Source organism: Salvelinus namaycush, chromosome 37, assembly GCF_016432855.1.
Source record: "Salvelinus namaycush isolate Seneca chromosome 37, SaNama_1.0, whole genome shotgun sequence".
Taxonomy (NCBI): domain Eukaryota; kingdom Metazoa; phylum Chordata; class Actinopteri; order Salmoniformes; family Salmonidae; genus Salvelinus; species Salvelinus namaycush.
The window spans coordinates 3,487,013-3,631,191 of NC_052343.1; the positions used below are offsets into that span (position 1 = coordinate 3,487,013).

The 144,179-nt window shown below is 44.5% G+C and overlaps 3 protein-coding genes across 3 annotated transcripts; 1 reads left to right on the top strand and 2 right to left on the bottom strand.

Moving 5' to 3' along the window:
- Positions 1 to 2,591: 2,591 nt before the first annotated feature.
- Positions 2,592 to 4,916, bottom strand: LOC120030805 (calcium homeostasis modulator protein 6-like). The gene is made up of 2 exons (XM_038976251.1): positions 4,374 to 4,916; positions 2,592 to 3,343 (listed from the first exon to the last, which is right to left on the bottom strand). The coding sequence occupies exons 1-2, from the start codon at positions 4,914 to 4,916 to the stop codon at positions 2,906 to 2,908; spliced, it is 981 nt and encodes a 326-aa protein (XP_038832179.1). The 3' UTR covers positions 2,592 to 2,905.
- Positions 4,917 to 34,808: 29,892 nt separating this feature from the next.
- On the top strand, positions 34,809 to 74,465 carry LOC120031406 (kelch-like protein 32). The gene is made up of 11 exons (XM_038977144.1): positions 34,809 to 34,927; positions 52,236 to 52,333; positions 53,293 to 53,473; positions 65,442 to 65,549; positions 67,067 to 67,165; positions 68,725 to 68,940; positions 70,651 to 71,377; positions 71,471 to 71,529; positions 72,338 to 72,530; positions 72,811 to 72,905; positions 73,121 to 74,465. Exons 2-11 carry the CDS (start codon positions 52,311 to 52,313, stop codon positions 73,280 to 73,282), a joined length of 1,863 nt encoding a protein of 620 aa, XP_038833072.1. The 5' UTR covers positions 34,809 to 34,927; positions 52,236 to 52,310; the 3' UTR covers positions 73,283 to 74,465.
- A 2,867-nt stretch (positions 74,466 to 77,332) lies between these two features.
- On the bottom strand, positions 77,333 to 106,572 carry mms22l (MMS22-like, DNA repair protein). Its single transcript, XM_038977292.1, has 25 exons — positions 106,505 to 106,572; positions 105,836 to 106,103; positions 104,965 to 105,090; positions 104,788 to 104,840; positions 104,490 to 104,577; positions 104,107 to 104,284; positions 103,054 to 103,147; positions 102,695 to 102,825; positions 99,275 to 99,388; positions 98,983 to 99,159; positions 98,681 to 98,743; positions 98,464 to 98,583; positions 98,053 to 98,288; positions 93,476 to 93,982; positions 84,283 to 84,479; positions 83,823 to 83,973; positions 83,228 to 83,367; positions 82,525 to 82,670; positions 81,691 to 81,850; positions 81,232 to 81,377; positions 80,818 to 81,029; positions 80,426 to 80,592; positions 80,183 to 80,270; positions 79,711 to 79,878; positions 77,333 to 77,956 (listed from the first exon to the last, which is right to left on the bottom strand). Exons 2-25 carry the CDS (start codon positions 106,009 to 106,011, stop codon positions 77,881 to 77,883), a joined length of 3,714 nt encoding a protein of 1,237 aa, XP_038833220.1. The 5' UTR covers positions 106,012 to 106,103; positions 106,505 to 106,572; the 3' UTR covers positions 77,333 to 77,880.
- Between the last annotated feature and the right edge of the window lie 37,607 nt (positions 106,573 to 144,179).

The window sequence follows — 144,179 nt, forward strand, 5'->3', positions numbered from 1 at the left end:
TTCCCACAGGAGGAAGCTATAGTCTCCTCACCCTAAAAGGCTTCTGAGTGCTATAAGGGCACAAGGCGAGACCCAAATGCAGACACAGGAGCCAAATGGTAGAGCTCCGATTTTTATTATAACAAAGGGTGTAGGCAAAGGCAGTTTGGGGACAGGCGAGAGTTCATAAACCAGGTCAGAGTCCAAACAGTACCAGACACTAGGCAGTCTCGAGGTCAGGCCAGGCAGGGGTCAGAAACCAGATCAGTGTCCAAAACAAGTACAAGGGGATAGGCAGGCTGGTAGTCAGAACAGGCAGAGTGGTCAGGCAGGCGGGTTCGGAGTCAGAACAGGCAAGGGTCGAAACCAGGAGGACTAGAACCAACCAGAGACTGGGGGAAAAAAAATAGGCGCAAGGAAAACCGCTGGTTGACTTGACAAACAATACGAACTGGCAGAGAGACAGGAAACACAGGGATATATACACGGGGATAATAAGCGACACCTGGAGGAGGTAGAGACAATCACAAGGACAGGTGAACCAAATCAAGGTGTGACAAGTGCATTGATTTCTCCCACAGAGAAGCTTTTAACAGGGCTGTACTAGCCACATTAGGCACATCAGGCACCTAATGTACTACATCAAAATGTATGTTGTTACAAAATTTTAAAAATTCCCTAAAGACCAATGTAAACTCAGCAAAAAAAGAAACGTCAACTGCGTTTATTTTCAGCAAACTTAACATGTGTAAATATTTGTACGAACATAACAAGATTCAACAACTGAGACATAAACTGAACAAGTTCCACAGACATGTGACGAACAGAAATGGAATAATATGTCCTCCTCATAGACTGCACCAGATTTGCCAGTTCTTGCTGTGAGATGTTACCCCACTCTTCCACCAAGGCACCTGCAAGTTCCTGGACCTTTCTGGGGGGAATGGCCCTAGCCCTCACCCTCTGATCCAACAGGTCCCAGACGTGCTCAATGGGATTGAGATCCGGGCTCTTCGCTGGCCATGGCAGAACACTGACATTCCTGTCTTGCAGGAAATCACGCACAGAACGAGCAGTGAGGGAGGAGGATGTCTTCCCTGTAACACACAGCGTTGAGATTGCCTGCAATGACAACAAGCTCAGTCCGATGATGCTGTGACACACCGCCCCAGACCATGACGGACCCTCCACCTCCAAATCGATCCCGCTCTAGAGTACAGGCCTCGGTGTAACACTCATTCCTTCGACGATAAACTCTAATCCGACCATCACCCCTGGTGAGACAAAACCGCGACTCGTCAGTGAAGAGAACTTTTTGCCAGTCCTGTCTGGTCCAGCGACAGTGGGTTTGTGCCCATAGGTGACGTTGTTGCCGGTGATGTCTGGTGAGGCCTACAAGCCCTCAGTCCAGCCTCTCTCAGCCTATTGCGGACAGTCTGAGCAACGATGGAGAGATTGTGCGTTCCTGGTGTAACTCAGGCAGTTGTTGTTGCCATCCTGTACCATAATTGTTTATGGTTCATTGAACAAGCATGGGAAATAGTGTTTAAAACATTCACAATGAAGATCTGTGAAGTTATTTGGATTTTTAAAGAATTATCTTTGAAAGACAGGGTCCTGAAAAAGCGACGTATCTGTTTTTACTGAGTGTATATGTTCGTCTTCGGGAACTTTGTGGCCCCGTTACCTCAAATTCATTGCATAGGTGTCAGAAACTAGATTCTGTGAGCGTGACGTAATCAGATGTGCTGGTGGAGGTGAAAAGGTATTTGAAAGAAAGTCGAGGCACAGGACCCACTTCCTGAATGAGAGTGAGTGCAGTGACAGTGTGTTTGTTCCCTTTCGAAGTCAAGTTTACTATCCCCTTTTGGACCAAATTCACTGCATTATCCTCATACTTAAAGTGAATACTTGTGCTTTAACTTTCTTTCAAGCTCCTCCACTTATCCAACAACAGCTCCCATGGCCTCACACCATAAGACATCTGATACCAATGCAGCAAATTTGGGGTGATATTGGGCCACAAAACTGTGAACCACTATACATTTTTTGGGAGAAAAGTATTTTTAGTATTTTGAAAATACAAAATACCATTCTCTGAAGTATCTTGTTACAAATAAAAAGGTATATAATACACAAAAGTCATTGAAATCTGTATGTCAAAAATACAATACTGCCGATATCTGACTAGTACTACTTAAGCTTTACACAGAGATACGAATCTAACAATTACGCTAAGTTTTACATTCAATGCAGAGCTGATGTTCATCGCAGTTCACTTGTGGCAATGGTCGGTCTACAGTGCAATAATTTAAATAACAATAGCGCATAAATACTTTGGAGACCAAGCTTGTAAGGTCAAACTGAATATTATTGCGGGTTACTGTTATAAAGATGCTACTTGTACACTGGTAACAGGCTTTTATTGAAAGTATTTTGCAGTGCACAAACTAGCTCCTTATTTAATAGAACCAGACCATGCATTTCCTGTTTCCTGTTTAATGCCACAGACCACCTGTATGTAGGCCAAGTCTGAGGGGCATAAAAATACTAAACAGAAAAGTAAAAGAGAAAGAAAGTATGATCAACTATTTAAAAAAAAATCCCTTCTGAACATAGAATTTCAAATAAAAAGCTGCAAGCAGTTTTGTTTCTTGAAAGTGAACTTTCAAGTAACAATATAAAATTGGGAACTATTGTTATTCAAGCAAAGACCTGAGAGTGGTTAATCAGATGTGATTGGTCTTTCTACTGAAAAATCCCCTGATGCACACTGATGATGATGATGACGACGAAGAGTATAATGCTGACAACAATCCTCTATACTGAGTCTTAACTTTGATGCTAAAAGTAATAAGGATGGTTACAGATAATGTCATGATAGTGATGCTGTCACTGCTGTTCCTATGATCATATGCATGCCCATTCACAGCATCATCTTGCCCTCATCCACAAAGGCGAGCACGGCTGGATTAGCAGTGTCTGGACCGTCTGACCTGACAGATGACATCCTGTGGTCCCTGGCCTCTGCAGGGTCATGGCACTTCTCCACGTACTTGTGCAGGATGCTGTAGTAGTGGTCTCTGGTGCTGAACCTGTAGAGGGACGAGATCTTCTCCCAGGCCCGGTTAGATGGGGTCGTGACAGGCTCTGGAGGCGTCTGCTGGAAGAAGCTCTTCAGGTTCCTCTCTGCAAGCTTTTCGGCGTGATCTGCCGTGTAGTTTTCCAGCAGGTCACTCTCCCGCTGGGCATAGACCCTCCAGAACTTCAGCTGCAGGTAGCTGACTGGGGAGTTACACCGGGCAACGCAGGTCAGCAGGAGGTTGAAGACCATGATGGAGGCGATCAGTAGCCAACCCAGGACCTGAAATCAAAACCAATACATTCAACACAATATTCAACTATTCTGCTTAACCCCTTACCTGGAATGCCTGAGTTAATGTCACAGTTATAATTGCCCACAATACAGTATACTCCTCAAACTCAAACAACATCTATAAATATAGCAGGAGAATGTATTTGGGAAGCATACTGTATAAGGAACGGTAGATTCATTTCAGAGGTGTGTGTGTTGGTCAGCAATTCATCCATCACCTCTTTACATAGGAAGCAGTGTTTCCCTTAGGATTTTTTTCAGCAGCGGTGGCAAAGTTAGCATAGGAGGGAGGGCGTGGTAGTGGGTGTGGCCAATGGTGAGATCTCCGACCATACACTTTAGATGCCCTCCTCTTGGCCGCAGAGAAACAATTCAGCTGTTTTAAAGCTAATTTCCTGCAATTCTACACATGTTGTCATGGGGCTTGTGCCGTGTTGGAGTGACTCAAACATTCTATCAAAATCAATGGGGGCTCCATTATCTGTTCTACATACTTTATATCTGGTTTACGCCTTTTAAATGTACACTGAAAACATTTTACCATGCCTGCCCACTGCTAAATTACTATAGGGAAGTTTTGTACATTAATGAGAACAAGTCATACAGAAACTGAGTCAGACTGAGGAACTGCTATTTTAGGAAGTAGCCTATGCTTTGGGGCACTTTTGCTTTGGGGCATTTCAATGTTGGATTTTCCAAATGAAATGTGACGCAACAAATGCCTTCAAAGCAAAAATGTGTACTTCATAATGTCAAAGGCTCAGTTTAAAATATATTACAACTCCCTTAGCTGGCAGAACACACCCAGGCGTGTCAATTACTGTTAGCGGAAATCTGATACCTGTCACCTACACTCCACCTACACACCTACATCACCTACACTCCAACAGGCCGTCGACAAAAACAAAGATAGCCCATTAAAACACATTGAAGTATGTAAAATGGGGCAAAGAAGATATGATAAAAACATTATAATTCAAACCATAACTTGGTTCTATTACTGTGAATATTATCTCACCTGCGACTCAGCGCGGATGGTTGCGAGCACATCATTGCTGTCAGATAGTGGCACGTGTGTGGCTCTCCCACAGGGGAATTTATAAAGTTCATCCAGGCACTGCGGACTCTTCCCATCGCAAAGGTGTTTTGTGAAAACCGTTACATTGATACCAGTCATGGCGCATTCAAAGTAATTGCCATTGAGCAGAGCGACTGCAATCCAACTCACAGGTGCAACTACTGCTGTCGTGGTGATCTGAAAGAAGACCACCCCAGAGGCGCAAAAATATTTAAAATGACACAATTTGGATTTGCGTAAACACAAACCTGTAAACAATTTCCATGTTTTATTGCTCATGATGTAACCCAACACCAACAGTGCCAGAGCAGGCACTAAGAGAAACACCATGCCGTAGGAAAAGTTCCAGCCGCTGCAAGGACATTTGAACACCACTGATGAAAATATCTGTTCCCCGCCTGCAGTTAGCAACGCAACTAAACCAAACCCGAGACTAGTTTGCTGTTTCTGAACAATTTTAAGAACAGTATTGAACTTATCCATCATTCCAGACGCACAGGACGCACAGGACTCACAGGCACTTCTGCTGATAGCAAGTCATGGGAAGCATATAAATGGACGTGACATCTATACTTTCAGTTCCCCTGTCCTCTCTGGCGCGCCTTCAACTCAGGCTGTGACTCACTTCATTAGGCTACAGTTTATTTATGGACGATACTGTTGCATCCTAAGATGCTGGGTTCTTTTACTGAAGACTCCGAAGCGTACTTATAATAAACGGAATAGATTTATTTAATGTTCTCCTGAACACATTACAGTCGACTATTATCTGCAGTGTCTTCAGCCCAACTCTCCAATACATCATTGAACTTTTACCGCCTGTCACATTCTGACCAAAGTTCTTTTGTGTTTTCATTGTTTTAGTGTTGGTCAGGACGTGAGCTGAGTGGGCATTCTATGTTGTGTGTCTAGTTGTCCCGTTTCTATGTTTGGCCTGATATGGTTCTCAATCAGAGGCAGGTGTTAGTCATTGTCTCTGATTGGGAACCATATTTAGGTAGCCTGTTTTGTGTTGGGTTTAGTGGGTGGTTGTCTTCATGTCTTCGTGTGTCTGCACCAGACTGAACTGTTTCCGTTTTTTACATTTGTTGTTTTTGTATTTTGTAGTGTTCACGTTTATCGTCTTTATTAAACATGTTGAACACTAACCACGCTGCGCTTTGGTCCTCTCCTTCATCCACAGAAGAAAGCCGTTACAGAACCACCCACCAAAAGAGGACCAAGCAGCGTGGTAACGGGCAGCAGCGGCAGCAGCAGCAGCAGCAGCGAGGTCAGGATTCCTGGACATGGGAAGACATTTTGGACGGCAAGGGTTGCTACACATGGGAGGAGATCCTGGCTGGAAGGGATCGCCTTCCATGGGAACAGGTGGAGGCAGCTAGGAAAGCGGAGGCAGCTGCGAAAGGGAACCGGTGGGCTGGCAAGGAAGCCCGAGAGGCAGCCCCAAAAATTTCTTGGGTGGGGGCACACGGGGAGTGTGGCGAAGTCAGGTAGGAGACCTGCGCCAACTTCCCGTGCTTACTGTGGAGAGCGAGAGTACGGGCAGACACCATGTTATGTGGAAGAGCGCACGGTGTCTCCTGTATGTGTGCATAGCCCGGTGCGTTACATCCCAGCTCCTCGTATCGGCCGGGCTAGGTTGGCCATTGAGCCAGGTGCCATGAAGCCGGCTCAACGCATCTGGTCTCCAGTGCGTCTCCTCGGGCCGGTGTACATGGCACCAGCCTTACGCATGGTGTCCCCGGTTAGCCAGCACAGCCCAGTGCGGGCTATTCCACCTCGCCGCACTGGCCTGGCTACGGGGAGCATTCCACCAGGTAAGGTTGGGCAGGCTCGGTGCTCAAGAGCTCCTGTGCGCCTTCACGGTCCGGTCTATCCGGTGCCACCTCCTCGCACCAGCCCAGTACCACCAGTGCCAACACCACGCACCAGGCTTCCTGTGCGTCTCCAGAGCCCTGTACGCACTGTTCCTTCTCCCCGCACTCGCCCTGAGGTGCGTGCCCTCAGCCCGGTACCACCAGTGCCGGTACCACGCACCAGGCTTGTAGTGCGCCTCGAGAGTCCAGTGTGCCCTGTTCATGCTCCCCGCACTCGCCCAGTGGTGCGTGTCTCCAGTCCGGTACCACCAGTTCCGGCACCACGCACCAAGCCTCCTGTGCGTCTCCAGAGCCCTGTACGCCTTGATCCTGCTCCCCGCACTCGCCCAGTGGTGCGTGTCTCCAGTCCGGTACCACCTGTTCCGGCACCACGCACCAGGCCTACTGTGCGCCTCAGCAGGCCAGATTCTGCCGTCTGTCCAGCGCCGCCTGAGCGGCTCCATAGGTGTCTTTCAGTCCAGAAGTGTCCCTCAGTCCTGTGGGCCCATTTAGTAGGGTTCCCAGGCCAGGGTCGGCGGCGAGGGTCGCCGCTCAAAGGAGGAAACTAAAGCGGACAAAGACTATGGTGGAGTGGGGTCCACGTCCTGCGCCAGAGCCGCCACCGCGGACAGATGCCCACCCAGACCCTCCCCTATAGGTTCAGGTTTTGCGGCCGGAGTCCGCACCTGGGGGGGGGGGGGGGGGGGTACTGTCACGTTCTGACCATAGTTATTTTGTGTTTTCGTTGTTCTAGTGTTGGTCAGGACGTGAGCTGAGTGGGCATTCTATGTTGTGTGTCTAGTTTTCCCGTTTCTATGTTTGGCCTGATATGGTTCTCAATCAAAGGCAGGTGTTAGTCATTGTCTCTGATTGGGAACCATATTTAGGTATCCTGTTTTGTGTTGGGTTTTGTGGGTGGTTGTTTTCTGTCTTTGTGTCTATGCACCAGATAGGACTGTTTCGGTTTTTCACATTTGTTGTTTTTGTATTTTGTAGTGTTCACGTTTATCGTCTTTATTAAACATGTTGAACACTAAACACGCTGCGCTTTGGTCCTCTCCTTCGTCCACAGAAGAAAGCCTTTACACCACCCTTGCATCTCCTAATCCAATCCCTTCAGTGCAAGAACGGAAACCCCATTATCATTTGTTAATTCAAATAACTCTGCATACAAATCCCATTGGCTATTTGCAACCATTTTACATCTAAACTCATTAAGCTATCAAAATAAAGTCGCACACTCCATGTGTCATCTCCCAGCAATTGAATGGGTATTTACCAACGTTTCGGCATCACTGTGACTTCCTCTGAACTCGTTAACGCATTTCTCAATACACCACACTTCTCACTTCCTCTGAAAACATCCTTGATGAACAGCATGGATTTTCTAAAACAGTTTTTCACTTATCAACTCATATACAACCTGTTTACAGATCCAATCGGTCCGGAGGCCTTCTTACCCTTTTCGGCCTCTCGACGCTCTGGGCCCTCAGGCTCACGGCCTGGCACAATCTGTGTCTCTGTATGTGTGCCTGTCACAGTCGTAGTTCCCAAATCCCAATCAGAAACGTTCCACTCTGACACATTCAGGTCTTCTCTTTCATTGTGTTGCATCTTACACAATTTTCCCTCAGTCTGCACTAAGTAGGTTACAGGACCAAGTACCCTTTTCACAACCCCGGGTACCCATTTCTCTCTCCTCCCAAGTAATCTCGGACAAGCACTGTTTGTTCCAACTGAAGAAAACGAAGACGCTTGCCCACCCCCTTGTCCTGTATCTTAGACTGCATGTCAGCTGAAAAACTGGGTTTAACCAGTGATAACCTTGTTCTAACCTGTCGTTTTAGGAACAACTCTGCTGGGGTTTTTCCATTTGTGGCATGCGGCGTATTCCTGTAGGCAAACAAAGTTGTCCACACTACGCTGTACAGACCATCCTGATGACTTGTCCTTCTCTAGAGCCTGTTTTAGATTCTGTACAAGTCGCCCTGGGCGCCATCTGAAGCTGCATGAAACGGAGTCGACTTGATGTGTTTCACCCCATTCAACTGGAAGAATGTCTCCATCTCTTTTGAAACCAGCTGTGGCCCATCGTCTGAGACACACTCCTCAACTAACCCGTAGGCTGAGAACATTCCCCGGAGTGTCTCTACCGTGGCTGTAGCTGAAGTATTACTCATACACTTTACTTCTGACCAGCGTGAGTATGCATCCGTAACTACTAAGAACTGGGTGCTTTCCCTCTTTGACAAAATATATACAGATGCGTTGCCAGGACCACTCTCAGGCCATTTCCAAGAATGCACTGGTGCAAGGTTCTGCATTGGTCTATTAGACTGACACACCTGGCATCTCCTTACCATGTCTTCTATGTCTGAGTCTAACCCGGGCCACCAAAAGTGGCTCCTTGGGAGAGCTTTCATGTTGACCATGCCCCAGTGGTTTTCCTGTAGCTCCTTCAGTAGGTCCCTCTGTAGAGTAGCCAGCACCACCGCTCTCATACCCCATAACCCACAATCACTTTCTACAGTGAGCTCATCCCTTCTCACCCAATAATGGTTAGGCCACCCTGTAAGTGTGAAGTGCTTCACTTTTGCCAAACCCTCATCCTTGGTAGTTTCCCTGGCTATGTCCTTAGCTAAAATGGAAAGTACATCTGAAAATGACACTTGATAGTTTGGATTGGTCTTATGACCATATAGGTAGTCATGGAACTTCATTACCCCAAATATGATCCCTAAGGCCTCCCTCTCTATTTGGGCATACTTCAACTCTGTCTTAGTGAGTGTCGCCGTCAGGCATTGTGTGTGAGATGACAGCACCCACCCCATATGGTGAGGCATCACAAGCCAATATTACTGGCATGTGTGGGTCGTAGTGCACTAACACTGGGGAGGAAGACAGCTGTGTCTTTATTCTTTCAAATGCCTGCTGACATTGTTCTGACCACACCCAAGGTCTATCTTTCTGTAAGAGCTCTGTCATAGGTTTGATGAGAGTAGAGATTCTTCATGAACTTGCCATAGTGGGTAAGTAAAGCCAGATATGCTCTGAGCTTTGTCACATTAGTTGGCACTAGGGATGAAACAGTTACCGGTTTCACGATAAACCAGAAGAAAAATTCCCGACGATTAGTATTACCGTTTCAGATTTTAATGATCAATAACGCCGTGTTTGATTACCACGGTTTGAAAAACTCACGGTAAATAGTGTCCAGCATCAACCAAAGTTAGCAACAGTCTGACGCAGGCGCAGCATGCTACGTGGGTTTTGTTTTGTGTGAAAACATGGCGGAAGGCAGTGACAGCGCTCGGGAGATTTTTCAGCCTTCTAAGAGGACCAAATCTGAAGTGTGGTCGTATTTTGGATTTTACAAGCGTGCTGAGGGAAACTTAATCGAAGATGGTCACCCTGTATGCAGAACATGCAAAAACTACAAAGATGATTTAAATAATCGCTGCGAAAGGGGGCAACACTTCAAATTTCTTGAGTCATCTTCGTGACCGCCACCCACTACTTTATAGTGAATGCAAGGTAAGTGCATGATGTGGGAACTTCGGAATGGGGGAAAATGTCATGGTTTGACTGTCTAACTTGCTAGTAGCTTGTCAGTAATGTAAACTGAAGCTTTCAGTGTTACCTACTCTTGTAAAAACACTACACGTTGTTCTGGTGCTGTATGCGTTGTGTGTCTGCAGACTCTATTTGCCCATTGCACACGTTACATAGTTTAGTCACCCAACCAACATATTTTGTTCATTTAAAATCCGGCAGTCGTTGACTTGGTTGTAAAAGTGTTCCAACAGGAGAAACACTATAGACTCATATACAAGACTCCAGTATTTATGTCAATTGTTGGGCTCATTGCAATTACTATCACTGTCTTCTTAAGACTCATTTGTATTTATGTCAATTGTGCATGGGGTCATTGCATATACTCAAATGCAACACAGATGATAGACTGTGTGTGTGTGTGTGTGTGTGTGTGTGTGTGTGTGTGTGTGTGCGTGCGTAATAATTATAATGTAACAACACCAATAATAATACATTTGCTATTCCCTTGTTTACAGAGTGGGCGTGCAGCAGGCAAACCCAGTGATGCTACTGGTCCCTCCTCATCTACAGTTGTGACACAGACACTCCAGCAAGCATTTAAAAAGACAGGCTGCTTATGCATCCACGTCAACAAATGCTCAAGATCTCACTGCAGCCCTTTCATATTACATTGCAAATGTCAAATTGTTGAGAGGCCTGGCTTTCTGAGGCTGATGAAGGCTCCCGTGCCTCACTACAAAGTGCCATCACAAACATTATTTTCCAAGACTGAAATCCCAAACCTGTACAACCAGGTTAAAGCTGATGTTGGAAAAAGTTTGGCTCAAGGCACATGGTTTGCTGCAACTACTGACCTCTGGACCAGTGAAAGCAGGGGTGGACAACCCTACATCAGCTTCACTATCCATTTCCTCACCCCAAACTGGCAACTGGAATCAAACTGCCTGGAAACACAGTTCTTCCCAGAAGTTCACTCGGCTCACAACATCAGAGTTTTTTGAGAATATGCTGGAAGAGTGGGGGATCAACAAGAAAGACCTGGTCTGCATAACCACAGACAATGCAACAAACATGATCAAGGCTTTTGAAGAGTTCCCAGATCTGTGGCTTAGGTGCTTTGGCCATAATTTGATGATCGTACGCTATCCATTTATGTTTTTTGTATGCTATTTTAATATATGAGAATTAACCAATGATATCAGGCCACACCCGGCCATGATTACAGACACCTGTGTGGGTCTTTTGACACTATATAAATGAGTCATCCCGCAGTGTTTGTCATTATACCCTGATGAAGACAGCTTGTCTGTCGAAACGTTGGACATAAATATGTTTGCATCTGAGCTCCTAGCGTGTGCGGCTCTCCTTTATTTTTTAAGTTGGCCATAATTTGAACCTTGCCATCTCAAAGGTTCTGAAAATTTAGAGAGTTGACACAGCAGTCAAGGTCTGCCGTCATCTGGTCCAAGGCTTCTCACGGAGCTGGAAGAGAAGGAGAGAACTGAGAGAAAAGCAAGCTGCCCTCAACATGCCACAGAAGGCTCTGATCCATGATGTGGTGACCCGATGGGGATCTACACACAAGATGCTTGAGCGTTTCCTTAGCCAACAGCAGCCAGTTTGTGCGACACTTGGTGGAAAAAGAGGAACATGGCATCTGATGCCCAAGGATACCGACATAAGTGTCATGGAGCAACTGTGCCAGCTCCTTGAACCTCTGAGCAAGTTTACAGATGCACTTATCTCAGAGACACGAGTGACACTCTCAGCCATCAAGCCTGTCCTGGACCACATCACCCGTGATGTTCTGGTGGAAAAGGATACGGAGCCATCCCTGACCAAAGAGATGAAAAGGGTAATGAGAGAAGACCTTAACAACAGATACACAGAGAAGACCTTAACAACAGATGCAAAGAGAGTCATGCACATGGCTTGTTTCATTGACCCCCGCTTCAAAAGGAGCTTTTTAGATGAGCCTGAGGCTGCAAAAATTGACACTGACAGCTGTGTCCAGGAGGCCTTGAAGCTGGCAGCTGCACAAGTCAGGGAAGAACCACAAGCACCAGCAGCACCTCCACCACTAACACCCCCACAGCGGCATCGGAGGGGAAAAGCCTGGCTGGGTTGCTGAGAAAGATCACCTCTCTGTTGCCTTGTTGAGGTAAAGAGGGTCAGATTCCGACCACCCCAGAAGACAGAGTGAAAGAAGAGATCCAAGGTCTGCCTGTCTCTGCCACCCATTCTAGCAGAAGAGGGTCCACTGGTGTGGTGGAGGGGCCATGCATCAGAGCTGCCTCACCTTGCCAGGGTTGCCGGGAAGCTTTTGTGCATCCCAGCAACCAGCGTGCCATCAGAGAGAGTGTTCAGTGCTAGCGGGCACATTGTCTCCCCTCGCAGATCACTACTTAAACCGGACAAAGTAAATATGATGACATTTTTACATTTCAATCTCAGGTGAACAAAGATGCATACATACAGGATGTTAGGCCAACAGCACCTTATTTCTGTATGAGAGAACGGACATACAACCAGTGCTGTTCATTTGGTTTGTTTACATATTTTGTGTTGTTATTTTAACGTCAACACCTACACATTGGATGTGTTTACATATGGTTGTATTGTTCTTACATGCACATTGGATTTGTTTACATATGGTTGTATTGTTCTTACATGCACATTGGATGTGTTTACATATGGTTGTATTGTTCTTACATGCACATTGGATGTGTTTACATATGGTTGTATTGTTCTTACATGCACATTGCTTTACTTGTGTTGCTTTTATATGCACATTTGATTTGCTTACTTAAGGTTGTGTTCATTAAAACCTGCACTAGGGAAACTTTTACCTCTCATGGCCACATGGTGTCATCTTTAATGTTAATGTTATTAGTTGAATGTTTATGCACACAGAAAGTGCATAGTGCTGCTAATTTTATTTGTTTGTTGGTTTTCAACATAAAACTTGGTGAAATTATTTCAGTGTGTGTACCAGTACTTTTTGAACATTTCCAGCACATTTTAACAATACCGTGATAATAATTTTCGTCTTAGGTCACAGGATAGACGAACAGGATGGGTGCTTGCCCCCCATCTGTAAATTGGAGTATTTAGCATTTTTCAAACACCTGAAACAGCTTTTTTCTTGCAATCTAAAGGCATAATCATTATGCTTAATTAAAAAAGATATGTTTATTTTTCTGCATATCTTAGGCACACCTCTTGAGCTTCTCTGCATCTCTGCTCAAATCTGGGTAAAAGATCGAAAGGAATGTGAGTCTAATTCAGTACAATTAGTAATTGCTTGCTTTTAGAAAGTCTACCAACCGTTCCAGCAGGCATGCCAGCTAAGATAGTTAAACAAGCTAGCTACTCTAACTTGATTGATATCCTGAAATGTACTCTGGGTAGCTAGTTAGGAGGTTGGTACTGTAGATTGGGAACCTATCTGGGTTAGCGAAAGCCAACTTCATAAAATTGCTAGGTGGCTAGTAGTATTACAGAGAAACAAAACAATATATACAGTGTCTTCAGAGAGTATTCAGACCCCTTGACTTTTTTCACATTTTTTAAAAAGTTGCAGCGTTATTCTAATATTGAATAAATATTTTTTTCCCCTCATCAATCTACACACAATACCGAATAATGACAAAGCCAAAACAGGTTTTGAGAAAAACAGAAATATCATATTTACATAAGTATTCAAACCCTTTACTCAGTACTTTGTTGAAGCCCCATTTGGCAGCATGTACATCCTAGAGTCTTCTTGAGTATGACGCTACAAGCTTGGCACACCTGCATTTGGGGAGTTTCTCCCATTCTTCTCTGCAGATCCTCTCAAGCTTTGTAAGTTTGTATGGGGAGCGTTGATGCACAGCTATTTTCGGGTCTCTCCAGAGATGTTCGATCAGGTTAAAGTCTGAGCTCTGGCTGGGCCACTCAAGGACATTCAGAAACTTGTCACGAAGCCACTCCTGCGTTATCTTGGCTGTGTGGTTAGGGACGCTGTCCTGTTGAAAGGTGAACATTCACCCCAATCTGAGGTCCTGAACGCTCTGGAGCAGGTATTCATCAAGGATCTCTCTGTACTTTGCCCCGTTCATCTTTCCCTCAATCCTCACTAGTCTCCCAGTCCCTGCCGCTGAAAAACATCCCCACAGCATGATGCTGTCATCACCATGCTTCACCACAGGGATGGTGCCAGGTTTCCTCCAGACGTGACGCTTGGCATTTAGGCAAAGAGTTCAATCTTGGTTTCATCAGACCAGAGAATCTTGTTTCTCAATGTCTGATAGTCTTTAGGTGCCTTTTGACATACTCCAAGCGGGCTGTCATGTGCCTTTTACTGAGGAGTGGCTTCCGTCTGGTCACTGTACCATAAAGGCCTGATTGGTGGAGGGCTGCAGAGATGGTTGTCCTTCTGGAAGGTTCTCCCATCTCCACAGAGGAACCCGAGAGCTCTGTCAGAGTAACCATCGGGTTCTTGGTCACCTCCCTGACCAAGACCCTTCTACCCTGATTGCTCAGTTTGGCCACTGTGTTCTTGGGGACCTTCAATGCTGCAGAATTTTTTTGGTACCCTTCCCCAGATCTGTGCCTCGATCTGTGCCTTTCCAAAAGTTTACTAAGGGTTGGTAACACAAATGATTGGTTGGCAATTTGAGCCAGTAAAGGGGGCTTTACTATTCTTAGGCAGCAAAATTACTTTTGCTTCCCTCCAGGCTTGAGGGCACACCCTTTCTAGTAGGCTTAAATTGAAGATGTGGCAATATCGTCCGCTCTTATCCTCAGTAATTTTCTATCCAAGTTGTCAGACCCCGGTGGCTTGTCATTGTTGAAAGACAATTTTTCACCTCTTCCACACCCACTTTACAGAATTCAAATGTCCAATTCTTGTCTTTCATAATGTGGTTCAGATATACTTGGTTGTGTAGTGTCAGCATTTGTTGCTGGCATGTCATGCCTAAGTTTGCTAATCTTGCCAATGAAAAAATAATTAAAGTAGTTGGCAATTTCAGTCAGTTTTGTGATGAATGAGACACCTAATTCAGTGAATAGTGGAGCTGAGTTTGCCTTTTTTCCCCAAAATTGTATTTATATCATGACACAAGGCGAGACCCAGATGCAGACACAGGAGGCAGATGGTTGGAGTCTTACAATGTTTAATAATCCAAAAGGAGTAGGCAAGAGAATAATTGTGGACAGGCAAAAGGTCAAAACCAGATCAGAGTTCAGGAGGTACAGAGTAGCAGAAAGGCTTGTTCGTGGTCAAGGCAGGCAGAATGGTCAGGCAGGCAGAATGGTCAGGCAGGCGGGTACAGAGTCCAGAACAGGCAAGGGTCAAAACCAGGAGGACTAGAAAAAAGAGAATAGCAAAGGCAGGCGTACAGGAAAACCACTGGTTGACTTGGAACATACAAGACAAACTGGCACAGAGAGACAGGAAACACAGGGATAAATACACTGGGGGAAACAAGCGACACCTGGAGGGGGTGGGGACAATAACGAGGACAGGTGAAACTGATCAGGGTGTGACAATTTAAGGTGCTCCAAAGCTTTTGACTATCATTCTTTATGTCATTTATCTTTGTTTCATACAGTAGTGTAGTTTCTTCTTCTTTTTATTCAGTTTAGTCACATGATTTCTCCATTTGCAGTACGTTTGCCAATCGATTGTGCAGCCAGACTTATTTGCCATTCCTCTTGCCTCATCTCTCTCAAACATAACATTTTTCAATTCCTCATCAATCCACGGGGATTTAACAGTTTTTACAGTCATTTTCTACATGGTGCATGCTAATTAGTAACTGGGATAAGATGTTTGGACAGTCAGTATTCCAAAACGGATTTGATCATTAAGGCCTGCAGTGTGAACAAGGCTTTATAATCTCCACCCAGCACAGCCAGAAGTGGACTGGCCAGCCTTCAGACCCTGGTTCCGCTCTAGGTTTCTCTCTAGGTTCCTGCCTTTTTAAGGAGTTTTTCCTAGCCATCGTGCCTCTACATCTGCATTGCTTGCTCTTTGGAGTTTTAGGCTGGGTTTCCGTATAAGCACTTTGTGACAACTGCTGATGTAAAAGGGCTTTAAAAATACATTTAATTGATTGATTGATTGTACATGCGCAGTTCATCGCGAGACGACCGTTAGACCCGATGACGTGTTTCTGCGCCTGAGCTTAGATAGCCAACGTCGCCTACAAATGTGATCAGGGATTTCTATTAGAGTAGCAGTTTCTGCCTATCTTCATGCTGTACTGTCTTTGGAAATGGCCTGAATTGTGCATCGTTCGTAGAGATACATAGAGGACTCATCATGGATATAACCTGTTTTTACATGGACATTGCTAGTGAGGGCATCCACCATTCTGATGATAAAGACAGAAGTTGGCATATCTTATGGTCTGACAAACACTGCTGTAGCTCAGCCACCTTCCCCCGCAGATGCGGAAGGCTGCCATTGGCGGTGCGGTGTATTGAGACGCAGGCCATGCAACAAAAAAACAGATCTCCAGCAGATGGATTTTGATGGGAATTTTATTATTATGCTAATTAGATTTCCACAGGGACGTGGACATCAACTCTAGGGGGTTTAACATAAAAGTCTACCTATGTCCTGTACTTTCAAAATGATTAAACATTTTGTGTTACGTAGCCTAATAAAGTTTATTTTCGATTTTCTACTTCAAATGGAATAGACTTTGTTAATAACGTGTACTAAATCATATAAAACAAGGCAACAGTAGACATGTTGTCCCCCACAACATTGGGCCAATTAGTGACAACAATTCAAGCTTAAACGGGACAGGATATATGCTTGTTCAATGTTTGGAATTGCAGTTGATTACTATACTTGGGCCTATCAGTGTAATTTTGTAAATGCCAGATCTCTATGGCAAGACACATCATTCACCCAAGTTTCATCAAAATCAGGCCAGTGGTGTCTGAGATATTGTGTGGGTTAGCTGGACTCATATCCCTGAGCATGTGTGAGCACTCTGAGTCAAACAGATCAAGAGATATAAACATGTGCCTATTATAGTGCCACCGTGTGGTCAATATGAATGTTCTTGCATACGTTGAGTCTTGACAGTGTTTTCAACATGTGTACCAAAGTATGTTACAATATGAATATCCTTGACTGATTTCTATGTATTTATGTGTCAGACCACGCCCACGTGAATGTTTATCGGTTAATAGCAGCCATGTTGTTCTATGTACTAGTCTTATGTACCAAATAAATTGCGCCAGTGCTATCTGAGATATCGCGTGTGACTAACGGAAGGATGGACGGATTTCCTCATGGGGACGACGACAATGTCATTCAAATAAGTTGACTCACCCAAATTAGTATACCTGGATGCACGTCTATGAACTTTGAAACGTGGTTTTTCTTTGTTTGGGCTAATGGCTATGGCTAACGGCTTCTACCTGAGCACATGGCATTTGGTAATTGTCTGCAATTCACACCTCCCAATATAGATGGTGTTCTAATGTGGTAAATGGTTTGTGTTTCTATTCAGGAATTATGACTCCCACCTAAATAGAAGTAAATAACTGTGTAGGGGTCCTGTTAATTCAGAGTTGGTTTTAGCCGGGAAAACTACTGGGTTTTCCTTATACGGATACATTTTCATTAAAGCATAATAAACAGACAGACACTGTGTGGAACTGAATTAACTCATCCCTCTCACTTTAATACATTGGCGGCGAGGATGTACAGAGCTCTGTGCAGGTGAAAGACTTGTTGAACCAAATAATTATCTCAGACAGTGAACGAGCTAGCTAGAAAGATTAGTGAATACGAGCCGGAGGTGGATGACTGGAGGCAAATTAAATGACCAATGACAGGAAGAAAAAGGCTATTTTTCTCAGTATATGAGGTGGTAAAGTTTATGCCATGTTACAAGACTTGTGCCAGACAGAAACACCGTTGCATCTTCCATTGAAGGATTTACTGGAAAAATGGAATGACCATTACACTCCAACAGCATTTCAAATTTCACTCGAAAGTACGGCAGCATGGAAAATTAGTGGCATAACTTGTGGCTGAACTACGGAGACTCACGGAATTCTCTGAGTTTGGCTTTGGACTTGATGACATGATTTGAGATAGACTAGTGTGTGGTATAAACAAAGATCATATTCAAAAGAGAGTTACAGTCAGAGACCAAATTGACATTGAAATGAGCAGTGGAGCTGGCCAAGTCGATGGAGACAGCTGCGAAGGACGTGGCAGAACTGCAACAGCAGGGGTCAGTGTGCCCCATAATCAAAATTCAGTCCAGCACCGAGCGAGTTGCTACAACTGGTGGATGTTAACGTAGCGGCGGGAACCACAGTGCTGCAGACTGTAGGTTTGTGGATACAGTGTGCCCTTCATGCCATGAGACGGGGCACTTGGCCCGCAAATGCCACAGCAGCGGTCTTCAAGGAAAAATGTAATACAGGGACAATATAAAGGTCAGTGATCCACATTTTCTGGGGGGAATTGACAACAAAGAGGGACATGCTTATTCACTTTTTCATGTCAAAGGACAAAGTGGAACAATACAGAATTAAGATGAACATTAAAACTTCTTAGGGCTAGGCCCCTTTTTTCTCAATTTCCGCCTGAATGACATGCCCAAAGCAAACTGCCTGTTGCTCAGGCCCTGAAGCCAGGATATGCATATGCCATTGAAAAGAAAACACTTTGAAGTTTGCAGAAATGTTAAAATAATGTAGGATAATATAACACAATAGATATAGTAGGATAAAATCCAAAGAAAAACAAACCTGATTTATTTGTTGTTGAGAGATCATCCTCTTAGAAAGGCAAGTAAAAGGTCATATTGAAAATTTGCTCCCTGGATGCAATTCCTATGGCTTCCATAGCGTACCAGCAGTCTGTGTTCAAGTTTTCAGGCTTGTAACTTCAAAAACAAATAATAAATATCAGTTTTAGCACAGGGACATAGTCTTGGAAATTTGTGTTTGCGCGCGCCATGAAGACAGAATGCACCTGCTAAAATCAGTTTCCTATTGAACATATTTCATTCTGTAAGAAATATTATACTTTGATTACATTTTAGGGTATCTGAGGAGTAAATAGAAACGTATTTTGACTTGTTGAACAAAAGTTTAGGGGTAGAAATCTCTAGTCTCATCACGAACCAGTGATGCCTTGCAACATGTCAAACCAATCAAATGTCTTGCTTGGGCAGAGCTCCAAAGGTGCTCACCAGATTAGTGCCTTAGAATCAACAGTGCGTGAGGATTAAGGGTGTTTTGACACATAGTTTGAGCAATAGTTTAAATCAGAGTTTGACTATTTGTTACATTGTATTTTTTTTCTAAAATTCCTAAACAAAACCCTGTGTCTGTCCATGCAAGTCATTTGTTTATTGGACAAAAACTCTCAAAATGTTTCAGTCAAACAACCAATAATAATGCGGTACTTTGGTTATTTTCTTGTGTTTGGTCAGGACTGCGTTCTCACCAGCAACGAACCGCGCCATGGTACAAATTAAATCTGACCGAGACCACCCTTTTTGAGCCAACCACGGTGCGTTGTTTAGTGTGTTCAAAAAAAAAAACACCAAACCATTTTGGTGTGAAAGCCCCCTAAAAATATAAACAAAACAAGCAATATTTTAGAACATTTGCAGCACGCTGGTTTTCAAAATAAATAAAATCAAATGAACCTCAAAATATGTTAAGTGTAACGCTCATCTCCTGTAGCCTAATTGTCATCTCCTTATTTTTATACTGTTACCTAAATTACAAGGGTTGGATTTGCACTAAATAAATGTATGACAGCACTTAAAAGGCATGTACAAAATATGGTATATAGTTTGTCTCATATACATTGTCTACTGGTATAAATTTAAGTTGAGAACATATCTCCAATGCACCAATGCATCCATGGGCCTGGCATTATGGAGATCTGTTATCTGAAGCAGAGAATAGCTGAACTTACTAACTCACTGTTTATATGTTAAGCTACAGTACCAGTCAAAAGTTTGGACACCTACTCATTCAAGGGTTTTTCTTTATTTTTATATTTTCTACATTGTAGAATAATAGTGAAGACATCAAAACTATGAAATAACACATATGGAATCATGTGGTAATCAAAAAAGTGTTAAACAAATCAAAATATATTTTATATTTTATATTCTTCAAAATAACCACCCTTTAAACAACCAATAATGACAGCTTTGCTATTTCTCAGTAAAGTATTATGTTTATCCTTAACCACTGATTCCTCGTCTGGTCTCTTCTCTGCACCTGGGTCCAACCATACCACGTCACACTTGTTGGCTGCTTTTCCTCAAATCTGCTGTGATTGTGGAGGTCTGGTCATCTGATGCAGCACTTCATCACTCTCCTTCTTGGTCAAATAGCCCTTACACAGCCTGGAGGTGTGTTGGGTCATTGTCCTGTTGAAAAACAAATGACAGTCCCACTAAGCGCAAACCAGATGGGATGGCATATTGCTGCAGAATGCTGTGGTAGCCATGCTGGTTAAGCGTGCCTTGAAGTGTAAATAAATCACTGACAGTGTGACCAGGAAAGCACCCCCACACCATCACACCTCCTCCTCCATGCTTCACGGTGGGAACTACACATGCAGAGATCATCCGTTCACCTACTCTGCGTCTCACAAAGACACGGCGGTTGGAACCAAAAATCTCTAATGTCCATTGCTCGTGATTCTTGGCCAAAGCAAGTCTCTTCTTATTATTGGTGTCCATTAGTAGTGGTTTCTTTGTAGCAATTCGACCATGAGGCCCGATTCACGCTGTCTCCTCTGAACAATTGATGTTGAGATGTGTCTGTTACTTGAACTCTGTGAAGCATCTCTTTGGGCTGCAATTTCTGAGGCTGGTAACTCTAATGAACTTATCCTCTGCAGCAGAGGTAACTCTGAGTCTTCCTTTCCTGTGGCGGTCCTCATGAGAGCCAGTTTCATCATAGCGCTTGATGGTTTTGCGACTGAACTTGAAGAAACCTTCAAAGCTCTTGAAATTTTCCCCATTGACTGACCTTCATGTCTTAAAGTAATGATGGACTGTCGTTTCCCCTTCGCTTATTTGAGCTGTTTTTGCCAAAATATAGACTTGGTCTTTTACCAAATAGGGATATCTTCTGTATACCACCCCTACCTTCTTGCAACACAAGTCAAATGCAATAAGAAGGAAAGAAATTCCACAAATCAACCTTTAACAAGGTACACCTGGTAATTCAAATAACATTTTATTTGTCACATACAAATGGTTAGCAGATGTTATTGCGAATCTAGTGAAATGCTTATGTTTCTTGATCCGACAGTGCAGCAGTATCTAACAGGTAATATATAACAAATTCCACAACAAAACACAATACACGCAATCTATTAGAGGAATGGGATGAGAATATATATAGTATAAAATATATGGATGCGCAGCGATAGAGCGGCTAAGATGCAATAGATAGTGAAGGATACAGTATATACATATGAGGTGAGTAATGCGAGATATGTAAATGTTCTTAAAGTGGCATTATTAAAGTGACTAGTGTTCCATTTATTAAAGTGGCCAATGATCTTGTCATGTCTGGACTATCATTAAATGTGAAGACTGTATATTATCAAATCAATTATCTATGTGTAATTTAATTACACAATTAAACTAATCATGTCACTTTAATTAACTAGGAAGTCGGGGCACCACGGAACATTTGTTTATAGTGCCAATTTCCCAAAATATAACTCTTCAGATTTTCACATCCTATCAAAACATTCACTTATTAATGAATTGTATTACCTCATCAGTGTCATTACTGAACGTCGCAAACCCTTGGATATCTGCATGAACCCTAGCATAGAATCATGAATCAGCGATATACAAATGGGCCTCATTATTTATTTACTAACTAGCTTAATCAATCACAAAATTACTTAAAACACACACACAATTAGTTCATACATGGGTTACTTAACATGATGCAAAGAAAAAGTCCCATAGCGGACAAAACTGATATGACGGCTTGGTAGACAAAGGAAAGGGGGTGTGGACCACTCAAGAGCGGGAAACAAACTCATAGCTGATAACTACCCTCATAGAAATTGCTAATACTTTACATGAACGACCGCTCATTAGAAAATTAATTGCAATTTACATATTTACGAGTGTATGTCTTGTTGTCTCTCTCTGTGGTCGCTGGTCCGTCTGCTGGAGAGAGTCGACAGAAAAGTCTGTGGTTGCGTTCCTAGTGGATATGTCTGGCATACCCATGTTGTCGCATAGAAAAGGTGTTTCGGCGGTTGTCGTTATTATTCGTCCTAGGCTACGTACATTTCCAGCTTCAGACTGAAAAGACCTCGTCTAAGATTTACTCCTTCTTTGGCAATGTTTTAGAGTTGAACCATTTCTAGCTTTAGAGTTTAACCATTCGTAGCCATGTAGCCAACGCTACACGCTGTATGGTCTTAGAAATTCAACCATTTGCAACCTTAGCTTACTCCGTGGTTTGCGTGGTCTGGTGTGAATTGCGTCACGGAGGCTTTTATACTTGGGTAGAAAAGGGCCGTGTCATCAAGTTTGTGCCCACCTGGGCGTGGCTTCTGAAAAGTAAGTTTTAAGTTACCATAAAACAACCAATTCTCATTAAGAATACTAAATCACATTGTTATCTTTTCAAAACTATTCTTCTACTTATTCATTCATCTTATACAACCTTCAGATGTAAACCTGACAGCTGGGAAATGTACACATTAAGAGATATAGTTGTGTGATTCCTGTCCTTCATGAGATCACCAAATGAAACACACTCGACATGACTGTCCCTTAAGTGTCCACGGACCATTCCCACATACTCAAAAATAGAAATATTGTTTAATTCTCCCATTTTGGGGATTAGGAGACTCTTTCCCTCAATACTGCATGGCAGTTTCTACCAGGTACTTATGACTGTTGTAAAATCTGATGTGGGAGAGAGAGTGAGAGGGGGGGGGGCACGATATACACCCCAAAAGGGCCACGTTGTGACAATATCAAGTCTGTAGGTAGGCAGCCACCTCTCTGTGCTAGTGGTGGCTGTTTAACAATCTGGCCTTGAGATTGAAAAACAGCTTCTATCTCTCTGTCCCAGCTCTGATGCACCTGTACTGACCTCGCCTTCTGGATGGAAGCGGGGTGAACAGGTAGTGGCTCGAGTAGTTATTGTCCTTGATGATCTTTCTTGCCTTCCTGTGACATCGGGTGTTGTAGGTGTCCTGGAGGGGAGGTAGTTTGCCCCTGATGATGCATTGTGCAGACTGCACCACCCTCTGGAGTGTCCTGTGGTTGTGAGCGGTGCAGTTGCCGTACCAGGTGATGATACAGCCCGACAGGATGCTCGTAATTGTGCACCTGTAAAAGTTAGTGAAGGTTTTCGTTGACAAGCCCAATTTTGTCTTCAGCCTCCTGAACAGCGCCTTCTTCACCACACTGTCTGTGTGCGTGGACCATTTCAGTTTGTCGGTGATATGTACACAGAGGAACTTAAAACTGTCCACCTTCTCCACTGCTGTCCCGTTAATGTGTATAGGGGGGTTCTCCCTTTGCTGTTTCCAAAAGTCCACGATCATCTCTTTTGTTTGGCTGACATTGAGTGAGAGGTTATTTTCCTGACAACACACTCCGAGGGCCCTCACCTCGGCTGTCTCGTCATTGTTGGTAATCAAGAATACCACTGTAGTGCCGTCTGCAAACTTGATGATTGAGTTGGAGGCATGCATGGCCACGCAGTCATGGGTGAACAGGGAGTACAGGAGAGGGCTGAGAACGTACCCTTGTAGGGCCCCAATGTTGAGGATCAGCTGAGTGGAGATGTTGTTTCCTACCTTCACCACCTGGGGGGGGCGGCCCGTCAGGAAGTCCAGGACCCAGTTGCACAGGGCGGGGTTGAGACCCAGGGATTCAAGCTTATTGGTGGGTACTATGATGTTGAAGGCTGAGCTGTAGTCAATGAACAGCATTCTTACATAGGTATTCCTCTTGTCCAGATGGGATAGTGCAGTGTGATGTCGATTGCATCGTCTGTGGACCTATTGGGGCGGTAAGAAAATTGGAGTGGGTCTAGGGTAACAGGTAGGGTGAAGGTGATATGATCTTTGACTAGTCTCTCAAAGCACTTCATGATGACAAAAGTGAGTGCTACGGGGCGATAGTCATTTAGTTTACTTTAGCTTTCTTGGGAATTGGAACAATGGTGGCCATCTTGAAGCATGTGGGGACAGCAGACTGGGATAGGGATTGATAAATACATCAGCCAGCTGATCTGCGCATGCTCTGAGGACGCGGCTAGGTATGCCGTCTGGGCCGGCAGCCTTGCGAGGGTTAACACGTTAAAATGTTTTACTTAGTCTCTATACTGACGCTTTGCTTGTTTGATTGCCTTACGGAGGGAATAACTACACTGTTTGTATTCGGTCATGTTTCCAGTTGCCTTGCCATGATTAAATGCGGTGGGTCGTGCTTTCAGTTTTGCGCGAATGCTGCCATCAATCCACGGTTTCTGGTTAGGGAAAGTTTTAGTAGTCACAGTGGGTACAACATCTCCTATACACTTCCTTATAAACTCGCTCACCAAGTCAGCGTATACGTCAATGTTATTGTCTGAGGCTACCCGGAAGGAGGGGAGCAACAATATGGAGCCATGGTCAGATTTGCAAAAAGGAGGGCGGGGGAGGGCCTGGTATGCATTGCGGAAGTTAGAGTAGCAGTGGTCGAGTGTGTTACTGGCTCATGTACTGCAATCGATATGCTGATAGAGTTTAGGTAGCCTGTTCTCAGATTAGCTTTGTTAAAATCCCCAGCTACAATAAATGCGGCCTCAGGATATATGGTTTCCAGTTTGCAAAAAGTCCAGTGACGTTCCTTGATGGCTGTCTTGGTATCCGCTTGCGGGGGAATATACACGCCTGTGATGATATTTGAGGAGAGATCTTTTGGGAGATAATATGGTCGGCATTTGATTGTGAGGAATTCTAGGTCAGGTGAACAAAAGGACTTGAGTTCTTGTATGTTGTTACAATTACACCATGAGTCGTTAATCATGAAACATACACCCCCGACCTTCTTCTTACTAGAGAGATGTTTGTTCCTGTTGGCGCGATGCACTGAAAATCCTGTTGGCTGTACGGACTCCGACATCATGTCCCCAGCAGGCCATGTTTCCGTGGAACAGAGTACTTTACAATCCCGGATATCTCTTTGGAAAGCAAATCTTGCCCTAATTTGGTCGACTTTGTTAACTAGCGACAGGAAATTAGCGAGTAATATACTCGGAAGCAGTGGGTGGTGTGTGTGCATCCGAAGCCTCACTAGAAGACCGCTCCGGCACCCTCTCCTCCGACGGTGTTGTTTTGGGTCGGCCTCTGGAATCAATTCAAATGCCCTGGGAAGTGCAGACAAAGGACCGCTTTGGGAAAGTATTTCTGGTTGTAGTGCTGGTTGTGCTGGTAAGTTGACGTCTCTCTGATATCCAATAGTTCTTCCCGGCTGTATGTAATAACACGTACGTTTTTTTGGCTAACAATGTAAGAAATAATACATAAAAAACTAGATACTAAGGGACTTGAAGCGAAGCTGCCACCTCTATGGTGCCATCTTTTGAAATGCATTCCAGGTGACTACCTCATGAAGCTGGTTGAGACAATGCCAAGAGTGTGCAAAACTGTAAAGGGTGGCTACTTTGATGAATCTCAAATATAAAACATATTTAGATTTGTTTAAAACTTTTTTGGTTACTACATGACTCCCTATGTGTTAGTTCATAGTTTTGATGTCTTCACTATTATTCTACAATCTAGAAAATAGTAAAAAATTAAGAATAAGTAGCTGTGTCCAAACTTTTGACTGGTACTGTAGCTTAACATATAAACAGTGAGTTAGTAAGTTCAGCTATTCTCTGCTTCAGATAACAGATCTCCATAATGCCAGGCCCATGGATGCATTGGTGATGCATGTCATATGATAAGCTACTAAAGGGATTCAGATAGCTGATATACTGAAACAGAGTGACAATGAAATAAAACTAGACAAAAAAGAAATGTTCATTTGAGAATACAACACAGAAACACAGAATATTAGAGCTAGAACAGAACCCGTATTTATTGCAGGATTGTGATATCTGATTAATCAACATCGACACTAGTTCATTTTGAATAATAGTTTAACAATTAAATCAAGTTTAAACACTTCACTTCTAAGAATCAACATTTCATCACTACAAAATTTACAAATAAGCTAACTTGTACACTACCGTTCAAAAGTCTGGGGTCACTTAGAAATGTCCTTGTTTTCCATGAAAACATACATGAAATGAGTTGCAAAATGATTAGGAAATATAGTCACGACGTTGACAAGGTTATAAATAATGATTTTTTTATTGAAATAAGTGTCCTTCAAACTTTGCTTTCGTCAAAGAATCCTCCATTTGCAGCAATTACAGCCTTGCAGACCTTTGGCATTCTAGTTGTCAATTTGTTGAGGTAATCTGAAGAGATTTCACCCCATGCTTCTTGAAGCACCTCCCACAAGTTGGATTGGCTTTATGGGCACTTCTTACGTACCATACGGTCAAGCTGCTCCCACAACAGCTCAATAGGGTTGAGATCCTGTGACTGTGCTGGCCACTCCATTATAGACAGAATACCAGCTGACTGCTTCTTCCCTAAATAGTTCTTGCATAGTTTGACGCTGTGCTTTGGGTCATTGTCCTGTTGTAGGAGGAAATTGGCTCCAATTAAGCGCCATTCACAGGGTATGGCATGGCATTGCAAAATGGAGTTACAGCATTCCTTCTTCAAGATCCCTTTTTACCCTGTACAAATCTCCCACTTTACCACCACCAAAGCACCCTCAGACCATCACGTTGCCTCCACAGACAGATGGCGTCAAGCACTCCTCCAGCATCTTTTAATTTTTTCTGCGTCTCACAAATGTTCTTCTTTGTGATCCGAACACCTCAGACTTAGATTCGTCTGTCCATAACACTTTTTTTCCAATCTTCCTCTGTCCAGTGTCTGTGCTTTTTTGCCCATCTTAATCGTTTATTTTTATTGGCCAGTCTGAGATATGTTCTTTTCTTTGCAATTCTGCCTAGAAGGCCAGCATCCCGGAGTCGCCTCTTCACTGTTGACGTTGTTTTGCGAGTACTATTTAATGAAGCTGCCAGTTGAGGATTTGTAAGGCGTCTGTTTCTCAATGTACTTGTCTAATGTACTTGTCCTCTTGCTCAGTTGTGCACTGGGGCCTCCCATTCCTCTTTCTATTCTGGTTAGAGCCAGTTTGCGCTGTTCTGTGAAGGGAGTTGTACACAGCATTGTACGAGATCTTCAGTTTCTTGGCAATTTCTCGCATGGAATAGCCTTCATTTCTCAGAACAAGAATAGACTGACGAGTTTCAGAAGAAAGTTCTTTGTTTCTGGCCATTTTGAGCCTGCAATCGAACCCACAAATGCTGATGCACCAGATACTCAACTAGTCTAAAGAAGGCCAGTTTGATAGCTTTTTTAATCAGAACAACAGTTTTCAGCTGTGCTAACATAATTGCAAAAGGGTTTTCTAATGATCAGTTAGCCTTTTAGATGATAAACTTGGATTAGATAACACAATGTGCCATTGGAACACATGAGTGATGGTTGCTGATAATGGGTCTCTGTGCGCCTATGTAGATATTCAAGCGCACAATGATGCCACAAGGGACAAGACCCGTAATCATCTGCACAATACACGTGGCACGAAAGCCAAAACAACACAGCACAGGTACTTACACAACCAACGAACATTGGAACAATAATCGACAGCCCAATGGTGCAACAAAGGGCACATTTATCCAAATACAATCAGTCGGAATGGGGACCAGGTGTCCGTAATGACACAGTTCCAGAGGGATCCGTGATAGTACCCCCCCACCTGACGTGCTGCACTAACAGCGCAACGACACCGGCCCCGAGGACGATCACAGGAACGCAATGCGGGTCGATCAGGACCCGATACAGAGTCGTCGGACGGGCCAGTTGCCGCTGCTGTCGAACGGACCAGTTGTGGCGGCATCGGACGGGCCAGTTGCCACTGCTGAAATTGCGGTGGTGCCGGACGGACCAGTCGCAATGGCGTCGGACGGACCGGTTGTGGCGGCGTCGGACGGGCCAGTTGCAGCTGCTGAAGTTGCGGCGGAGCTGGACGGGCCTGTCGCAGCATCGTCGGACGGGCCATTCCCGCTGTCTCCCTGGTCGATTATTGGTTGATTATTCTGTCACGTTGGTATAAAGGATCGGGAGACAGGCGCAGGAATGCATAATAGGGGTTTTTATTGACCCAAATTACAGCGTGCCACGTAAAGGCACAGGGACGAAGACAAAACAAACACGTATACAAAACACAGGGTTGAGACCCAAACAAAAGAGGGAGGAGTACCTCGAATAAATACACAAGCGCACAATGATACCACACGGGACGAGACCTGTAATAATCTGCGCAATACACGTGGCATGAAAGCCAAAACAGCACAGCCCAGGTACTCACTCACACAACCAACGGACATTGGAACAATAATCGACAGCCCAATGGTGAAACAAAGGGCGCATTTATACAAATACAATCAGTGGGAATGGGGACCAGGTGTGTGTAATGACACAGTTCCGGAGGGATCCGTGACAGACATTTCTAAGTGACCTTAAACTTTTGAACGGTAGTGTATGTAAAGATGTGTAGTAAGTAGGCTAGTATTACTAAAGCATCATTTTAGGTGAACAAAAAAAACTCCATACCAGCAGTGGCCAACCTTGCTCCACTGATGCCTGATCTACTGGGTGAGCAATCAATCAATCAATCAATCAATCAATCAATCGATCAGTCAAATGTATTTATAAAGCCATTTTTTAAAAACGTTTTTTATTGAACCTTTATTTAACTAAGCAAGTCAGTTAAGAACAAATTCTTATTTACAACGACGGCCTACCAAAAGGCAAAAGGCCTCCTGTGGGGATGGGGGTTGGATGATAAAATAAAAAATAAAAATATAGGACAACACACACATTACGACAAGAGAGGCACCACAACACTACATAAAGAGAGACCTAAGACAACAACATAGCATGGCAGAGACACATGAAAACACAGCATGGCAGCAACACAACATGACAACAACATGGTGGCAACACAACATGGCAGCAGCACACCATGGTAGCAGCACAAAACATGGTACAAACATTATTGAGCACAGACAACAGCACAAAGGGCAAGAAGGTGGAGACAACAATACATCATGCGAAGCAGCCACAACTATCAGTAAGAGTGTCCGTGATTGAGTCTTTCATGTTAGCACATGTTGTATACAAAAATAGGAGGGAGCATGCGGTGGTGTAGATCTTTGTGGGCTATTCTCAGCCTTGTCTCAGGTAGTAAATTGGTGGTCTGTTGATATCACTCTAGTGGTATGGGGTCTGTGCTTTTGCAAAGTGGGTGGGGTTATATGATGTCTGGTTGGCCCTTTCCGGGGGTATCGTCAGACGGCACCACAGTGTCCCTCCCCCCCCCCCCCCCCCCCCCCCCCCGTCTCAGCCACCAGTATCTATGCTAGGGGCTAGGGTCCGACTGTTGTATCTGTTGTAATTCTCCTGTCTTATCTGGTGGCCTCTGTGAATTTAAGTATGCTCCCTCAAATTCTCTCTCTCTCCCTCTCTCCCTCCACTCCCAGAGGTCCTGAGCCCTAGGACCATGCCTCATGAATACCTGGCCTGATGACTCCTAGCTGGCCCCAGTCCACCTGTTCGTGCTGCTGCTCCAGTTTCAATTGTTCTGCCTGCGGCTATGGAACCCTGACCTGTTCACCGGACGTGCTACCTGTCCCAGACCTGCTGTTTTCAACTCGCTCTCTCTCTTTCTACCGTACCTGCTGTCCCGACCATCTTTAATGCTCGGCTATGAAAAGCCAACTGAGGTACTGACCTGTTGCACCCTCTACAACTACTGCGATTAGTATTTGACCCTGCTGGTCATCTATTAAACTTCTCAACATCTTGAAGAATGATCTGGAATTAATGGCTATGTACTCTTTTAATCTCTACCCGGCACAGTCAGAAGAGGACTGGCCACCCCTCAGAGCCTGGTTCCTCTCTAGGTTTCTTCCTAGGGAGTTTTTCCTAGCCACCGTGTTTCTATATCTGCATTGCTTGCTGTTTGGGGTTTTAGCCTGGGTTTCTGTATAGCACGTTGACATCTACTGATGTGAACAAGAATTTGTTCTTAATTAACTGACTTGCTTAGTTAAAGGTTCAATAAAACATAAATTAAAAAAAACATAAGTAGACCTACACATACCGCATAACCCATGGCATATACAGTATGTCCTGAATAAAAAGCGTTATGTTTGGGTTAAAAACCAATAAAACACATCACTCAGTACCACTCTTTTTATTTTCAAGCATGGCGGTGGCTGCATCATGTTATGGGATGCTTGTCATTGGCAAGGAATAGGGAGTTTTTAATGGAATAAAAAAATGCGTAGGCAAAATTGTACAGGAAAAACGGGTTCAGTCTGCATTCCAACAGACACTGGGAGACAAACTCACCTTTCAGCAGGACAATAAACGTAAACACAGGGCCAAATATAGAACGACACTGAACGTTCCTGAGTGGCCTAGGTACAGTTTTGACTTAAATCGTCTTGAAAATCTATGGCAAGACTTGAAAATATATGTCTAGCAATGATCAACAACCAACTTGACAGAGCTTGAAGAATTTTTTAAAGAATAATGTTCAAATATTGGAGTCAGCCAAGGGTTATGAATACATTCTGAAGGCACTGTATTTGGTTCAAATATATTTAACAGTATGTATGATTTGATTATTTATGGTCAATATATTTATATATGAATAATACATTTTTTAAATATATATATATATATATATATATATATAACTATATATACATTGTTCATAATATATGGTGATATACAGTTGAAGTCAGAAGTTTACATACACTTAGGTTGGAGTCATAAAACTCGTTTTTCAACCACTCCACAAATTTCTTGTTAACAAACTATAGTTTTGGCAAGTCGGTTAGGACATCTACGTTGTGCATGACACAAGTAATTTTTCCAACAACTGTTTACAGACAGATTATTTCACTTATATCACAATTCCAGTGGGTCAGAAGTTTACATACACTAAGATGACTGTGCCTTTAAACAGCTTGGAGAATTCCAGAAAATGATGTCACGGCTTTAGAAGCTTCTGATAGGCTAATTGACATCATTTGAGTCAATTGGAGGTGTAACTGTGGATGTATTTCAAGGCCTACCTTCATACTCAGTGCCTCTTTGCTTGACATCATGGGATAATCAAACGAAATCAGCCAAGACGTCAGAAAAAAATTGTAGACCTCCACAAGTCTAGTTCATCATTGGGAGCAATTTCTAAACGCCTGAAGGTACCACGTTCATCTGTACAAACAATAGTAAGCCAGTAAATACACCATGGGACCACGCAGCCGTCATACCGCTCAGGAAGTAGATGCGTTCTGTCTTCTAGAGATGAACGTACTTTGGTGCGAAAAGTGCAAATCACTCCCAGAACAACAGCAAAGGACCTTGTGAATATGCTGGAGGAAACAGGTGCAAAAGTATCTATATATCTATATCCACAGTAAAACGAGTCCTATATCAACATAACCTGAAAGGCCGCTCAGCAAGGAAGAAGCCACTGCTCCAAAACCGCCATAAAAAGCCAGACTACGGTTTGCAACTGCACATGGGGACAAGATCGTACTTTTTGGAGAAATGTCCTCTGGTCTGATGAAACAAAAATAGAACTGTTTGGCCACAATGACCATCGTTATGTTTGGAGGAAAAAGGAGAATGCTTGCAAGCTGAAGAACACCATCCCAACCGTGAAGCACAGGGGTGGCAGCATCATGTTGTGGGGGTGTTTTGCTGCAGCACTTCACAAAATAGATGGCATCATGAGGCAGGAAAATTATGTGGATATATTGAAGCAACATCTCAAGACATCAGTCAGGAAGTTAAAGCTTGGTCGCAAATGGGTCTTCCAAAAGACCCAGAGCATCCTTCCAAAGTTGTGGCAAAATGGCTTAAGGACAACAAAGTCAAGGTATTGGAGTGGCCATCACAAAGCGCTGACTTCAATCCTATAGAAAATTGGTGTGCAGAACTGAAAAAGTGTGTGCGTGCAAAGAGGCCTACAAACCTGACTCAGTTACACCAGCTCTGTCAGGAGGAATGGGCCAAAATTCCCCCAACTTATTGTGAGAAGCTTGTGGTAGGCTACCCAAAACGTTTGACCCAAGTTAAACAATTTAAAGGCAATGCTATCAAATATTAATTGTGTATGTAAACTTCTGAGCCACTGGGAATGTGATGAAAGAAATAAAATCTGAAAGAAATCATTCTCTCTACTATTATTCTGACATTTCACATTCTTAAAATAAAGTGGTGTTCCTAACTGACCTAAGACAGGGAATTTTTACTAGGATTAAATGTCAGGAATTGTGAAAAACTGAGTTTAAATGTATTTGGCTAACGTGTATGTAAACTTCCGACTTCAACTGTATGTACAAGAAATGTAATTAAATGCATGTCAAATGCAATGGAAGTTGGTAGGTTATGTGAATTACAGGTTAGGATAACTAAATTGGCAGGTAAGGATAATTAACGTAGCAGGTTAAGTTAATTAACGTGCCAGGTTATGTGAATTCATGTGGCATGTTAGAATAATTAGATAAAGGTTAGGGTAAAGCTACAATGCACCCCGACCAAATCAGGTAGCCTGACCTAACCAGGTTGTGACAAATAATCATGAACATCAAATTGATACTAACAATGCAGATTCCTTAACCTCCTGTGTCCATTTTCAGACTCACAAGTTGACAGGTACCCTGTGGATAATGCAGAGACAGAGTCAGTAAAACAATTCCACACCAGATGAAGAATAAGGGGTTAATGTTCAGGAACTAGCTAGCTAAATTATTTGAAAGACTAACTTACATTGGCTGGGGTCTGTCCATAGTGAGTTAATATTTTTCCCTGCAGTGGATCCTTATTATTTTTAGCTATAAATAATCTAGCTAGCTAGCCTAGCTACAGTGCATTCTAAAAGTATTCAGACCCCTTGACTTTTTCCACATTTTGTTTAGTTACAGCCTTATTTTAAAATGGATTAAATTGTTTTTCCCTCATCAATCTACACACAACACCACATAATGACAAAGCAAAAACAGGTTTTTAGATATTTTTGCAAATGCGTTAAAATAAAAAACTGATATCAGTTTACTTTGTTGAAGCACCATTGGCAGTCATTACAGCCTCGAGTCTTCTTCGGTATGACGCTACAAGCTTGGCACACCTGTATTTGGGGAGTTTCTCCCATTCTTCTCTGCAGATCCTCTCAAGCTCTGTCAGGTTGGTTGGGGAGCGTCGCTGCACAGCTATTTTCAGGTCTCTCCAGAGATGTTCGATCGGGTTCAAGTCCAGGCTCTGGCTGGGCCACTCAAGGACATTCAGAGACTTGTCCCAAAGCCAATCCTGCATTGTCTTGGTTTTGTGCTTAGGGTCGTTGTCCTGTTGGAAGGTGAACCTTGCCCCAGTCTGAGGTCCTGAGCGCTCTGGACAGGTTTTAATCTATGATCTCTCTGTACTTTGCTCTGTTCATCTTTCCCTCGATCCTGACTAGTCTCCCTGCTGCCACCACCATACTTCACCGTAGGAATGGTATTGGCCAGGTGATGAGCGGTGCCTGGTTTTCTCTGGACGTGAGGCTTGGCATTCAGGCCAAAGAGTTCAATCTTGGTTTCATCAGACCAGGGAATCTTGTTTCTCATGGTCTGAGAGTCCTTTAGGTGCCTTTTGGCAAACTCCAAGCAGGCTTTCATGTGCCTTTTACTGAGGGTGGCTTCCGTCTGGCCACTCTACCAAAAAGCCTGATTGGTAGAGTGCTGCAGAGATGGTTGTCCTTCTGGAAGGTTCTCCCATCTCCACAGAGGAACTTTGGAGCTCTGTCAGAGTGACCATCAGGTTCTTGGTCACCTCCCTGACCAAGGCCCTCCCCCCCGATTGCTCAGTTTGGCCAGGAGGCCAGTTCTAGGCTGGGTGGTCAGCTCATTCTCCAAACACATAGTTCTAGGCTAAATAAGTAAATGGGTTGACATTATTTTGGAGACAAAATAAACCGGTAATTAGCATAGGCCTTACTATTCAAACATACTGCAGTGAACGTTGTATTGGACATAAAGACTTACCAATTTCGATAGGCCCCGTTTCTTAGCCTGGTTTCCAGTCTGTTTCTGCTCTCTTGCCAACTCTTTATGGAATATTTAGCTTCACAATGACAACGGAGTAGGCTAGAGGACCACAATGGAAACAACTCGACTAACCTGTATCCTCTGTACATAGCCTCCTTATTGGTATGTCATTTTCTTAATTTTTTTACTTTAGTTAATTTAGTAAATATTTTCCTAACTGTATTTCTTGAACTGCATTGTTGGTTAAGGGCTTGTAGTAGGCATTTCACACCTGTTGTATTCGGCACTTTTGACAAATACAATTTGATTTTAAGTATTTACTTTTTTTGTGTATATAATCATTCCCAATGTAGGTATATGTATCTGCCTGGTTTAACATTTCATGTATTTTAAATGGTAAAATCAAATAAAAAAATCGATTCAAATCAAGAGCGCAAACTGGGATCATGCCACCCATTTCTCGATTGGGCCCATAGACTATCACTAGCCTATAAAATATAACGGCTAAGCCCCATAACCTACTTGACGTACACATACAGCAATTCTACCACTTGATGGCGCTGTGTACCACATGACCGAATGCATGTGACCATATCAAGAGGCGGGGTTTGAATGTGACAATTTAGCTAATACAATGTAACCATCTCAAGTGTCCAAGACAACCGCCTGTAAAACCGCAGACCAACTTGTTTACCAGCACTCGTTTCAACTGCTCACCACAAATGCAACCGAAACGGATTTCTAATGGGAGAAAACAGATTGTCAACAAAACGGAACCGCTGAGGGGACAGGGCCAGAGAACAGTCATATGAGGTGCGTAGCTCGTTGGGTGTGCAACATCAGGAGAATCTTACTGCATACATGGTTTGGATGGTTATTAAATGCGAGAAGTGTATATTTATACCGGGAAATATGTTTTGGGTTCAAATCGGAGACTAGGTTTATGCGGTCAGGACACTTTGGTGAGACCGGGGTTTATCCCAAATACCCCGTGTTTTTCTTTCTCCTCCGCCGAACGATCCGCTGCCTTGTTGCTAGGAAACGTTTGACAGCTCTGATATTTAAGAGGGAATGACCAAGGCCTGCGGACTCCTCGGCTGAAACAGGCTCAAGCGGCACTGATTAAATACTCACCACCGTCGGCCTGCGTCTATCTAATCTACCGCGCGTACTTCTCATGCGATGTCAATTGTAGACTACGTTATCCACGTATAAACATGGCCATATCATGTTAACCATCAAACATCGTTCAATTCGCGAGTCATGTATGGACATTATGTTTGGCAATAAAATATGGTTCAGCAAAGTAGGTTAGCATATATCAAGCCTAGGCTACTTATCCAAAGCTTGAAAAACGAGAAGTGGCATTTTCACTGGAGCAGCATTAAAGGCAGGAATTGGACAGGACAGATGTGTAATGTGATATCCCGTCACTCTCTCTCGTTCTCTTGGTGCCTATGGTCATGCATCTGAAGGTCACTCCGTAAACCAGTGGTGTAGAAAGAAATCTATTGATGGCAGGGCCAGCAAAAATGTAGGTGGGCCAAAATTGAGGCACTCAGATAATCATTAAATTATCACAAATGCATAGCGTATCCTACCTTGATGTACTCGATCGCACACAACAAACCATCCAACATGTGATTTCACGTTACAGACCAAATAGTATTGGAGGCCTTTGTAAATCCATGACTCTTGCATTTAATATGATTTAACAATGATTTGATGGCAATGAGAGGACATGTAGCTCCTGCAATGCAGCATGAGGCAGCCAAAATCACTAAATCCTGTTGCCACATGGAGATGTGCCCTTCCACATTATTCAGAGCTACAAAGCTGAGCTCTCTTGGACAATGTTTACCTAAAGAACAATCACTGTGATATTCACCCCCAGCTGATGTACGACCTAGTACACTTGAAAAAAAAACAGGTGTCAACGTCTTTGCTAGGAAACTGAAAGAAACTGCTCTGGGACAAAGCAAAAACCAAAATAAGAGGAAGTCTGCCACACATCCTCCAAGATCATGACCATCAGCCACCCAGAGAGACCGGCACCACTCTACCCTACACAATCGGGCCCCATTCCAGAGTGGACAGCATCCCTTACCTCACTACCCACCCATGCTAACAGGAAAACACCCTAGTCAGAAGAGACCAGCAGCCCAGCTAGACATCTATGCAGAAGTGTCACGAAGAATAGAGCACCCTGCGGCAGCTGAACTCAACCAGATAAGGCATCTGCTGAACATTATCTGCAATAAAATCCTAAATAGAATTTGTTATTATGAGAAATACAATCATTAGAAATACACCCTATTATAATTATTTCAGTGTTATATAAGCTACCCAGGAAAGGGTTAAAGTTAGCTTATACATATATACATGAGGATAAATAACAAGAAAAACGGGCTAACTGAATAAAATAAAATAAAGAACCCTAAGAAAAAGCAAAGCTAAAAAGGTGTCTCTCTTAAATCTGTCCACAGTTTCAGCCCCCATCAGATTCTCTGGCAGGCTATTCCAGAGGCTGGGTGCAAAGGGCTACCTTTCCATGCCTCTTGGTCCTATGCTTTGGGATAGCTAACATGCCAGTGCCAGAGGACCTGAGCTACCTACTGGGTACAAAACTCAAAAGCATGACTGATACAGTGGGGCAAAAAAGTATTTAGTCAGCCACCAATTGTGCAAGTTCTCCCACTTAAAAAGATGAGAGAGGCCTGTAATTTTCATCATAGGTACACTTCAACTATGACAGACAAAATGAGAAAAAGAAATCCAGAAAATCACATTGTAGGATTTGTAATGAATTTATTTGCAAATTATGGTGGAAAATAAGTATTTGGTCACCTACAAACAAGCAAGATTTCTGGCTCTCACAGACCTGTAACTTCTTCTTTAAGAGGCTCCTCTGTCTTCCACTCGTTACCTGTATTAATGGCACCTGTTTGAACTTGTTATCAGTATAAAAGACACCTGTCCACAACCTCAAACAGTCACACTCCAAACTCCACTATGGCCAAGACCAAAGAGCTGTCAAAGGACACCAGAAACAAAATTGTAGACCTGCACCAGGCTGGGAAGACTGAATCTGCAATAGGTAAGCAGCTTGGTTTGAAGAAATCAACTGTGGGAGCAATTATTAGGAAATGGAAGACATACAAGACCACTGATAATCTCCCTCGATCTGGGGCTCCACGCAAGATCTCACCCCGTGGGGTCAAAATGATCACAAGAACGGTGAGCAAAAATCCCAGAACCACACGGGGGGACCTAGTGAATGACCTGCAGAGAGCTGGGACCAAAGTAACAAAGCCTACCATCAGTAACACACTACGCCGCCAGGGACTCAAATCCTGCAGTGCCAGACGTGTCCCCCTGCTTAAGCCAGTACATGTCCAGGCCCGTCTGAAGTTTGCTAGAGAGCATTTGGATAATCCAGAAGAAGATTGGGAGAATGTCATATGGTCAGATGAAACCAAAATAGAACTTTTTGGTAAAAACTCAACTCGTCGTGTTTGAAGGACAAAGAATGCTGAGTTGCATCCAAAGAACACCATACCTACTGTGAAGCATGGGGGTGGAAACATCATGCTTTGGGGCTGTTTTTCTGCAAAGGGACCAGGACGACTGATCCGTGTAAAGGAAAGAATGAATGGGGCCATGTATCGTGAGATTTTGAGTGAAAACCTCCTTCCATCAGCAAGGGCATTGAAGATGAAACGTGGCTGGGTCTTTCAGCATGACAATGATCCCAAACACACCGCCCGGGCAACGAAGGAGTGGCTTCGTAAGAAGCATTTCAAGGTCCTGGAGTGGCCTAGCCAGTCTCCAGATCTCAACCCCACAGAAAGTCTTTGGAGGGAGTTGAATGTCCGTGTTGCCCAGCAACAGCCCCAAAACATCACTGCTCTAGAGGAGATCTGCATGGAGGAATGGGCCAAAATACCAGCAACAGTGTGTGAAAACCTTGTGAAGACTTACAGAAAACGTTTGACCTCTGCCATTGCCAACCAAGGGTATATAACAAAGTATTGAGATCAACTTTTGTTATTGACCAAATACTTATTTTCCACCATAATTTGCAAATAAATTCATTAAAAATCCTACAATATGATTTTCTGGATTTTTTCCCCTAATTTTGTCTGACATAGTTGAAGTGTACCTATGATGAAAATTACAGGCCTCTCTCATCTTTTTAAGTGGGATAACTTGCACAATTGGTGGCTGACTAAATACTTTTTTTGCCCCACTGTATGTATTGGGGTGCACAATTGTGGGTTGATTTAAAAACCAATGGAATAATCTTAAAATGTATTCTAAACTGCACAGGCAGCCAGTGCAGAGACTTTGAAACCGGTGTAATGTCTATAGCATTCTGTATGTTTTGCAGTTAACCAATGGCTTTCTTGGTTAGACCAGACAGGAGAGCATTAAAGTAGTCAAGCCTGCTGGTAATAAAATCATGGATGAGTCTCTCTGTATCAGCCTGAGCTAGAAATGGCTCTGGTGACACAGAAATGTAAAGTTGTGTATCGTCTAGGTAGCAGTGAAAATCAATGCCATGCTTTCTGATAACGCTGCCAAGGGGAACATACAGTTGAAGTCGGAAGTTTACATAGCTTAGCCAACTCCATTTAAATTCAGTTTTTCACAATTCCTGACATTTAATCCTAGTAAAAATTCCCTGTCTTAGGTCAGTTAGGATCACCACTTTATTTTAAGAATGTGAAATGTCAGAATAATAGCAGATTGATTGATTTCAGCTTTTATTTCTTTCATCACATTCCCAGTGGGTCAGAAGTTTACATACACTCAATTAGTATTTGGTAGAATTGCCTTTTAAATTATTTGACTTGGGTCAAACGTTTCAGGTAGCCTTCCACAAGCTTCCCACAATAAGTTGGATGAATGTTGGCCCATTCCTCCTTACAGAGTTGGTGTCACTGAGTCAGGTTTGTAGGCCTCCTTGCTCGCACACACTTTTTCAGTTCTGCCCACATATTTTCTATAGGATTGAGAACAGGGCTTTGTGATGGCCACTCCAATACCTTGCCTTTGTTGTCCTTAAGCCATTTTGCCACAACTTTGGAAGTATGCTTGGGGTCATTGTCCATTTGGAAGACCTATTTGCGACCAAGCTTTAACTTCCTGACTGATGTCTTGAGATGTTGCTTCAATATATCCACATAATTTTCCTGCCTCATGATGCCATCTATTTTGTGAAGTGCACCAGTCCCTCCTGCAGCAAAACACCCCCACAACATGATGCTGCCACCCCCGTGCTTCACGGTTAGGATGGTGTTCTTCGGCTTGCAAGCGTTCTCATTTTTCCTCCAAACATAAGTGGTCATTATGACCAAACAGTTCTATTTTTGTTTTGTCAGACCAGAGGACATTTCTCTAAACAGTACGATCTTTGTCCCCATGTGCAGTTGCAAACCGTAGCCTGGCTTTTTTATGGTGGTTTTGGAGCAGTGGCTTCTTCCTTGCTGAGCGGCCTTTCAGGTTATGTCGATATATGACTTGTTTTACTGTGGATATAGATATTTTGTACCTGTTTCCTCCAGCATCTTCACAAGGTCCTTTGCTGTTGTTCTGTGATTGATTTGCGCTTTTTGTACCAAAGTACGTTCATCTCTAGAAGACAGAACTCATCTCCTTCCTGAGCGGTATAACGGCTGCGTGGTCCCATGGTGTTTATACTTGCGTACTATTGTTTGTACAGATGAACGTGGTACCTTCAGGCATTTGGAAATTGCTCCCAATGATGAACCAGACTTGTGGAGGTCTACAATCTTTTTTCTGAGGTCTTGGCTGATTTCTTTTGATTTTTCTCATGATGTCAAGCAAAGAGGCACTGAGTTTGAAGGTAGGCCTTGAAATACATCCACAGGTACACCTCCAATTGACTCAAATGATGTCAATTAGCCTATCAGAAGCTTCTAAAGCCATGACATACTTTTCTGGAATTTTCCAAGCTGTTTTAAAAGGTTAAAGGCACAGTCAACTTAGTGTATGTAAACTTCTGACCCACTGGAATTGTGAAAGTGAAATAATCTGTCTGTTAACAATTGTTGGACAAATTACTTGCACAAAGTAGATGTCCTAACCGACTTGCCAAATCTATAGTTTGTTAACGACATTTGTGGAGTGGTTGAAAAACGAGTTTTAATGACTCCAACCTAAGTGTATGTAAACTTCTGACTTCAACTGTGTGTGTGTGTGTGTGTGTGTGTGTGTGTGAACAGTACCGGATCCAAAAATGAACCTTGTGGAACGCCACATGTGATATCTATTTTCTTTGAGTTTTGTTCACCTAGGGTGGCAAACTCTCGACCTGTTAAATAGGTCCTAAACCAATTTAAAACTGGACCAGAGAGGCCAACCCACCTCTCCATTCTGTCCGGAAGAACATCATGGTTAACTGTGTTGAATGCCGCACCTAAATCCAAGAATACAAGGACAGAGAGCTGTTTGGCATCTGTGTTGGCTCTAGGATCATTTACCACTTTAACTAAGGCTGTCTGTGCTGTGGTGGGCACGGAAATCAGATATGATTATTTTTTGAATACAGTTGGCACTTAAATCATTTCGCTGTTTGAAAACCAATTTCTTCAGAATTTTGAAGGTTTGAGATTGGACCTGAATAATCTAGATGACTTTTCTTCAGAAGGAGTTTCATCATAGCAGTTTTTAGTGCAGTGGGGAAAGTTCCTGTGAACAGGGAGTGATTAACAATAGCTTGCACTTCTTCAGATATGCAATTAAAAACTGTTTTGAAGGTGGTGGGGATAGGATCAAGAAGGCAGGTAGAAGGCTTAAATTGTGATATGACTTTCCTGAGTATGTCTGTGTCAAGCAGGGAAAATAACTCCATTGTGCCTTTGCGTGGTAGGCTGCCTTGTGCCTTTCTGCAATTTCTCTTTAATTGATTTGTTTCCTCACTCAGACAAGGGGTTCTCAATTTCGATGTGGCCTTTTTTCAACCTTACTATAGCTATGGCATCAATGGTTGCCCTTAATTTGCTATTAAAGTTATCAACTAAATTATCACAAGAGGAAGGCAGAATAGGTGATGTATTGTTCATACGCTCAATAAAATCTGTAGCAACTTCAGAGGTAAGATAGCATTTCTTAATGATGCGTTCAGTATTACACTGTGCTATGGGCAACAAGGTAGTGAACAATCCCCAGTGGTGATCAGAGAAAGCAACATCATCAATAGAGGATATGTCAATAGAAAGCCCCTTGGTAATAACCAGGTCCAGAGTATGGCCACTGTTATGGGTGGGCCAGGTAACTTGTTGGATAAAGTCCATAGAGCTCAAAAGATTTATAAATTCAATGGCCTTGAGGTCAGTCTCTTTGTCAACATGAATATTAAAATCGCCCAACACAATTTTATCATAGTACTCAAGGACAATAGTTCAGAGAAATCAGTAAAGAAATTAGGGCAGTACTTTGGTGGCCTATAGAGGGTTATGGCCAGCACTGGTGACTGACATTTAAACAGTATAGCATGATGCTCAAAAGACCCAAAGCCAAAATGAAATGTAAAAAAAAATAGAGGCTGTCCCCCGACCCTTTTCCCTTTTCTGATAGTGTAAAAAGCTCTAGTCCGGGTGGGAGGCTGCAATAAGAGTGGAACTACAGTCTGAAGACAGCCATGTTTTTGTGAGGAACATGCAATCAACTTTGCACTCAGTAATGAGGTCATTCACGAGAAAGAGAAATCACTAGTAAAACCTAACATTTAAAAGCTCCATATTCAATGAGTGTAGGCCACTCTGCCCCTGGAAAGGTAACCAATGGAATAACAACCAAATTATGAACATTACAGCCACGTTTTCTGTCAGTCTCTAATCGATCAGAATGGTAGGATATGACAATTTGTATAAACTCACTGGAAGGCAGCGTTAGAGGAACATAATTTAGGTTACTCACAATAACCATAGTGCCATTTCTACAGGAGTTATGCTTTCCAAGTTCTGTGGTTTATTCTGACCGGGAGGACTGGAGCACTACCAGACCCTGTCAGTCGGTCTCGAAAACAGTTTGGGATGTTACTGGAAGTAATCCTGGAACCCCTGCGGTTAGGATGAGTCCCGTCTCTTTTTTAAAAAACTGCTGATTGCTTTCACAGCAAATCAAAGTTGTCACAAAAGGAGACATTCCTGTCATTGCAAAGTTTTCCTTCAGGTACTCGTTTAGAGCAACGAGTCGGCTGAAATGTTCCGAATCCCTCCGATAGCACGGGAGGGGGCAGGAGATAATTATTCTCTTTCCTGTGCTAGCGAGGTGTTTAAAAAAAATTATATTTGTAGTCCTCCCTCAGATCGCCTAAAGCGAAGGTCGTTAAAACCTACGTGAATGGGCCTCCCGAGTGGCGCAGCGGTCTAAGGCACTGCATCGGCGTTACCATAGCCTGGGGTTTGATCCCAGGCTGTGCCATTACCGACCGTGACCGGGAGTCCCATAGGGTGGCGCACAATTGGCCCAGCGGCGTCCGGGTTCGGTGAGGGTTTGACCGGGGGAGCTTTACTTGGCTCATCGCGCTCTAGCAACTCCTTGTGGCAAGCCTGGGCGCCTGCAGGATGACCCCGTCGTCAGTTGAACGGTGTTTCCTCCGACACATTGGTGCAGCTGGCTTCCGGGATAAGCGAGCAGGTGTTAAGAGGCGCAGTTTGGCGGGTCACGCTTCGCAGGACGCATCACTCGACTTTCGCCTGTCCCGAGCCCGTTGGGGAGTTGCAGCAATGAGACAAGATCGTGATCACGAAATTCCAATGGTATCGGAAAACACCAGGAAAGTGGAAGATGGCCCAAGACCCTTCTGTCTTGAGTCAGCAACCTCCTGAACTGTGGTGGCCATGAGGAAGGGTGCCACTAGGCGGCCACCGGCTGGTGGTATACTCCCAGGAGCCGTGCTGACTCCCGGGGCTGGTAGGTCCGTCTCAAGCGGGCCAAAACTGTTTGATAGCTGGATTGGATCTTCTCGGATAGATGAAGGGTAGCCAGACTGCCTTTCCTATCCCCTATGCCTTCCGAGTGTCCAGTCTCCTGTGAGCTGCGGAGTTGAGCTTAACATCTGTCTGTTGGATTGGGGCATATCAACTCCACCCGACTCATCAACAGCTTTGCTATAGGATACATTTATAACTGAGATTCGGTTTGCCTGGGCTACAGCAAGGTTGTGTACTTAGAAAGCAGGTTATCCTTTTCTCGCAGCCCAGCGAGCAGTCGGAGGATCTCTTCCCTAAGCTGCTTGATGGTGGTGCATTTACCATCACCATCATTAAGTTTGCTGATGATACAACAGTGGTAGGCCTGATCACCGACAACGACGAGACAGCCTATAGGGAGGAGGTCAGAGACTTGGCCGTGTGGTGCCAGGACAACAACCTCCCCCTCAATGTGATCAAGACAAAGTAGATGATTCTGGACTACAGGAAAAGGAGGACCGAGCACGTCCTGATTCTCATCAACGGGGCTGTAGTGGAGCAGGTTGAGAGCTTCAAGTTCCTTGATGTCCACATCACCAACAAACTAACATGGTCCAAGCACACCAAGACAGTTGTGAAGAGGGCACAACAAAACCTATTCCCCATCAGGAGACTGAAAAGATTTGGCATGGGTCCTCAGATCCTCAAAAGGTTCTACAGCTGCACCATCGAGAGCATCCTGACTGGTTGCATCACTGCCTGGTATGGCAACTGCTCGGCCTCCGACCGCAAAGCACTACAGAGGGTAGTGTGTATGGCCCAGTACATAACTGGGGCCAATCTTCCTGTCATCCAGGACCTCTATTACCAGGCAGTGTCAGAGGAAGGCCCTAAAAATTGTCAAAGACTCCAGCCACCCTAGTCATAGACTGTTCTCTCTGCTAACGCACGGCAAGCGGTATCGTAGCGCCAAGTCTAGGTCCAAGTTGCTTCTAAACATCTTTTACCCGCAAGCCATAAGACTCCTGAACAGCTAATCAAATGGCTACCCAGACTATTTGCATTGCCTCTACGCTGCTGCTACTCTGTTATTATCTATGCATAGTCACTTTAATAACTCTACCTACATGTATATATTACCTCAATTACATTGACTTTGTACCGGTACCCTCTATATATAGCCCCGCTATTGTTATTTACTGCTGCTCTTTTAATTATTTGTTATTCTTCTTACTTTTTTGTGTTCGTATTTTCTTAAAACTGCATTGTTGGTTAAGGGCTTGTAAGTAAGCATTTCACTGTTGAATGTTGTATTCAGCGCATGTGACACATTTGATTTGATTTAGTGCTGACAAATCCCCGTCCAGTTTTCAGTTACACCTCGTCTTCATCTTGTGATTGTGTGGAAATCATCTCACACCTGAAGCGTTTGTGCCCAGCCGTGGATAAAGACACCAGTGGGTTAGCACTGCTAGCGTTAGCCTGCTTCGTTTTCATGACGGCTAGCAACTAACTGCTACTTAACAGGAATCCGGGAACACAAACATGCGGTCCCAGCCTTAAAGGCTAACCGCGTCGCGGAATCCACAGCAATAACTTTAGCTATGATTTTAAAAGAAAACTATTTCATAAAAACAACAAATCGAGTGTAGACAGTACACTGTTCTGTTGCGTGCACTGATTATGTATGTAGCCTCAAAGAAAGTTCATGAAATTAGTAATTTGCTAATCTTAGGTAATATCAATATTTAGTATTAGACATTTCTGAGACTCACTTTTACAGCACCTTCGATGATACAGCAGTAGGAATACAAGGATATAACATCTATAAAATGTCTACGGGGGAGATGTTGCTGTATATATATTCAGAGCCATATTCCTGTAAAGCTCAGAGAGGATCTCATGACAAATTAAGTAGAAGTGCTGTGGTTGCAGGTTCACCAGCCTCATCTGAAGCCTCTTCTTTTAGGGTGCTGCTATAGGCCACCAAGTGCACCAAGCGCTCAAGAGGAACTGTGACTTATACCTGTAACATGACCCAGGTTATCACTCAACCAATTAGAGTCTATTCTAATAGTGTTGGATCTGTGATATGATCAAGCGGATATCTTCACCAATGCAACAGGGCTTTGCTCCAAAGTGGGCGATAGTGCACAAGTTCAAACACCACAGGGAACAGTTTCTGAGGAATGGGCATTCAGTGGCTCCAGGAGAGGGTGATGGACTCTCTCAAACACCTGACCCACTCCTGTGCCCTCAGACCCAGCTCCACTGGGACACGCCTCACCTGTGTCTAGTGGGACACCAGGAGTACTGCGCAGATCACAGCGTAGTCACAAGGCTCCAGACAGACCGACGCTATAGTTGAGACTAGGAGACTCATGGGGTTAGTTTTTGAAAAGCAGACATAGTTGAAAGAAAAAGGTCTTACCTTTGTTTGTTTACCGTTGCAGTAGCGCTAGCATGAGTTCTAAAGTATTGTGAAGAAAAGAAGAGGAAGCACGGTTGTTGTTGACTTGTATGCTTCATTTCAGTCCCCCTGTGAGGAAAATACATTAAGGGGAGTGTCTTGTTATGGGGTGGACACTATATAAATATTTCCTACTGAATAGGTGGTGTACTTAACTGAAGTATAGTAGTATTACTATTCATGGGAGCATGGTTATTATGGACATTGCTGTTTATCTGGCTGTGATGTCATCACCCAGAGTTGGCACAGCATTAACAGGACAGTACCTCATGTTGAGTTGGGTATATCGCTCTCTGGTTTTCTACCGTTTGTACATGGCTGTACCCCATTATTTTGTTGTTTGCAATGAACATTGAAATGCGTGTGGATAATCTTTGTAAATTATGCTGCATACATTTTTTAGTACCATTCCCCAGATCGGTGCCTCGACAAAATCCTGTCTCGGAGCTCGAAGGACAATTGCTTCGACCTCATGGCTTGGTTTTTGCTGATGATTTTTTTTTTAAATTTAACCTTTAGGCTGGACAAAGTTGAACTACTGTTTAACGGATGCCCTGCCTCTCTTTTCTCCACACCCCGAATTTTTTTTTATTATACTAAAAATAAGAAATCTGATGTGTTCTCCTTTGGCCAATATATGCGGCTCTTTGTTTATAATGCACTGTCCAATCTCCCTTGAGGCTTTCCCAAGTTGACCAAACGGCCTCCGATCACGCGCTCAGATCATGTTCGAGCCTCGGATTGGACAGTGAAACACACACGCTCGCACCTGCAGGCCACGTGCAGATGTTTCATTTCTCTCTCATGCTGTCAAGGCTGAATCCAGCCCAATTCCTACTATTTGTGTCGAGGTTAAACGTGGGACGTCCCTCATTATAAACAAACAGTCGGTTAAATTCATGTTTATTGCATCATTTTCAGGTTAGAAGCGATATAATAGACGAAAACAACAGTGTAATTTAATCAATTGACTGGCCAAAGATCAGGGCATTCATCGGCAAATACGCAGTGCAAGCTGATAGTATTTTGGACAACCAAATGAAAGTAAAAATGATTGATGAAATCGAAGTGTGTCAGCTGTATGGTGATTTGCGATTCATAACTTACATTTTACCGGTACTACCAGTAATAGTAGTAGGCCAAACGATAACCACGACGGAATGCGTTTGAAGTGATGATGCGCCGCCGAGCACAGCTAGCGTGTCCAGCAAAGTACATCGCCAGTGGAACGCACTGCTGATCAGAAGGTGGGGGCTTTTCATGGTAGCCAGACGAGACAAACGAAGGAGGATGCGGTGAGCGAAGTTACTGGGCTCGAATTTAGTTACGCTTGCTGACTATAGATTGATGATTCTAATGGTGCATGTTATAAGCATTTTTTTGTTGTTGATGATGATAGAGTATAACCTAAGGCTGGATTTATGTATTTTTTTTCTCCAATGCTACATTCATTTGGCAGACCTAACTTGATTGACCCTCTTTCTACAAGGGTTAGTCTGAGAGGCCTAATCATATTTGTATGAACATTTTGTTAATGCCTAGGCTATAGAGATGCATTCGGGTAGAGAACTCTTTATTATGCGTCAACATTTTAATTTGATTACAATTGTTTGTCAATCATTCTTTAATTTGTTAGGCTATACAATTAAGTAGATTAATGAACTGATACATTCATACATTACTTTTATTTTCTAAATGTTTTAATATGATAGGATGTACAATAGAATGCAATTTCTATGTGAATGTTTATTAATGTTAATTTGTGTATTAATAATCTGAAAATCAGTCTGAAATCGAATATTTATCCTATTGTTCATGTCCATAGAGCCTAGGACAATGTGGTAAAGTACTGTTATTCCTTATCCACTTAATGTATTTTTTTTTCTTTTTTCGCTCGCCTCACTTTTTCTGGGGGGAAAATCCGTTAAACAGTGAATCAAATTTAACTGGGCAAGTCAGTTAAGAACAAATTCTTATTTACAAAGACTGCCTACTCCGGCCAAACTCTAACCCGGACTCCCAATCACGGACCGTGGTGATACAGCTTGGAATTGAACCAGGTTCTGTAGTGACGCCTCTATTAAATCAAATGTATTTATATAGCCCTTCTTACATCAGCTGATATCTCAAAGTGCTGTACAGAAACCCAGCCTAAAACCCCAAACAGCAAGCAATGCAGGTGTAGAAGCACGGTGGCTAGGAAAAACTCCCTAGAAAGGTCAAAACCTAGGAAGAAACCTAGAAAGGAACCAGGCTATGAGGGGTGGCCAGTCCTCTTCTGGCTGTGCCGGGTGGAGATTATAACAGAACATGGCCAAGATGTTCAAATGTTCATAAATGACCAGCATGGTCAAATAATAATGGGGGCGGCAGCGTAGCCTAGTGGTTAGAGCGTTGGACTAGTAACCGAAAGGTTGCAAGTTCAAATCCCCGAGCTGACAAGGTACAAATCTGTCGTTCTGCCCCTGAACAAGGCAGTTAACGCACTGTTCCTAGGCCGGTATTGAAAATAACAATTTGTTCTTAACTGACTTGCCTAGTTATATAAAGGTAAAATAATAATCACAGTAGTTGTCGAGGGTGCAAACAGGTCAGCACCTCGACTGCTCCTGCTGTCTCTAGAGTTGAAAACAGCAGGTCTGGGACAGGTAGCACGTCCGGTGAACAGGTCAGGGTTCCATAGCCGCAGGCAGAACAGTTGAAACTGGAGCAGCAGCACGGCCAGGTGGACTGGGGACAGCAAGGAGTCATCATGCCAGGTAGTCCTGAGGCATGGCTCAGGTCCTCCGAGAGAGAGAGAATTAGAGAGAGCATACTTAAATTCACACAGGACACAGGAGAAGTACTCCAGATATAACAGACTGACCCTACCCCCCTGACACAAACTACTGCAGCATAAATACTGGAGGCTGAGACAGGAGGGGTCAGGAGACACTGTGGCCCCATCTTCAACCTACCATCCTGAGTATAGCCCACAAAGATCTCCGCCACGGCACAACCAAAGGGGGGGTGCCAACCCAGACAGAAAGACCACGTGACGCACCCCTCCTAGGGACGGCATGGAAGAGCGCCAGTGACTCAGCCCCTGGGTTAGAGGCAGAGAATCCCAGTGGAGAGAGGGGAACCGGCCAGGCAGAGACAGCAAGGGTGGTTCGTTGCTCCAGTGCCTTTCCGTTCACCTTCACACTCCTAAAAATGAAATTCCATAGAATTTCTAAGCTGTTTGCTTAGAAATTCTAGGGACAATTAGGAGGCGTGCGTGTAGCGTACGTGTATGTATGTACAGCAGGTCTAACTCGGAAAGATGGGTATGAGCAAGCCCTTTGTAGGTTAGCAGTAAAACCTTGAAATCAGCCCTTGCCTTAACAGGAAGCCAGTGTAGAGAGGCTAGCACTGGAGTGATATGATCACATTTTTTGGTTCTAGTCAAGATTCTAGCAGCCGTGTTTAACACTAACTGAAGTTTATTTAGTGCTTTATCCGGGTAGCCGGAAAGTAGAGCATTGCAGTAGTCTAACATAGAAGGAACAAAAGCATGGATGAATTTTTCTGCATTTTTCTTATTTTCCTCAATTAAGTTGGAAAATAGGATGATTGAGCAGCAGTGAGGGCTCTTCGATACTGCACGGTACTGTCTTTCCAAGCTAGTCAGAAGACTTCCAGTTTGGTGTGGCGCCATTTCCGTTCCAGTTTTCTGGAAGCTTGCTTCAGAGCTCAGGTATTTTCTGTATACCAGGGAGCTAGTTTCTCATGACAAATCTTTTTAGTTTTTAGGGGTGCGACTGCATCTAGGGTATTGCGCAAGGTTAAATTGAGTTCCTCAGTTAGGTGGTTAACTTATTTTTGTCCTCTGACGTCCTTGGGTAGGCAGAGGGAGTCTGGAAGGGCAACAAGGAATCTTTGTGTTGTCTGAGAATTTATAGCGCGACTTTTGATGCTCCTTGGTTGGGTTCTGAGCAGATTATTTGTTGCGATTGCAAACGTAATAAAATGGTGGTCCAATAGTCCAGGGTTATGAGGAAAAACATTAAGATCCACAACATTTATTCCATGGGACGAAACTAGGTCCAGAGTATGACTGTGGCAGTGAGTAGGTCCGGAGACATGTTGGACAAAACCCACTGAGTCGATGATGACTCCGAAAGCCTTTTGGAGTGGGTCTGTGGACTTTTCCATGTGAATATTAAAGTCACCAAAAATGTGAATATTATCTGCTGTGACTACAAGGTCCGATAGGAATTCAGGGAACTCAGTGAGGAACACTGTATATGGCCCAGGAGGCCTGTAAACAGTAGCTATAAAAAGTGATTGAGTAGGCTGCATAGATTTCATGACTAGAAGCTCAAAAGACGAATGAATGAATTTGTAAATTGAAATTTGCTATCGTAAATGTTAGCAACACCTCTGCCTTTGCGGGATGCGCGGGGGATATGGTCACTAGTGTAACCAGGTGTAATCACTAGTGTAACCAGTAAATGTGTCTAGTGGGATGCATGTGTCTACTGAGATGCAGTGCCTTAGACCGCTGCGCCACTCTGGAGCCCAAAATATATAGACAGGTGGACTCCAAGTTGTAGAAACATCTCAAGGATGATCAATGGAAACAGGATGCACCTGAGCTCAATTTCGAGTCTCATAGCAAAGTGTCTGAATACTTTTGTAAATAAGGTATTTCTGTTTTAAATTTTTTATAAATTTGCAAACATTTAAAAAAAACTGTTTGCTTTGTCATTATGGGGTATTTTTATTTAATCTATTTTAGAAAAGGGCTGTAACGTAACAAAATGTGGAAAAAGTCAAGGGGTCTGAATACTTTCCGAAGGCACTGTACATACCCCACCAGACACGCCACTACAGGTTTCTTCACGGTCTCCAAACCAAAAACAGATTTAATGCATCGCTCAGTTATGTATAGAGCCATGTCATCGTGGAATGCTCTGCCACGAGAGGTTACTTGGGCAAAAAGCAAGTTTAGCTTAAGAAAACGGATAAAACCATGTATCACAGTGCCTTTTTCTAAAGATCTAATTTAACTGTACTGTATATAAGAATATGCTTATGTGTATATACTGAGTGTACAAAATATTAAGACACCTTCCTAATTTTGAGTTTTTCCCCTCAGAACAGCCTAAATTCTTTGGCACATGTACTTAACAAGACGTAGAAAGCATTCCACAGGGAATGGGATACTGGCCCATGTAGACTCCAATGCTTCTCACAGTTGTGCCAAGTTGTCTGGATGTCCTTTGGGTAGTGAACCATTCTTGAAACACACAGGAAACTGTTGAGCATGAAAAACCTAGCAGCGTTGCAGTTCTTGACACAATCAAACCGGTGCGCCTGGCATCTTCTACCATACCCCCGTTTTAAAGGCAGTTAAATATTTTGTTTTACCCATTCACCCTCTGAATGGCACGCATGCACAATCCATGTCTCAAGGCTTAAAAATCCTTCTTTACCCTGTCTCCTCCCCTTCATCTACACTGATTGAAGTGTATTTAACAAGGGACATCAATAAGGGATCATAGCTTTCACCTGGATTCACCTGGTCTGTCTATGTCATGGTCTGTCTATGTCATGGCAATCACCACCTTCCGGAGACACCTGAAACCCCACCTCTTTAAGGAATACCTAGGATAGGATAAAGTAATCCTTCTAACCCCCCCCCTTAAAAGAGTTAGATGCACTATTGTAAAGTGGTTGTTCCACTGGATATCATAAGGTGAATGCACCAATTTGTAAGTCGCTCTGGATAAGAGCGTCTGCTAAATGGCTTAAATGTAATGGTCCCCTCCATTTTTAGGGGACCAAAAGTATTGGGACAAATTCACTTATGTGTATTAAAGTAGTAAAAAGTGAAGTGTTTGGTGCCATATTCTTAGCACGCATTGACTACATCAACCGTGTGACTCTACACATTTGTTGGATTAATTTTCTGTTTGTTTTGGTTGTGTTTCAGATCATTTTGTGCCCAATAGAAATTAATGGTAAATAATATATTGTGTGATTTTTGGAATCACTTTTATTGTAAATAAGAATAGAATATGTTTCTAAACCCTTCTACATTAATGTGGACGCTACCATTATTACGGATACTCCTCAGTGAATTGAAGTGAATAATGAGAAAGTTGGACGCACAAATATCATACTGGCACACAGCTAACATACGCACTATACATACACATGGATTTAGTACTGTAGATATGTGGTAGTGGATGGAGTAGGGGCCTGAGGGCACACAGTGTGTTGTGAAATCTGTGAATGTATTGTAATGTTTTAAAATTGTATAAACTGCCTTAATTTTGCTGGACCCCAGGAAGAGTAGCTGGGGGATCCATAATAAAAACAAATGTAAAAAACCTCCAATGGAACACTAACCTCTCACCATTGATATTTGTGCGTCAAACTTTCTCACTCGTCATTATTCACGATTCATTCAGGGTTATCCGTAATCATGGTAGCATCCACGTTAACGTAGAAGTGTTCAGAAACATATTCTATTCTTAACCACAGAGAGTCAGTTGGAAACTCAGGTCGTGGTCTTTCTTGGCCGATGGCTAATTCACAAAGTGTCTGCTTCATTCTATTCATTAAGCTGAAGTGCCTCGCAGTTTCAAGTGGATTTTCAGTCTGCTTTGTATTCGGGATTAGCAGTTAGTTGATCCAAATGGATTGATTTGAAATGTACCTCATCTGTTTCTCTTTCCAGGCTAATGCAGGAAGTAACTGCAGCCCTCAGGAATCACAGAATACTGTTCCACCTCTTCTCTCCTTCTCCGGGAGCATGCCATCTGAACCTTGTGTCAGGTAAATCTGTAAACCGGTGAATCCGTACACACACACACAGCTCTACAACTGTTTCCAGTGTTTTGTAATTGGGTGTGAGACTCATTTTGCCCTTAGAGTTTGCAATGCCATCTGCAGTGTTAACTGTAGTATATGTGGTGAGCTAACTAACCTCTGACCAACCTTGGTTTGGCATGGCTGGTCTGAGCTTCAGTGGGGCAGCATGTTGGCAGGTGTGGTCAACCCCCCCTCCACACACTTCTCTGTCAGATTATAATCCTGACTCTGCCTCTCAGCCTGTGGCGACGTGTCCCTCATTCCCGGGGTATTACTCTGTCAGGGCCACACACACACTGTAGGTAGAGGGGCAGGCTGTTCCTCAGGGCCTTGTCCAGCCTGGACAGAGTTAGGGAGGAGCAGCCCGTTGACAATGTTGAACTACAGCTGCTGAGCCTTAGTGGTGACCAGCAGGGGACTCCAGTGCTCTACCACGAACCCTGAGAATGCACACACACACACACACACACACACACACACACACACACACACACACCAGACTTGTGTTCACATACCTTCAATAGTATTTAGTTATTTGTAGTGACAGACCAAACTGCAGACAGGCAGAAAAAAGGACTGACAGCTAGTTGACTAATAAACAGACATATGAAATGGACAGCTAGGAGAACAAGAGAGACAAACAAGGAGATGCGGCAGGTAGCCTAGCGGTTAAGAGTGTTGGGCCAGTAACGAAAGGTCGCTGGTTTGAATCCCTGACTTGAATAGGTGAAAAATCTGTCCATGTTCCCTTGAGCAAGGCACTTAACCCTAATTGCTCCTGTAAGTCGCTCTGGATAAGAGCATCTGCTAAATGACTCAAATGAGATGAGCAGAGAGACAGAGATTTTCCCACAGCCTTGACTGATATCTCTCCCTCACTCTCTCTCCCCCACTCCTTCCTTCCCTCTGTCCCTCCCTCGCAGTGGGCAGGAGCTGGTAACAGACCAGAGGCTATGCCAGTCCAAATCTCACCAGGACTCCGTCCTCTCCGCCCTCAACCAGCAGAGGAAGGATGGCCTACTCTGTGATGTCACCCTGGTCGCCGGCGACCAGAAGTTCCACGCCCATAAAGCAGTGCTGGCGGCGTGCAGCGATTACTTCCAGGTGAGTTTGGACCTGGGGAGGACACCACTCTTAGAATTTGTATTTATTTGTCTGTCCCCAAAGGAGAACCCTTTAGCTTCTAGGTAGAACCCGTTTGGGTTCCATGTAGAAACCTTTCCACAGAGGGTTCTACATGGAACCCAAAAGAGTTCTACCTGGAACCAAAAAGGGTTCTCCTATGGGGACAGCCTAATAACCCTTTTTGGAACCCTGTTTTCTAAGAGTGTAGTTTCAAGCTGTTTTGTCACGTGCACAAGTACAGTGAAATGCCTGTCTTGCAAGCTCTTTCCCAACAAAGCAATAATCAATATCACTAGTACTATAAAGTAAATTAGAACAAAAACACACGAGAAATAGAAACAATAAGAACAGGAGAGAGTAAGTAAGCTATATACAGGCTCAGATCCAGGGTCAGTGCCAATACCATACAATGTGCTGGATACTGGAGTGGTAGGGGTAGATATGTATAGGGTGTCAGGTGACTAGGCATCGGTATATATGATAAACAGAGTAGCAGCAGCGTATTTGATGATTGTATGTGACTGTGTGTAATGTGTATGTGTGTGTGAGCAAATGAAGCGCGTGTGTGTGTTGGAGTGTCAGAATGAGTGTGTGTGTGTAGAGTCAGTACTGTGAGTGTGCATAGAGTCAGTACAAAAATAAAAGGGTCAATGCAGATAGTCCGTGTAGCCATTTTGTTAGCTATTTAGCAGTCTTATGGCTTGGAGATAGAAGCTGTTTAGGAGCCTGTTGGGGTCAGACTTGTTGCTCCGGTACCGATTGCCGTGCGGAAGCAGAGAGAACAGTCTATGGCTCGTGTAGCTGGAGTCTTTAACAATTTTCCGGGCCTCCCTTTCACACCGCCTGATATAGAGGTCCTGGATCTCAGGGAGATCGGCCCCAGTGATGTACTGGGTGTTCTGCACCACCCTATATAGCACCATGCGATCGAGGGTGGTGCAGTTGCCATAACAAGCAGTGATGCAGCCAGTCAAGATGCTCTCAGTTTGGCAGCTGTATAACTTTTTTGAGGATTTGAGGGCCCATGCCAAATCTTTTCAACCTCCCGAGGTTGAAAAGTTCCTCACAATCGTGAGGAACTTGAAGCTCTCGACCTGCTCCACTAGTGCCCTGTTGATGTGGATAGGAGCGTGCTCGCCCCCTGTTTCCTGTAGTCCACGATCAACTCCTTGGTCTTACTGTCATTGAGGGAGAGGTTGTTCTGGCACCACACTGCCAGCTCACTGACCTCCTCCTTGTTGGCCTTCCCATTTTCGCCCGGTGATCAGGCCTACCCCCGTCATGTCGTCAGCAACCTTGATGATGGTGTTGGAGTTGTGCATGACCACGCAGTTGTGGGTGAACACGGCGTGCAGGAGGGGAGTAAGCACACACCCCTGTGAGGCCCACGCGTTGTGGGTCAGCGTGGCGGAGGTGTTGTTGCCTACCCTCACCACCTGGGGTCGGCCCGTCAGAAAGTCCAGGATCCAGTTGCAGAGGGAGGTGTTCAGTCCCAGGGTCCCATGCTTGGTGATGAGCTTGAAGGGGACTATGGTGTTGAATGCTGAGCTGTAGTCAATGAACAGCATTCTCACGTATTCCTCTTATCTCGGTGGGTGAGGGCAGTGTGGAAGTGCAGTTGAGATTGCGTCTTTGGATCTGTTGGGGCGGTATGCAAATCGGAGTGAGTTAGGGGTGTCTGGGATGATGGAGTTGATGTGTGCCATAACCAGCCTTTCAAAGTACTTAAATCAAATCAAATTGTATTGGTCACATACAGGTCTTTAGCAGATGTTATTGCAGGTGGTGATTGTGATACAGGGTGGTAGTCTTTGTGGCAGGTAGCCTTAGAGTTCTTGGGAACAGGAACAATGGTGGTCAGCTTGAGACGTGGGGATTACAGACTGGGACAAGGAGAGGTTGACAATGACCTTAGATATGCCTGCCAGCTGTTCTGCGCATGCTCTGAGAACACGTCCTGCAATACTGTCCGGCCTGCGGCCATGCAAGTGACCTGATATAAAAACCTTACTCACGTCGGCCTCGGAGATCGAGATCACCCAGTCCTCTGGGTTGGCGGGGGCCCTCATGCACGGCTTGGTGTTTTTGTCGAAGTATGTCTAAAATGCATTGTGTTCGTCTGGTCGAGACGCATCGTTGGGCAGATCACTGCTGGTTCTTCCTTTGTAATCTGTAATGGACTGTAGCCCCGGCCACATGCGGCTGGCGTCGGAACTTGTGTAATAGGATTCCACCTTGTTTTTATTTTGTCCTGTTGCTTGTTTGATGGTTCTGCGGAGGTCGTAGCAGGATTTCTTGTCCTCAGCCGTAGTCTCTGGGTTAGCTGCGATAGACCTGTGTGTGGTAGCCCTGTCCTTTAATTTAGCTGCAACCTTGGTGTTAATCTAGGGCTTTTAATTGGGGAAGCAGCGAACCTTCACTGTGGGGACAACATCGGTGATGCATTTCCTAATGAAGCCGGTGGTGGAGGTGGTTAGTTGTCGATGCTATCTGCCGAGTCCGGGTACAGTCAGCGCTAGCAAAGCAGTCCTGTAGCATAGCCTCTGATTCAGAGGACTATTTATCTACGGAGCACGTCACGGGTACTTCCTGTTTGAGCTTCTGCTTGTAGGCAGGAGTATAGAGTCGTGATCTGATTGCCGAACGGGGGATGAGGGAGGACCTTGTATGCTTGCTTGTGAGTAGAGTAACAGTGGTCTAGGACTTTATCAGCCCTAGTGGCAAAGGAGACGTGTTGATGGAAGTTGGGTATTACGTGTCTTAATTAATGACGCAGAATTAAAATCACCGGCAACCAAAGAAGCAGCTTCCAGGTTCATGGTTTTCTGATTGTTTATAGCCTTGTACAGTTTAAGTGCCAGCTTGTTGTTTTTCTTGTCCTGGGGTGGAATATATACAGCAGTCATGATAACAGCTGAAAACTCTCTCAGGTGATAGAAGACATTTTGACCATCAGGTATTCTAAGACGGGTGAACAATGCGTCAAGACTTCCACTGGGCTAGAGTCAGCACACCATTTGCTGTTGATGAAGAGTCATACCCTCCCCCTCTAGGACTTCCCTAAATCCAATGTCCTGTCCGCTCGGTGAATGGAGAATCCACCCATGGGTATCTTTTCCCGAAAGCCATGTTTCAGAAAATCAGATAATATTGCAGTTCGAGAGTCCTGTTGATATCAAATTCACGATTGGAGGTCATCCATCTTATTATCAAGTGTCTGGCCAATAAAATGGAGGGAAGAGGTGGCCGGTTATCCCTGCGCCTAAATCTTGCCAGGCCTCCCCTTCTCCTGCAATCTGTTTCGCCGGCGTTTCGCCTTGGGTAGCCCGAAAATTGGGTCGGAATTACACTAACAGCAGATGAGTCGAAGTTGAAGCCGGAATTGAGGTTAATAAATGCCAATCTGATGTTCAAAAGTTCTTGTCGATCATAAGAACTGATAGTGGATACATTTCATCCCCAAAAAATACAGATAAACGCCAAAAGAAGCAAAGTTGGGTCAGAACTCGAAAGACGGCCGCCTTACAGTATGACGTCATCTTCTGTGCCAGTATGTAATGTCAGTGTAATGTGCACGTCTGGCTTCGGAGGACATGGAACATATACAGCACAGTCTGCATGCACAGTATATCTACACAGTATATCTGCACATACACTATATATACAAAAGTATGTGGACACCCCTTCAAATGAGTGGATTCAGCTATTTCAGCCACAACCGTTGCTGACAGGTCTATAAAATCGAGCACACAGCCATGCAATCTCCATAGACAGACATTGGCAGTAGAATAGCCTTACTGAAGAGCTCAGTGACTTTGAACGGGGCACCGTCATAGGATGCCACCTTCCAACAAGTCAGTTCGCCAAATGTCTACCCTGCTTGAGCTGTCCCGGTCAACTGTAAGTGCTGTTATCGTGAAGTGGAAAAAGGTCTAGGCGCAACAGCGGCTCAGCCGCGAAGTGGTAGGCCACACAAGCTCACAGAACGGGACAGCCGAGTGCTGACCGCCAAGGTGTCCACATACTTTTGGTCATGTAGTGTATATTAGTCAATCACGCAAACCAGCTTCATGAGGTAGTCACCTGGAATGCATTTCAATTAAAAGGTGTGGCTTGTTAAAAAAAAAGATTGTGGAATTTATTTTCTTAATGCATTTGAGACAATCAGTTGTGTTGTAGATAGCCCTACATGGTAAAAGATTAGCTCAAATAAGCAAAGAGGAATGACCGTCCATCATTACAATCCGGAAAATTCCCAAAACTATTCAAGTTTCTTCAAGTGCAGTTGCAAAAACCATGAAGCGCTATGATGAAACTGTCTCTCATGAGGACCGCCACAGGAAAGGAAGACCCAGAGTTACCTCTGCTGCAGAGGATAAATTCATTAGAGTGAACTGCACCTCAGATTGCAGCCCAAATACATTATTCACAGAGTTCATGTAACAGACACATCTCAACATCAACTGTTCAGTGGAGACTGCGTGAATCAGGCCTTCATGGTCAAAATGCTGCAAAGAAACCATTACTAAAGGGCACCAATAAGAAGAATAGACTTGCTTGGGCCAAGAAACACAAGCAGCGGACATTAAATCAGTGGCTTTTTTGAAGAATATAAAATATGTTTTGATTTGTTTAACACTTTTTTGGTTACTACATGATTCCATATGTGTTATTTCATAGTTTTGATGTCTTCGCTATTGTTCTACAATGTAAAAGTTCAAACTTTTGACTGGTACTGTATATTTTTTAAATGGTCTGAGAAGAACAACAATGCATTGGCAGGGCAATTCAAGCAAAGCCAATATACAGTGATAATGTTTAGGGCCAATGGCCTACTGCGAAAACCTCATTACGAGGGAATTGTTTTGAATAGATTCATGTTGAAAATCACATTTTCCGTTTCACATGTAAAAAAATAAAATAATAATCCCCATGTGAAAATGGTCGATAGGCTGTTGGTCGACCGTGATTTCTTTAGTCAAGACACTTGTCTGATTCGCGCATGTCACAGTGGACTACTCCATTGCGGAGGCCACAGGGATGGCACAGTCCATCACTTCTAAGACGTGTATGGTTATATTATAAATAATGGTGCAACACTAATCAACCAATTATTATTTTATAACATGAGCTTTCTGCCGCGTTGGATATGGTCGTTGTCCGTGGTTACGAAACATCATCTTCAGTGAATAGGCGCCTTTCCCTATGTTGCTATGTGCATAATAGCAAAATGAACCAGCATATTTGGATTGAGGACAATGGCGGAGGCATCAGCGTCAGAGACGAGGAAACAGCCCTTGCCTTAAACCCTATTCGTATGGGATTAGTTTTACTGGGGGTGGTCGGGTAATGTAATTATGTGCACAAGCACAAAACACCACATGTCATTTTTTGGGGGGTCAACAATAACTGATTTGATAAATTTAACGAAGTTGCTCTGCATAGCCTATATATGAAGTGCCTACATGTATCAACTTTCTCAGTAAATGCTTTTGTTAATATATTTTTTTGTGCGTATGAATTGAATAATGCATCAATAAAAAATATAGCGCCTGTAGCGCCTATTTAATATCCTAATAATTATGCTGTTAATAGATCGCAAATCAGCATACAACTGACTTAAACGTTTGGAAATGATAAGTTCACTTTCGCATCCTTAGCCTTAAAACGCATCTCAAGTGCAAGTGCACTGTGTAGCTCACATCTGAAGGCTGGGGGGCATTTAGGCATTTAGGACGTCTACTGGGGACCGCTAAAATATTCGAATGATTATCACATTTCCTCAATTCAAATATTTAGGAGACACTATACCGAAGATGGTTTAGAAACTCGAGCTTGGTTCCCAAGTTATCACTGTAGCCCTGTTATCGCCTGGACTTGTTGAAATATCTTCGCCTAGAAAAAAAACCCTCCAGGTTATAATAATATGTAATGTCATTATCAATAGCAGGCTTTGTATAACCACTATCGAGATGTAGGCCTAAGAGCAAGTCCTGTTTAGACGAAATACCATAACTTACTTACTCCTATATTTCAATATATAGGCTACTGTACTAATCAATCAATCAGTTCATGCCATCACACAGCATCCGAGACATTCATGCTTTGAAATGCAAACAATCATTTTAGTTTTCAAATGAATAACAAAGGGAGCTTTGGATAATTTAGCCTGAACAATAAATACATCGCAATTCACGAATGCATGCAACTGTTTTTAGTCTACTGTAATAAAGCTGCACATATGCCCAGGCCTTAAGCAGAGCAACAGGCCCAACCCCCACTAATACACCCCCCCAAGCTCCATCCTGCGAACTAAGAGATATGTATCAGATGCTCAACATGCTCTGCTCACACCTACTGTAATGGTCCGAGCCTAAACCCCATGAAAACAACACTATGGAACACAAAGCTTTTACTATCGCATCCTGGAATACACAAGGTCTGAGGTCATCTGTTTTTGGCCTACAGAACAGGAGCCCAGACTTCATCAAAGAAAATGGAAATACAGACATTGTCATCCTACGAGAAACATGGTATTTTACATCTGGCTAGAAATGAATAAGGAAATGATCTCAACAGAGAAAAATCTCCTTGTGTGCTACCTATATCCCCCCAATAGAATCCCCATACTTTAACGATGGCAGCTTCTCCATCCTAAAGGGGGAGATAAACCATTTTCAGGCCCAGGGACATGTACTAGTCTGTGGTGACCTAAATGCCAGAACTGGACAAGAACCTGGCACCCTCAACACACGGGGACAAACACCTCCCTCATATGCCCCCCTAGACACACCGACGACAACAAACACAACTCCTGCAGCTCTGTCGGACTCTGGGTATGTACATAGTCAATGGTAGGCTTCGAAGGGACTCCTATGGTAGGTACACATATAGCTCATCTCTTGGCAGTAGTACTGTATAGACTACTTTATCACTGACCTCAGCCCAGAGTCTCTGACTGAACGCTCTCAGGTCACAGCAAAATCACACTCTACTTGAACAGAGCTTTGCTCAATCATGAGGCATCAAAGCCAAAGGAACTGAATAATATTAAGAAATGCTATAGATGGAAGGAAAGTTAGGCAACAACAAATTCAATCCCTTCTAGATAATTTCCTGGACAAAATGTTTCACTGTAAACTTGGCAGTAAAAAATCTAAACGGTATGTTTGACCTCTCAGCTTCCCTATCAAATCTAAAAATGTCAAGCAGACAACCTAAGAAAATGAACAAAAATGACAAATGGTTTGATGAAGAATGCAAAATCCGAAAAAAGAAATTGAGAAACCTATCCAACCAAAAACATAGACCCAGAAAACCTGAGCCTACGCCTTCACTATGGTGAATCACTAAAACAATACAGAAATACACTACGGAAAAAGAAGGAACAGCACGTCAGCAATCAGCTCAATGTAATTGAAGAATTCATATAATCTAACCACCTCTGGGAAAACTCTAATAAACAAAGAGGTATCTGTCTAAAACGGAGATGTATGGATAAACCACTTCTCCAATCTTTTTGGCTCTATAACAAAGAGCAAACATCAAAAACATTTACATGAACAAATACAAATCTTAGAATCAACTATTAAAGACTACCAGAACCCACTGGATTCTCCAATTACATGTTATGAACTACAGGACAAAATACCCTCCCAAAAAGGCCTGTGGTGAAGATGTGCAGAAGTGAAAAGATGAATGAAAAGATAAAACATAGAGACCACAAATTCCAATTGGCTTTACTTCAACTCTCTAACATCAGCCTCAGCTCTGGCATATTCCCCAATATTTGGAACCAAAGACTAATCATCCCAATCCACAAAAGTGGAGACAAATTTGACCCCGATAACTTCTGTGGGATATGCGTCAACAGAAACCTTGGGAAAATCCATTGCATTATCATCAACAGCAGACTCGTACATTTCCTCAGCGAAAACAATGTAATGAGCAAATGTCAAATTGGCTTTTTACCAAATTACCGTACCACAGACCACGTATTCACCCTGTTCAACCTAATTGACAAACTAACAAAGCAAAACAAAGGCAAAGTCTTCTCATGCTTTGTTGATTTCAAAAAAGCTTTCGACTCAATTTGGCACGTGGGCCTGCTATACAAATTGATGGAAAGTGGTGTTGGGGGGAAAAACATACGACATTATGAAATCCATGTACACAAACAACAAGTGTGAGGTTAAAATTGGCAAAAACCACACACATTTCTTTCCACAGGGCCGGGGGATGAGACAGGGATGCAGCTTAAGCCCCACCCTCTTCAACATATATATCAACGAATTGGCGAGGGCACTAGAACAGTCTGCACCATCTGATCTCACCCTACTAGAATCTGAAGTCAAATGTCTACTGTTTGCTGATGATCTGGTGCCTCTGTCCCCAACCAAGGAGGGCCTACAGCAGCACCTAGATCTTCTGCACAGATTCTGTCAGACCTGGGCCCTGACAGTACATCTCAGTAAGAACAAAATAATAATGGTCTTCCAAAAAAGGTCCAGTTCCCAGGACCACGAATACAAATTACATCTAGACACCGTTGCCCTAGAGCACACAAAAAACTATACATACCTCGGTCTAAACATCAGCGCCACAGGTAACTTCCACAAAGCTGTGAACGATCTGAGAGACAAGGCAAGAAGGGCCTTCTATGCCATCAAACGGAACATAAGATTTGACATACCAATTAGGCTAAAGATACTTGAATCAGTTATAGTATGTAACTCTGTGTTGTTGTCTGTTCTATGCTTTATCTTGGCCAGGTCGCAGTTGTAAATGAGAACTTGTTCTCAACTAGCCTACCTGGTTAAATAAATAAATAGAACCAATTGCCCTTTATGGTTGTGAGGTCTGGGGTCCGCTCACCAACGAAGAATTCACAAAATGGGACAAACACCACATTGCCACTCTGCATGCAGAATTCTGCAAAAATATCCTCTGTATAACGTAAAACACCAAATAATGCATGCGGATCAGAATTAGGCCGATACCCACTAATGATCAAAATCCAGAAAAGAGCTGTTCAATTCTACAACCACCTAAAAGGAAGCAATTCCCAAAACTTCCATAACAAAGCCATCACCTACAGAGAAATACACCTGGAGAAGAGCCCCCTAAGCAAGCTGGTCTTGGGGCTCTGTTCACAAACAGATCCTACAGAGCCCCGGGACAACAACACAATTATACTCAACCAAATCATAAGAAAACGCATAGATTTGCACAAAATTAAATCAAATCAAACTTTGTCACATGTGCCGAATACAACAAGTGTAGAATGTACCTTGAAATGCTTACTTACAAGCCCTTAACTCTTCTTGAACTGCACTGTTGGTTAAGAAAATATTTACCAATTAGACTAAAATAAAAAGTAACATAATAACAATAACGAGGCTATATACAGGGGGCACCGGTACAGAGTCAGTGTTTTGGGGGTACAGGTTAGTTGAGGTAATTTGTACATGTAGATGGGGGTGAAGTGATCATGCATAGATAGCAGTGTACAAAAGGGGGGTGGGGGGGGTGGGGGGGGGGGTCAATGTAGCAGAGAAAACAGTCTATAACTTGGGTGACTGAAGTCTCTGACAATGTTATGGGCTTTCCTTTGACACGCCTATTATATAGGTCCTGGATGGCAGGAAGCTTGGCCCCAGTGATGTACTGGGCCGTACGCACTTCCCTCTGTAGCGCCTTAGTCAGATGCCGAGAAGTTGCCATACCAGGCGGTGATGCAACCGGTCAGGATGCTTTCGATGGTGCAGCTGTAGAAACTTTTGAGGATCTGGAAACCCATGCCAAATCTTTTCTGTCTCCTGAGGGGGAAAAGGTTTTGTCGTGCCCTCTTCACGACTGTCTTGGTATGTTTGGACCATGTTAGTTTGTTGGTGATGGACACCAAGGAACTTGAAACTCTCGACCCGCTCCACTACAGCCCTGTCGATGTTAATGGGGCCTGTTCGGCCCACCTTTTCCTGTAGTCCACGATCAGCTCCTTTCTTTTGCTCACATTGAGGGAGAGGTTGTTGTCCTGGCACCATACTGCCAGTTCTCTGACCTCCTCCCTATATGCTGTCTCATCATTGTCGGTGATCAGGCCTACCATTGTTGTGTCGTCAGCAAATTTAATGATGGTGTTGGAGTCGTGTTTGCCATGCAGTCATGGGTGAACAGGGAATACAGGAGGGGACTAAGTACACACCCCTGAGGGGCCCCAGTGTTAAGGATCAGCGTGGCAGACGTGTTATTGCCTACTCTTACCACCTGGGGGCGGCCCATCAGGATCCAGTTTGAGGGAGGTGTTTAGTCCCAGAGTCCTTAGCTTAGTGATGAGCTTCGTGGGCACTATGGTGTTGAACGCTGAGCTGTAGTCAATGAACAGCATTCTTACATAGGTGTTCCTTTTGTCCAGTTGAGAAAGGGCAGTGTGGAGTGCGATTGATATTACGTCATCTGTGGATCTGTTTGAGCGGTATGCGAATTGGAGTGGGTCTAGGGTGTCCGCGTGGATGCTGTTGATGTGAGCCATGACCAGCCTTTCAAGCACCTCATAGCTACCGATGTGAGTGCCACGGGGCGGTAATCATTTAGGCAGGTTACCTTCGCTTCCTTGGGCACAGGGAATGGTGGTCTGCTTGAAACATGTAGATATTACAGACTCGGTCAGGGAGAGGTTGAAAATGTCAGTGAAGACACTTGACAGTTGGTCTGCGCATGCTCTGAATACACGTCCTGGTAATCTGTCTGGCCCTGCGGCTTTTGTAAATGAAAAGTGGTTGTCCCAATCCCTTATAGAGTAGAGACTGCGTTAGCTATGGAAACACAATTTACCTAGAGCAACACTAGTGCTTACACCCAAAAAATAGCGGTCCTAATCAAAAAAAGGGGCAGGAGTATCCTCTGCTCTGAGGTTGTAGTGGTGTGACTGTAGCCTGGTCCCAGATCTGTTTGTGCTATCATGTCAACTCCTTCGCATGACAAGGTGTGGCATGAAGGCGCAAACAAATTGGTACCCAGGCTAGTGTGATTTAGGAGTCCTTGATTATTTTAGTTGTGAATTAAAGACATGACTAATCCATCACCCTGCTGCTTCCCCTGTTCCTCCATCCCTGATCAATGGCTCTGCCATCATCTCATACGGTGACACCAATCAATTGCTTTGATTGGGGACAACACAGCATCAGGCACAGCACAGCAGGCTCAGGGCCAGGCGACTGCTCTCTCTGGGGCTTTGATTTCACTTTGTCTTTGTGTGTGTGTGTGTGTGTGTGTGTGTGTGTGTGTGTGTGTGTGTGTGTGTGTGTGTGTGTGTGTGTGTGTGTGTGTGTGTGTGTGTGTGTGTGTGTGTGTGTGTGTGTGTGTGTGTGTGTGTGTGTGTGTATTAATGCAGTGTTTCCCAGAAAAAGATCAGGACCAGGAAGTAACCAGTCTGTGTGTTGGATAGTGATAAATATAGCTTGGGAAATGGGTGTCAAAGAAACACACGATCTCTATGTCCAATGAACTCTATGGATAGGCCAAGAGTGGGCCTTCAACTGGAGGGCAGTTGCTGTGTGGAATCACATGGTAGTCCTTGTGCTTTCAACCCCTTGGGGGGGTGTCTCCTGTCTGTCTGTCCGTTTGTGTGTGCTGATCAAGCAACAATAACTTCTGTTCTCTCGAAGACAATAAATAAAGTATTATTATTTTTCGCGGAACAGATGGCTATATCGGTACACTAATACAGGACTAGTAAAGGCCCTGTGCACTATTTTTCGTATATTTATTATTATTATGATATTTCAGGGGGTGGTTCAGCACCCCTACTTCCCGAATCTATGAGGCTGTTTTTGTAATTCAGCTGTGCGGCAGCCTATTTATAGCTCAGGTTTGCTGTGCCTATGTATCAGAGGTGTGTGTGTCTCTCTCTCTGTCTCTGTCTCTGTCTGTCTGTGTGTGTTCACAGGCCATGTTCAGTCTGTGCATGGTGGAGAGTGAGGCAGACGAGGTGACTCTTCAGGGAGTGACCAGTGTGGGACTGAAACATGCACTAGACTTCGCCTACACGGGACAGGTGAGTCTACAGTAGCACCTTCATCTGCAGCTAGCCACCCCACCACATGTCCTCGAGTCACACACAGGTACTGAACTGTACGCACAAACACATCTCACAACTGTCCAGGCTTACACTAACTAAGAGTGACAGTTTTTTCAGCTTTTCGTTAGCTGATTAAAGCTATAGCCCAGCCATACTCAACTGGCGGATACTCCCGATACTTGACCCCTAGGGTGCCCCCATTTGATTTTGTTGAGTCACTCGGGTATCATATGAACGCACATAAAACATGACAAAATGTGTAGAATTTCAGGAAATTTGCTTTAAAATGCTTTGAAGTTTTCTCTCCGCCAAGGAACGGGATGTGAACAGTTTGAGCATTTTGGGGTCATATGAGTCGCGATGTGGGGGTTTGTTACTATGCTGATAAATGACAATATCCATCCGGGACTGTTGCCATCTAGTACATTTGTGTGACTGGACCTTCTTAAATAGTGGTTGAGTCCACCTGCTATAGCCTATACATGGATGTGATATCTAACCTAGCCTGATACTACAGTATGCCAGTGACCCCCCCCCCACTCTTTCTCCTCCCTCTCTCTCTTGCCTATCTCTCTTCCCCCCCATCTTTCTCTCCCTCTCCCTCTCTCTCTCTGCGGTGAGGAGTCAGGAGATCTATGCCCTGTGGCCCGGCAGTGAAAGGCTGGCTAGCTCGTAATTATTCCTAATTGCATTTCCACAGTGGAAATGAGCAGGGGGAGTTGTGTTGATGTAGGTCAGCAGCCGGCTGCCGGTCCGTTTCCGTCTGCTGAGATGATGAGACGTGAGCAATATGCTTATTTCAGTAAACAACCACAGAGCTAGTTGCTGAAATCCACGGGCCACATGTCAGGGGCCATGGGGTTAGCAGACATGCTGTTGCTATATAGTCTACACTGAGAGCACGCACGCACGCATATTATAAATAATAGTCGTACTTTTTATTTGATGTTGCTTCAAATCATGTATTTTGCATGGCAATTACATGGAAATGTGGTATGTGTCACAGTTATAAGAAGAATAACAGTGTGTGTGAATAACAACGTATAATACCACTCTAACCGCAATGTAATGACCCTTTAAATTCATGTTTTATAGACACTGAATATAAAGCGGGACCAACACGTGTAGTCTATTGAAGAACACACAGCGCAAATAACGCCTCTCAAATGCTTTCAGTAACACATGAGTGAAATCACATTAGTTGACATGCTATTGCGCACGAAAAACACGCCTGGCCTGAGACCACAGTCACACACCCACACACATGAATCAGCAGCATTATATAAAGGGACCACTGGTCCCCGAGTGCTTCTGTCATTTGGTTGCGTCCCAAATGGCACCCTATTCCAGACACAGTGCACTACTTTTGACCAGAACCCTATGGGCACTATATAGGGAATATGGTGTCATTTGGGATGGGAACCTGTCTGCCTGGGGAGGTGAGCAGTGTGTGAGGTGGACAGGAAGTGGTCTCACTCAGGTCCTCTCCTCAGATAATGCTGGAGCCAGGGGTGATTCAGGACGTTCTGTCGGCAGGAAGTCACCTTCAGCTGCTGGAGCTGCTCAGTCTTTGCTCCCACTACCTCGTCCAGGTGAGGAGTCAAGACAGACATGGACACACACTCACATATATTACATACTCACACATAGTCATATACAGTAGTACAGTCAAATAAGCACATACGTATCACACACACACACGCGCACTGCAATTTATTGTGTATATGGAGGGTCTACTCTCCATATGTTCAAGGTACCTCCTAACAACACAAGACCACACATTAAACCCCCCTGTCACTACCAGTAAGATACATTAGCATGGCAGTGGGCAAACCCTTACATCATGTTATGGTGAACAGTGCTCTCATACACCATCTGCTGTTAGAGAGAGAAATGGACACTGTTGCACGCCATTGATTTCACTGCACCTATAGACATACTCCCTGCTCACTGTAAACACTGTATTATACAATTAAGATAGCAGTTAAGATCACAGCTGAAGATGCAGAGAAAAGACCCAGGTTAACATAAAATATAGATTCACTAGCTTTCTATATGTGTTTTGTCTGTATGAAATTAGGTATTGAACAGGTTATTTTTGTGTGCGAGTGTTTGTTTGAGCTGATTTCTCAGAGCCATGCAGTATATTGCACATGGTTCTGCTTATTGCCAGCAGATGGCAGTCTTATTCCACTCTCGATCTCCATGTTCTATTCTCTTGCCTCTCCTCCTGTTCTCTCTCTTACTCTGTGATCTGCTTGAATAACAATGTGGTCTCATCTCAATAGATTCTGCAGTTCAAAAACACCCCAAGGAACGTGTGGGACCCAGAGTGTGTGCGTGCGTGTGAGGGATATTCAACTGTATGTCTGCGTGTGTGTTACTGTATGTATTAACTCAAACTCTACACCCCAACCGAGCACCTCTGTTCTGCCACCTCTGGTCTCTTGGCCCTCAGCTCCTGCTCAAACTTCTTCTCTGTCCTGGCACCCAAACGGGGGAACAAACTTCCACCTAACGTCAGGACAGCGGAGTCCCTGCTCATCTTCTGAAATGTTTTGAAACCCTTCCTCCTCAAAGAGTATCTTAAATATATCCCAGGGGAAACGCCCCCCCCTCCCCCCCCCCCAAAATATAAATAAATACACAAAAACATGCACTTGTCTCTTCCTGCTACTTTATTGTGGGAAGATCACAGTCCCATGGCTGTGATATGTTGTTGTCTCACCTAGCTATCCTAAGATGAATGCACCAATTGTAAGTCGCTCTGGATAAGAGCGTCTGCTAAATGACTAGCTGGGTTTCTCAACTCCGCGACATGTAGATCTCGGAGTTGGGTTTGCAACGACTGTCATGTGATACGAGGAAACAGTCGGTGGTTGTATTTTTTAAAAAAAACAACATTTTTTATGAAAAAGTATGGATTTCAGCGAAGAAAGGCCCGCTTTTACACAGGACAAACATATGTTTAAGAAAAGTGTCGACCGACAGTGACTCGATGTAGTCGGAGGTTCAGGCCGCCCACAGTCGTCGCTGCTCAACTCCGTTGCGATGGTATATATCGTGGCGTTTAGAAACTCTGCTACGAAATGACTCAAATGTAAATGTATTTACCTTATGAAGTCTGTACCTGCCGATGTGTCCACAACAGGAGCTGAACAGTGTTAACTACCTGGACCTGTACCGTGTGGCTGATCTGTTCCACCTCCCTGCTCTGGAAGAGGCTGTGGTCAGCTTCCTGGTAGAACACCTGTGTGAGCTGCAGCAGAGCCGCCAGGAGGAGGTGCTGCTGCTCCCCTACCGCCTCCTCAGGGAGGTGCTGAAGAGCGACCGCCTCACCTCCCTCAACGAGGAGGAGATCTGGCAGGTACACTGCACTGGCTCCTCAGTTACACACACACACACACACACACACACAAACACACAATGGAAGGAACAAACACATGTTCGCAAATGCATGCACGTATACAGACACATGCACGCGCACGCGCACACACACACACACACTATATATGCACACCATAAACCCACACAGCCAGACCCACACAGACTTTGATATACTACATCACACAGTGTGTCATTAAACATCAACTGGTCCATTTTCATTGCCTGCACCAAAATACACTATGTATGTATAGGCGTGAATAGGAAAGGAAGGCGTGTGTGTGTGTGTGTATATATGGATGGGTGAAGTGTGGAGGGGGGGGGGGGGCTTATGTGTTTTGACTGTTCATTTGCACCAATCAGGCCCCCCTCTCCACCTCTTCTCTCTCTCTCTCCCCCCTCTCTGATTAGGCCCACCGCGGCTTCATCAGCGCCCCAATCCCCCAGCTGTCACTCCGGCCGCCCGTCTGATTGAAAACAATCAGGCCTCTGATGGCACAATTGCCCTGACCCTTTAGCCAGGCGATGCTGCCATAATCAGACCCTGATTAGGCTGCTTTGGGCCTCCTTCACTCTGCCGAGAAGGTTAATTTGGGCATCCGCCCGAAAAAAAAACGTGGGGGCGCCAATACACAGCCGATATAGTTTGCCCGTCAATCATCGTCACACCGACTTCTCTCCGAGTCTCACGCTCTGGAAATCACATTTTCTTGGGTCTTTGTTTTTTTCCCCCTCTTCTTTGCGCGTTTGCCTTTCTCTGGCTGCTCTCTCTCTCCCTCTCTCTTTCTGTCTCTCTCTTTGGGGAGGAGGGGAGGGAGGGGAAGTTGATTTATTCTCTGCCCCGAGGAAGTTCTCTGATCCAGCGTGACCTTCACAGTCAGCCTACCGGAGCACACACACCCCTCCGCCACTTCAGAGGTGGGAGGAGGAGGAGGGAGCGGGAGAGAGAGAGAAAGAAGGAGAGGGTGTGTAGATAGCAAGACCGAGAATAGGACAAAGCAAAGAGTGGAAGGGGGGGGGGGTGTAAATATTGTTGTGTTGGCATAATTTTAGGATGTATTTAAGAAGGAAGAGAAAAAGGAGTGGCATTGACAGTAGTAGGACAATATATACAGTGCGTGTGTGATTGATGTGGGAATATGTCTGCGTCTATGTAAATGTGTGTTTTGGTGTGCTGTTTGTACAGAATGTGGTTTGAACGCATATACGCGCCAGCGTAGTGTTTGAATAGGGTTTCAGTGTGTATCCAGTGTGCCTGCGAGTCAGGAGGAGGCGCTGACAGTGAACCGCTCCAGCTCGGTAATCGTGCGATGCTGTACTAAGTTCCCTGTCTCTGTACTGATTGTGTTAAAAGCCACTTTGTTTCCCTGATAATGGTATCAGCGATCTTCAGCCATCTCGCCCACATTCACACGCCACCGCCGCAGCTAAACAGCCTCCGATTGCTCTCAAGTTCAATTAAATCCCCTCTCTGCTTCTCTCCTCTCCCGGTCCTCAACAAAGGAATGTACTGGTGGATATTCATGATGCTTGCACACAACAGTGTGTGTGTGTACGCGCGTTTTGTATAAGTGTGTTTGTGTATACAGTAACACACTCGTCTTGATCTTGCAACACTGCTTTGTAGGCATTTAGAATACTAATAAGTATGAATCGCTTCCCTCTGCCTTCCTCTTCCCCCTCTCCTCTTTAGCTGGTGGTGTGCTGGTTAGAGCATGACTGTCGGTACCAGTACACCGAGGACCTGATACAGCACGTTCGTTACGGTCTTATGGATGTGGCCGCCCTGCACCACATGGCACAGTGCCACCCGCTGGTCCAGTCCAGTGCCACCGCCGCCGCCCTAGTGGACGAGGCTCTAGAGTACCACCGTGCCACCTACGCCCAACCCCTCCGCCAGACCGCCCACACCAAGCCCCGCTTCCAGTCTCTCACCCTCTACATCGCCGGCGGGCGCAAGCGCGAGGTGAGCCGCGTACGGGAGCTGCGCTACTTCAACCCGGCCGCCCAGGAGAACGTGCGCGTGGCCGGGTGCTCCAACTGGAGCGAGCTGGCGCCCATGCCCGCCGGGCGCAGCCACCACTGCGTGGCCGTCATGGGTCACTTCCTGTTTGTGGCGGGCGGCGAGGTGGAGCATTCCACGGGGAGGACGTGTGCGGTGAGGACCGCCTGTCGGTACGACCCCCGGGGGAACCGCTGGACAGAGATAGCCTCCATGAAGGCGTGCAGGGAACACTTTGTCCTGGGAGCTCTGGGCCAGTACCTGTACGCGGTGGGGGGGAGGAACGAGCTGAGACAGGTGCTGCCCACCGTGGAACGCTACTGTCCGAAGAGGAACAAGTGGACCTTCGTCCAGTCCTTTGACCGCTCGCTGTCCTGTCACGCCGGCTGTGTGGCTGACGACCTGCTCTGGGTCTCAGGTACACACACACCCAGATGGAGAATAGAGCATAACAGACTGAACACACACACACATGCACGCCACCTGTGTGTAATACTCTTCTCTGTTACAGGTGGAGTCACAAACACAGCTCAGTACCAGAATAGACTGATGGTGTACGACCCAGAACAGGTAACTGAAGAACAGGTAGTACAGAGAAATAAGCGAAAAGCCATCAAAACATTTAAAACCATGGTTTCAGAACAGTTTATGTGATAGCTGAGTAATACGCTTGTTTACTGCAACAGGAGGATGTGTGTTTGCGTGCGCGTGAGACAGAGAGCCCGCGCGCAAGGGGGAGAGCAATAGGGAGAGAAGGAGAGCAAGAGCGAGGAAGGAAGGAAGGAAGGAAGGAAGGAAGGAAGGAAGGAAGGAAGGAAGGAAGGAAGGAAGGAAGGAAGGGCAAGAGATAGCGAGCGAGCAGGAGACCGAGAAAGTCTCATTTGTATTCACCGTGGAGCTACATTCACCTGCCAGGAACACCAACCCCCCACCCACACTACCCTCAACAGATGGCCACCCGTCAGGTCCTACCAGACATACGCACACGCACACATACGCAATCGCGCGCCCATGCACACAATCGCTCACGTACACTCACAACCATGGTCACTCACCCTTCCCCCCCACACACACACACATACAAAACAACCATTGACACACTTAGTCAAATGTGCACAGTCGGATACATCCGTGTAAAATGGAGAGGGTGAAGTGTATTATTAGGAATGGGGAGGTATCATTAGGAAAAATCATAGTTCTGGTGTCACATTATTTATCCAGCACTGAACATACATCAATTACCCAAGCAGGGATACGCTAAAATATTAATCCATCTATTCAACATCTTCCCACCATCCTTTTTCCTCCCCACCTTCTCTTTCTCTCACTCTCTGCCCCCACCCCTCTCTCCTCCATCTCCCCCCTCTCTCTCTGACAGAACCAGTGGCTGGCCCGCAGTCCCATGCTACAGAGGCGAGTGTACCATGTCATGGCCGTGGTGAGAAGGCAGCTGTATGTGCTGGGAGGAAATGACCTGGACTACAACAACGACCGTATCCTGGTCCGCCACATCGACTCCTATGACATAGACATGGACCAGTGGACCCGCTGCACCTTCAGCCTACTCACGGGTGGGCGGGCTGCACATACACGCGCTCATGCATACGCATGCACGCACACACACACACACACACACACTAGATAAGATCACTGTCCTCCTTTTTCCCGTGTGACTCTCCACCCCTCCCGACTTGATTCCCCGTGACGTTGTCAAATAAGTTCAAGGTGAAGTCGGGAGTTATTTTCTGAACTTTCCCAACGCACCCTGTGTCTCAGATGACATTGAGTCATATGGCCTCTCTTTGGCACAGTGAATCATTGTTTTCGCTCTCTCCTCTCTATCCTCCGCAGGTCAGAATGAATCTGGAGTGGCAGTCCATGATGAGCGAATCTATGTTGTCGGTGGATATTCTATTTGGACCAATGAGCCCCTAGCGTGTATCCAGGTGAGTGACCTTGACAGAGTTAAGTAACCTGAAAAATTGTCTTATTAAACTATGTTGTACATAAATCATTTATGCATCGTTTTTTTTAAGGTGTTTCGAATGCTCTTATAATCCATTATGAGGAAAGAGGGTATTCATAGAAAATGTTATCTTACTAAAAATCTCTTATTATTTCATGTATTTGACATTTTTTTATTTCACTTTCTGTTGTCCAGGTGTTGGACGTGAGCACGGAGGGGAAGGAGGAAGTGTTCTATGGGCCAACTCTACCGTTCGCCTCCAATGGAATAGCAACGTGTTTCCTCCCTGCCCCCTGCTTCACCTGCCCCAACCTCCAGACTCTACAAGTGCCCCATCACAGGATAGGGCCTGTCTAACACACTAATAGAGACTACAGTAAATGTCTACATAGACACATCATGCAGCTCTTATGGACATACAATTATGTAACCCAAAATAACTCCTTCACAACACCCCCACTCTTCCTCTAAATGCATTCACACACTATTGCCACCCAGATAAGATTACCCGCGTCTTCGCCAGTTTCAGGATCCCAACCTGACCACTCCAAGTGCAGGCGTCACTGCCCATCCTGAGGCCTTGACACGACCCATAAACTGAACAAAAACGTGGCCCTGAATGAAAGGAGGGACCTCAAGAGGACATTGAGGAGGTTCCCCTATTCAGCTACCCTGTGATGATGGACTGATCTTCCATCAGCTGTAGGGTCGGGGTCAATTCAGGAAGTAAAACAGAAATTCTGATTTGCAATTTTGATCATTGAAAAGCGTTGAGAATAATAGATATTCGATTGGAATAATATATCCTGAATTGACATAGAATTGACCCCAACCCTGCTCAGATGACTGGTTGAGTAAAGGGGCTGCTCTAGTCAATGGTGCAGAACCCCAACCCTGCTCAGATGACTGGTTGAGTAAGGGGGCTGCTCTAGTCAATGGTGCAAAACAGAAGATCGCAATGCTGGAGCACTCAAGGGGAGCAGAGCTCTCTACGGAGTGAAATGGCTCCCTCTTTTACTAATGCACTCTAGGGCTATTGGCACTCTAACTAGCTGTACTTACTACTTACCATAACCCATCTACTCCATCCAAAGCCAATGGACCCATCCAAGGTCATTTCAATTGAAACCTGTTGTGTGAACTGTGGACCCCGTCTTACTCTTTCTTGAGCGTGTGTTTTCTATTCAAGCTCAGGATTTACGACTGTTTCAACAGTTCAATGAATGTCTGACCACTGTTATCGTACAGTGCATATACTCAACATACTGTATGTAGGAGAACCTAAGCTATGTGTTGCCCCTGTCTTATGCCATTTTCAAAACGTCTTGTTTTACTTTGAGCAAAAAAATAAGACAAAGGTAATTCTGTAACTCCACCAGCCTCCAGCAGTGAGAGGTGTGAGGGGAAAAAAACATGTCTTGTTTTCAGAATAAAGAGGTACAGTACTGTATCAATAAAGCCCATAATCAGTTGAATCGAGCAAGTTAATCCGCTGTATTGTCTTAGTATGAAATAGGGGAGTGTTGTTTAAAAAAATAAATTAAAAAAATGCTTTTGGGAGGGTTGTGTTTTTTCCTATTGGGCACAGGGGAGGGAAGTGTGCTTTTTCCCTGGTTTACATTCTCCCTTTTGCAGGATTTACGATCTCATTTATTCTATCCTTAGCAAATTGTCTCATCTGCTTGCATGCACATCCCCTATTTCGAGGTGTTTTGGTACTTCCCTTATGTAGTACGCTTTTCCACGCACTAACTATTATTATAAACTGGGTGGTTCGAGCCCTGAATTCTGTTTGACTGACAGCCATGGTATAGCAGACCCTATACCACGAGTATGACAAAACATGTATTTGTATTGCTCTAATTACTTGGAAAGTGGTTTATAATAGCAGTACGGCACCTCTGGGTTTGTGGCCAATATATCATGGCTAAGGGCTGTATCCAGGCACTCTGCGTTGTCGTGCGTAAGAACAGTCCTTAGCAGTGGTATATTGGCCATATACCACACCCCCTTAGGCCTTATTGCTTAACTATACCACAGGTATACACTGAGTGTACAAAACACTAAGGATACCTGCTCTTTCCATGACAGACTGACCATGTGAATCCAGGTGAAAGCTATGATCCCTTATTGATGTCCCTTGTTAAATCCACTTCAATCAGTGTAGATGAAGGGGAGGAGACAGGTGAAGGATTTTTAAGCCTTGAGACATGGATTGTGTATGTGTGCGCTTCAGATGTTGAATGGGCAAGACAAAAGATTTAAGTGCCTTTGAACAGGTTAGGTGCCAGGCGCACCGGTTTGTGTCAAGAACTGTAATGCTGCTGGGTATGAACAATGGTCCCCTACCCAAAGGCCAAGTAGCCAACTTGACACAACTGTGGGAAGCACATAATACCGCTAAAAAATGGAAATGTTTATTCCGCCATTTATTTTTCACATCGTGGAGTTTACAATTAAATGCAATTAATTGTGAGGTTTTGAGAGCCGTGTAATTCTCTCCTACAAGGAGTTTTATCAATATATTCGCCTCAATCTAATTATTGATAAAAAGTGACCTCGTCTGGTTATCAAAACGTCACGTCAGGGTAAGCCTACACGAAACAAAGACCTTATATGAAGTAGTTCTAAAATCCCAGATGGAAAAATGAATGGTGAAAAAAACTATTGGAACCATTTCCGGGGTTTATGACTCATACTGTGGTACTCAATAGGCTAACTAGCAATCATGGCACACACATAATCATTCAAAGCTGCACCAATATTCAATATAAATCCACATAAAGAGGAATAGCTGATAGGAAGTGGATAGGCCAGGTGCATCACTAAGCATGAAAGATGAGACACGCAGCTCAAAAAGCTCCCCTATTGATCTTGTTTAGTGACAATACACTTCTCCTACCTAGACTATAGTAGCCTACAACACCGCAATGCAATGAATAATTGCATAAGTAGGTACAATATTCTACCCTAGGCTGCAGTGAAAATGGCATTTGAATAATGGTGCAAAAGCCCTGTGATTTGAACGTTTCATTCCGTTTGGTTAAGTCGTGAGTCTACTCTGGACAGTTTATAAGGGCGAGAGGTACAGTAGCAGGTCAGTCTGGCTGTATATCTACTTCTGGTACTGAGATGCGCTGTCTTGTTGCGGACCATCATTCTCGCACATCGTTTTATAATAATGGGACTCTCAGCAGGCCCAGTTATGCAGGAAAGCTCAACACATGCTCTGCCTCCTCTCCGATCTGAGCAGCTGTTCTTCGCTCGTCTAGAGTCTTAACGCTTCAATATAGCCTAAATATTTGTCATTTTACTTTTAAAATCTATTAATGACCTTTTATATGTGGCATAAACACACAACCAGTCACAATGTTCTAATCTGATTACTTCAAAAGTCTCCTGAAGGCTACCTGCGCACTTTCGTCCAAAAATAGAATTCCAGCATCCAAACTGCAGTGTCCATTTGATGAATGGAAAAACACTAAAATGTAATGACATGCCGAGACTGTCAAGCCAAGCTTTCGATACTGGGTAGACCTACAAGTTAAGGAGGGATGTAGGCCTATTTTCTGTTTGTTGAGATTGACAGTCAGTATTTGATTGTGGTGTTTAAAAAGCCAACCATGATATTGAAGCGCCTGAAGTCGGTATGCTTCACGTATTGATTGTGTTGTGCATTGGCACAGAAACCTGTTGGTGGATCATTCGTTGCATATATTTTAGAGAATTATAGCATCACATTTGTTATCAGATTTCCAGGCCTCCCGAATGGCGCAGCGGTCTAAGGCACTGCTTCGCAGTGCTTGAGGTGTCACTACAGACCTGGGTTTGACAGGATGTCACAGCCGATCGTGACCGGGAGACTCGCGACGCACAATTGGCCCAGAGTCGTCCGGGTTAGGGGAGGGTTTGGCCGGTTGGGATTTCCTTCTCCCATCGCGCTCTAGCGACTCCTTGTTGGTGGATCAGGCGCCTGCAAGATGATTTCGATCGCCAGCTTGACGGTGTTTCCTCCAACACATTGGTGTGGCTGGCTTCCGGGTTAAGCGAATCCGTAGGGGAGTTGCAGCGATGGGACAAGACTAACTACCAATTGGAGAAAAAGGTGTAAAAAAATATATCATATTGTCTGTCTGCATATATTGTCTGCAGCCGGCTCTGATCGTAGTGTAATAAAACAGACAGGGAGAATGAGTGGTCGGCGAACCCTCAACCTTCTGTCCCGTAGCCCTGCGTGGCATCAACTGTGCCGCATGCCGAAATGGAAAAAGTCAATATCCACATTTATAAACACATGGTTGCTATAGTCACTTGATTTTGTGGTTGTAAACATTTGAGTTAATTCTATGCGGGGGAGGGTATGCAACAACATATAAACTACAGTACAAGGGGAGGGTCATGTGAAAATATGGTTTAATGTTGGGGAGTGCATTTTTTTTTCATGACAAGTTCGACCAGGCGTGAAATTCTGACTGACGAAATTAAGCCTGATTGCATGAAGATTGCAAAGGAAAAAGGGAATGGAACGAGCAGAAGTAATCTTTCGGACTCTGGCTGTATCACGAGGGATACAGTGTCAGGAAAGGAGGTGGTTCTGCCTGTAAAGTTGGGCCAACAAAAGAGTGCATGAGCACACAGAGATCCTATTTGTCTACTATCAGTAGTTACTATCACAACATACAAGAACAAAATATTATACATGGGTCTATATGCGTCACACACTCGTTCCATGCCTGTGAAATTAGAAAACTGAAATACAACACATGCACTTCCACATGATCTTACTGTATTTCGTAACACCTTTTTGAAAAATATTTCAATATGAAGATGGAAACTTGACCATAAATGATGATCTGTGTCACCAACAGGACAATTTCTATACATGATGTATATACATGAAGCCCAGTGGTGTTGAGGTCAACAGCATGGTGACCTGGTCCTGGGGGGGTCAAGTGTCAGTCCTCCTCCAGGCTGATGATCTCCGCCTGACCACCGTCCCCCAGCAGGGTCAGCAAATTCCTGTAAGCATTCCTGTCACACACGCAGAGAGAGAGAGAGTGAGAGTGGGGTCACAAAATGACTCACAAAGATGTCACAGCACAAGATCCAGTATATTTCATACAGAGTTGACTGTGTCACTGAACACTGTATATGTACACAGTGAATTCAGGAACTATTCAGACCCCTTGACTTTTCCCCAAGAAAATTACGTTACAGCCTTATTCCAAAATGGATTAAATAATTTTTTCTCTCTCATCAATGTACACACAATAGCCCGTAATGACTAAACAAAAACAGGTTTAGACATTTTTGTAGATAAAAAGAAAAGAAAAATATGAGTACTTTGTTGACACACCTGAGTGGGAGGCCCCAGTGCACAACTGAGCAAGAGGACAAGTACATTAGAGTGTCGAGTTTGAGAAACAGACGCCTCACAAGTGGCCTTTTCTTTGCAACTCTGCCTAGAAGGCCAGCATCCCAGAGTCGCCTCTTCACTGTTGACGTTGAGACTGGTGTTTTGCTGGTACTATTTAATGAAGCTGCCAGTCGAGGACTTGAGGTGTCTTTATCAAACTAGACTTTCTAATGTACTTGTCCTCTTGCTCAGTTGTGCACCGGGGCCTCCCACTCATCGTTCTATTCTGGTTAGAGCCAGTTTGCGCTGTTCTGTGAAGGGAGTAGTACACAGCGTTGTACGAGATCTTCAGCTTCTAGGCAATTTCTCACATGGAATAGCCTTCATTTCTCAGAACAAGAACAGAAGAAAGTTCTTTGTTTCTGGCCCTTTTGAGCCTGTAATCGAACCCACAAATGCTGATGCTCCAGATACTCAACTAGTCTAAAGAAGGCAAGATTTATTGCTTCTTTAAATCAGGACAACAGTTTTCAGCTGTGCTAACATAATTGCAAAAGGGTTTTCTAATGATCAATTAGCCTTTTAAAATGATAAACTTGGATTAGCTAACACAACGTGCCATTGGAACACAGGAGTGATGGTTGCTGATAATGGGCCTCTGTACACCTATGTAGATATTCCAAAAACTAATCAGCCATTTCCAGCTACAATAGTCATTTACAACATTAACACTGTATTTCTGATCAATTTGATGTTATTTTAAATTTACAAAAAAAATGCTTTTCTTTCAAAAACAAGGACATTTCTAAGTGACCCCAAACTTTTGAACGGTACACACACACACACACACACACACACACACACACACACACACACACACACACACACACACACACACACACACACACACACACACACACACACACACACACACACACACACACACACACACACACACACTATTCAGACCCCTTCCCCTTTTTCGACATTGTTATGTTATAGCCTTATTTTAAAATTGACTAAATAATTTTTGTGTTGGGGCTATGTTTTTTTATTAGTGATGTGGTTTGATATCTGGCATGTCACACACTGGCCTCATGGTTTTATGACTACTGTAAAGCATTTCAATAGAATCAACATTAGGAAGAAAGTCCCATTCCCTACACTTCAGAGGTTTTCCCCACGTAGGCCAACACGCAATTTACACCGTGCGATAATGATTCCTCGTGGTGTGTGTCAATGTAGCGTTATATCAGGTCGGGTGACGAGATTCTCTGAGGGGAAACGGATAAAAAGGCATCCAAAAAAGGCCTCCATAATGCAACAGTACTTAGTTGTGCCACATCTCTCCAAATATAAATTAACCTTAAAAATAGGATTATGTCTCGGTTAGGTTAGACTAGAATTACGGTCAGGTTTAGAACTCTACCTCAGTGTGGTGTTCTTGCCCAGTCCTCTCTTGTGTTCTGTGTTCCTCAGACTCAGCGACAGAACAGGGATCAGCACCTGGACCACATGACTGTCCAGAACAGCTATCGTCTCCAGAACACTGTACACCTGTCTGTCATACAACCCCTCGTTCTCCTCCACAAAGGACCTGAACACACAGACACAGCAAGACAGAGATACTGTAACACCAACGTACACACTTTATACACACAAAGCATCGCAGACATGTACATTTCTAAACGTGATGGTTCAAAAAGCCCGGCTGCCCTAGAACAGTGTCGTGTTCAGTAGACGCGAAACGGAAGGAAATGTCCTGAACTGAGTGAAACAGAGAAGCATTACATTACTTCGTCCGACATCTGAAAACATTTTGCTACGGTGTACAGTAATAGACACGACCCAAGCGCTGAATGCAGAGAGAAGGAAGAGAAAAGGCAGTTGGTGTCAGTCACCGTAGGACAGCGACGATCTGGTCGCATGGTGCATCGCCTGAACATCTCTCCACCACCAGCTGCAGGGCCTCTGTACTGGTCCTCCTCACTGTGAACGCACAGCTCCTTTTAGACTAGTTACCACACGCACATTGCACACACGAAAAACCTAGAAAAAACCCCCCACCCATAGCAGCAAGCCTGTTCGGCATATTGTTCACAAATATGATTACTGTGTACGTGTCTTTCTGTGTGTGGACTCACCGTGAGGCTCGTTGACCAGCTTCAGGCAGCGGAGCAGAGAGGGGAGGGGTATGGTGAGCAGGGCGGGGTCACTGTCATTGTTCCGTCTCAGCAGCTCCAATAGGAAGGCCAGCACCGTGACCAGGCGGGGAGGAGGGGCGTTGCCTTTGAAATGCAGGAAGTTCTCACTAGAGGGACAGACACAGACGAGGTATGACACTGAGCCAGTAATGTCTGGCCATTTAGTAGATGTTCTTAGGAGGCTGTCGAGGTGGATTAGGATGAAGTTGCCCTAAGACACTGCTCCAAGGTCAGTTTGACTTCGCATTCCCTTACCTAATTATTTGGGTAGGGTTAACTCATCCTGATTCTGTGCCTAAGAGCAATCTCTACCCAGAGCGTCAGAATCCTACCTGATCACCTGCAGGATGCTCCTTCTCAGTGCTGCCCCACGCGGGGTGGGCGTGGCCTCGCAGGCCGCCAGCAGCACCGGGTGATTGGCTATGGCTCCAACCAATGGCGTGGCAGGCAGGAAATGGTCAAGGTACTTGGAGATGACATCTCGGAGCTGCTTCTTCAGGTAGACGCCCTGCGACTGAGACATACTGGTTGCTATAGACAGACCCTGGAGGGGCGGAAATGAGAGACAGAGACACAGTATATTAAGGCTCACGGAAAATACTTCTGGATGTTTCTTTCCTCCCCTCCAACCCTCTGCTAGTACTTTCAGAAGTATCCAAAGTGGAGTAGTCAGTAACATCATCTTTAGGTAGAGGGAGTGTGTGTGTTGGCGGGTGTGTGTGCGAGTGTGTGTGCATGCGGCCCACCTGCAGGTAGAGGGGCAGGCTGTCCCTCAAGGCCTTGTCCAGCCCAGACAGAGAGTTAGGGAGGAGCAGCCCGTTGACAATGTTGAACAGCAGCTGCTGGGCCTTGGAGGTGGCAAGCAGGGGACTCCAGTGCTTCACAACGCACCCTGAGAACACACACACACAACACCAAGGATGACAGACATTCAACGTGTTTGAGGCGATACGCTCGAAGCAAGTCGCTGGGCAGAATTGCTCATCGTGATCATATCCTGATCCTCGTAAACACGCCGATTCCTTCTCACCCAATACCAAATTGACCTCTAGCCAATATATTTTCTATGCACTTGTAGAGATCTGAAATGATTGGATAGGTATAAGCAATATGGCTATAGCTCCACCTTACACCTATCCCGTCCTTAGAGATTCACACAACAGCCTAAGGGGATAGGGGCAGACCTCCGTGATGCATACACCCACCCACAGCCCAGTAGGCCAGCAGCAGCCCCTCCTGAGGACTCTTATTGACCAGGTAGTGTTTGATATACTTCATGATGTCCCCTGTGTAGTCCAGAGCACGGGTGACCATGGCAGAACGCTCAGACAACACCTGCAGCCCACTGTACACACGCCCCACAGCCTGAGAGAGGAAAACACAAAGGGACAACGTATTTAAGCTGTACTTGTATGGAAATGCAGACTTGCCTTCCAGCGTGTGCTGTTGATATACATGTTAATGCCAAAATAAAGGAAACACCAACATAAAGTGTCTTAATAGGGCATTGGGCCACCACAAGACAGAACAGCTTCAATACTTCATGGCATAGATTCTACAAGTGTCTGGAATTCCTATTGCAAGGATGCGACATCATTCTTCCACGAGAAAATTCCATTTTGGGAAACGCCGTCTCAGGCACCGCTCCAGAATCTCCCATAAGTGTTCAAATGGATTGAGATCTGGTGAGTGAGACACAGACACCCTTTAAACTCCCTTTTCTCAGTTGAGACCCCTCTCAAAGTCACTGAGCTCTCTTCTTCTAGACATGGTAGCCAAAATAACGGGCAACTGGGCATTTTTTTTAATACATGACCCCTAAGCATGATGGGATGAATTGCTTAAATAACTCTAGAACCACACACGCGTGGAAGCATTTCCTTTGTATCCCTCATTTACTCAAGTGTTTCCTTTATTTTGGCGGTTACCTGTATGTATCGTGCATGTTGCAAATATCTTTGTGCACATGCGTGTGCAAGATGACAAGCTACCCTGTTACACTGTGTGTGTGTGTGTGACGAGGTGTCTGTGTGTAGTACCTTGATGAACATCTCCAGAGCAGACCTGGGCACTAGCTTGCTGCCGGCTCCAGGCTGCAGCCCGGCCCTCTGCAGTAGGGAGTCCACCTCAGGGAGCCTTAATACGAGCCTAGTGAGCTCCGACAACTGCTCCTCCAGAGCCCTGCCTGGAAAAGAAAGTCAGTAACACGTCATAAATAAATCACACATGCCACTTAGCAGACACTTTTATCCAAAGACTGCATTTACACACGTATCCCAATTCTGATCTTTTGCCCAATTTATTGACAAAATATCTGATCCGATTGGGCAAAATATCAAAATTGGGCTGCCTGTGTAAATGCTGGCCATTTTTAGAATGTGTTATTAGTTCCTTACGGGACCTGAACCCACGACCTTAAGTGTTTCTAACGCCACACTCTTTCCAACCGAGCCACACACATACACACTTTACATCTCCACAACAAAACACTGAAATAAACGTACAGAAATACACATACTTAAAAAAGGGGAAACTAATGGGAAATGATCACAATATGGCAATAGACAAGAAGTGTGAGTGTAGTGTTTTAATGTGGCCTGACTGAGGATGTCGTTCCATTGCTGACTGCTGAACGGTAACCAGTGAGGCCTGGCCAGTGTGTGCACGCATGACCACGTATCTTCGGACAAAAGCGGTTGATAAATGGTCGGATGTCCAGGGTTCTAGGCTGAGGTTCCCTACCTGCTCTGCTGTCGGTGCCATCTGGGTTCTTGTGGATGTGCTGCTGCAGAACACAGCGGAACCAGGCTCTCACAGACAGGGTCTGGGCTGAGCCCGACACGGAACCCCCACAGCCGGAGCTCACTGAATACACCAGCTCACTGGGGAAGAGAGGTCAGTTTGACATAGAACAGACAACAAATATGTTCAAGGGAATCACAAGTTAGAGTAAGGTGAGGCACAGAATTTATAATCTTGATCGAATAATTAGTTATTGTTTGGGCTGCGAGGTGATTTGTAGATCAGTGATTCTGTGCAGTCTGACCGCAATGTAGTGGATCTCAATCTCTATGTTCCACCGGAGCAAGGCTCTGCACAAATGTGCTAATCTCTATATGGGAGGCTCACCTGATGGATAGTAGTTTGGAATGCAAAGGTGATTTGTCGAGCAATGATTTTGTGCAGCACCGTGCTCAGAATGTGTGCCACCACACATGGTTCACATTCATTAGTGCACTCCGTAGCGAAGTGTTTTGCAACAGAAAATAAAAACAAGCATTTCTATTGGACAAGTTCAGACCCTGCTTACTAGGGTAATGTACTGGAGTAATGTTACCTGTTCTGGAGCAGGTGGGGTAGGTAGCGAGTCACTAGCAGGGGGTGAAGCATGTCGTCCCAGCTGAAGCACTGCATGATGGACTGGATGGGGTTGGGCTGGAGGTCTTGGGGGGCAGAGCTAGGAAGGTCAAAGGCCAGCAGTGTAAATCCTGGAAAAGAGAGTCAACATTCATACCATGTTACCTTACGGTAACTACCATGGAAAATACGTTTGAGAGAGTCATACTTTAATGGAAAGATTTTTCACCGCATGGTCAAGACAAAGCAAAGATGCAAGATGTTGAGAGTAAAAGAACGGACAGAGAAAGAAAGAGCGAGAGAGAGAAAAACAGTGAAACAAAGGCAGACAGTGTATATTATCTTATGAGAAAGACAATTGTCAGTGTGTGCAACCCACAGTGTGAAATTGTTGTACACAGTGAACATTTATCCTCCTCCCTCCTTCCTCCAACTCTGACCTGCGGCAGCATCAGCCAGTTGGGCAGGAGGGGTGTTGGAAAGGCGCAGGCTGCGGAGGAAGGGGAAAAAGTGGGCCCAGAGAGCTGCTGCAACCGCTAGGTGGCGGTCTTTACCCACACTGGCATTGGAAGGAGGCAGCCAGGCACCGGGGGGACATGCTGAGTGGCCAGGCTGGACATTGCACTGATGGACCCTCCTGTAGGACACACACACACACACACACACACACACACACAACCACACAGGAGAGAAAACACACACGGACACACACCAATAACATCGCTATTCAACAGAACCACAGCATCTCCCTCTCTTTCACACCACCTCTCCACCTCCATCCCCATCTGTACTCCACTTCCTTCCTCTTTCACATTCTCTCCTCCCTCTTCTTCGCTCTCTCACTCTTCCCATTTCTGGGGGGGGATTAGGTCATGCGGTGGGGTGCCGGGTAGAGAGGAGCAGGGCAGGGCAGATCCCCTGTACACAGACTGGGCTCTGGCTGCTGTGTCTGCCTGGCACCACGGCGGCTGGCATTAGCCCAGATAAGCAGCTGAAGGAGCTGTAATCTCATTTAGACTGGAGATGATCCTCCTGTCCCCTCATTCGCCCGGATGGAGCGAGGGAGAGAGGGATGGAGGGGAGGGAGGCAGGGGTGAGTACTGGCACCCCCTCAGCTCCCCTTGCACTCCCCACTCGTCTCTCACACACGCACACACCTCTGCCTGCGCCTTCCAGCAAGGTTGCATCTAATCCAGAGAGAGCTGAGACAATCGATTAGAGTCTGAATTCATTAGCCTCGTTACTACAGCGGAATGGGACTTTCACACCCATCAAGGCTCATTGTACAAGACATAGTCAGAGACCTCACTTAATCCTCCCCACTGCCGCTTCTTATAGCTGTACACACACCATTAGAGACCCCACTTAACCCCTCCCCCAAATGCAGCCACTATCACACACAGAGACTGACTTGCCACTCGGACAGCTGATGAAACTGTGGGTTTGCACAAGCGATGAATTTCTGCACAGACTCTCAGAAACCGTCTCAGGGAAGCCCATCTGCATGCTCGTCGTCCTCACCAGGGTCTTAACCCGACTACAGTGCGGCGTCGTAACCGACTTCAGTAGGCAAATGCTCACCTTCGATGGCCACTGGCACGCTGGAGAAGTGTGTTCTTCACGGATGAATCCCGGTTTTAACTGTACCGGGCAGATGGCAAACAGCGTGTATGGCGTCGTGCGGGCGTGCGGTTTGTTGATGTCAAAGATTGTAAACAGATTGCCACATGGTGGCGGTGGGGTTATTGTATGGGCAGGCATAAGTTACGGACAACAAACACAATTGCATTTTATCGATGGCAATTTGAATGCACAGAGTCGAGATCCTGAGGCCCGTTGTCATTACCTCATATTTCAGCATGATGATGCACGCCCCTATGTCGCAAGGATCTGTATACAATTCCTGGAAACTGAAAATGTCCCAGTTCTTCCATGGCCTGCATACTCAGACATTGAGCATGTTTGGGATGCTCTGGATCAACGTGTATCAACGTGTATCACAGGGTATTCCAGTTCCCGACAACAACCTCTGGCAGTCTATGGGGGTGCCACAGGGTTCAATTATCGGGCCGACTCTTTTCTCTGTATATATATATATATATATATCAATGATGTCGCTCTGACACCATTCTATATACATCTGGCCCTTCTTTAGACAATGTGTTAACAAACCTCCAAACGAGCTTCAACGCCATACAACACTCCTTCCGTGGCCTCCAACTGCTCTTAAATGCTAGTAAAACGAAATTCATGCTCTTCAACCAATCGCTGCCCGCACCCGCCCGCACGACTAGCATCACTACTGGACGGTTCCGACTTAGAATATGTGGAAAACTATAAATACCTAGGTGTCTGGCTAGACGGTAAACTCTCCTTCCAGACTCACATTAAGCATCTCCAATCCAAAGTTAAATCTAGAATCGGTATCCTATTTCGCAACAAGGTGTCCTTCACTCATGCTGCCAAACATACCCTCGTAAAACTGACTATCCTACCGATCCTTGACTTTGGCTATGTCATTTACAAAATAGCCTCCAACACTCTACTCAGCAAATTGGATGCAGTCTAACACAGTGCCGTCCATTTTGTCACCAAAGCCCCATATACTACCAAACACTGCGACCTGTATGCTCTCATTGGATGGTCCTCGCTACATATTCGTCGCCAAACCCACTGGCTCCAGGTCATCTATAAGTCTTTGCTAGGTAAAGCTCCGCCTTATCTCAGCTCACTGGTCACAATAGCAACACCCACCCGTAGCACACGCTCCAGCAGGTATATTTCACTGGTCATCCCCAAAGCCAACACCTCCTTTGGCCACCTTTCCTTCCAGTTCTCTGCTGCCAATGACTGAATCACTGAAGTTGGAGACTTATATCTCCCTCACTAACTTTAAGCGTCAACTGTCAGAGCAGCTTACCGATCGCTGCAGCTGTACACAGCCCATCTGTAAATAGCCCATCCAACCAACCAACTACCTACCTACCTACATCATCCCCATATTTGTTTTTCTGCTCTTTTGCACACCAGTATTTCTACTTGCACATCCTCATCTGCACATCTACAGTTGAAGTCAGAGGTTTACATACACCTTAGCCAAATACATGTGAACTCAGTTTTTCACAATTCCTGACATTTAATCCTAGTAATAATTCCTTGTCTTAGGTCAGTTAGGATCACCACTTTATTTTAAGAATGTAAAATGTCAGAATAATATTAGAGAGAATGATTTATTTCAGCTTTTATTTCTTTCATCACATTCCCAATGGGTCAGAAGTTAAGATGCACTCAATTAGTATTTGGTAGCATTGCCTTTAAATTGTTTAACTTGGGTCAAACATTTCAGGTAGCCTTCCACAAGCTTCCCACAATAAGTTGGTTGAATTTTGTCCCATTCCTCCTGACAGAGCTGGTATAACTGAGTCAGGTTTATAGGCCTCCTTGCTCGCATGCGCTTTTTCAGTTCTGCCCACAAATTTTCTATAGGATTGAGGTCAGGGCTTTGTGATGGCCACTCCAATACCTTGACTTTGTTGTGCTTAAGCCATTTTGCCACAACTTTGGAAGTATGCTTGGGGTCATTGTCCATTTGGAAGACCCATTTGCAACCAAGCTTTAACTTCCTGACTGATGTCTTGAGATGTTGCTTCAATATATCCACCTAATTTTCCTCCCTCTTGATGCCATCTATTTTGTGAAGTGCACCAGTCCCTCCTGCAGCAAAGCACCCCCACAACATGATGCTGCCACCCCTGTGCTTCACGGTTGGGATGGTGTCCTTCGGCTTGCAAGCCTCCCCCTTTTTCCTCCAAACATAACGATGGTCATTATGGCCAAACAGTTCTATTTTTGTTTCATCAGACCAGAGAACATTCCCCCAAAAAGTACAATCTTTGTCCCCATGTTCAGTTGCAAACCCGTAGTCTGGCTTTTTTTATGGCGGTTTTGGAGCAGTGGGTTTTTCCTTGCTGAGCGGCCTTTCAGGTTATGTCGATAAACTACTCGTTTTACAGTGGATATACTTTTGTACTTGTTTCCTCCAGCATCTTCACAAGGTCCTTTGCTGTTGTTCTAGGATTGATTTGCACTTTACGCAGCCAAGTACGTTCATCTCTAGGAGACAGAACGCGTCTCCTTACTGAGCTGTATGAGATCAGGTCTTGCCTGATTTCTTTTGATTTTCCCATGATGTCAAGCAAAGAGGCGGTGAGTTTGAAGGTAGGCCTTGAAATACATCAACAGGTACACCTCCAATTGACTCAAATTATGTCAATTAGCCTAACAGAAGCTTCTAAAGCCATGACATAATTTTCTGGATTTTTCCAAGCTGTTTAAAGGCACAGTCAACTTAGTGTATGTTAACTTCTGACCCACTGGAATTGTGATACATAGAACGATAAGTGAAATAATCTGTCTGTAAACAATTGTTGGAAAAATTACTTGTGTCATGCATGAAGTAGATGTCCTAACTGACTTGCCAAAACCATAGTTTGTTAACAAGAAATTTGTGGAGTGGTTGAAAAACGAGTTTTAATGACTCCAACCTAAGTGTATGTACACTTCCGACTTCAACTGTATCCTCCAGTGTAAATTGCTAAATTGTAATTACTTCGCCACTATTGGCCTATTTATTGCTTTACCTCCTTACTTCATTTGCACACACTGTATACAGATTTTTCAATTGTGTTATTGACTGTACGAATGTTTATCCCATGTGTAACTCTGTGTTGTTTTTTCCCGCACTGCTTTGCTTTGTCTTGGCCAGACCGCAGTTGTAAATGAGAACTTGTTCTCAACTGGCCTACCTGGTTAAATAAAGGTGAAATAAAACATTTTAAAATAACCTTTGACCTTTGCACAGCCATTGAAGAAGAGTAGGACAACATTTCACAGCCTGATCAACTATATGCGAAGGAGATGTGTTGCACTGCATGAGGAAAATGGTGGTCACACCAGATACTGACTGGTTTTCTGATCCACGCCCCTACTTTTTTTTTTTTTTTTTTTTTAAAGGCATCTGTGAGAAACACATGCATGTCTGTATTCCCCAGTCATGTGAAATCCATAGATTAGGGTCTAATGAATTTAAATAAATTGACTGATTTCCTTATTTGAACCGTACCTCAGTAAAATCTTTTTAAATTGTTGCATGTCGTGTTTATATTTTTGTTCAGTGTAGTTAAGACATACCGTAGCCTACACCGGTTGAATGTGTTTGTTGTTATTGTCGGCTAATCAAAGTGGCACCGTCTACAGTGGCTCCATGTGTAGCAAACAACGTAGACCTTTAAATCAATGCAAAGTTGAATTAAAATTACGGAATTAAGTTCGTTAAACGATAAGGAGTAGGCTACAACGAGCAACCATCAGGTAGGCTGTTGTTTAATCTAAATTGAGTTGAAGACTGCAAGCCAGTTCCCAAGTTTTTTTTTATCCCTTTTTCTCCCCATTTGATTTTGGGGAATCAAATTGGTAGTTATAGTCTTGTCCCATCGCTGCAACTCCCGTACGGACTCGGGAGAGGCGAAGGTCGAGAGACGTGCATCCTCCGAAACCCAACCCAGCCAAGCCGCACTGCTTCTTGACACAATTCCCGCTTATCGCGGAAGCCAGTCACACCAATGTGTCGGAGGGAACACCGTACACCTGACGACCGTGTCAGTGTGCATCGCGCCCAGCCGGCCACAAGAGTCGCTAGTGCGCGATGGGACAAGAACATCCCTGCCGGCCAAACCCTCCTCTAACCCGGACGATGCTGGGCCAATGGTGCGCTGCCCCATGGGTCTCCCGGTCGCGGCCGGCTGTGACAGACTCGAACCAGAATCTCTAGTTGCACAGCTAGCACTGTGATGCAGTGCCTTAGACCACTGCACCACTCGGGAGGCCCCGTTACAGTGTTTAAAACATTTTTAGACAGTATTTCAACTAGAGGTCGACCGATTAATCGGAATGGCTGATTAATCAGGGACGATTTCAAGTTTTCATAACAATCGGAAATCGGTATTTTCGGGCGCCGATTTGCCGTTTTTTTTTTTTACACCTTTATTTAATCTTTATTTAACTAGGCAAGTCAGTTAAGAACACATTCTTATTTTCAATGACGGCCTAGGAACAGATTTTTAACCTTGTCAGCTTGGGGGATCCAATCTTGCATTGATTACATTGCACTCCACGAGGAGCCTGCCTGTTAGCGAATGCAGTAAGCTAAGGTAAGTTGCTAGCTAGCATTAAACTTATCTTATAAAAAACAATCAATCAATGACTGTCATTGCTCCAATGTGTACTTAACCATAAACATCAATGCCTTTCTTAAAATCAATACACAAGTATATATTTTTAAACCTGCATATTTAGCTAAAAGAAATCCAGGTTAGCAGGCAATATTAACCAGGTGAAATTGTGTCATTTCTCTTGCGTTCATTGCACGCATTTAGAGTCAGGGTATATGCAACAGTTTGGGCCGCCTGGCTCTTTGCGAACTAATTTGCCAGAACCTTACGTAATTATGACAACATTGAAGGTTGTGCAATGTAACAGGAATATTTAGACTCATGGATGCCACCCGTTAGATAAAATACGGAACGGAATAAACGTTTTGTTTTCGAGGTGATAGTTTCCTGATTAGTCAAAGGTATATGGTCGACGCATTATAATTCCTGTAATAACTTGCGGCTGAATTTGAAAGGGGTTCCTTAGTTATTTTACCGTTCATGTCTTCCATAGAGAATTTCTTGATCTACTTCAAATAAGGTCTGTGTTTCGTGCAGGCTTAAACCGCCTCAACGTTTTGATACCCGTGTAAATCTCACTAGGATAAGGTAACGTTTGTCAACATATTTTCATAAATCCACTCTACAATTTTTTTTATCTTCGCTTATATTTAGCCAATATTGATCAGAGTTACCTTGTCCTATGGATATCTACACAGTTATAAAATTGGCACGGTGATGTAAGCCTACACGAAACACAGACCTTATTTTAAGTGAATCTAAAAAATATCCTATGGAATAAATGAAGGAACCGCTTTTCAGATTTTGCTAGGTGTCATGGGAATTATGACTCGCACTTTGGTTGTCAATTCTTACCATGCCCATTATTAAAATAGGATTTCCTGCATATAGATATTAAAGTTTTTGTTTTCAACATTCATCACAGGTAACTTACTCTATTTTTATTCAAACAGTTGAGAGTATTTGTCTCCTAAGCAGACTCTTCAGTATCATTGTCACTTCAGAGCTGTGTGCGTGTGTGTATTTATGTATTATATTAAGTTAAAATAAAAGTGTTCATTGTTCATTCAGTATTGTTGCAATTGTCATTATTACAAAAATGTGTGTGTATGGGTATGATATATATATATCTATTAAAAAACATTTTTTTTTTTTTTTATAAATCGGCCGATTAATCGGTATCGGCTTTTTTTGTCCTCCAATAATCGGTATCGGCATTGAAAAATCATAATCGGTCGACCTCTATTTTCAACTATCTGGATATCTGAAAAAATGTCATATTATTGTAATAGTGAAAATATTTAAAATACCCATCCATAAAAATAAACAAAAATAGCTTCTCAGCAAAGAGCAATTTCTCAAGCAACTATTTTGCAAGGACTGTCTGGGAGTGGTCTGCGTGAAGAGGGAAAAACTGAAAACTAGCAGTTATTGACAGAGAGGTTTGGAACTCTTTCTTATTAGTCTATTAACTAATGTAATTAGGCAGGCCAAAACAGGCTGAAATTTCTGCCGGTATTTTCAAACAGCTCTTACACTAAACGGGCATTTTCATTCTTTTCACAATTACACAGTATTATCCAACCTTGGTGTGGAAATACATCTAAAACACAGGAAAATGTTTATGATTGCACTGGGCCTTAAATAATGACAGGGGAAAACAACTATTGCCTCCCACCACCTCCATAATGCCCATCCGCTGCTCCTTACGAGAGCGACTCAAGGTCCAATGGAGGGCCAAGGTGTAGATCTAGGTCTAGATACGGAGGAGAGCACTTCATTAAGATCTCAGATAATTGTCCACCACCCGCCCCCCCAATATAATACTGAATGTGTACCACTGAGACCTCACACACACTCTCTGGCGACACAGGGGTCTCAAGCTCCCACGCGCAGGATCATGGGAAGGAATGAAATGTGAGGAATTAGCCTCCTGGTTGGCTGTTGGGCGGGCGGGCAGCCGGCCTTGGCGACGGCCATCCGAGTCAGTGGTTGTCACACACACACACACACACACCTCTCAGTCGCAGCCTCTGGCGGGATAATTCCCGTAATGTGTGCAGATTCCGCTCTGCTCTTAATAAACATAATGACGGCGAGGCACAATTTGCAGGACTACATAATTACCTGTTAATTGTGTCACTGAAAACGCATTAATCACAGAGATACCAAGTACAGCCAGGAAGGAGAATTAAGCGTAATTTGGCAGGACGAATTCGAGAGAGCTCTTTTTTATTTAGTTAAATGGGTCAGCATGATCTCAGCCATAACACTGTCCCCTTTGGGAGTTTGTGCAAATGAGTGCCCTCCAACCCCGAGATATGAGATGGGGAAGTTTCTTGAATTAGCGAAGCTAACGAGATATCCCGCGTTACGGGAGCCTGGACTGAAATAAGAAAAGAGCACACTTTAGTGATGGGGGAAAAATCTAGTTACATATCAGGATAAAAAAAAAACGATATATATCGTATCGACAATATCGCACAATTCTTTTTTATATCGTATATGCACTTAAGTATCGTGATTCCGTATCGTGAGGTCCCTAGCAATTCCCAGCACTAGCACACTTAGTGTTTCACCTTGGAGGTGTGTGTGTCTGTGGGAATGTGTGCATGTATACACAGGAGAGTCAAAGCAAGCACACACTCATATAAGTTATGAGTGAGGATTGTTGCAGGCTGGCAGCTTACTGCTACATTAGTGCTGACTCAGGGTAATCCAAACCGAACAATAACACAACATTGTAGTGGTCCGGTCCATTCAGATAGCACCAGACACTCTCTCCCTCCTGACGCCACTGTTCTACCCTTTTACCTAATTCTCTCACCAAACAGACACCTGTTTCACCTGTGCCTTTCTCTCTAAACCTTTGACCTCTGATCGGGTTTGTCCGTGTAACACAACACCCGTGGCCCGCCGATGAACTCACCCAGACTCGTCTCCACTCTCCGCCACTCCACATACTCACGACCTGCCGCTATACCCATGGTGATCGCACTGGGGCCCCTAGAGGACTCAAGCCTCTGCCAGCACCTGCTGAAGGTGACCTGGGGGCCACGGGGTCCCAAGAGACAGCGAGGGGCCTCCGTACACAATGGATGGGCTGGGTTTACCGTAGGGATGGAGGGGGGGGACAGAGGACAGCACAATCCTGCCTTTGTAGGTGTCAGTACTGGGGCCTGACTGACCACTTTACTGCTTCTAGATCTCAGCATTGATAGGTAGTGCCAGGAGTTTTTTCACGTGATCATGCCAGCAAAGACCCTACAACTAGAGCCTGGAGTTTAAGGCCAATGCCTGAAAGCATGTCTGTCTGCTCGCCAATGTGTATATATAGTGTGTGTGGGCATTTGTGTTAAGTGTGTCTCAGTGAGTTGCTGAGTGTTTGTCCCCCCTCCCTCACCGTAGCTCCCTCAGCACGATCTGCAGAAAGCCCAGGGCAGAGCTCAGCTCCGACTGGCGGCAGGCAGGTAGCAGCAGACCGAAACCCTCGTTGAGTAGCTTCTCCTCCGACAGACTGAGACTCGCGCTCGTCTCAAACACCTCGGCCACACCCTCTAGGTAGGACCCCAGGGGGCCCCAGAGGGCCAGGCGGCGAGACGGTTCTGTGGTCTTCAGGTAGAACTCCTTGGCTGTCTGAGAGAAGGAGGAGGCCAGCCAGCTAGCTTGGGCCCCCACGTCAAGGCCCCTCTCCTGGAAGAGCAGCAAGAGAGCCAGCTGGCCCCTCCACACCAGGCTCCGCTGGGCAGGGGGGGAGTCCGGAGGGAGCAGGCCCAGCAGCTCACAGGCCCGGCCGGCCACATCCTCCAGCTCGGCCTGCCGGGCCACCACAACGAACAGCAGCAGGAAATTCATCAGCCCAGCCTCGGATAGTTCCTGCATCCGCCGCCGGTGGAACTTGGAGTACACCCTGGAGAGGAGAGAAATGGATGGATGAGAAATAAGGGACACGAGTTCCCATTGGTCATAATAAGATGAAGAGACAGTAGTGGCACAGTTCAAATTGAGTGTGTGACATATTAGTCATCTTTCACTGAGACTTTGCATTGCTCAAGTCAAGATCAGACTGCCCAAACCAAAATTCAAGTCTTCAAATGTTTATGGGTAGATCTCCCCACCCGCACCTTCCTCCATCACTCCTTCTCTGGTGCTGATGAGAGGCATGCCAGGTGTGTGTGTGTGTGTGTGTGAGAAAAACACCCAGCGCATCGTCGTTAGATCCTACGGGCACCGTGAACAAATGCCTTTAGAGATCATGTTAAATGTCAGACACTCAGCAGTAGGCACACAGTCGCCCACTCTGCAGTCAAACCAATCTACTGCAACACCAGTTAGAGATCAATAACTACCACACACCCACACACACACACACACACACACACCCGGGGCTGTGGCGGTCATGAAAGTTTGGCAGCCGGTGACTGTCTAGCAAATAACTGCCGGTCTCGCGGTAATTGACCGCTCATTTAAATAAACACATTTAGCATCTCCTGGCTTTCATGCATAGCCTACAAGCCACTGATGCAGACCTTTGGAACATCTACACTACCAGTCAAAAGTTGACACACCTACTCATTAATTTCTACATTGCAGAATAATAGTGAAGACATCAAAACTATGAAATAACACATACGGAATCATGTAGTAACCAAAAAAAAGTGTTAAACAAATCAAAATGTATTTTATATTTGAGATTCTTCAAAGTAGCCACCCTTTGCCTTGATGACAGCTCTGCAAACTCTTGGCATTCTCTCAACCAGCATTAAAAAAAAAGATTTACCTTTATTTAACTAGGCAAGTCAGTTAAGAACTAATTCTTATTTTCAATGACGGCCTAGGAACAGTGGGTTAACTGGTTCAGGGGCAGAACGACAGATTTTTACCTTGTCAGCTCGGGGATTCGATCTTGCAACCTTTCGGTTACTAGTCCAACGCGCTAACCACTAGGCTACCTGCCGCCCCCATGAGGTAGTCACCTGGAATGCATTTCAATGAACAGGTGTGCCTTGTTATAAGTTCATTTGTGGAATTTCTTTCCTTCTTAATGTGTTTGAGACAATCAGTTGTGTTGTGACAAGGTAGGGGTGGTATACAGAAGATAGCCCTATTTGGTAAAAGACCAGTCCATATTATGCCAAGAACAGCTCAAATAAGCAAAGAGAAACAACTGTCCATCATTACTTTAAGACATGAAGGTCAGTCAACCTGGAAAATTTCAAGGACTTTGAAAGTTTCTTCAAGTGCAGTCGCAAAAACCATCAAGCGCTATGATGAAACTGTCTCTCATGAGGACCGCCACAGGAAAGGAAGACCCAGAGTTACCTCTGCTGCAGAGGATAAGTTCATTAGAGATACCAGCTTCCGAAATTGCAGCCCAAATAAAACGCTTGACAGAGTTCAAGTAACAGACACATCTCAACATCAACTGTTCAGAGGACACTGCGTGAATCAGGCCGTCATGGTCAAATTGCTGCACTACTAAAGTACACGAATAAGAAGACTTGCCTGGGCCAAGAAACACGAGCAGCGGACATTAGACCAGTGGAAATCTGTCCTTTGGTCTGATGAGTCCAAATTTTAAATTTTTGCTTCCAACCCCGTGAGCTTTGTGAGACGCAGAGTAGGTGAACGGATGATCTCCCCGTGTGTGGTTCCCACCGTGAAGCACAGAGGAGCAGGTGTGATGGTGTGGGGGTGCTTTGCTGGTGACACTGTTGTGATTTATTTAGAATTCAAAGCACACTTAACCAGCATGGCTACCACAGCCTTCTGCAGCAATACACCATCCCATCTGGTTTGAGCTTAGTGGGACTATCATTTGTTTTCAACACACCTCCAGGCTGTGTTAGGGCTATTTGACCAAGAAGGAGTGTGGTGGAGTGCTGCATCAGATGACCTGGCCTCCACAATCACCCGACCTCAACCCAATTGAGATGGTTTGGGATGAGTTGGACTGCAGAGTGAAGGAAAAGCAGCCAACAAGGCCTCAGCATATGTGGGAACTCCTTCAAGACTGTTGGAAAAGCATTCCTCATGAAGCTGGTTGAGAGAATGCCAAGAGTGTGCAAAGCTGTCATCAAGGCAAAGGGTGGCTGCTTTGAAGAAGACTAGTACTGTATATGTTTGTTTAACACTTTTTTGGTTACTACATGATTCCATATGTGTTATTTCATAGTTTTGATGTCTTCACTATAATTCTACAATGTAGAAAATTGTAAAATAAAGAAAACCCTTGAATGAGTAGGTGTGTCCAAACTTTTGACTGGTACTGTATGTGTGAAATTAGTTTTGATTTAGAATGGACCATTATCACGCACCCGTCATCTATGCACTTAAATAGCGAATGGAGGACGCTTTTCCTGTGGTTCATTTTCATGCCAGCCAGGTAGGCTATATTCCTGTTGTAAAGTGAAGCAATGTGCTAAATATTAGGATAATAAATAAATAGAGGCCTAGCCTATAGAAAGCTGATGGGATCCTGTTTTTAAGAGGCCATCTCACACAATTGCATAGCCTATAGAAACCTTGAGCAACATAAGCTCTCATTAAGTGTTTGATTTTTAATCACCTTTGCATTGATGTCAGAGTGATTCGAGGTACAATAGAGTGCTGAGTACCAGGCAGTTAGCAAGTTTGGTAGGCTACTAATGGCCATCAGAGCTTGGAGAAGCTTAGTTACCGTGACCGGAATTTGATTGCGGTCATGACTCGTGACGGTAATATGGTCACCGTAACAGCCCTAACCATGACTGGTTCTAAAGTTCTGCTACATGTTACACAGAGAGAGAAGAAGTGAGAGGAGAAGGGAAAAGGTGAGAAAGAGAGAAGGTGTATGGATGTAGCAAAATAACCTAAGGCAGGAAGAGAGAGGGAGAAGGGAAAGATGAGAAAAAGAGACCGAAGGTAGATTTCAAATTTTTTATTTAACTAGGCAAGTCAGTTAAGAACAAATTCCTATTTATAACGACGACCTAGGAACAGTGGGTTAACTGCCTTGTTCAGGGGCAGAACGACAGATGTTTACCTTGTCAGGCTACCTGTCTAGGCTACCTGCCTAGTGGTTAGAGAAAAGAAAAACAGTCCGTCTATGTGTTTGTTTATCCTGGACATCTTTTTCCGGAGGCGAGCAGATGCTCACGACTCCCGGCATAAGAGATCAGCGCTCTCCCAGTCGATCCCATTAATGCAGCCACCACAGGCCTCCCACGGAGCCAGCGGGAACGTTGCCGGAACGCCGTAAGCATGCCCGGCTCTTCTCGAGGGAACTGGAGCAGAGAGAGAGGGAGAGGGGGTGTTCTAATCTGGACCAGGCCCAGCCCAGTCCGGTCCCTGCCAGCAACCTCCCTGCCGCTGCCCACCCCCATCCGTGCTGGAAACCAACACGGCTTCGTTAAGGGGAATTAACCGCCATGCTCGTTAGCTAATTAGCCTTCATGTCTGCGGAGCGGCTGAGCACGTTCCAGACAGAGGGAAGTCATTAGGCGGATTTATCCTCCTCGCTGGCGCCCAGCCGGGCCAGTCCCAGGCCACGTTCTGATGTTGGGATCCATGGGCTTGGATGGGCTTATTGTCTTTGGTCTCCCCCAGAAAGAGGAGCCATAACTGGGGGAGTTTGGGAAACAGCTGTGGGTTTTATGTGGGACTCAGTGGGACTAGGCTGGTCTCCACTGGGAGGAGAGGAGAGGCAGGTGGAGGTTCCTCCTGAGACACCTGCTCTCCCTGGGAGTCTGAGCAAATAGAAAAGCCTCAGAGAGGGGCTGTGCCACACCTGGCAGGCATACACACACGTCAACATCAAGGCACAGAGAGTCGTGCCTGTGAATGTGGACTCACCTGTCCCCCTTCGGGGACAATATTTCATATCAACATAATATTGAACTAAACTAATTTAGCTCCATTTAAAGAGTATCTTAGGGGTTAACTGGCCTCCTTTTCTGTACCCCTCCATGTTACCCATCCCAACACGCACACACGCCTCACCTGCCCTTGATCTGCCTCCAAGGGGCGCCGCCTGCGTCCTCCTGGGCCAGGTAGAGAGCCAGCACTCTGAGGAAGATCTGAAAGGAGTTGGCTGAGCGGTACAGCTGGGTGTGGCCGGAGGAACGAAGGGGGGAGGGGGAGCAGCAGCTCCGGGCCTGGTCCAACAGGGCCAGGGGGGTTCTGCTCACGCTGCCGAGCCCCGACACCCCTAACCAGGGCACTGTGAACAAACCGCTCTGAAGGGAAGGGGAGACGGAGGGGAGAATGTAATTGGGATATTTAGGGGGGGGGGGGTTAATGGGCACATAATTCTGCTGTATAGAATAGACATAACATCTCATACACATTAAAACATACTGTACATTACATATTGTCCATGTTTTAGAGTGGTGTGTTAGAGGTGTTCTTTACCAGGTTTTTGCTGTAGTACTCCCAGAGTGTGGTGATAGTGCTATTGTTAGGTTTCCATAGCAGAGACAGACTCAGGCAGCAGTGGACGTGCATTCTAATCTGATCCTCCTGTAGCGCTCTCTGTAACACACGCAGATCGATCAACAAACAAATTATAACTGGACACAGAAACCACGCGCTCATCCATAACCAATATCCTCGTTGAGCGAGAGCCTACCTTAGGGTTACAGGTGGACTTGAGCAGCTCACCCACAAAACTCCAGTTGTCCTCCAGCTGTTTCTGTGAGACCAGAGCATACATTATATTACCAACAAAACATACAGTCTAATAAGCTTGGCAAGAAGTCAAAATTGCAGGGGATGCGATCGGGACAAAAATCAGGATCTTTGACCGTTTCAACTATAAAAATGGAGGACACATTTCAGAAATTCAGCCATATCTGATTCATCGGGAAAAATCACACCCCTTTACAGTTTAGGACATCCCTCCTTATAGCCCCCTGATCTCAGGTAGATTACCTCGTTTTGGAAGGCCCCGTTGCGGCTGTATTGTCCCAGCTCAGCCAAGTGAGTGACAAGCCACCAGGTGAAGCCCAGAGGGTCTTTACAGTGTGTAGGGAGCACACCGTACTGCTCTGCTACAGGCTGGCCACTGATCAGAGACCGCAGCAGTGTGTTCATGTAGTTCCAGAAAGACTGGGGGAAACACACACACACACACAGTTGTAAATACAAACCCCATGTCAAATTTAATCCAATGGTCACCGAATCACAGAGTTATCACAAAGTGTGAACGTGTGTGTGTGTTCACCTGTGTGTGTAACACTTTGCTCCTGTGTTCCAGTAAGTGTATAAGTAGTATCCACAGCTCTTTGGTGCAGGTGCAGTGGTAGTGATGGCTGGTCAGGGCCTCAGTAGGCCTTACCTAGAACAGAGGAAAGCGTTAGGAATACCCTCGGGAAGAGGCTACTAACTCTTACGGAGATGTAAATGTTCGCCTGTGGGTTTTAAATTACCTATCGATTTCACCCTTTCCAGGCAGTATTATAACCATATGAAAAGTTATTAGGAATTTGTTTTTTTTTGTTTTTCTTCACACCCAACTCTTAGTTACAACCACATTGCTTACATCCGCCATGACATTGTCCACCCTCCCTCACAGAAGCCTGGAAGGGATGAGAGAGCCAAGCCTATGGGTTCGTAGCTTCAACCCCGCAGCACACACACCAATTGATTAATGGACTGCTGAATGTATATATATTTTTTTATCTTGCTTTGTTTGCTCTTTTCACTATTATGTCTATCTCTGATAAGCTACCAAGGAAAGGGCTGAAAATAGCCTTAGGAATAAGGTTCATGAAATCAATAACTTGCTAACATCAGATAACATTCATATCCTAGCCATTTCTGAGTCACTTGGATAATTCATTTGATGATACAGCAGTAGCAATACAGGATATAACATCTATAGAAGAGACAGAAATGCTTATGGGGGAGGTGTTGCTATATATATATATATATATATATATATATATATATATATATATATATATATATAGAGCCATATCTCTGTAATGCTTAGAGAATATCTTAAGTCAAGTGTTATAGAAGTGTTGTGGTTGCAGGTTCACTTGGCACATCTAAAACCCTTTCTTTTGGGGTTTTGCTATAGGCCACCAAGTGCTAACACTTAGTATCTAAATTATATGTGTGAAATGCTTGATAGTGTATGTGATGTACACAGAGAGGTCTACTTTCTTGGGGACCTGAATATTGACTGGTTTTCATCAAGCTGTCCGCTCAAGAGGAAGCTTCTCACTGTAACCAGTGCCTGTAATCTGGTTCAGGTTATTAATCAACCTACCAGGGTGTTTACAAACACTACAGGAACAAGATCATCCACATGTATTGATCACATTTTTACTAATACTGTAGAACTTTGTTCTAAAGCTGTATCTGTACCCATTGGATGCAGTGATCACAATAGAGTGGCTATATCCAGCAAAGTCAACGTTCCAACAGCTGGGCCTAAAATAGTGTATAAGAGATCATACAAAAGATTTTGCTGTGACTTGTGGATGATGTTAAAAAAAATAGTTGTTGGTCTGATGTGATTAATAAGGAGGATCCAGACCCTGCACTTGATGAATTTATGAAATTGCTTCTTCCAATTATTGATAAACATGCACAAGTTAAAAAAGTGACTGTTAGAACTGTTAAAGCTCCATAGATTGATGAGGAATTGGTTCAAAAAGATGGGGCAAAAAGAGTGGCTAATACGACTGGCCGACTTACTGCATATTGATTACTTAATTGGCAAAGTGGGCAAACTTAGGCAGGAAATGCCAACAACAAACAGTGAGCCAAGAAAACAATTAATGAAAGAAAATAATTGCATGTTTTAATTTTGTAAAGTTAGTGTGGGAGAGGTGGACAAACTATTGTTATCGATCAATAATGACAAAACCTCCTGGCATTGACAACTTAGATGGAAAGCTACTGAGGATGGTAGCTGACTCCATGGACACTCCTATCTGTCATATCTTTCACCTGAGCCTAGAGGAAAGTCTGTCCTCAGGCCTGGAGGGAAGACAAAGTAATTAAACTACCCAAGAGTGGTAAAGCGGTGTTTACTGGTTCTAACAGCAGACCTATAAACTTTCTTTCTGCCAGCAAAAATTGTGTTTGACCAAATAGTGCTATTTCTCTGTAAACAAATAATTAACAACATACTTTCAGCATGCTTATAGAGAAGGGCACTCAAAATGTACTGCACTGACACAAATGACTGATGATTGAAAGAAATTGATAATAAGATGATTGTGGGAGCTGCACTGTTAGATTTCAAACAGCCTTTGATATTATTGACCATAACTTGTTGTTGAAAAAAAACTTGTGTTATGGCTTTTCAACCTCTGTCATAACGTGGATTCAGAGCCATCTATCTAACAGAACTCAAATGGAAGCTTATCTAATGTCAAACATGTAATGTGTGGTGTACCGCAGGGCAGCTCTCTAAGCCCTCTACTCTTTTCTATTTCTACCAATGACCTGCCACTAAACAAAGCATGTGTGTCCATGTATGCTGATGATTCAACCATATAAGCATCAGCAACCCCAGCTAATAAAGTCCCTGAAACCCTTAAAGAGTTGCAGTTTGTTTTGGAATGGGTAGCCAGTAATGAACTGGTCCTGAACATTTCTAAAACTAAGAGCATTGCATTTGGTAAAAAAGTATTCCCTACATTCTAGACCTCAGCTGAATCTGGTAATGAATGGTGTGGCTGTTGAACATGTTAAGGAAACTAAATTACTTGGCGTTAACTGTCATGGTCAAAACATATAGATTCAATGGTTGTAAAGATGGGGCGAGGTCTGTCCGAAATAAAGAGATGCTCTGCTCTTTTGACACCACACAGCAAAAAGCAAGTTCTGCAGGCTCTAGTTTTGTCTAATCTTGATTATTGTCCAGTCGTGTGGTCCAGTGCTGCACGGAAAGACATCGTTAAGCTGCAGCTGGCCCAGAACAGAGCGGCACGTCTTGCTCTTCATTGTAATCAGAGGGCTGCTATAAATACTTTCTCTTGGCTAAGAATTTAGGAGAGACTGACTGCATCACCTCTTCCATTTATAAGAAACATGAATGTGTTGAAAATCTTGTTTGCATAGTCAACTTACACACAACTCTGACACACACACTTACCCCACCAGACATGCCACCTGGGGTATTTTCACAGTCCCCAAATCCAGAACAAATTCAAGAAAGCATACAGTATTATAGAGAGCCATTATTGCATGGAACTCCGTTCAATCTCATCTTGCTCAAATAAACAGCAAACCTGGTTTCAAAAACCAGATGAAGCAACACTTCACGGCACAACGCCTCTCCCCTACTTGACCTAGATAGCTTGTGTGTATGCATTGATATGTAGGCTACGTGTGCCCTACACATTTTTTAATGTTGTTTTGTCCTTGAGCTGTTCTTGTCTATTAATGTTCTGTATTATGTAATGTTTCATGTGTACCCCAGGAAGAGTGCTGCATTTGCTAAAGCTAATGGGGATCCTAATAAAATACAACAATATACCACCCACCCACAGAGAGATGGGAGCACAGCGTCAGCCATAGTGTGGCGCCCCTGGAACATTTTTAAGGGGTTTGCCTCATGGCTTACTCAATGGTTAGTGTTGTTAAGGAACACAACACACATGTATAACCCCATACACAGTACCTTGCTGTATTTGCCCATGGCCATGCCAGTGAGGTCAGAGAGCAGGTTGCAGAGATGCTCCTCAAACAGGCTGTTGTTGGTCAGGTTCTCCCCTGTCAGGTTCACAAACTGGTGGGCGTACACCACCTGACCTGCAAAGGTCAAACAGACAAATAAGAATGCGGTAGACCTACAATACACTGACAATACCAGCCTGACAACACCAGCCTCCACTTATTTTTTCTCTCTCTTCATATCGTGTATTTCAGATCTGTTTTTGATTTTTACAGTACTGCATATGTAATTTGTTTTGCCTTGGAAGATTACCCTATGATAGGTGAGACGAGATCCTAAATAACAACAATAAAATCAACACATACCTTGCATCCTCTGCCCCAGCAGGTGGAGAATCTCCAACACTGACCAGTGGATGTCCAGGTGGAGGTGTAACAAATGCCAGGAGGGCGGAAACAGCTGAGGGGAGATATACAGTAAAAGCATACCAGGGTTCAAATACTTTCAAATATCTAAATTACTTTCACATACTTACGAAATGTAATGGAACATTTTATGCATGTACTTTTCTAATAATGTAACTAATTGAACGAACCCTCACTATCAGTATCTGCAAGTTGGCAGTACGCCCAGACCCTTGATTTGAGAACAAAAGATATCTCAGTTTCAAGGTCTCAGCCTAGACAAGAAGCCTCCTGGGGTGTTGGGTGTTGTGTTGCCTCGTAGGGTCTCTCACATGCATGACCCAGTATTGGTCAGTCACATGAATGAAGCAAACGTTAATGATTAATTAATTATGAACGATGAATAAGCTAAATCATGCAAATATAACTTGTCTGCAGTATATAAGAGAACTAACGGGACTGCCCCGGTAGAGCTCCTGATCGACATGTGTACTTGGTGAATTGAGTTGGTTGGAACCTCCCCAGGGCGCTGATAATAAAGAATGATTAATTTAAGATTGACTTTGAGTGTCCCTGTGTAGAATTTCCACGACAGAAGTAAGTATTGAGATATATTTTCTTTGAAAAGACAAGTAGTTGAATATTTTAATGTATTTGCAAATATACTTGGAAAGTATTTCAAAAACTTAAATCCACTGACTCAAATACACTCTCATGCATTTAACCCAAGTATTTGAAAATAGCATTTGAAATAAGTATTTGAACATACTGTCAAATTGAAATAAGTATTTGAACATACTGTCAAATACAATTTGGCAGACTATTTGTTTTTTACATTCAAATACTCAAGTAAAAATAATTGTTTTTGGCTGTGTATTTGAATATTCAAATACACAGAAAAAGTATATTAAATACCAGATACTTAAATACACATATATTTGAACCCAGGTCTGGTATTCACTTACAATATTCATGCTTTTTGTGTGTGTGTATGTGGGGGGTGGGGTGGGCTACCTTGCCCTGGTGCTGTATGGTGAGGGAACTCTGGATGTTGGCTGGCAGGTCTTTGAGGCGCCCTATGAGGAGGGTGACCCCAAAGAGCTCCTCCAGCAGAGCAGAGGGTAGCTGAGCCTCCAGCTCCTCATAGGGGTGACAGGGGCCCTCCTCCAGGGGACAGGTGGGCTCCAGGTACCTGCAGGGTGCAGAGGTCACATAGGGAACCACAGAAAAGTCAGGTGTCAGACCTGAATGCTGATCCTTTCACCTTTTAAAACAAAAAACAAATCCTTACACTGTTTTACTGGAACTAGATATGTATATGCCTAGTAAATATAGCCCATGCCCTAGGCCAGGAACACAGTCAGTGAGAATCAGTAATAACTGACCAGCAGCATTACCTGTATAGGAAGACTTTGACATATTGGAGAAACAGCACACATTGTTGCCTAAGGTCTTCTGCCTCATAATGGAGGCTGCTGGCTTGGCCTGAAACATAGCATTGTCAAGTATATACAGTACAACAAAAACAGTACAAGATTTCCCCATCACAAAAACCCAGATTTTTTTTTTTTGAACCATCACCATACCAAATCAAATCACATCACACTTGGTTATTACCACAAAGCTTCATCTAATTTCAACTTATGAACCCCTCACAAAACCATGAGCAGCAAGGTATACATTAAGTTGGCTTACCAAAGTCATGAGAGTTGGACTGCACCAGGGTCTCTAATTTAAGAAGCTTTTGCCTGAAAGGTGACAACAAATTGTGACATACTGACCTCAAAACCCTGAGAATTAGAGACAGTGAGGCAGTTACACATAGTCTGAAATAAATGAATGACACTCCACATTATCTGGCTGTATTCCCACCTGAACAGGCCAAACAAAAGCTTGGTAGATTCCACCAGAGCGGTCTCTGTCACCCATGGGAAACCAAAGATATCCACTGTGTCATCTTCATAGTCTGTAGGGGCTGGGGCCAGACGTAACAGCAGCCTATGGAAGACAATAGTAACTAAGATCTGCTGCAGCCTAAAAGACACTGAAGACAGGGAGTTTTCCTCAAACAATATTGTCGGTAACGATTCTGTTGTATTATAACAAGGTCAACATATTATTTCTGTCCACTGTCGTCAGCTGTCCAATCTAACGATCTTTTGAGTTACTATGCGTCACATACGGTATGAAAGTCCCACCTACTTCCTGGATCATGTCCCATGCTGTTATTGAACGGCATTCAAGATTATATTGTCAAATTCATGAAAACACAGTAATTTAAGATATATATTATATTTGTATTTGTGGATGAAATTACTCAATCAATCAGAAATATTCATGAAAGGCATCGGGTAAAAGTCAATTAATCCACAAATACTAATATAATTATTACATATATCTTAAACGACCACTTTTTTATTAATTTGATTATATATTCTTGAAGTCCATTCAAAAACACCGTGGGACACGATCCATGAAGTAGGCGGGACTTTCCTTCTGTATTTACCATGACAAGTGCCTAATGTAATGTATCTGTACTCTTATACAGTAGATTATACACTGAATAAAGGAGTACTGAGGAGTATTTCTGAATGGAATAATTTGTTTAAATTGACTGATTTCCTTATGTGAACTGGTACTCAGTAAAAATCTTAGAAATTGTTGCATGTTGCGTTTATATTTTTGTTCGGTATAATATTAGCCTGCCAAATATGCCTTAGCAGTGTGCTCATAGAGACGTTACCGTTTCAGGGAGCCCCTGCCAATATAACTGTCAGATGACAGTGGCCGGGTGTCATCCCGACCTGGGTCAGATGCACAGGAGAAACAGGGTGGCAGGGCTGGGGTCAGCTCACACTGGCTTTCCCCTGCGAAGGGTGACACCGGCAGGGTCAGTGACTGGCTGATGTCCTCTTCCATTGTCTTCACTTCAGAGAAGCGACATTAAAGACACAATCTGCCATTTCAACAGTCTGGCCATGGCACTTTGGTTGGGAAGATGAGAAATGGGGCTGGGGAAGTGTCAATATAACGTTAATCGTTTTTGAAACGATACAAATGACAACCTAAACAGTTAAACAACACATATATAAAACGTACACGCAGTTAGCCAAGTTAACCTTGTAATCTTACAGGGCTAATGTTGGCCAACATCTAACGTTACTTAGCTAGCTAGTTAACGTTACAGTTCACTGAAATACTAACGTTATGTTTGTATAACTAACTCACTGTTCTATCTGTGCCGTGGTTCACTACTAGAAGCAGTTACTCTTGAGTCTTGACTTTATGCCCTGCCGAGAATAACATCGTCAAAACACCTATATTAGCAGCACTGTTGAATAAACTGCAGTTACACCATCAAATGAAACGCAAAGTCAAAAAAAAGCTTGGTTTGGTTAACGAGCTAGCTCACCTCCAGATGAAATCCTGAAATCCTTTCCGAATGCTCTGTTTGGGGTTTTCACTTCCGCCTGTCTCTCCCGCGCAAAGGAGCACACGAGCTACGCATGCGCAGATTCGGCAACGCAACCGATATCTCCCGGATGATTGGTCCGAAGTTCTGTCGAGAGGAGTGATGTAGCTGTTAAATTGTAGCAAATACATTACAGTTATCATTCGAATTATTAAAAAAAGAAGATTATAAAATAATGATACGCCTACCTACATGTGGGGGAAAAAGCCATCTAAACTTCTCAAGAATGGTTCAATGTTGGGAACCAATTCCTAAAATCTAAAAAAATTATTAATGGTGTATGCAGCCTACCGAACCCGGTCATTGTCAGTGGTCCCTCTCGCTATTGAGACTGGTCAATACATAAACACTTCCCTAGATAAACGTGTACGTACGCACTTTTTGTAACGATGGTTCCATTGAAACTGAAGCTCATACCTTGCTTTACTGTGGGTTATACAACGACATTAGGGATGATATTTTTTGTCAGCTGTCCAGGCAAAATGAAAATGTTAACGGTCTTGATGAGAATAATAAATGATGTAAAACGTTATCAGGTAACAATAATGTAATGCCTGCGCCAAAGCTTGCCAATTTATAACAACTGTGACGTTTCTTTATATGTGCCTAATTGTATTTTTATCCATTGTACTTTGCTTTGTTTTTGTTTTGAAGGCCATCTGATCAATATATATATTAAACTCATTCGGGGTCTCAACTTACAAGTTAGAATAGTAGAATACACAAAGTGCAATTTTGAAATGTGTTTGTGCATCAGCAGTTTTTCTCTTGTTATGTCAGTTACTGACAGTCACCGAATTAGCCCATGTCATCTAACATTTTTATATTGGTAAATTAGTCTAGTGGCCAGCTATCTAAATGTAGTAATCATGGTCGAATTACCACCCGAGGGCCCCCATTGATTTTGTTAGTCAAACTCACTCAGATATCATGTTAAAAACAACAAATATTTCTCTCCACCCTATGGCAAAATGTGTAGAATTGCAGAGACTTTGCTGTAAAATTGCAAAAACATATCTGACCCATGGCAAAATGTGTAGAATTGCACAAAATTAACAGAAACTTTAAAAAACAACAACAGGGGGATGGTAATTGTTTTGCTCGCAATGTGGTTTGGTGTGGTGGGGTCGGGGGTTATGCACATGTGGATATACACATCCTCGAGCAACTGCGGCCCCTCATGATGAGTTCATGTTTTTCTGGCCCCCACCTCCGTCAAAGTTGACTATCCCTGGTATAGTTGATGTAATGCATTATATTTGTATGTCATTTGTAGCCTTGTATGAAAGTCACGTCCTATGCCCTTCCTTCCCCGACAGTCCGTCTCTTGGTGTCCCCGTCTCATTAAAAACAGTACAACAGTGAAATAAAATTGGACCCAGGCTAACGGTGTCTCGCCATCTCACCACGCTTGCATTCAAATGCATATTCACATATTTTCTAAAATAATTTTTGACAGGAGCAGAATGTTGTCGTTTACTGGAGTAGTTTGTGACGGGATTTAATTAGCTCTCGTTTGGATACATGCTCGAGAATTAGGGAGTCTATAGGATAGATAAGTCTACATACAACCGCGTGTTTATACCACTGGGCGAATTTGTATGAATATCTCCCTACACACCACAGTTAGAGACAATAAAGAGGACCCGAGAGACATTGAATTGGATTTGTTTGCTTTGTGAGGCAACGAATATGTTTTACATAACATCAAGAGATCCAGACCCAAAAAGCAAGCACACAGAGTTGTCTTGGATGTGAAGATAGGTTCCATCATTTCTGCTAACCTTTCTTTGGAGAGAGGGGAGGGCAATTTCAACGTGTGTATATTACTAAATCCCCTTCCTACAAGGGAGTGTGTAACTTAAGTCTTTCCAAATGGTCTATTATGTTGTGAGATGCTCAGTTGTGAGATCAATTCTGTAGTTTTATTGTGAGATCAATTCTGTCATTTTATTCGGGGACGTTTCTAGCTATTTTTTGGTCTACCTAAGTGAGATTTGTTAAGGGGGGCCCACTTTCCGGGAAAAACATTTGGCAGCATAAGGAACATTTTACAGTTTTAAAGCAAATGTATGCAATTCCACACCTTTTTCCATGGAACAGAGAGAAAATGTTGCAGTTTTAAAACAAATTTCCTGCAATTCTACACATTTTCCTATGACTTATGCCATGTTCATATGATATCTTAGTGAGAATAACTAACAAAATCAATGGGGGCCTCCTTGAGTTCAGGGCTCCTGGGCACGTGCATGCCTTGGGTGCCCAGCCAGTAATTCGGCCATGATTACTACAAGGTTTAGATAGCTGGCTAGACTAACTTACCTCGCAATCTATCAAATGTTAGCTGACATGGACTAATTGAGTGACAGTGACTGACATAACTGCCCCCTAGCTGCCTCTTATTAACCCACCATAATATTGGCCTGGAAACGGCATTGATTTTATTATTATTATTTATTATTATTGCATTATTTAGTGCAATTTATCATATAGGGCTACTGTATTGCCCCCTTGGTGTAACCCAGAATTGTGTCATGTATGTTGCGGAAACACAGTATTAGTCTTTACTTGTGAAAATAGTCATCATGTGTAAGCAGCATGTGAGACATGCCAAGAGCTTGGGACTATAAGGTTCTAGTATTCTTTTGAACTTAATAACATGAATTGGGGTATTTTGAGGTACTATATATGTTACGCGGAGTGGAACAGGAGAACCCACGAGCAGGCTCAGACAAGGAGACGGGGATGAAGTAACCAAGCTATTTATTGTAACACAGAGGAAGATGGAGTGCAGGTCAGGGGGAGCTGGGCGGGTCGCTGGAGACCTGGTGCGGAGGCTGAGGCTGGAGCGAGAAGGTTTGAGACAGGTTAAGCAGGTCCGTGGGGAATCCAAGGGAGTAGTAGAGTGGGGAATCCAGGACAGAGTAGCAGGATGACGAGACGTGGGACAGGAGACAGGGACCAGAGTCAGAGCGGGCAGAACTGTAGCGGAGAGGAAAACAGCGTCAGGCAGGGAAACAGGCACAGCAGGGTAACAGGATCTGAATAGTAACAAATAGCTAGAAGCATAGACTGACTGAGCAGAGATTACGATCCGGCACCGTGGAAGTGGCAGGGCTGAGTATTTGTAGAGGTCTTGATTATGGAACAGATTGCAGCTGGTGGGGACCTGCTCTGACTCCAGCACACCTGTCTCCGCCCACACAATCACACACACAGAGAGAGAGAGACGGAGAGGGAGAGAGTACTGGGGGATGCATAGAGAAAATGCATATTGATATGGAAATTAGTGGAGACAACTGATAAGAGTGTCTCCTGAGTGGAGGAAGCTAAGCTGTTAGCAGCACGCTGACCCCCATTACGGCGCTGCTAACAGCTTAGCTTCCTCCACTGTTTAACTACCCTATGCTGGGCTCAAACCAAGTATCCTCTGTTTTACAACACAGGTAACCGTCCTTCTTGACACTGTGCAAACCGATTGAGCCTTGGAGGCTCCATCGACGACATTTCAAGATAGGTGTGGAGGGAGCTTATGGTACATTCTTAACTCCGTTACACTCACCCCTTCTAAACTCGCTAGACAGTGACAACCCCCCGACCGTTGAGCGAAGGCCAACTGTCGATCCGGGTCACGTCACCACCGTAACGGGGCTCAGTGTGCTGCTAAAAGCATAGCTGCCTCCACTGTCTGACTGCCCCATACTGGGCTCGGTATCAGATTTGAAGGTAAGACCCAGATGCAGACTGTGTCGGAGTAACAATGTTTATTACGGCAACAGGGCAGGCAAACAACAGGTCAAGGCAGGCAGGGGTCAATAACCAGAGTAATGGGGGAAAGGTACTGGATGTGATGAGGCCTGGGTCCAGGATGTCCCTGGCGGGGACCCAGCACCTCTCCTCCAGGCCGTAACCCTCCTAGTCAACCAGGTACTGGAACCCCCTGCCACGAGGTCGAACCTTCAAGGGATGCCTCACCGTGTAAACCGGTTGGCCGTCGATGAGGCGAAGGAGAGGGGTGGGCCTGGAAACAGGAGACAAAGGGCTGTGAGACATGGGTTTAACTCTGGACACATGAAAGGTGGGATGTATACGAAGCGTACGGGGCAACAAAAGATGAACAGCAGAGGGGCTAATCATTTTGGCAATGGGCAATGGGCCAATAAGCCTGGGGGAGGGCTTGCGGGATCCCGGGTGGATAGCATACCATCTGCCCTTGTCGTCGATACCAGGAGGTGGTCTTGAGGAGGGCCGACCGGGCTCCTGGGCAGAAGGAACATCTGGGCAGAAGGAATGCCGACCTCTTCCTCCTGTTCGGGGAAGAGCAGGGACTGACACCCCAGGGAACACTCAAAAGGAGATAGGCCCGTGGCAGAGCAGGGAAGGGTGTTGCGGGAGTATTCCGACCCACACCAGCGTTCCGTAGATCCAGCTTGGAAAACACAGTGGCCCCCTGGAGCAGCTCGAAGGCCGAGGAGATGAGTGAGAGCGGGTAGCAGTTCTTCACCGTTATGTCATTGAGTCCCTGGTAGTCGATGCACGGGCGCAGGGTCTCGTCCTTCTTCTCCACAAAGATGAACCCTGCGCCGGAGGGAGAGGACAAAGGACGTATAAATCCTGCAGCTAAGGAGTCCACAATGTAGGTGTCCATGCCCTTGGTCTCCGGTCCTGACAGCAAGTACAGTCGTCCCCGGTCGGAGTGTTGAACACCTCCTGAAGATCCTGGTACTCCGCGGGTATGGCGGAGAGGTCTGGGGCACCTTCCGAGCCCCCAGGAAGACGCCCCGGGGCAGGTTGAGCTGACTTCAGACACTGGGTGTGGCAGAACGGCCTCCAGTCCATGATGGCACCAGTAGACCAGTTGATGAGGGGACTTGATGAGCAGGAATTGAATATTCTCACTGTGATTCCCTGACAACGTAGTTTGATGGGAGTTGTAATATGAGTGACCAGGCATATTGAGCGCCTGTCCAGTGCTCTAACATCCATGGGAGTGAAGAGGGGCTGAGTGGGGATGTTCAGCTCGGAAGCCAGGATAGCATCGGGAAGCCTCGGGTTCTCTCGGCAACGGGATCGTCAGGGACTTCCCGGGATGACTCCTTGGGAGGAGATGGCGTCGCGCATCTGTCCCGTGTCTGCTGGGCTAGGCATGGCTAGTTCATACTATCAGGTTTGAAGGTAAGACCCAGATGCAGACTGTGTCGGACTAACAATGTTTATTACAGCAACAGGGCAGGCAAACAACAGGTCAAGGCAGGCAGGGGTCAATAACCAGAGCAGTGGGGGAAATGTACAGGACGGCAGGCAGGCAGGCTCAGGGTCGGGTCAGGCAGAGTGGTCAGGCAGGCGGGCTCAGAGACAGGACAGGCAAGGGTCAAAACCAGGAGGGTGAGAAAAAGAGAGACTGGGGAAAAGCAGGAGTTGAGATGAAAAACGCTGGTTGACTTGACAAACAAGATGAACTGGCAACAGACAAACAGAGAAGACAGGTATAAATACACAGGGGATAATGGGAAAGATGGGCGACACCTGGAGGGGGGTGGAGACAATCACAAAGACAGGTGAAACAGATCAGGGTGTGACACTCGGGGGATCTACAGATACTGTTTGTCATGCTCAAGGAATGAGCAGCATTGTTTTTTTATGTTTAAAGTAACAAGTCTGGTCTACAAGTTAACACCCTGGCAGTGTTGCGTGACCTATGGCCTGACCTCTAGAAATCATGTTCAATTCGACCACAAACTCTCTTTAAAAACTCTCTTTAAAAAAAATGAGTCCCATATAGTTAGTGCCTCATAATGACTTTGCATAATGAGCTACATTCTCCTTCTTCATTGGGTCTCCTCCAAAATAGATCTCCTCATTGTGCTGAGCATAGTGGTAGTCACTTTTATCTCCGGCAAAGCCCTGTGGCCTCTGCTTGATCAATTAAAGGCCTGAAAGGCCTTTCTCCCCTGGCCCTTTCATCCTTCCGCCTGGGAGGAATAGAAAGTTATCAGTCTTTCCAAGCCGATATGCAGGACGGAAATAAGTAGTTTGTCTATAAAAAAATGTACAGGTGCTTTATCAGCGTCGCAGTAGGCCCCCAGGCTGCATCTGCATTCAGTTTGCTGCTGCCTGTACGCCATTTGCTCAACGACCTATCTGGCCCCTTGTTCAGCCTGCCTGTGCCTGGGGCCTGCTTACAGAGGGGGCGTACTGTGCAGCTCTGCCCTGCAGACCCGGCTCCTCCAGCCCCACACAGGGATTGACTAGGGCTAAGTCCCCTGGCGATGTCATTGATTTCAGCTAGGGTATTCTCACTGTAGATCGGGCCTGAGTGATGGTGTAGATTTGAACCCCGATGATCCTATTGCCGGGGTAGTTTGGGGAGCAGTGTGGGTATCCGTTTTCATATGGCTGACTGTTGAGGGTTTTGAAGGGAGGTGATGTGAAAGAGGAAGTGAAGGAGAACGAGCATAACCCGAGTGATGTGTTTCATCATTGCTCAGTGAATATAGAGGGATAAGTTGAAATGGCAGCGATGAAGAACAAACATTAAAAAAATGTAATAGTCTAAGTAAGCTACTCTTTTAGGAAATGTAAAGCTAAATTATTCATTTAGGCAACACATTTTTTTCCCAAGATTTCTTGTTAATGTGAGGCAGCAAGAGTTCAGACTCAGTCAGAGGTTCAAAACATTTGTATATATTTTACCGTGCAGGCGATGAAGAAGGCTGGATCCAGACGGGTTATTTACAAAATATACAGTATGGAGAGTATATGAAAAATAATCACTTTTCTTGTTACCTCAAACACAGGGAAAAATGGGCAAAATGCCCATAAACACACATCTGAATTGTATATGGCAGAGCTATAACAGCATGTTACCTGACAAGCAGCTCTCCCAAAATGAGGAGAACGAGGAAAGGACCTGCCTAACCTGGCATAAACCATTCACGCCTTTACAGGTAAATTCTCAATGAACAGGGATAGGCTTCCGAACCCAGATTTGCCCGTGGGACGGCCAGATGGTGAAGAGTGATTCTTCACTCCAGGGAAAGCATTTCCACTTTCCACTGCCCAGCCTTTACACCACTCCAGCCGATGCTTTGCATTGCGCATGGTGATCTTAGGCTTGTGTGCGACTGCTCGGCCATTGAAGCCCATTTCATGAAGCTCCCGATGAACAGTTAATTCCAGAGGCAGTTTGGAACTCAGTAGTGTGTGTTGCAACCGAGAACAGACGTTTTCTTACGTGCTTCAGCAATCGGCGGTCCCATTCTTTGAGCTTGTGTGGCCTACCACTTCGCGGCTGAGCCGTTGTTGCTCCTAGACGTTTCCACTTCACAATAACAACACTTCTACTTGAACGGGGCAGCTCTAGCAGGGCAGAAATTTGACGAACTGACTTGTTGGAAAGGTGGCATCCTATGACGGAGCCACGTTGAAAGTCACTGAGCTCTTCAGTAAGGCCATTCTACTGTCAATGGTCTATGGAGATTGCATGGCTGTGTGCTTGATTTTATAGCCGAATCCACTCATTTGAAGGGGTGTCCACATACTTTTGTATATATTGTGTATCATTCTTCCCTGGGAAATCCTTATGGTTTCCATGCAGTCGATACGTCTAAAGTCTCCTATACATCCTTTAAAGGCCTAGTGCAGTTAAAACACGTGATTATCCTGTGTTTTATATATATTTCCACTCTATGAGGTTGGAATAATACTGTGAAATTGTGAAAATTATTATAATGCCCTTCTAAGAGCTGTTTGAAAAGGCTACGTGAAATTTCAGCCTGTTTAGGTGGGATGGAGTTTTGGCCTGTCTGGTGAATTAGTTAATAGACCAATAAGAAAGAGAGTTCTTAACCTCTCTGCCAATAACAGCTAGTTTTCAGTTTTCCCCTCCCCACTCAGACCACTCCCAGACAGTCCTAGCGAAATTCTTGCTTGAGAAATTTCTCTTTGCTAAAAGGCTAGTTTAAAACAGTCACAGAAATGATTTGATATTGAAATAAAAATGGCTGCATTGGACCTTTTAGGCTCAGTGAACAGGTCTGGGTAGGTTATTGCTGTAACTCAATGTAATAACGTGAGCCCCACACAATGGTGGCGCAAGTTAAGAGGATAGATAGAGGGATGGCATAAAAAGGTCGATAAAGAGCTGGTTTTGCATGAAGATTAAAGTCCACAGAAGGAGAGTGCTGTGTTTCTGCATTCGATACATTTGCATTAAGGCCAAGAGATTAAATGTGTGGAAAGAGTGTGTGTGAAAGTGTGTGTTTTCATGCTCTGGGCTCTTATGTCAGAGTTCTAACCCAGTGCAGCATACGGGGAGAGACCAGTGAAGGATCAGACTTGGACACTTTCTGCTGCTGCAGGTGGGGGGTATTTATACTGTACACTAGGCTACATCCACTCTTTGCATGTGAATTTGGGAAGTATTAGGGTCTATGTTGAAGGTTTGCTATTATTAAATGTTCCAGTATAATGTTATAGACCTAGGGAGAGGTTGCTGGATCCTGTTACTAACCGTGCTCCTGCATTGTTACAAAGCCATAGGCATTGTCATATAATATGACAACTTGCGGACTATGGTACTCCGCAAAAGTAATTCGCTGAAGGGGAACTAACATCTACACTATATCCTTGTGCTTGAATTAGGTTGGGTTGTTTCAGTACATTTACAGCAATAATTTGGCTAGTGGATTATTTCAATCTACACCACGCCTCTGAGAGACAATTTATACCTTGTTATAAGTATGTATGAGCCTTTATTTTGTCTTACAACAACACTTATGTGTTAGGTCTCGCTATGCACAACATTTTCAACTGTCTCAAATGGGCTGTTCTTTAGTCCGAGATGATTATAAGCCATTATAAAGGGGTCTTGCTCATGACACGTCTTACAATGCATTATAATGTTATTCTCACTTAATAACTCATTACGTTGAGCCGGGTCAGGCTCAGGCAGGCACCTTCTTTTGCTTGTAAAGCAACAAATAGGAAGGACTTCACTTTGAGTTCTGTCGGTACTATCTGGCTATTTCTGTGTCTGCAGCTGGATGACCCTCAGGCATGCATTTCCCCAGTCACACACTCTCTGAAAGCGGGCATTTATGAAGCATTCATGATGCTGGAAAGTGATTGCTGAATTTCAATACATAACTAATTATTTATTGACCGAGACATTTTCCTGTCAAACTTGACTTACTGTTTGACCCTTTGACCTTTTGATTTTGTTACAACATTTTGTTATTCTTTGGCTATGCAGTTCCATAGCTAGTTAAAATGGTAATGCATGGTGCTGGTTAACAAACCATAATGATGTGTAACTTGTAAACACTATTGATGTTGAGGATTTGAGGTTTGAGGATTTAGACATTTAAGCTAAAATGCTGTTGTTGCTCTCTCACAGTAACTAGCCTCAGGCTTTAACTTGGCATGAGTTAAACCATGTTTCTGTGTATCTGTATGTTTGCAGGGCCTTGATGGACAGGGCGGTGATTGTGCTGCTGACTCTATGCTGCCTGCTGCAGTGGCCTCTAGCGACCACAGGGAGGCAGCCCGGCATCAAGCACCACTTCTTCTATGCTGTGGAGATGGACGGAGGCACCAGAGCTGCACAAGCCCTGGCCGAGCAGCACGGACTACAGTTCATATCACGGGTCAGTGCATATTTAAAACCTGCCTTTATTACTTCATCCTATGGACCTGCAATTTTCATTCTTTAAATCAGTTTACTGAGGGGCTTTTTGTCGGGAGATGTATGAAAGTGCTGACTTCCATTTCCATTTGAGGATATCTGACTTTCATCAAATTACAGCGGCCTTTCTGAATATTTCATATCTGATCACAGACCCCCTCTCACCCACACACCCGCACACCCACACAACACACGCACACACACACACACACGCACGCACGCACACGCACACACGCACGCACACACACTTTCACTCTTACCTCTTACCGTCACTGGCCAACCTTGGAATCCTATACTAAAATTTGACAGAAGAAATCCAGTTGAATGTCTTTAGAAATGATTAGGCCTATTGGCTTCCGTGTAATCTATTGTCGTCTGTCCATCTGTCTGTATGACTGATTCGTACCATATCAGTACCGTCTTTTGTAAAGTGTCTAGGCCTACTCAGAGTGTTTGTGTAGCTGATGTAATCGATGTTTAGGGGACGAGGTTTTTTTTGTAATTGTGTGGCTTAGTAGATTCTGTATGTCAATGCGCCAAGATATTCCGTTTTTTTATAGTTTGAGGTACAGTGTTAGTGTTGTACAGTATATGGTGTTTCCAAGTTCTAGTTTTGCCTGGTCAAACTATTGAAGGAGAGGGTGCGAGAGTGTGAGGTTATTGATAAGTGATCAGAGACGTGTCCTTTGCCCTGGTGGTCGACTCCCTAATGCTCACCCTGAGGACGTAAGCACATCTCAGCCTTGGCTCTGGCCGCTGCTGCCTGGACCATGAATAATACATTGAGTTGACCTTTATCAGGAGTTTATTGGACAGTGCCACTCCATGTTGAACTCATACACACACACGGGTGCATACACACACACACACAAGCGTACACGCACGCACGCACGCGCGCGCGCACACACACACACACACACACACACACACACACACACACACACACACACACACACGTGTAAATGTAGCCTCTCTTCTCAGGTATTAATGAGAGTGGGATCGGTCTTGAATCACCTCTCTTTCTCTCTCTCTCACTCTCTCTCTCACTCTCTCACTCTCTCTCTCCCTCTCTCTCCCTCTCTCTCTCTCTCTCTCTCTCTCTCTCTCTCTCTCTCTCTCTCTCTCTCTCTCTATTTGTGTATATTATAGTCTCAGCAACTTTGGACTCAGCAGCAGAGGAACGCCAAGCCAACCATGTCAGGTTCCTGTAGCTCCTCCAATCTGCTGACTGGCCTGTTTTACCTGTCGCCACAGGCTGATGCTAAATGTCAATGACATTAAATCCCTTTGTTAAAGTCAAATCCAATTTAATTGTGTCACCGGTGATTTGCTCATTGCATGCATACAATATTGTATATCAAGACCGGCACTTCACAATTGACTGTGATATTTTTGAAAACATTGAAGTGAAATGAAGAGTTTGACAGCACGGTAGGCTTTGGAGGAGGATGATATCTGCTTCTGGCATTCCAGTGGTAATATTGTACGAACGGAATGGGAATCAAATGTCTCTTGACGCTAGCACTCAGCATATCGGTGGTCTCTTTGATTTAGTAGCGCTCCTAGGAGAATGTCATCGGGTTTCTGTGTATTGTATTGTACTGGCTTGACATATTCATTTCAACTGGGATATAAAAAAGAAAAAAAAGAAGCAGAAAGGTAAAAACAGAGACAGCGTTTTTGACATGATATATTTTACAACAATGCACTATAGGCCTCTTTACTTTGTATAATACAGCATAGCAGACAGGGTTGTAGATTGTAGTCATTCAGGAAGTAAACTGACATTTCCAAATTCTAGTTTCCCTTCTTGCTTTCCAGTGGCTTAATTTTTAAAATAAGAATGAGCATTTCTGTGTACTTCCTGAATTGACTGAAAAGCAATATTGACCCCAACACTGATAGCAGAATATTCACCTTCCTATTTTGGATTTTATTTGATTTATTGACGGTCACTGGGGAGATTCAAGAGGACACTTGCAGTTTGCTGTCCAGATTTCTCAGTGCTCTTCTTTGGTTTCGGATGATGAGGGCCATGATTAAACATCATTATGTTGTTTTTCTCTTACCGGCTCCCAGATTTTTACCTGAGCAGTCATTTCAAAAGGTGCTTCAAGATTCCTCTCATTTGAAGGGTGGTATTAAAACCGTCACCAAGCCTGTACTTTAGATGTCTGAACGTCAGAAAATCTTCAGTTGAGGTGCAGTGAAAATATAGAACAGAAAAAAAACACACATTTTAAGTTAGTTTTAGTTCTCTCAAGAGAGGATCAGGATGTGAGTTGTAGTATCATAAACTCCCTCGTGCATGTGTTTGTGTGTACTCAGGACGGATTATTGTCCGAATATGTGATACAGGTACTCTTCAAAACCCATGTAGTATACGATTGCAGTTGTCCATTGTTTATAATTGTGTAGCCCTTTGTGTGTGTGTGTGTGTGTGTGTGTGTGTGTGTGTGTGTGTGTGTGTGTGTGTGTGTGTGTGTGTGTGTGTGTGTGTGTGTGTGTGTGTGTGTGTGTGTGTGTGTGTGTGTGTGTGTGTGTGTGTGTGTGACAAGAGCACGCTCAGACAGGGTAGGTAATAGCAGACATTGCTGGTGTGAGGTTTCAGACATGGAAAACAACAGGATCGTTCTCAACCACTTCACACACACACACACACACACACACACACACACACACACACACACACACACACACACACACACACACACACACACACACACACACACACACACAGACACTTCTCATGGCCCCCGGCAGGTGTGAAAGCTTGTCATGCACACACACACTCCCCTTAATCTCTTCATGCTCATTTTATTACACAGAACATCAGACTGACTCAAAATACTGTACAGGCTTAAGAGCCCTCGCACTCACATGCGCAAATGCATTCTGCATGTGTATTTGCAAATGTGTCGTATCATGTTATGTCCTATTTGTTTCACTGACTCTATATAGTGTGTATATGTGATATATAGTATATATGACCGTGTGTGTGTGTGTGTGTGTGTGTGTGTGTGTGTGTGTGTGTGTGTGTGTGTGTGTGTGTGTGTGTGTGTGTGTGTGTGTGTGTGTGTGTGTGTGTGTGTGTGTGTGTTTGTGTGGGTGGTGTGTGTGTGTTGTTGTTGCTGTGTACTCTGAGACCAGGAAGTCCCTCCACTCCACCCAGTGGTGAAAGGCCTCCCAGAATTCCCCTCTCTCTAGTGATGTGGAATACTGCCGCCAGATTACCATATCATTACCATATCATTACCATAACATTACCCAAGCACAGCTTGTGTTAGTGTCTGTGGACATTGTATCAGCTCATCAAGAGATTCAACCCCCCCCCCATGCCTATTTTAGACATACCCTACCTTCCACCTGTCTCTCTCTACCAGTCATACATGTACTCTTGAGGTGTGTTTTCTATCTGAGTAAAGCACATGTAATTGATGTAGAGAACTGGATTTACTGGGCTAAATGAAATCAGAGGGCTCAGAGATCAGTCAACTCGGCTGTCAATCACGCTTAAAACGACCTTTGAACAGGGCTTAGTCTGTATACTGTACCTCATTTAGAATCTCAATATCCTTTCAACAAAAGATACAAACCTGCGAGTTACAGACTGACCAGTCAACCGAGCGAGCGTGCAATATCAAACCAGGACATGTAAAATGCGTACTGCAGACAAACGTAAATGCTGCTTACGTGTGCTGAAGCAGATACAATATTGACAGTATCTGGCTAAATTATTAGACACTTCTGGTAAATACACAACTAAACATATTCTATGAAGGTTTCAAGGTAATGGACATGTAAGTCTTCTGACCGATCTCCATTCCCGATGTGTTCATATGCATGGTGGCTGAAATGCAATGACCAGGTTTCTCTATGGCATGGAAGAGACTCCAAGGCACACCTCTCTTTCCTCTCCCTCCTCCATCCACCCCTCCCTCTCTCCTGTGTCCTCTCCCTTTCTTTGCTCTTTGTGCATGGCACTTAGGGGCACAGAGAGGCACACCAATACTCTAATGGCTAGGAGTGAGGCCCCATTCCATTAGTTAGAGGGCTGAGGGTTCACTCCTCTCTCTCTCTCTCTCTCTCTCTCTCTCTCTTTCTCTGTGTGTGTGTGTGTGTGCGTAATGGAGGCAGGTGATAGCCATGGCAGGAGGGTGGGCACCGCTGCACCAGCTGCACACTATAAAAGGCACCGTGTTTATTTTGATTCTACTCACTCTTAACTCCTCTCCCATCTGTCCTACTCATGCCTCACTCTCAGCCGTAAAGACAGGGAGGAAAAACGGACAGACAGACACAAAAAAAGAGGCAAAGAGCAGTCTCTGACTATGGAAGATGTCGATGCCAGTCTCTCCCTTCCAGGTGGGAATGCCAGGAAGAAACGAAGGACGAGGAGAGCAGAAATTATGTTGGGTGCTCTCTCTCTCTCTCTCTCTCTCTCTCTCTCTCCAGGCTGAGATGATGTATGGCTGCAAAGGCCACATGTTGGCCGTGTGATGGATTAAAGCACTTTGTAGGAAAATGACTGAGAGCGCCTCAGCACCCCCGAGTCCAGCCTTTAATAAAACTCTCTTCAATATTGAAATGGAGAAAGGAGAGGAGAGAAGAGGAAAGGGAAAAGGAGAGAGGAGAGAGGGAAAGAGAGAGAGAGGGGATGGGAGAGAGAGAGAAACACACAAACACATTTACTCACACAATGCACTTAGGCTATGTGGAAATAGACTTGCAATGAGCGATATTGCTGTAAAGACCTTTTAGTATAAGGGGTTTAGCATTGTGATAGCTTCTGTAGATAATGGTGATATTTGGAAGAAATTAGACTTAAATAAATGCACTGAAAACTAAGACATACACTAACCTGATTAAATTCTTTATTTTTGTTAGATTAAAGTAGTTTTTTTACCGTGCGATGTAAAAGTCATGTAACGGTCATTTTGATTCGTTGGTGGGTTAATCATGTAGGACATTCTGTGTTTTTGATTGGTCAGTGTATTAGCGTATTAATGGTACTCTATTCAGATTGGTCAGTGTAAGGAAGCATGCTGTCTTCCTCTGCTCATCATTTATTGTTCATCCAACCACAGGCAGAAATGAATGAATATTTCACCACTGTGGATAAGCAGTGTGAGGAGGACTCTAGATTAGCGGGTGATATAAAGAGGTTTCAAAACCACTACCACAGTACCACCCTTCCCTCTGTGTTAGCAGCAGAGCAGACTTTCATCTAAAACACCTTTGTCCAACTACATAGCCCAGATTTCTCTACCAACCCTGAATCCAACAAGACATCACTGCTCACCCCACCTACCCCCTCCCACAGGGCATCATTACACCCCCACCCCCCCCCCCCCCCCCACCACCACCACCACCACCACCACACACACAATCTTTCTCCCTCTCTCTACACACAGATGCACACACACACCTGGTCGTATCTCTTAGTTATGGCTTCTATTGGCTTCCACAGGCCTAAACCCCTGTAGAGCAGTAAGCATACACACCAGCTGTCTCTCTCTCCATAGGGTGGGCCCGCCACACGTGGCTCTTGCACACTGCCTCGGTGACTCTTGATGTCTCTGTTTGTTTTTGTTATTCTTCCACGCCGTCCCCTCCCTTCCTCTGTCTATCGGAGGCTGTCAGTGGGAGCGGCTCATGCGGCGTGTTTGATAGATGTGTCAGAGAGCTGTTTAAACCCATACTATGGCAGATATAGGATGCATCCCTATTCCCTTTATACTACACTCATTTTGATCAGGGTCCATATGGCTCTGGTCAAAATGAATGCAATATAGGGGGAATAGGGTTCCATTTGGGACGCAGACTTAGAATGGAGGCAGGCATAGCTATAAAGTCACAGGTAGGCTGCTACGCATCAGTGTATTGTGACCTGTTAACTCAAAGACATTGACTTGTAGCCCTTTCCTGCACTAAAATAATCAAATTGCCCTCTAGTGGCCTCACGGGTGGAATGTTATTAATATATTTCATAATTTCATGATTAATGAAAACCTGCCCGAAAATCCAGTGTTTCTATGTCAAGCGGTTTTGTTTTATGTCAGTCTTCTGTGATGTCTATAAAGTGTAATATTGAATGCAAAGTCAAAATTGACTAAACTTTCAACTCTTTATCTGCCATGGTACAGGTGTCTTCTTTTATTTAAGCCCATAACCGTGTGTGTGAGCTGTATTCTTTTGTTTCAAAGTTGATTTGTTTCAGACTACCAAGAAACACTTGATTCAGGCCACTGCGGTAAAAGGTAAAAGGTTCGATGGTGTAGTGTAGTCACTGGGTTAGTGCAGATTTTGATTGACAGGTAACGATAATAGTCACAACATGCCAGTGGCATGGTACAGATATAGCATCTTAATTTGGCCAGTTTTGTCGCAGCGGTAAAATAATCCTGCAGCAAAAGGAAATGTGAATATATTGTGTGGATTATAATTAATGGACATTCATGTTAATACATTTTTCGTTAGGGCAAATCAAGACCGACATTTTAAAGTTGAATTTACAAACTTTTGAAGTCTTTTCAAACCTTGAAAACACTACAAGTGTGCATTTCCTGTAGCGCAGAAACACTTGATGAGGCGACAGGGTGCTCAAATCAAGGTCCTATGCCTGTATGTTGTGATGCATATGATGAGCAGTGACTTCAAGCTTTGATTAATGCACACACATAAAGAAGCATATCTTAAGGACGGTTTCGATACCTAAACTCTACATAGATAAACACAGGCAGACACGCCGTTGCGCACACGCGCACATGCACGGACGCACGCACACACACTCAATTAAGGATACCTTTTTCGGCCCATTATGCAATGTGAATATTTTTTCCCCCCTTGGTGGTCCTTATTGCAAAAGGTCACCTCCATAAATAAAAATTAGATTTTTTTCAGGTTTTAAAAAAGCAACATTTTCCTTTCTCTCTTAAAGAGGGACTGGTAGAAATAGGTGCTTCTTTCATAGCTCAGGTCTAAGGGAGAGAGGTGAAGTGCTCTACACACAGCATCAGCTGTATCCTCTGTAAACTAGGATCAGAGGGCGAAGGCTGAGAGTTTGGTTGGACGGCAGAGGTCAGTCCTTGGCTGTCGCCCTATGAGAATAAAGGATGTAGCTCATGTTGTATTAATATACAGTACACAAACATCAAGGACACATGCAGGCCAAGACCACTATTATACTGTACTGCTTTACACCACTCAAGATACAGAGCTATCAATATCAGGCTATCGAGACGACACGTCATTTTGACGACTCCAGACTAAAACACGACCTGAAGCTGGACTGATACGTTGGCTGATGGGTTATGAGATAAGTTGACGTGTTAACACATAGAGAGGGTTGTAGGGACAGAGGCTTTGTCTGCCGTGATTAGTGTTCTCTCTCATTGGTGTGTGTGTGCGCGCATGCGTGTGTGTGCGTGTGTGTGCGTTTGTGTGCGTGTGTGTGTGTGTGTGTGTGTGTGTGTGTGTGTGTGTGTGTGTGTGTGTGTGTGTGTGTGTGTGTGTGTGTGTGTGTGTGTGCGTGCGTGCGTGTGTGCGCGTCCGTGTGTGTGTGTGTGTGTGTGTGTGTGTGTGTGTGTGTGTGTGTGTGTGTGTGTGTGTGTGTGTGTGTGTGTGTGTGTGTGTGTGTGTGTGTGTGTGTGTGTGTGTGTGTATAAGGCAGGCCTTATACTGCGGGTGAGTAAGATATGCCTTATACTTCCACACTGGAGGACATGAGTGAAGGAGCGGATAATTGATAGTGACAAGTCTCTCCCTGCTTTAATTGCTGGTGGAAAATTAGATGACCTTCTCAAAGTGCCTTCATTAGCAGGGGGAAGATCCAAACCAAATCGAACTCTGATTGTCCTCATATTGTTCTCCGCTGAACCTGCCCTGGCAGGGTGGCTGTGTTTACTTTGGCGGGATTGGGTAGGGATGTTTTGTTGGGAGTCATCGGGAGATGGATGCAGTCATTTTGTGTCATGTAGGCTGGCTTCCATGTGGTGTGCTCGCGTACAGCACCAGCCTGAGTCAGAACCCCAGCTCTATACCCTATCACCAGCCCCAGTCATACCCAGCCCCATCCATATCCGTCCCTATCCCCATCCCCATTGATCCCTATCCCTATTTCCTATCCCCAACTCTATCCCCAGCCCTAGTCATCCCCATCCTATAGTCTCAGTTCACTCGCCGGCCCCAGTCAGCTCCATCCGCAGTCCCCGTTTTCCAGCCTGCCCCCCACTGGGTCTAATGGAGTGTGCAGGAGCCAGGGGAGGCGCATGGACTCAGTACAGCTCAGCTGGGCTCAGGACTGCCAGCATTATAAACTTACCGTGTGATTATTGTCAGAGCGGGACTCTGCTGCCCGGGGGGTCTGCACTGATGGGTAGTGTGTCACTGAGTACAGCCAGCCTGGGAGGGCGAGAGGGAGGAGGAGAGAGAGAACAGGGAGTAGAGAACACTGACTCATGAGGGGGGGAAAAAGCAGAGGGAGGGAAGTCTGAGATGATACATGGTGTGGGAGATAAAGAGAGCACGTAGGGGGGTGATATATAGAGAGAGGAGGATAAGAATAGTGTGAGGGAAGAGAAAGAGAGGCAATAGGGAAATCAGGGAGGGAGAAAAATGTTGAAGAAAAAGGGATGGGGAGAGAAGGAGAAATTAGAGGAAATTGTTAAGCGCGCAAGCGTGTGTTGTGATATTGTTTCTCTCTCTCTCCATCTTCCTCTCCCTCTCTCTCTAAACGGTGGGGATGTAGCCTGTATCTGCCAAGGAAAAGGAACTCAATTTGGGACAATTTACTCGGCAGTGTCGGGCCTGATGTACCTTGGGGACAGAGAATAGGAGAGAATGAAACTGAAGGAAGATAGAATCAGCAAGAGACACACACACACACACACAGTCCACATACACAACCCCCTCTCGTACAAGGCACACAATTGCCACAAAGTAGATTTCACTTAGTTCGGTCTCCCAGGCGAGTCAAAAGGTTTGAGTTTATAAGGCTTGGAAATGAAAAGCCTGGGTTTTGGCCAGATGAAATGTGGGCTATTTGATTTTAGCACCACCACCTCATTGAACAATTCCACTACAGAGACAGATGGTCAGGGTAAATGTCGAAATCATGTTGTGGAAGGGGTCACAAGGGTTGCAAAAGGGTATCTTCATGATATGCTCTCGTTTCTCCACTTAGCTCAGGTGGAATCAAATCATAAACCTCTCCAACCCTCTACGTAACCTCAACTTCGGGAAAAGAGGTCCTAAACGGCATACTGTGTGTGGCTGCACTGGACATGAACAGAGCGATACTATAGCCGTGTGCTAGCATAGCGTTTGATGGTGTGGTGTGTGTTTTTGTTTGTGTATGTGTGTGTGTGTGTGTGTGTCAGTAACATGTCTGTGCTCTATCCAAACAGATAGGCAACCTGGAGGGCCACTTCACCCTGAGAGACAGCAGGCGGCGCCCTGACAGAGCTGCCCTGGTGAACACCCTGGCAGAAAGAGCAGGGGTGAGTATCTACTGCACTTCTGGTAGAATATTTAACCACTGATCTAGGGTCATATAACCATATCCCTAATCCTAACCATCAATGGGATGATAAAATAGCTGACCCCATATCAGTGGTTAGGAGAAGCTATTAGCTACTCCATCTGCTATGAGCACAGAGAGACACATAACACCAACAGTGCCTGTGTTGTATCCATACTGTACATGCATACATTATGGCGGGGTTATATGTTATGTGGCGATATGTTGGTTTAGTGTACGCTGTCTGTAGAACATGGTAGGAAACTGATGTGACACAAGAGTAAAGAGTAACTATTCAGCTTTTTTCGATGTGGTTATTGGATATATTTACCACGGCCCTGTTCGAAGCAAATTCACACCAAAGTATGAGTTTTAATTTTACGCAGCATGTATATGTAAATGAGGGCTCATTTAGTTTTTCGTTAGTGCTTTAATCAAGCCTAGTGTTGATGAGAAAAAAGAGAAAGTGTGTGTTGATGTTTACCTCTTTGGTACAGACCCCCCTAGCACCCCCGCCTCCTCCCCATCCCAACCCTTTTGTACCACCTCCATCACCCCATCCCCGCTCTGCATAACCCTCCGAGGCATGCAGCCTCCTCGCACCGAGGCGTTGCTAGGGCAACTGTCACCCGCGGCGACATCCCATGACAGCATGGGGCGACTGGAGGGGAGAGCGGGGCTGTGGCACATCCTGTGTCCTCTCTCTAAAGTCGCCTCTCTCTTTCTCCCCTGTAGACCTGGCCCTTTACCAAACCCTGCACCCCTATCACACTCGTCATTCACTGTCCTGACCCCTCACACACACAAGCACGGATGCGTGCAAGCACACACACACACACGCTCGCACGCATCCACAAACAGACATACACCTAGACGCACAAAACACACACGCACACGCACACGCACACACACACACACACACACACACACACACACACACACACACACACACACACACACACACACACACACACACACACACACACACACACACACACACACACACACGCACACAATACCCCCTACAGCAGAGAGAAGATCCTCTAACTTTTACCATCTGAATCAGACTCCGTGTGATTAATTGAAGTAATTTATGCACAATCTCTAGTGACTCCCATGTATGCTTCATGATTTCATTAAATTGTAAGTTTAATTACTTTTCTAGCATCTTAACTTTAGGTGAAAATGAATTCACACTCTGAAAATATTGCATATTTGGTAATGAATCTCAAACGTAATGGATGGCACAAATAATGTTTTGTAATCGTGAAATATTGCACACAGGAATGTGGCGTGTTTACGTTGTACCACCGTGGTAGTTTCCTTGCTATAACCCTCACCATACAGGTATATTACATTTACGTTCTCCTCTCCGTTCCCATTGGTTGGTGGTTGCCGTTTAACCCGCCTGTTGAGGATGTACTATAGAGTGGAAACACAGCTCTGCCATCACTCTCTGTAACATGATTAGAGCATTCCTATGTTGAGGAGTGTGAGACCTAGAACTCCTGTTTCAGACTAATATAATCTCCTTAATTGATTTTTTCGGAGGGGTTTAAAAACAGTCAATATTTGAATAGGTTTATGAGAGACTTTTATTCGTGTGCGCGCGCGACAAATATAATTAGTGTGCTACCTGGGTTGTAGCCAAGGCCTGCTGCTCTGCTCTCCAACCCATGAGCCTCATCTTTTCTCTGACTTGTTTTCAGCTCAGTTGACAGCGTCCAGTGGATGTGTCTACCAGTGTAATGTACGTGAGATAACTCCATGGGGCTTGCGTCTTTATTTGATAGGATTGGTGGTTAGTCTAGTCTGGTTGTCAGCCTTGGGGTGCCAACAACAGACCAGTATGAAATGCAGAAGCAGTCCCAGAGGCAGTCCCAACCAATGTAGACCATCTTGAGTTTCGAGTTGAGTCTTATTTCATGTGTATAATGGCAGCTGGAAGCTGAATTGCAGTAGCACATACTTAAAGCAATAAACTGAGACACAAGAAATGTATAGTCAGTTACACTATAACATCCAGATGGAATAGAGAGCAGTGAGTCTGTGGATGTGATGTGAGGCAATGTGGGGAGATTGTAAACGGACATTATCTCTCTCAGAGAGAGAGAGAGAGAGAGAGAGAGAGAGAGAGAGAGAGAGAGAGAGAGAGAGAGAGAGAGAGAGAGAGAGAGAGAGAGAGAGAGAGAGAGAGAGGGGCATGGTGGAGGAATGGTCCGTTGTGGTCCCCGCCAGGGAGTGTGGGTTTGTCACCATGTAATCCCGACCCGTGCAGCCTGAGCAAAGCAAAAATTAGCCATTGTGCTAATTACACGGCTAATTATATGATTACCAAGCCTCTGAAAAGCCGCTCATCACAGAGATCTTAGAGGTCTGAGACAACACGCGGATAAGGCCTCAACGTACGCACACGCGTGCACGAACAGCACACACTCTCACCTGCACACATAAGCACACACACACACACACACACACACACACACACACACACACACACACACACACACACACACACACACACACACACACACACACACACACACACACACACACACACACACACACACACACACACAGAGAGAGACTGGCTGATTGAGTCTGCTGTGCTGAGTGTAGCTGCTAGGTTAACTGCAGTGGGGGTGTGAGGCTTCAGACGCTCTGACAGTAATATCATTTCCCAGTCTTCAGAGGGCATGTCTGTGTGACGTAAAACAGAATGAGATCAGACTCTCTCTCTCTCTCTCTCTCTCTCTCTCTCTCTCTCTCTCTCTCTCTCTCTCTCTCTCTCTCTCTCTCTCTCTCTCTCTCTCTCTCTCTCTCTCTCTCTCTCTCTCTCTCTCTCTCTCTCTCTCTCTCTCTCTCTCTCTCTCTCTCTCTCTCTCTCTCTCTCGGCTCTATGACACACACTCTTGATTCACCTGTCTCAGCCATCTCACCTGGATCACGCTCCCTGGGGGTGACACACACACACACATACTGATTCTCAGAGACTGAACTCCACAGTGACCTTTTACGGAGCGTCTCAGACACAGACCCCCCACCGGCTTTTGACCTACACACATGTTACTGCTAGTGCGGAATAAACACACACACGCACGCACGCACGCACGCACGCACGCACGCACGCACGCACGCACTGTAAATAAGCTGTAAATAATTTATTTACAAATACCCCAGTCACGACGAAAGTAACACAAAAATATTTTTAGGTGCTTTTTTCTGTGGTAAAGATAAGGTCATTTTTCTTATTTAGAATAATTTTTCACGAATCTCATTAAGTTAAATCATATAATAAAAATGGAGTATATTGTTATTACACTGTGGCTTTAATATTCCTTCATTTATACAGACATACACAGAATACAACACTGTATGTACTCAAATGCAGCTGACTCATGTACACATACTGTAAATAACAAAAATAGCACACACTCAGAATAAGGATGGTGTTCTGTGTCTACAGTGTTTGTCTTTGATGATTTCCCCACCGTTTCAACCTCATTGTTGTGTAGAGGTTTGATTTGGCTTCTGATTCAAACGATACCCCACAATACTCTCCTCTTCTCTCGCCCTTCCCCCTCTCCATGCTCCTATCCTCCTCCTAAGGATGGAAAAACATTTGATTTATTTTCTCTCTCTTTCTCGCCAACCTCTCTCTCTCTCTCTGTCGGTGTTGTGTGTGTTTTTTTAAGACTCCAGTCACATCCGCAATCCCACGGCCCTATAAGGAGCTTTCACGCTTTTTGGTTTGCTTTAGATGTTTAATACCCCTCTCTTTTGTGTCAGGGAGCTGGAGAGGCGTTAAGAAGCGCTGATAAACCCACTTAGATCCCTTTCTGGCCCGTCACCCCGGCCTGCCAGGCCGCTTTAGCAGGGAGCTGATCTGTGACGGCCTGCCACTCAAACTGAGAGCTTCTGAAGGCTGACACAATAGAGTGAGCAGCACACGGGGCCTCGGCGGAGGGAGAGATGGAGGGAGGAGAGCGAGTCTAGGAGGAGAGGGGAGGGAGGGAGGGTGTGGGAGAGGGAGTCTAGGGGACTAGAGGTGCAGGGAAGAAGGCGAGAGGGGGTAGAGTATATCTTCCTTATCCCTCCCCTGTCTTCCACCTTGGCCTCTTCTTTCTGCTCTCCGTCCTTCCCCCTTTCTCTCGCCTCTGTCATATCCTCTAACCTTCGTCCTGTCCATTTGCCTCTCACATTCAGCCTCATTCAATCTCCATTTTGTCTCTCACTCCGGTCCATCCTCCCTCTCTTCATTCTCCACCTTTCTTTCTCCCTATCACAGCCTCATCCCCCTCTCTGTGTTTTCCCCCCTTCTCTCCCTCCCTGTTTCTTTGTCCGTCAACCTCCCCCTTTTCTCTCTTTCTCCCCCTCCCCTCTCCCATGTCTCTGTGGTCAGGCTGTCAGTAAGGGAGAGGATGGAGAGAGGAGAGAAGAGAGAGAGAAAGGAGGGAGAGGACAGAGGAGGAGATAGGGACCAGTGGCGTGCGTCCAGGCGTGGGGTGGCGATGCTAGTGGTGGCGTTGGCGTGCGACCCCACTCCGCTTCGCCATAATGGGCTGGGGCAGACAGACAGACAGCCGGCAGAGTGACAGGGAGCGGGGTGATTGACAGGGGCACACTGGCGCTGGCGCCCGTATCCCAGGGGGCCATGGGGGGTAGCCGAGCCCGAAATGTCAGCCGTGATATCTGCGCAGTTCCCAGTGTCTGCTCTGCCCGTATCGCACGGCTGCAGCTGGCTGCCATCGCCCGCCCTCACTCACACTCGTTCCTGCTCGCCCTCTGTCTCTCACTCTCCCTTTCTCTCTCTCTCTCTCTCTCTCACTCACTCACGCTCATTCCTGCTTAACTTCTTCTGTCTTCCTCTCTCTCCCACCTGTTTTTCATCCCTCTATCTCCTTCTTCCTCACACTTTCTTTCTCACTCTGTCTCTCACTCTGTCTCTCACTCTCTTGCTGCCTTTCAGAAACACGCACACTCTTTCAACCAGTTTGTTTATCATAGGCTGTCTCCTCATCTCTTTCTCCATTCATCTCTCACTCTCTCTTTCAGCCTCTCCTGTTCTCTCTCTCCATCTGGCCACCACCTCATTGTGATTTGGAAAATGTCAGCTTCAGGTGGTCATCTTTTGTTTTCGAACTTGGGTTTGCATTACAATGGCTCACTTTGTGTTCTCTATGTGGGAGAGCGGGAGAGAGGGAGGAAGAAAGAAAGAAAGAAAGGGATGTTTTTTTCTGGGTATTGAAGCAATAGGCTTTGTTGTGTGTGTGTGTGTGTTTTATGTTTGCTTATGTCTGTTTGCGCGGGTTTGCGAATGTGTGTGTCTGTACAATGTGTGTGTGTGTGTGTGTGTGTGTGTGCCTGCATACATGTCATTGTTGGATGATGAATGCATTGACTGTGGAGGGGTCAGTGTCACAGACTGCATGGTCAATGGCCCACGTCCCTGGGGCGGAACGTGAGTGAGCCTCCCCAAAGACTCTGAATCTGCCATTAAGACACGGGCACACATGCATGGACACACACACACACACTCACGCACACTCGTACACACACGGCTCCCCTGTGAGTGTGCCATTAGGAGCTGGCAGGCCCAGGTCCTGACAGAGAGCGATTAGCTCCCTATCATGTGTATTGATCACAGTGTCCTGGCTGGTCCTCTCTGGGAGGGGAGGTGCTAGGTACAAGGGCACACGTCCAATCGAATGGCCATTATCTGTGTGTGTACTAGTAGACTGAGGAGAATGAGGGTGTATGAGGAAGTGGGCAGCATTGCTCACTTGGCTAAGCTGTGGTGGCTGGCTCGGTGAAGGACATAAAGGATTGGGAGTGGTATTTGCCAACAGAGCACCAGAGGTGTGTGTGTGTGTGTGTGTGCGTGTGTGCGTGCGTCCGTGCGTGTGTGTGTGTGTGTGCGTGCGTGCGTGCGTTTTGGCCTGCGAGTTGGGGGGGGGGGGGATGTTTGGAAACATTGTTTCGTTCCCAACCCCCTGTCTCAACCTAGCGCATTTCTCCCAGTTTCCTCATTGTTTTTCCCTGTGGGGATACAGACGTTGTTGCTGCTATGGAAAGACTTACAAACACGCACAGTGGCAGGTATCACTGATGGCAGGAATAAGGGTACCTACCTACCTACACTGTGTCAGAAAACTGTAATTTTACGGTCAGGTATTATCAATAGTAAAATACTGTGAAACGTTTTACTGCAGCATACTGTAAATGATGGTGATTGTGGGAAAATGTTTGGGTGGAGAAATAATTGCTGTACTTTGAATGGTACCGTAATTCCATTCTACAGAATACATTACCGTATTTTTGGAGCGCCAAAAACCTTTTGACAACTAGTGGATGCATGGTATTGTTGATTCTGGCTCATTCACATATTTTGAGTCGTGCCTTGTAAGAGGCTACATTTGCGCTCGTTAGTGAGAGGGCTGTACCAATTTAACTGCTATGTGGTAGTAGTGCCCCATTAATTTAAAATGTGTAAGGGACAGATTGGAGTGGCATCAAGTCTTAAACATTTAATCGGTGAGCATTTTGCAATATCTTTTCGGTCTGATTTGCCCTGTAGTCGCTGCCAGCTTGGAAGTCTTTATTAAAACTTCTTATGGCTGCAATCCCGTTAACGGGATCGATATGACAACAGCCAGTGAAAGTGCAGGGCGCCAAATTCAAACAACAGAAATCTCATAATTAAAATTCCTCAAACATACAAGTATCTTATACCATTTTAAAGGTAATCGTGTTGTTAATCCCACCACAGTGTCCGATTTCAAAAAGGCTTTACAGCGAAAGCACCACAAACAATTATGTTAGGTCACCGCCAAATCACAGAAAAACACAGCCATTTTTCCAGCCAAAGACAGGAGTCAGAAAAAGCAGAAGTAGAGATAAAATTAATAACTAACCTTTGATGATCTTCATCAGATGACACTCATAGGACTTCATGTTACACAATACATGTATGTTTTGTTCGGTAAAGTTCATATTTATATAAAAAAATCTCAGTATACATTGGCGCGTTATGTTCAGTAGTTCCAAAAACATCCAGTGATTTTGCAGAGAGCCACATCAACTTCCAGAAATACTCATAATAAACGTTGATCAAAGATCAAGTGTTATACATGGAATTTTAGATACACTTCTCCTTAATGCAACCGCTGTGTCAGATTTCAAAAAAGCTTTACGGAAAAAGCAAACCATGCATTAATCTGAGGTCGGCGCTCAGAGCCCAATCAAGACAAAAATATATCCGCCATATTGTGCAGTCAGAAATAACATTATAAATATTCACTTACCTTTGATGATCTTCATCAGAATGCACTCCCAGGAATCCCAGTTCCACAATAAATGTTTGATCTGTTCGGTAATGTCCATCATTTATGTCCAAATAGCTATTTTTGTTAGCGCGTTTGGTTAACAAATCCAAAGTCACGAAGCGCGTTCACTAAAAGCAGACGAAATGTCAAAAAGTTCCGTAACAGTCAGTAGAAACATGTCAAACGATGTATTGAATCAATCTTTAGGATGTTTTTAACATAAATCTTCAATAATGTTCCAACCGGAGAATTCCTTTGTCTTCAGAAATGCGATAGAACAGAGCTCTCACATGAACGCGCATGGTCAGTGCATGTTCAAGTCATGGTAGACCTTACTCAATCCCCTCTCATTCGGCCCCACTTCACAGTAGAAGCATCAGACAAGGTTCTAAAGACTGTTGACATCTAGTGGAAGCCTTAGGAAGTGCAAAATGACCCATATCCCACTGTGTATTCGATAGGCGATGAGTTGAAAACCTACAAACCTCAGATTTCCCACTTCCTGGTTGGATTTTCTCTCAGGTTTTTGCCTGCCATATGAGTTCTGTTATACTCACAGACATCATTCAAACAGTTTTAGAAACTTTAGAGTGTTTTCCATCCAAATAGACTAATAATATGCATGTATTAGCAACTGGGACTGAGGAGCAGGCAGTTTACTCTGGGCACCTCTGGGCACCTTTTCATCCAAGCTACTCAATACTGCCCCTGCAGCCATAAGAAGTTTTAAGGTCTCTAGAAGTGCATGTGATATAAAAGAGCAAATATTCACATAGGCTGAAATGTGTAAACAAATTACCTAGCAGCCAACCTACTTGCACCAATCCTATGTAATTACAGTAAAATACTGTGAAATACAAATCCCATCTCCCCTCAATTAATTCCATTCATCTATCCATTCATTAATTCATTACGATTACAGTAGTATATACTTTTTTTTTACAGTATAATACAGCCAATTCTATGGTATTGTACTGTTTGTCATTACACAGTACTTGTTTTGATACTGTATTTAGATTACAGTAGGTGTACTGCAATATGAAATATAGTAACTTACTTGCCCTCTTCGCTCCCTGTAAGTTACTGTCAAATTCACTGCAACCCCAAAGACCTCAGTCTTCTAGGATGGCACTGGCAACTAGATGTTGTTGGTTGCCGCTACGAAGTCCTTACTTATGTAGGTACCCGTATATATCCAAATAAAAGTCAAATCAAATCAAATCAAATTTTATTTGTCACATACACATGGTTAGCAGATGTTAATGCGAGTGTAGCGAAATGCTTGTGCTTCTAGTTCCGACAAGGGATAAAGAAAGTGTTACCTACTCAGCTGTGGCATGTTGCTAGTTTTTAATACAGACCTGTGAATGGGCTCACTGCCCCACATCCTCAACCTGTCTGTGTGTGTCTACAGTACCTGGCTGTGGGGCCTCTGCCAAGTTTCCCCTTTCCCTCCCACTCAGGTCCATTCAGCAGTAGGCAATAATTCACACACTCCAGCCAAAAAGAGGACACATTTTCAAATGGACATGTGAATTAGAGGAATTCACTGTCTGTAGGCGTCTCGCATAGCCCAGTTGTGTCTGTTGGTGTTTTTTTTAAAGTGTGGCTATTGTTGTCTTTGTTGTTGAAGAAAACTCTGGAAAACACTCTGGAAAATGTAGCTTCTCTAATCAAAATTATGATGATGTCACGCCCTGACCATAGTTTGCTTTGTATGTTTCTATGTTTTGTTTGGTCAGGGTGTGATCTGAGTGGGCATTCTATGTTGTATGTCTAGTTTGTCTATTTCTATGTGTTTGGCCTGATATGGTTCTCAATCAGAGGCGGATGTTAGTCGTTGTCTCTGATTGGGCACCATGTTTAGGTAGCCTCTTTTGTATTGTGGGTTGTGGGTGATTGTTCCTGTTACTGTGTTCCTGTGTTTGTGTTGTCACTTTACGGGACTGTTTCGTCTTCGTTCGTTTATTCGTTATTTTGTTTGTTTCAAGTATTCATATTAAAATGGATACTCACCACGCTGCATCTTGGTCCGACATTTCTTACTCCTCGTCAGAGGAGGACGAAGAATTCCGTTACAGATGAAGCCTTGCATGGTTTGTCTATAAATGTTATTCAAGACTTGAAAAGCCATACACAATTTAAAACATTCTCAAGCATTGTTTGCCTTGACTTGTCCTTTTCGTGTTTCGTGATATGTGTAGATGCGTCTTTAAATTAATTTGTTTTATATCAATGTTCTGAGTGAACATTAGAATTCAGAAGCACTTGTGAAGTACACACTCTGTTAAACACACTCTTCTGAGTGTATTAGTTTACTCTAGATAATATAGAACAGACACAGTATTGTACACACACACACACACACACACACACACACACACACACACACACACACACACACACACACACACACACACACACACACACACACACACACACACACACACACACACACACACACACACACACACACACACACACCCTTGTTGGTCCTGACGAGCTCATTTTAATTGAGCCTAATTGAACAATTGAAAGGGAAATACAGCCAAGAAGCTTTTATCACATGAAAGATGGCAGTGTCCTATTGAACGTTATTTATTGTTAGCCTCCTCCTCTGTGCTTTAAGTGTATGTCAGATACGGTGTGAGAGACTACAATAGGAGTCATGCACAGATCTAAAAGTGGAGTGTATCTGTGTGTGTGTGTGTGTGTGTGTTCTTGTTTTCGAGACTGTATTAGGACCTCAACGTGTGTGTGTGTGTGTGTGTGTGTGTGTGTGTGTGTGTGTGTGTGTGTGTGTGTGTGTGTGTGTGTGTGTGTGTGTGTGTGTGTGTGTGTGTGTGTGTGTGTGTGTGTGTGTGTGTGTGTGTGTGTGTGCGTGTGAATGGGTGTTCTATAATATACTGGGCCCACCTTCATGAGGACCAGCTACTTATCAGATCAAAGCAGAGGGCTGCGGACCATGAAAGAGATCCAGTGTGTGTGTGTGTGTGTGTGCGTGCGTGTGTGCGTGCGTGTGTGCGTGTGCGTGCGTGCATGTTTGTGTGTGTATGAGAGAGAGAGAGAGAGATAGGAGAGACAGGAGAGGGTGCTGTGTCTGAGAGAGAGAGAGAGAGAGAGAGAGAGATAGGAGAGACAGTAGAGGGTATTGTGTCAGAGAGAGAAAGAGAGAGATAGGAGAAACAGGAGAGGGTGCTGTGTCAGAGAGAGAGAGAGAGAGAGAGTGCGCCGTGAGTGGTGCATGTGGGTTGGAGAGTTTTTTTTTTTAGGGCAGTTGTGTTTAACCTGGGTGAGAGAGCTGGAAAGACAGATTGAGAAAGAGAGTGAGAGAACATCCCTTTGAACTGATGAGGAGGGATAGCTGTGGCATCAAAGGCTTCCTTTGTTCCCTGGCCCGTCCCCAATGGAGACCCCAGACCAGTGTCCCATCCGGTCCCATCCACCCTCTGCTTCTACACTCTATTAGGCCTAATATTAGCATTAGAAGGTTAGCATTAGCATTAGCACCAGGTCGTTGCTGTGTTTTCTGTTAACACTTTGCCACATTCTGTAAGATGGGCAAACCATCAGAGTGTATAGGCAACATATAACCAACAAATACAATGGAGAAAATGTTTTCACATGCAAATAACACTTGATTTCTATAAGGAGAATCATTCTGTATTAATGTATTAAAGCTGCAATATGTAACTTTTTGGGCTACCTGACAAAATTAACATAGAAATGTTAGTTATAGATATTTTATTCTCATTGAAAGCAAGTCTAAGAAGTGGTAGAGCTGTTCTATATTTCTATGCTTCCCATTTTTAAGTTTAGTTTTTGTGTATTTTATTTTTGGTTTTGTACACCAGCTTCAAACAGCTGAAAATACAATCATTTTGGTTATGGAAAAGATATTTCACAGTGGTAGAATAGTTTAGATAGCGGTACAATATTTTAGATGGTGCAATGATTCTCTACACTATACTTGCTTGTTTTGTCACATAAACAAAAATAAGGCAAACTACTACAACTTTAGCAACCGGGAAATAGGGGAGTGATTTCTTCATAATGCATCTTTAATGGTTGTGGTTGTATTCATGTGTATTTATGTTAACCTGTGTTGTGTGTTGGTTCTCTAGGTGAGGTGGGTCCAGAGACAACAGACTCACTACAGAGACAAGAGAGCTGTTATCAGAGGACTGGAACCACACCACAGTGAGTTATCACTAAGAAACAGAGAATATGTGTGTGTGTGTGTGTGTGTGTGTGTGTGTGTGTGTGTGTGTGTGTGTGTGTGTGTGTGTGTGTGTGTGTGTGTGTGTGTGTGTGTGTGTGTGTGTGTGTGTGTGTGTGTGTGCGTGCGTGCGTGTCGTATACTATACGTGTGTGTATTTGCACAGGGTTGATTTTGTAATTGTGTGTCTGTATGTGTCCACAAGTATGTAACGTTAAGCATATGTGTGCATGTACATGTATGTGTTCTCTCTGCTTTGTGTGAGTGGGGGTTGTGGGTGGGTTTGCAGGAGTGTGTGATGACTCACGTAGTGCTGCGGTGAGCCTCCTCTCTCTCTCTCTCTCTCTCTCTCTCTCTCTCTCTCTCTCTCTCTCTCTCTCTCTCTCTCTCTCTCTCTCTCTCTCTCTCTCTCTCTCTCTCTCTCTCTCTCTCTCTCTCTCTCTCTCTCTCTCTCTCTCTCTCTCTCTCTCCTCTTCTCTCCTCTTCTCTCTGTGCAGACTGGGACGTGCTTCCAGCCGTGGACATGCCTCGCTCTCCCTCTGCTCCTGGAGAAGAGTGAGGGAGAGAGGTAGAGGGAGAAGGGAAGGAAAAGAGGGGGAGGGTGTATGTGTGTGAGACAGCAAGGATAGTGAGAGTGAAACATAGAAAGAAAAACTGACAGAGTGAAAGAGAAGTGAGCTCTAAGGCCGTCTAGGGACATAGTGACACATGAAAAGCAGCGAGGCTCTATGCCTGCCTTTCGGGGTCCGTCAGCTGGCAGTATAAGGTAGAAACACGCAGGCGCAAATCATGTCAATGCCTTGCATTGTGTTTGAAGGACTGAAAAGGCACACGGCAAGGCTGCCTTTTCCCTGGCTCTGTGCATTTTGTACACGATCCTTTTGTACCAGTGTTCAGAAAACAATTTTATCATGCAGGATAAACATGAAGAAATTATTATTGATCAAATCTATGTTTATAGATTTTTTATTACAGTTCTTTTTTCATATGTTTTCACTACTTACCCTGATCGCACATTGACGTGAGAGAGAGATGAGCAGCCGGAGAGAGTGATGAGAGAGAGGCAGACAGTGAGTGAGAGAGTGATTGAGCGAGAGAGTGAGAGAGTGAGAGAGAGAGAGGGATTGAGCGAGCGAGAGAGAAGGCGAGTGAGAGAGTGAGGGAGAGAGAGTGGTAGTGTGGGTGATATATGTGGGGTGAGGTGAATCTCTTGATGAGCTGATACCATGTCCACAGACACCAACACAAGCTGTGCTGTTTTAATGTTATGGTAATGATATGGTAATGCTATGGTAATATGGCGGCAGTATTCCACATCACTAGAGAGAGGGGAATTCAGGGAGGCCTTTCACCACTGGGTGGAGTGGAGGGACTTCCTGGTCTCAGAGTACACAGCAACAACAACACACACATACACACACAAACACGCACGTGCGCACTCGCGCGCATACACACGCACACACCAAAACAAATACACGCACTTATTCATACACACACACACATACACACACACACACACACACACACACACACACACACACACACACACACACACACACACACACACACACACACACACACACACACACACACACACACACACACACACACACACAATGGCTAAAATAAGGGCATATTGGATTTTAAAAAACTCACGTAAACAGTTTAGAGGATGTATAAAAGGTGCAGTGAAACGCTTTCGCGCTAGCTCACTCACAGGCTAACACTAAATTGTAGAGCGTATTCATACCCACGTCTTATATGTTCCTGTCTGTCTGTCTGTCTGTCTGTCTGTCTGTCTGTCTGTCTGTCTGTCTGTCTGTCTGTCTGTCTGTCTGTCTGTCTGTCTGTCTGTCTGTCTGTCTGTCTGTCTGTCTGTCTGTCTGTCTGTCAGAGTTGCAGGAGCAGCAGAGTGAGTTACCCAGCCATCGACAGGACTCTTTGAAGACTGAAGACAAACTGAGTCATTCCTTGACCTTCAACGACCCTCTCTGGCCCATGCAGTGGGAACTGGTGGGTCTCTCCCAGAGTGTGTGTTAGTGTGCATGTGTGTGTCTGTGAACAGCAAGAGGCCTGGGAAGTATAGTTTAGTTGATGTAGTAAAACACACACATACATAGAAAACACCCTTGCACACAAAAATACACTACATAGCCAAAAGTATGTGGACATCTGCTCATCGAACATCTCATTCCAAAATCACGGGCAGTAATATAGAGTTGCTCCCCCCCTTTGCTGCAATAACAGCCTCCACTCTTCTGGGAAGGCTTTCCACTAGATGTTGGAACATTTATGCGGGTACTTGCTTCCATTCAACCACAAGAGCATTAGTGAGGTCGGGCATTGATGTTGGGCGACTAGGCAGTCGGCGTTCCAATTCATCCCAAAGGTGTTCGATAGGGTTGAGGTCAGGGCTCTGTGCAGGCCAGTCAAGTTCTTCCAAACCGATCTCAACAAACCATTTCTGTATGGACCTCGTTTTGTGTACGGGGACATTGTCATGCTAAAATACGAAAGGGCCTTCCCCAAACTGTTGCCACAAAGTTGGAAGCACAGAATCGTCTAGAATGTCATTGTATTCTGTAGTGTTAAGATTTCCCTTAACTGGAACTAAGGGGCCTAGCCCGAACCATGAAAAACATGCCAAGACCATTATTGCAGTCGTGCACCATTATGCAGTCGGGCAGGTAGCGTTCTCCTGGCATCCGCCAAAACCAGATTCGTCCGTCGGACTGTCAGATGTTCACTCCAGAGAACGCATTTCCACTGCTCCATAGTCCAATGGCGGTGAGCTTTACACCACTCCAGCCAACGCTTGGCATTGCACATGGTGATTTTTGGCTTGTGTCAGCTGCTCGGCCATGGAAACCTATCTCATGAAGCTCCCGATAAACAGCTCTTGTGCTGACGTTGCTTCAAGAGGCAGATTGGAACTCAGTAGTGAGTGTTGAAACAGAGGACAGACAATTTTTACGAACTGACTTGTTGGAAAAGTGGCTTCCTATGACAGTGCCACGTTGAAAGTCACTGAGCTCTTGAGTATGGGACATTCTACTGCCAATGTAGATTTTATACCCCTGTCAGCAACGGGTGTGGCTGAAATAGCGGAATCGACTAATTTGAAGGGGTGTCCACATACTTGGATATATATTCACATGTCCAGACAAACAAGTACACACACACCTAAGCAGGGTTGGGTTCATTTCTAAATGTAATCCATTACAGTTACTAGTTACCTGTCCAAAAATGTAATCAGTAATGTAATTTTTGGATAACCCAAACTCAGTAACGTAATCTGATTACTTCTGGATTACTTTCCCCCTATGAGGCATTAGAAGAAGACAAAAAGGAGCCATCAAATGCATTTGATGTGTCATCAGAGTGGTCTCTGACTTGTGGTTTGAACAAACTTTAACTTGCACCTTTTCTTCTTTCTCAATTTAAAAGTAATCCAACAGATAATCATCTAGTTTTTCAAAATTCAGTTGACAGTTCAAGTTTTTTGTAATCAGATTTCATGTAACTCATTACATGTAATAATTTACTCCACAACCGTACACCTACACCTGAGTTTTGATTGACATGTGAGTGTGTAATCTGACACAGGTTGACGTTTATTGTCATGAATCTTGGCCTGGAGGCAGAACTGAGTGATTTCCGCTATATGGGCCAGCTGCAGAGTAAAAATTGGCTATATTGTACAAATGTATTTTTTTTAAATGTGCTTTTTGATCTTAAAGATGCAATATGCAGAAATCGCTCCACCATTTCCTGGTTGCTAAAATTTTAATAATTTGTCTAATTTCAGTTTATATTACAAAAAAAGCACTCAGAGTGTAGAGAATCATTGTACCATCTAAAACGCTGTGAAATATATTTTCAATAACCAAAAATATTGTATTTTCTGCTGTTTGAAGCTAGTGTACCATACCGAAAGGAAAAGACACAAAAAAACACATTTAAGAATGGGAAGCATAGAAATAGCATACATAGAACAGATCTATCGCTTCTTAGACTTGTTTTCAATGAGAATGACATATCTACAACTCACATTTCTATGTGAATTTGGTCGGGTCGCTCAAAAAGTTAAATATTGCAGCTTTAATTTAAGGTTAGGGTTAGGCATTAGGGTTAGCAGTCTGTTTAAAGTTAGGGTTAAGGTTACGGTTAGGTTTAAAATCCTGTTTTATGACTTTGTGGCTGTGCCAGCTCGTGATCACTCTGCAGACCTGCCTCCAGAACAAGATTCATGACTAAAAACACTAAACTGCTAATCTGACAGAGCCCTGTGGCTGAGGGGTGGGCTATGTCCCCAGTTCTGATGAACCATGGCAAAGAATGACTGACAGGTCATTTCTCAGGGGAAGATGGAGGGTAGGGAGAGAGACAAAGAAAGAAAGAATAGTGAGAGTGGAAGAATTACTTTTCTCTGTTGGATGTGAGGGAATTCCAGGTTTCATATGGTCAGGCTAGAGAGGTTTATCCTGGCCCAAAATGTATTATACAGTATATAAACTCAGCAAAAAAAGAAACGTCCCTTTTTCAGGACCCTGTCTTTCAAAGATAATTTGTAAAAATCCAAATAACTTCACATATCTTCATCGTAAAGGGTTTAAACACAGTTTCCCATGCTTGTTCAATGAACCATAAACAATTAATGAACATGTACCTGTGGAACGGTCTTTAAGACACTAACATCTTACAGACGGTAGGCAATTAAGGCCACAGTTATGAAAACTTAGGACACTAAAGAGGCCTTTCTACTGAAAAACACCAAAAGAAAGATGCCCAGGGTCCCTGCTCATCTGCGTGAACGTGCTTTAGGCATGCTGCAAGGAGGCATGAGGACTGCAGATGTGGCCAGGGCAATAAATTGCAATGTCCGTACTGTGAGACGTCTAAGACAGCGCTACAGGGAGACAGGCCGGACAGCTGATCGTCCTCGCAGTCGCAGACCACGTGTAACAACACCTGTACAGGATCGGTAGATCCGAACATCACACCTGCGGGACAGGTACAGGATGGCAACAACAACTGCCCGAGTTACACCAGACTGTCCACAATAGGCTGAGAGAGGCTGGACTGAGGGCTTGTAGGCCTGTTGTAAGGCAGGTCCTCACCAGACATCACCGGCAACAACGTCGCCTATGGGCGTCACTGGACCAGACAGGACTGGCAAAAAGTGCTCTTCACTGACGAGTCACGGTTTTGTTTCACCAGGGGTGATGGTCGGATTTGCATTTATCGTCAAAGGAATGAGCGTTACACCGAGGCCTGTACTTTGGAGCGGGATCGATTTGGAGGTGGAGGGTCCATCATGGTCTGGGGCGGGGTGTCACAGCATCATCGGACTGAGCTTGTTGTCATTGCAGGCAATCTCAACACTGTGCGTTACAGGGAAGACATCCTCCTCCCTCATGTGGTACACTTCCTGCAGGCTCATCCTGACATGACCCTCCAGCATGACAATGCCACCAGCCATACTGCTCGTTCTGTGATTTATTTCCTGCAAGGTAGGGATGTCTGTGTTCTGCCATGGCCAGCGAAGAGCCCGGATCTCAATCCCATTGAGCACGTCTGGGACCTGTTAGATCGGAGGGTGAGGGCTAAGGCCATTCCCCCCAGAAATGTCTGGGAACATGCAGGTGCCTTGGTGGAAGGGTGAGGTAACATCTCACAGCAAGAACTGGCAAATCTGGTGCAGTCCATGAGGAGGAGATGGACTGCAGTACTTAATGCAGCTGGTGGCCACACCAGATTCTGACTGTTACTTTTGATTTTGACCCCCCCCCCTTTGTTCAGGGACACATTATTCCATTTCTGTTACTCACATGTCTGTGGTACTTGTTCAGTTTATGTCTCAGTTGTTGAATCTTGTTATGTTCATACAAATACTTACACATGTTAAGTTTGCTGAAAATAAACTCCGTTGACAGTGAGAGGACGTTGTGTGTATTCCTCTCTCTCCCCTTCTCGTTCTCTCCATATTTCTCTCTTTCCTCTCTCTTTCCTCTCTCTCTTTCCTCTCTTTTTATCCGTTCTGTTTAATCAGCCTCTAGTGGACATGGATATTGATTGAGGGTCAGTAATCTGCCCAGGGTTGGTAGCCTGCCAGGACCAGATGTGGTGTGTGTGTTTATGTCTACTGTATCTGATCTCATAGTGTGTGTTTGTCTACTCACTCACAGTTGGTCTAAGTCTATGATTGGTATCCTGACAGTGTCACGTGCACTTGTAACACACATACAGTATATTCTACACTCCTGCGTATCCAGTGTTGTTCTGTCAAGGCTGTTCTCTCTGGAAGTTGTGTATTTGTTTGGGTGTGAGTGGAAGTGTATATGCGCATGTGCATTTTGTGTGTGTGTGCTTGCACGTGCATGTGTATATGCAGTGGTGATTTTAGCATGTGAATCTTGGTGGGGAAAAGCGGTAACAAACTGTGCCCACAAATTGTTGGGGCCTACATAAAGCTGTCCCAACATCTTACCACTGCTACACCTGGCTATCAGCGGAGACTTTTCTGGCAGCAAAACAGTTAATTCAGCCTCATTATCTGCCTTTAAAAAAACATAGATGACATGGCTGACTTGCTTAAACAAATGTGGTTTCTACTGACAATTGAGATGTGCAAACTATGGCATAAGGGGACAACAAGCGGATAAGAGGCAATTCATCATTTATATTAAGACATTAATGAGCGAGCTAGGATGGACGTAGTCAATATAACTATTTGTTTAGCACTTTTGAAATGTACAGCGACAGAATTCAGAATATGGGCCGTTCATACAGTGTTCTCCCTGTACACCAAGTCAGAACCGTAAGATAAATAAAGGGGACATATAAGCAGACATTGAAAGCTCTGT

Bases quoted from the DNA above. Each gene is read 5' to 3' on its own strand.
- LOC120030805 (XM_038976251.1), bottom strand. From the start codon at position 4,916: ATGGATAAGTTCAATACTGTTCTTAAAATTGTTCAGAAACAGCAAACT. The intron at 3,344-4,373 runs GTGAGATAATAT...TTTTGATTTCAG, and splicing joins CCATCCGCGCTGAGTCGCAG to GTCCTGGGTTGGCTACTGAT.
- LOC120031406 (XM_038977144.1), top strand. From the start codon at position 52,311: ATGCCATCTGAACCTTGTGTCAG. The intron at 65,550-67,066 runs GTGAGTCTACAG...TCCTCTCCTCAG, and splicing joins ACTTCGCCTACACGGGACAG to ATAATGCTGGAGCCAGGGGT. The intron at 68,941-70,650 runs GTACACTGCACT...TCTCCTCTTTAG, and splicing joins ACGAGGAGGAGATCTGGCAG to CTGGTGGTGTGCTGGTTAGA.
- mms22l (XM_038977292.1), bottom strand. From the start codon at position 106,011: ATGGAAGAGGACATCAGCCAGTCACTGACCCTGCCGGTGTCACCCTTC. The intron at 105,091-105,835 runs GTAACGTCTCTA...TGTCTTCCATAG, and splicing joins GGCAGGGGCTCCCTGAAACG to GCTGCTGTTACGTCTGGCCC. The intron at 81,851-82,524 runs GTACTACACACA...TTCCTCTCTCAG, and splicing joins CTCTGGAGATGTTCATCAAG to GCTGTGGGGCGTGTGTACAG.